Source organism: Melanaphis sacchari, unplaced genomic scaffold (genome assembly GCF_002803265.2).
Source record: "Melanaphis sacchari strain LSU unplaced genomic scaffold, SCAv2.0 Contig62_pilon_pilon, whole genome shotgun sequence".
NCBI classification, from domain to species: Eukaryota; Metazoa; Arthropoda; class Insecta; order Hemiptera; family Aphididae; genus Melanaphis; species Melanaphis sacchari.
Genome location: NW_020271445.1, coordinates 279,314 through 391,227, shown reverse-complemented (window position 1 = coordinate 391,227; position 111,914 = coordinate 279,314). Strand labels below are relative to the sequence as shown.

At 25.0% G+C, this 111,914-nt stretch overlaps 10 protein-coding genes across 11 annotated transcripts; 4 read left to right on the top strand and 6 right to left on the bottom strand.

Annotated features, from left to right (window-relative positions):
* Positions 1-7,663: 7,663 nt before the first annotated feature.
* LOC112600273 (E3 ubiquitin-protein ligase TRIM33-like) lies at positions 7,664-9,357 on the bottom strand. Its single transcript, XM_025347457.1, has 5 exons — positions 8,954-9,357; positions 8,504-8,695; positions 8,229-8,427; positions 7,969-8,118; positions 7,664-7,844 (listed from the first exon to the last, which is right to left on the bottom strand). The coding sequence occupies exons 1-5, from the start codon at positions 8,971-8,973 to the stop codon at positions 7,758-7,760; spliced, it is 648 nt and encodes a 215-aa protein (XP_025203242.1). The 5' UTR covers positions 8,974-9,357; the 3' UTR covers positions 7,664-7,757.
* A 9,648-nt stretch (positions 9,358-19,005) lies between these two features.
* LOC112600263 (proton-coupled amino acid transporter-like protein pathetic) lies at positions 19,006-28,004 on the top strand. Its single transcript, XM_025347447.1, has 9 exons — positions 19,006-19,192; positions 20,216-20,367; positions 21,882-21,961; positions 22,493-22,594; positions 24,052-24,202; positions 24,680-25,162; positions 26,051-26,229; positions 26,716-26,882; positions 27,599-28,004. Exons 2-9 carry the CDS (start codon positions 20,365-20,367, stop codon positions 27,892-27,894), a joined length of 1,461 nt encoding a protein of 486 aa, XP_025203232.1. The 5' UTR covers positions 19,006-19,192; positions 20,216-20,364; the 3' UTR covers positions 27,895-28,004.
* A 2,561-nt stretch (positions 28,005-30,565) lies between these two features.
* On the bottom strand, positions 30,566-30,962 carry LOC112600245 (THAP domain-containing protein 1-like). Its single transcript, XM_025347431.1, has 2 exons — positions 30,892-30,962; positions 30,566-30,695 (listed from the first exon to the last, which is right to left on the bottom strand). Exons 1-2 carry the CDS (start codon positions 30,960-30,962, stop codon positions 30,566-30,568), a joined length of 201 nt encoding a protein of 66 aa, XP_025203216.1.
* A 235-nt stretch (positions 30,963-31,197) lies between these two features.
* On the top strand, positions 31,198-41,198 carry LOC112600268 (angiogenic factor with G patch and FHA domains 1-like; the record flags this gene model as incomplete). Its single annotated transcript, XM_025347453.1, has 12 exons — positions 31,198-31,230; positions 31,399-31,571; positions 31,664-31,783; positions 33,244-33,465; positions 34,404-34,799; positions 34,859-34,948; positions 35,011-35,230; positions 35,323-35,480; positions 35,590-35,851; positions 38,028-38,223; positions 38,488-38,587; positions 41,052-41,198. Coding segments are annotated over exons 2-12 (2,067 nt in total), but the record flags the coding sequence as incomplete, so codon positions are not given.
* A 6,922-nt stretch (positions 41,199-48,120) lies between these two features.
* Positions 48,121-52,823, top strand: LOC112600238 (E3 SUMO-protein ligase PIAS2-like). The gene is made up of 5 exons (XM_025347421.1): positions 48,121-48,416; positions 49,125-49,274; positions 50,761-51,258; positions 51,313-51,462; positions 51,526-52,823. Exons 2-5 carry the CDS (start codon positions 49,253-49,255, stop codon positions 52,482-52,484), a joined length of 1,629 nt encoding a protein of 542 aa, XP_025203206.1. The 5' UTR covers positions 48,121-48,416; positions 49,125-49,252; the 3' UTR covers positions 52,485-52,823.
* A 5,356-nt stretch (positions 52,824-58,179) lies between these two features.
* Positions 58,180-58,863, bottom strand: LOC112600244. The gene is made up of 3 exons (XM_025347430.1): positions 58,842-58,863; positions 58,312-58,444; positions 58,180-58,252 (listed from the first exon to the last, which is right to left on the bottom strand). The coding sequence occupies exons 1-3, from the start codon at positions 58,861-58,863 to the stop codon at positions 58,180-58,182; spliced, it is 228 nt and encodes a 75-aa protein (XP_025203215.1).
* Positions 58,864-64,485: 5,622 nt separating this feature from the next.
* LOC112600243 (protein 5NUC-like) lies at positions 64,486-75,255 on the top strand. Its single transcript, XM_025347429.1, has 9 exons — positions 64,486-64,845; positions 66,564-66,767; positions 71,959-72,160; positions 72,802-73,002; positions 73,881-74,044; positions 74,128-74,242; positions 74,350-74,505; positions 74,740-74,937; positions 75,023-75,255. Exons 1-9 carry the CDS (start codon positions 64,486-64,488, stop codon positions 75,253-75,255), a joined length of 1,833 nt encoding a protein of 610 aa, XP_025203214.1.
* A 5,990-nt stretch (positions 75,256-81,245) lies between these two features.
* On the bottom strand, positions 81,246-89,326 carry LOC112600242 (probable RNA helicase armi). The gene is given in 13 exon segments (XM_025347428.1): positions 81,246-81,593; positions 81,662-81,889; positions 81,974-82,275; positions 82,337-82,504; positions 82,658-82,851; positions 83,198-83,714; positions 84,033-84,195; positions 85,352-85,472; positions 86,045-86,191; positions 86,255-86,328; positions 86,330-86,381; positions 86,918-86,982; positions 89,237-89,326. Coding segments are annotated over 13 exon segments (2,469 nt in total).
* A 5,013-nt stretch (positions 89,327-94,339) lies between these two features.
* On the bottom strand, positions 94,340-99,687 carry LOC112600232 (cytochrome P450 6k1-like). Of its 2 annotated transcripts, XM_025347412.1 has the most exons (8): positions 99,303-99,687; positions 98,529-98,770; positions 97,529-97,813; positions 96,718-97,018; positions 95,409-95,485; positions 95,042-95,266; positions 94,685-94,936; positions 94,340-94,617 (listed from the first exon to the last, which is right to left on the bottom strand). In XM_025347412.1, the coding sequence occupies exons 2-8, from the start codon at positions 98,755-98,757 to the stop codon at positions 94,448-94,450; spliced, it is 1,539 nt and encodes a 512-aa protein (XP_025203197.1). In that variant the 5' UTR covers positions 98,758-98,770; positions 99,303-99,687; the 3' UTR covers positions 94,340-94,447. The 2 variants fall into 2 exon arrangements, with proteins under 2 accessions (XP_025203197.1, XP_025203198.1); XM_025347413.1 differs by lacking the exon at positions 98,529-98,770 and having other exon boundaries at positions 99,303-99,686.
* Positions 99,688-107,259: 7,572 nt separating this feature from the next.
* LOC112600241 lies at positions 107,260-108,240 on the bottom strand. The gene has a single exon (XM_025347426.1). It carries the CDS (start codon positions 108,238-108,240, stop codon positions 107,260-107,262), a length of 981 nt encoding a protein of 326 aa, XP_025203211.1.
* Between the last annotated feature and the right edge of the window lie 3,674 nt (positions 108,241-111,914).

Sequence of the window (111,914 nt, the reverse complement as noted above, 5' to 3'; positions counted from 1 at the left end):
ACACACACACACACACACACACACACACACACACACACACACACACATATATATATATATGTATACATAAAACTGTCTGTGGCTATAACATCTAAAAACACGATTTAAAATCTATTTAATCATAATATTAAAACTACTACTTTTATGAAGCGTTTGAATACATACTATTTATTAATATTTTATAAATTATAAATACCTTTTTAATATACTATAATAATGCAACCCATGTATTCATATATATTATATATTTACGTGTATTATTAACAACATTGAACACATACAATTTATATAATATGTATATAAATATAGCAATATATTAACATTTATAATTTTAATTACTTATTTATTTATATATATATCTGTATGTGTGTGTGTGTTTGTGTTAACGGAAAAGTGTTGAGTATAGTATTTTATAAAATATCAAAAACTTTATAGAATACCAAAAAATAGTAAAAAAAATTATAAAATATATATGACTATTAAGATCTATAGATATTATATAGAATAATAAACCTCAAGTTTGGAGTGTATAAATTATTATAAAATTATTCATTACAAAAATTATTAAATAAAAAACAATTCGGTAGAAATTGATGATACAGTACGATTTCCAGTGTTTGATAAAGAAATTGTCAAAATGTTTTATCTGTTTTTTAAAAGTTAACATAAACTAATAAATATGTATTCTTATTTATTATTTATAATAAATTTAATATTATTTTAGGTATTAGTTCATGAGTATTATCAGGAACTATAAGGAAAGACTTTTAAAACTTTATAGTAAACCTCAAATACTCAATTTATAAAATATCAAATTAATTTTATAACAATTAAGGAAGTTCTAATCACAAATAAATTTTTTTACAGAATATAGTAACTCAACAGTCTACAAAAATTCGAGAAGGTTTTACCTAATGCACATGTAAATTAAAATGTTAAATCAAAAAATATTTTATGATGGTGCAAATGTGCAATATTTATAAATAATTAATATAATTAAATAATAAACATATTTAAAAATAAATTAAAATAATAAACATACAGTAGAATCCGTTTAAGACGCTCTCCCATAATACGATTTCCTGCGTAAATACGATCATTTCCACGAGTCCTTTGATTTTGATAGCGGTTAACATATAAATGACTCCGGATAATACGCTTTTTATTCCCGGATAGGACGCTCTATGTCAATGATGTTATGTAGTATAAAATTAATAATCAGTAATCACAATAATGTACAATATGATGATTGATTCAATAAGGCGCCGCAATTTAGTATAGACAATGATGTGTGCATATCATACAATAAGGATGAGCTTTTAATGTACACTATTAATCATTCGTAATTTCCCCGTTACAAGTGCGCTTATTATATACACGAACTTAGAAGAATAATTACATCTTTTAACAATGCAAATGAAATACTTCAAAATCTTGATAAAATTTAAAATTCCTTTACTCAAAAAATATTATAAATACAAAACAAACAAAAATTGATAATTTTTTTAATGTAAAATAAAGTATGTAATTAAAAATAATAAAAATAAAATTGAATAATAAGTATGTATGTATGAATTATTATACTATACTTGTAATATTAATACAATATAAATGCAATCATAATAAAAAATTCAAAATTGTATGTACAATTTTCAATTATTTATTTTCTGGTTTTTCAGCATAATACGATTTTTCGTTTTATACGTTATTTTTACCTGGTCCTTTGGAAAGCGTCTTAAACAGATTCTACAGTATTTTGATAAAACACAATAAAAAACATCTAAGTTTACCTAACTTGACATTGGCATTCTATAGAAATTCTAGGAATTATAAAAAATTCTTAGGTATAATTTATAACAATATTAAAATATGATATACTGCCAAATATTATACAAATGATTCATTAGAATTCCGAGAAATTTAAGTCCCTTTCAAAATATATTAAAATAAGTTACATAAAAACTGAAATTATTGAAGTGAATGAAAATTATAAAAATAACGATAAAATAATTTAAATTATAGTAATAATTAACTAAATAAATAATAATATTTTAAACTAAATTAGTTGAAAAGAATTTTGCAGCTTTGTCACACTGTTTAAAAGGTTTTTTTAATTTTATTAACGTATATAACTAATAAGAATGGAAAATTATGGGAACCACGAAAGTTCCAAAGAAGGATTGTATTATATATTTTTAATATTGTAACCGTTGTATCTATATTATTATTAATTATTCTATGTTTCATACATAATAGTTTAAGAAATTTTTTCATTATAATAAAGGCAGTGCTATCAATGGGACAAAGGGATCGCTCAAGTATAATATGCTTTAGATAATGTTAGGCTCTTAAAGGATTTCAAAATTATATTTGTGATTTAGATATTTGCAAAAATCATAGAAACAACTGTTGGCATTACGAATTCAGAATATTATTTTTACGGACTTGATATGTTAAATATAAATTAAAATAAATAATAAAAATTGACAGTAAAAAATTCAATTATTTTTTAGAATTTAACACATTACAAGTTTAATAATTTCATTAGAATTATAAGTTATGATTGTATTAAACCGTATGCTTACCAATAAATTATTAACTTGAACTATGAATTTTACTGACAATAACTCATATTTTTTTATAAATGATTAAACATTTTTTAATTCATAAATTATCTAAGCCAATGACTGTAGTTGCGGCTCATCGAGGATAAGATACACTCCATTACTCATTCCCAAACACTGAATAATAGTCTATGAATCACTTAGAGTCTTAATAAAATTTTAATTTCATTAATCACTAATTTAGGTTTGTGAACATCTTAATTAATAAACTTATTTTAAAAATTTAAATTTAAATTAAAAATATTTATTCAAGTATCTATTATTACACAAAATATAATAACGTTGCAACATTTAATAACATAAAGTATGATTCTTAATAAGTACATTCATAAAATACGTACATAGTACATACAATATACATATATACCATATATTTATATTTTTGTAATTTATTAAATGTAAACACCTTACCATAATTTTATTTTGACTCGAGTATAAGATTTGTAAAATCATAGATATAGATAATAATGTCAGACGGCATACTCGGTAGGTATGTAAAATATTAACATTCCGGTTATGTTTTAAATTTTAATAATACATAATATATAAGTAATTTTGTAACAAAAACTATAATATTATGACTTATGAATAATTACCAACAATATTTTCAAATAAATATAAAACTAATTAAATATCTATAATGGGATTTTTATTCAATATAATTTATTGAATTTATTATAATGTATTTACATAATAATTGAAACAAAGTTCTACATAGACTAAGAATTATATGTAGTCCAATTCACATGAATCACACGGATCTTAGTTTTTGACTCGAATTTTATTGTATTACTTTATTGGTTTGTAGTGTTTTTTTGTACCCAAGTTTTTTACATATTTATAACTTAGTGATATATCTTTGTTAACACTTTCTAGTTTCTACACTATAAATGCTATTTGATTTTACTATGAACATTTCATAAAACTATACGTTTTATAATAAATTGCTATAAAAACTTAATTATCAAAATATTATGTCAAATGGATCTTCGAAATTATTTCAAAATACGAGTACTTTAGATATAGGTAGTTACAGTTTATCTCTAATTTCTTAAATTTAACAATAATATTAGAATAGAACATATTTGCACTATGATTCAATATTGTACTTTAATACAATTATTTATGGCAGGGATCAGCAACCTTTTAATTTACGTGGGCCATATTTTTTATCAACTTTTTCATTGAGAGCCGCATACAAAATTAAAATAAACATTATTAAAAACACAATCTTAATATATTATATTAATATATTTATAATTTATGGATAATAACAATTATATTTTGAGTTTCACATTTTAAAGATGTTCTTGTTAACTTATTTTGAATAAAATGAGTAGAGAAATTTTAAAAATTTAATAAAAAAATTTAGAAGATCTAAAAATTTATTGATTAATTCTTAAGTGCTATAAAGGATATAAATATTTAGTTTATACTTTCTAGTATGATTTTTTAGGTAGAATTTTTTCCACTAATTCGTTTATATACCCGCTTTCATATTTGATATTAATATTTTTAAAACTACATTCACGTGTTCGTCGCTTAATCATGAATCGTGAACAATATTTAAAATTGAAATTTTTCACAATGAACTGCACTTAGATCAGACTAGCGTTTTTTTGACTACCGATAATACTCAACCAATGAATTTATATGTAATCAATAATCAATATAATCAAGGCCAATTTATTGCTTAAGATATTATTTGATAATCACAAAAAATATAATGTTATTAATTAAACTAGTTTCGTGAAACGATTATAATATTAAGATAAATCTTAAAACATAGACATTAGACAATATTAACACTGATATAATACATTTCTGTGTGGATTATAAGTTATAACATAAAAATACAAAATTCACAAAAATTAATAAACAATTAAAATTAGGTTACTGTTAAATAAAAAATATTATTATAATAAATTTTAAACTAGGTATATAGAATTCTGAAGTTTTAGAAACATATTTTTCTACATGCACTCAATTTATAGCAGACCATTTTAGAAGTCCGTTCTATGCAATGACGAGTTTAAAATAAAAAATCTATATTTTGCATAATTCATCAGTTTTAAAAAACAAAAGAAATTTTTTTCATTTTTAAAAAACTACAAATAGTGTTTTATAACTTGCATAGTTTATCTTTAATAATTTAACATAAGTGTTTATAACTTCAGAAATCTTGAAAAAAATAAATAATATTATTAATACTATTTACTGATAATATTTCAATGTTTATACTAATATTTAAAGATTTTACTATATCTTTTCACATTTAATACTTTACATATTATTATTACTATTATTGTAAATCTTTACACGGACTCCGGTTTTTGAGCAATGGTAAGTATAATCAGCATTTTTTATTATGAATAACACAATGTATCTTCATATCATATACATCATATTTATAATTAAACTATATATTTTGTGGTAATTTGTACACATTTAACAATTTTTAATGTTAAATTTTCGGATTTTAATATATTTTCATAATTTTATGAGAAAGGCTTAAATAATTCTTATTCATAATAAATCATTTTAATTAACAAACCAACAAATAAAAAATTAATTTTGTGACACTTATATATAATAAATAATTTTTTTTAACGTGTATTGTTACCTACCTCATTAAACTTTTTGTCGGAAAACAATTCTTTATCAAACCTATAACATGCATAATAATTGTACAAATATATTGTATTTGTTTAAAAGTACAGTAAGTTAATTCATAATAATTTTACTGGACTAAATTATATTGTTAATATGTTGGTAAATAATTTTTGGATGAATATAATAATTAATAATATGTGCCTACTGCTTATGTTTTATTTAATAAAATAGAAACAAAATTATATGGTATATAAATATATATATCTTTAAAATTATATGATATGTAATTTTTAATTCAAACAGCTGATTAATTTAATCTAGTACCAAGTAATAATCTGAGTAACCACTGGTTTACAATACGAGAAAATCCATGGAGGTAAACGTTTAAGAATACCAACATCTGAAACTTTTCTTAAATTCAAATTCATAAGCGATAGATGCAATATCCAACCATAGTACTTTTGTACATCTATAGATATGTATGGCCTACTCATATTGACGAGGACCTATATGGTTACACTCGACATCTACTTAAGAATATTACAGTGAACATCTGATTTAAAAATACCAAATATATGATGTTTTATTTCCTTAAAAATGTAAAATATAAAAAAAAAAGATTTCGGCATGTTTGTATGTAATAGCAATAGTAATACAAATGAAAAGACAATAATATGTTAACAATAATAATAATAATAATATTATATCGTACTCAATTTCAACATTATTTACAAGCGCCGCGATAACGATTAAATAATTAATATTCGTGACGGCTAACAAAATAAACAATGTGCTATCGCTATCTATAAGAAATACCTGATGATTAATTTTTATTAAAACCCAGGATATAAAAATAACTTGTATAGTGAATATTGTATTAATTGATCAATATTATCAGAATGCCAATATAAGTACGTGAAATATGTTCATTATGTGGATATTACAAAAATGAAATCTTCAAAAATAAAAATATTTTCAAATATTCACTTACGTGTCAAAAATTGTCCAACCAATAAAATATGCTTTTTTATGCAAAATGCATTTTTTCATATAAATTTTATATTTGATGAATTGTAATGATATCTTAATCCCATTTAAATTACATATAAGTAAATAAATTATATTAAATTACGAATTTGTCATTAAGTCGATAGAGATTAATTGTTATCTTTATGGTTAAAATCTATATTGGCTGTATTATTTGATTTTTTTTTATACATATAGGTACATAGCAAATTAAATAAAGTAATTAATTAAAATATTTAAAGAAAAATCTTATTTTTCGATGCATAAGTGCATATTGGAAGATTATTTTAATGGATAAAAAAGTCCTTACTTTACTCATGAGCGTAATAATAATGATTATTACCAAGTTAAATTATTTGGTTGACGGTAGCTGATAAGTAATAACCGGTAAATATTTAAATAAACATAACTCATTATTTCATAACACTTAGTACTAACATGTTTTCAAAAATAGACATAAATAACAAAAAGAACTAATTTGAAAAAAATATTTGATAACGCTTAACAATTAACTTTTTAAAATTAAAAACAAAATTGTATTTTATTTCACACACATTTAAAAAAAAATCATTAATATACACTCATTATTAATAATATTTTGAAAGTTTTTGCATTTTTAATAAAAACAAATGTTATTAATTTCAAATTTCTTAGTAGAATATTTCTCTGAAAATATTTGAATAACAAAAAAGTTAACTAGAAAGCATAATGTATATTTTTGATCATCTGAATAGTGGATCAAAAAGTATTACCCTGTGGCTTAAATTGCCTCATGTCGCCAGTCATCACTCGTATTAAATCTCTATACCTAATTGTACCTATGTAACAACTTTCAAAAATGTAATACATAAAAAAATCATTATAAAAATAATCTCTTTAAGATATCAAATTAAAAATGTTTGTAGCGACCAAATAATTTATTTTATTATTTTATTCAGAAATAGTTATTTCTTATTTTTAAATTTTTATAATATTACAATTATGTTACTTTTAGATAATAATGTGATATAAGCTAGATGATAGTGGACAAATCAGGACAACTTTAAAAACAATATATAAATAATTAAAATAAGAGCAGTTTAAATTAGAAAAACGTTTTATTTCATACTTCACATTTAATAATATTATACATTGAATGTGAAAAAAAAATATTTATATGAATATTTTTGAAATTATAAATATGTATTCTAATTAAAATTACATTAGACATAATTACTAAACTTTATTAATACACCTTAATATTTTATTTATAAAAAATAACTTACATACCTAAAAAAATACAAAAATAGGCTATTAATTTTAATTATAAAAGTTTAAAATAAATATAAATTTTATTCAAGTTGCATTTACATTTAATAAGATATTAATAGTGATAAAATATTAAAAAAAGCATATTTCATAAAAAAAATTTAAAAGTACCCAGATAAAATAAAAAGAACCAAACCACCAATCTATGCATTTATTTTCATACTTATTCAAATGAGTTAACTGGATCTATTTATATTGTGGCACCCATTTAGAAAGCATTTCGTTTAACTTTTTTTCTTGCTCCTGAACCTTGAAATAAAGTGGATCATTTTCCTAAAATATTAAAAAAAAACGATTGAAATCATTAATGTTTCCATGTTAAGTATATAGTTTTCAGTACAATAATTACATACAATGGTTTTGTAAATCATAATTTTTATTTATCCATGATGCTTACCGTGTAATAGAGTACATAGTTTGAATAAATTCTTTTAATATCTTTTATTACATCAGCAAATGATGTATAGTAATGTATTTTAGATAACAATTTTCTTTTTACAGAATTTAATGACACTGGTAGACAAATCACTTGATAGTAATCAGGGTGCTAAAAAATATATACAAATAATACAGTTATTCTGATAGAAATATTCAACATCTGGTCAAAAACACATAAAAGTTTTTGTAATAAATAGATTATAGGTAATTAAAACTCACTATAATAGGAGATGGACATTCCATAAATGGATAACTATTTATCCCATCGCAAAGCAACTCTAATAATATGCGTGCTGCCATTTTTAGTTCATATTCATTGAGAGTTTTTTTATCGGGATCACTTGTTCCCTTTTTCATGACTTTCGATACATGTTCTATGTCAATACACATTGTACATTTCCAAGTTTTTGAAGAGTTCCTAAAATGTACATAATGCATTAGCCATAATATTTTAAAAGATAATACATTAAAACAAATACAATATAAATTATTACGTCATTATAAAAGAAAGATAAGGAACATGGCAATTATCGTGATAGGTCCTTTTACAAATCGAACAACCTGTCAAATTTTCATCCCAATTTGTACAACCCGAACACTTAGAATAATCTTTAATGTCTACACCAGCACAAAAGTCTTCAGAACTTGAATCTAATTTTTTAGTCTTCATCGCTTTTTTAGATGCTCTAAAAAAATAAAAAGTATGGTTAGTATGTTTCATTTAATACTAAATATATTGTGATAAGTATCAACATTTATTATTATTTATTATTATTCATTAGGATAAATATAGATATGTACTATTAGTTTATACCTTTATCAATATCATAATTCATTATATTTGAATAACGATTATAATGGTTACGTATATTATACAGGTATGCTATTGACAGTTGAGAAAAAAACTTTATGAGGTTAAATCCTATGAGTTTAAGTGTACTTACACATTCATATTTTTAGCCATTTTTTGTCGTTTGATGTCGGAAGATTTTCAATTTAAATAACAGGAGTAGATAAAACTATAGTCTCTCTAGTTACGAGAAATTCGGTTAACTTCAGCTATATTAAGTAAACGGATGAGAGTTCAACGTAATTCTTCGAATTTTATTTGTTTTAAAATTACACGTCGGCGTTGAAATTCGATTAATATTTCAACGTAAATGTGAAACCGATCGACAGTTTACGTAACACGACGTATACGGTATAAGCGTTGAAAGCAAAAATCGAACAACAATATTATAAAGTAATATTGTAGACTGTAGTGGAGTACAGAGCGATAGACTCAGACGTCAACAGAGCAAGACGGCAGTCGGCAACTGTAATAACTATTAACTAGCAACTATAATGTCTACAATACAAAATGGAAGCTGCTTCCAGGAAGCGTGCCCAAGGAAAATATATATGGACTATAATATGGTCATGGAAGTGAAGGAGAAGACATGCAATGTTATAAAAACGACGTCGTGTGATCACCAATCATAGTTAAAAAGTGGTTACATACAACCATGGCTGTGGTATCCTCACTGTTGATAACATTAACATTATCACTGTGTGAAGATATGCGTACGATGTACTCCTATTTTCCCGCGCGTACTCCCAAATTTGTTACTGAGTAGGAATGGAGGTAAAGATTCAACATAATGTTTGATGAAAATTGACAAATTTTTCAAATTACTTGATGTGACAAAATGGGTAAAAATCACGATAAAATGTCTTCGACGTGGTGACGTAACGGAACGTCGTGATAATCACGGACGAAACTTGAACGTTTATTCTAAAGCGTTGCGATGGAGCGTTGCTCACAAGTTTCTTTCAAGAGAAGGGTATAGAGTGTAGAGGCAAAATGTTTCAGTGGAATATTTCAGGTGTCCTTTGGCATGGAACTTTAGCTGGAGGGTGAGGCTGACGCTTTACAGCACCGGCGCTATCCGGGGCGAATTTTATGACGGCGAACCTCCACAACATAAACATTTATTTACATACTTAAATTAAAATTTCTCTCATAGTCATAGACCTTATACTCAAGAGCAGGAGTCTCCAAACTACGATCCGCCAAATAACAGCAAAAATTCTAAAAATATGTATAGTTTCCATAATCATTATCGCACGCACGAGCAATTATCAGCTGTATTGGTTATAATTTATAAATTACCTATATATGAAAATTAAATGTGTTCATACATTTTGGCCCGCTAAGAGCTTTTTTTATTTTATGTGGCCCTTGCAGATAAAAAAGTTTGGAGACCCCTGCTCAAGAGTATACTAAGTATAAGAAAATCTATGCTCATAGTGAATTTATAAAAAATTTTCCTTATCTTAAACCTTACCCATAACCCCATATTGCTGGTATAGCAGTATTTCTAGATTTTTTGATCATAGAAACGATAACTTTAGTCTGTAACCATCTTTAGCTGGGCCGTTTAATGTTTAGGAGAGTATTTACGGGGAAGGGCACTCCCTAATTCATGATGAATACTAATGCTCTTTATACACTTGCAGTTCCACCCCCTCATTTGACATGACTATTCTAGAATCTAGACAGCTCTTGTACACATAGCTCTTCTCGCTTACTTAATTAAATATTAATCGTAGTGTACTTACTACTTCCTGTGTAACTGTATAAGGTGTCTTATACACCTATTTATATACCTATATTTTGTGGGCAAAGTATACAAATTAGACGTTACATAAAATGCCCATCGTAGGTAGTATCATATATTAAACTAATAATAACAAAAATCCCTTTATAGGTACTCAACTAATAATACCTAGTGATATTTTTGTATTTCGTGATTACCCCGTGTTCAACCGATAAATGGACATCCGTGTAATATAAAAATTCTTCGTTATTTACATAATATTTAATTTCATTATCATCAGATGCTGGTACTATTAACTTGTTAATATTAGTAATCATTATTTTTCTTTTTGGACGGATAATGGCTATTGTATTAACGTTTTGTAATGTTACTATGAACTATATGTTACTAACATGTTACTATGTTAGGTATTTTTTATTTAAAAATAATTAATTACTAACCTTATGAGTTAAGTGTTTTTCATGATGCTCAGTAACTTATAAGTTACCTATGTGAGATAACTTTTTTAATTTGACGTTAAGTCAATTTTTTCTAATTTATTTAAAAAATTGGTAATATAAAATATTATTTATAAATTATAGGTAGTGTATATAAATACAAATGTATGCAAAATATTTTGAATTATTAAAGGTATTGGTGTAATAAAGTGTATATTGTATATTTTATTGCGCACACATTTTGAGTACTTAGTCAAGCAAACTTTTAGAGTAAATTGCAAAATTATAATTCGTTACCTTTTCATCTACAGTTTTCGTAAGTTATATTGTAACAAGCATTGTCAAATAAAATTAACAATTGAAAGTATATTTTTTAAAATATGAATAATATAATAATACTGCATAGTATTTAGAATTATTAATCATGTCACTCTCATGTGCAACATGAATATGTACAGAATTATAGGTAAAATAGGTACATACAATAAAAATACAGATAAATCACAATATTATATTATTTTAATTTCATATTTATAAAAATCCTTTGTTAAAAAATAAAAAAACTAATGTAAAATGTCCTCTTCAATGCTAATTTTTTATTTCTTCAGAATTTTTTATTTACATAATTTAAAATTTTGTTATTTCAATGTTATTTAATTAAGTGTGTATTAGGATATTGATATTTATATTTTTTAATTGTTTTAATTTCTATAAATAATATTACAATAAAATTTCTCTTAGAAACTTCCTAGGTGTGCTGACTTTTCTAAAAAAAAACTTATTAATTTTAGTATCAATATTCATATTTTTGAATACTTACTTCAAAAATTACATGAGTGTTTGGTTGAGTAGAACCAAAAATACTTGTAAATTTTTAATAAAAAGATTCACTAACATTGTTTAGGTTCCTTCATCTTTATATACTTGAACTTTTTTCTCATAAATTCCGGGAGAAATATTGAATTTTTGCTTATAATATTTACATATTCAACAATTAATTATAAATTTATAACTAACAAATTGTGTGGTATTGTTTTTCTAAATTCTACTTAATAGTTGATTATTTTAACATTTTTTTATCAGTTACACATAAACGTACCTAATTGATACAATTAGATACAATAATGACAAAAAGTAAAAACTAAAAAATACCTAAAAGTAATTCATAAAATAATTAACAAGAAAAATAATCAAATTTATCTTATTAAAAATTTACTAAAATAAAAATGTTATATTTACAATATTTAAAATAAATTTAACAAACTTATCACTTTATTTTTTTGACTATGTTATACTATTGTTAAAAATTTTATTATATTAAATTGTTTAATTCTATTATAATTAATTAATATGTAGTATGATTAGGAATTAATCTAACAAAATAATCAAAATGCATATAAATAATCTTACTATACTTTTAAGTATAATATTTTTAACTTTAATTTACATTACAATTTTTCTGAAAAAAAATATAAAAATCATAATGTACACTGTTGTATTTTTTTTTTTTTTATACTAATATTTCTTATTACTCTTTCTGATTATAAGTGAGAAAGTGAAAGTTTACTTATGTTTATTTTCAGATAGATGTATGATTATTGATCCGACCCATCCTTGAAAAATGTACCTATTTATTTTACAATGACGTATGATTTATTTTTTGTTTTTGAGACTTTCATTAGCCTTTGAAGTAGTAAAAATCAAATTAAAATTAAACATTGAATGGCAATAATACGACTAAATATTACTGTGTATATAAAGCTGTATAGAATTGTATAAGAGTTTTTACTGAGACAAAGTATGGCTATAATGAAACTGTGTGGAATTATAATGTCTGTGAGCTATTTGAGACTGTAGAATATTGATTAAATAACTTATAAAGATTACAAGCAATGCTTATTAACTTATTTTAACTAAATGAACTGTGTTGACCTATTTGAAGACTACAAAGAATTGAATATTTTATATTTAGTGTATGCAGTATGTATAGAACATAATACTATTAATGAATGAAAATAATTTTATTTGTGTTCGCATACGAGTAAATTCAAGGAATTGTTGCTTTCAGAAATAATTAATTTTGTTGTCATTTTATGTATAATTTTATAATTTGACGTAGGTACAACTTTATATGACGTATAGTCATTGTTATTCGTAGTTAACGATTGATTGCTGTAATTGTTTATTAGTGATTCTTTTATAAGTATAGCAATATAAAATTACATAAATATAGTGCAGATTTTTCACCTTGTATTTTACAATAAATTGTTTACCAGTTGTGTTTTGTTTTTAAATTTTTAGTGGAACGTTGACTGTATTGATTTTACAATGATTTATTTTTTTATTTTTTTTTTTTTTGTATTTCTCATTTCCTCAAAAGTAAAAAGCAATAAAAACACTTTGATCTTTAACTTTGGAATAGTTTCTAATATAAAATTAGATTTATTTAGTATTTGTGGGGGGAGTCAAAGTTATAGATTTACATTACTTTTAAAAATAATCGATATATATTAGATACCTATTTCATTATAAGTCATAAGTATTATACTAATACTTATATTAGGTACATACATTTATACTATTACAAAATTTATAATTATTATTGCATACCTAATATATTAAGTAAACTTTTATTGTTACAATTTTCATTATTTGTACAAGCTTTTTTGATTGTGATTCATGTTAAAATGTAAAGCTGGAAAAATAATGTTCTAAAATCAATTACAGTAAAATTTCATTTGCTGCACACAATAATTTTAATTTTTTCAGTATTAACTTGTTAAGTTGTAAATAATAATCATTATATTATAATATTATATATGTAAGTTATAATATACAATAATAATATAGATTTGTAAACCTAATAAACTATCAGTAGCTTAAATAAAGTACCTATACTTAAATTTATATTTTTAACTTTTTTTTTAAGTCAACCAATAATGTTTTAATTATAATATAGAATATAAAGCAAGGGAAAATATCACATATTTCGGAGTTAAACTAATTATCACTAATTATTTATTCTAAGATTTACCAAATCTTGTTTATAGAAATCAGAGTTATAAAAATCAAACTGTTTTATATATTCTAGATTTTACTGACAGCAAAAATTCGTGAAATCAGTAATTTATTCGTAGTTCGTATTGTTCGTAAATCCTATGTTTAACCGATACTTGTACTGTTACCGTAACATATATAATGTTTACATTTTTAATTTATATACCGGTAATGATTTGTACGCCTTTAACAGTTATTAATATTCATTATTTTATACCGTTTATATAATTTATCTTTTAATATGTATACAGAAATTTAACAACTTAAAAATAATCATCACTTGTTTTAAAATTAAAATATTTAAAAAAAGCATATACGTTAGCCTTTAACAATATTCTTATATTAAAATTTGAAACTAAGTCATGTTACTCTAATATTATAAACAACAGATTAAAATAAATTATTCTGATGTTAGACATTAGACACAACAAAACTACACTTTATTTAGTTGGAGACATGAAGTAGAATTAAATTTTCAGTTTAGACATATTTCCATCAAGCTAAATTTTAGTTCACTTCCTTGTACACACTCACAATGTCGTCATAAAAAGTGCGTGAAAAGTCGACCTTGAAAACATGAACGTTTCAAAGTTTAATCGAGATTAGATGAAATGAAAACGACCTTTTAGTAAATATTTCACTTTTTATTTGTCCTACAATAAAAAGCTTTTTTAACTATAAAGGAAAAAATGTAAAAAGTTGTTTTTGTTATGTATATATTGTAATTATTACCAAGGATACACAGTATACGGTTCTTATCGAAACAACTTTAAAAAAAAATACGATTGTAGACGTTAACAGAATAACAATAATGGACTTCCAAAAACTGTGTGGTTGTACTGGTTTAAAAACTTAAAGTATTTGTAAAATCATTCAAGTTAAATACTTTTATTAGCAAAATTCAAATTTTACGTAAAATAAAATATTCAATTTTGTAATTTTTAAAATAACGTATATTTTATTTTTTTATTTTCATTTATTTCATTAGAAATAAATTAATAAAAATTTGTTAAAAAATTATAAAAATGAATTACTAATCTAATTCATAATATTAAATTATTTTTGTTATTTGTATGAAAACTGTACAGAATTATAACAAAAATATTAACGGAAAATCAAAAATTAGAATAATTTAACACAATTTTGTTTAAAAAAATACTTATATAATTATAAAAAACATTTATTTTGTCATTTTCCATGTTATGCTTATCTCTATTTTATAAATAATACTGATATAAGTTTTATAGACAAATTGGAACAGCTTGGCAACGTTTCACTAAATGTTGTCGGCAATCGTGTGAATATTAAGATACAAAATAATATTTTTTGTTATGTCACTGCATTACTACAGCCCGTAATCGAGTTTCATCAAAATTACGAGTTTATAACGATATCAAAAACGCATTTATATTTCGTTATATGCGTATTGTAGTATTTATATATGAATACCATGTTAGTTTTGGAATGTTGTAAATATATATTATATGTATTGTCGGGCGTCGGCTCAAAGACCGACCAGTTTTTATTTTATTTTTTTTTTTTGTAACATTACACGCTGCCATAGCAGCTGCACATTCCTACGCAGCACCAGCCCGAGACACTAGCACATATACCAAGGACACACCAGTTAGCTACACATGTGGTCATTGAAAACGTTCTTTATAACATAACCATTACTACATCTGTTATAATACAGCTTCGTGGATGTGACTAAACAATTTACAGATATTATTTCGAAAACCTGTTTTTCTATGTCCTATACTGAATGCTGATTACCATTCAACCAATATCATATTTATTTAATTTTGGTAGAGGGATGTAGTAAAATATTAGTACTTAACTTGACCTTAATTTTGGATATTAACATCAAATATTAAAACTTGAGTAAAAAAATACACCATGTAACGGTTTAAAGTTCAAACTTTGAACACTTATGCAAAATCACATATATTATTTACATTAAAGAAAAAAAATGTTATTTATAATTAGTAGGTATAAATAAATTCATTCCTTAATTTGTATATTTATTATTTCACCCTAATAATTTTGATCTTATGATTCAGATAAAGTTTTATAATTAATAAAAAACTATATTACTCTTTAGTAAATAATAAATATAAACTAATATTCAAATTTTCTTGTGATTAACACATATAAGTAATAGGTATCTAACTATAAATTAACTTTTATGTATTTAAAATTAAGGAATGATATTATGCACTAATTATAAATAACAATTTTTATTCAGTAAAGGATATAGGAAACAAAATGTTTTCAATATAATATCTAAGTACATAAATAATAAAAATATTATGTTTTTTATTTTACTTGATACGAGTTAAGTGGCGGCGTCTAAACCTATTACTAGGTGTAGTAACTACTACATATTGAAAACAAGGGGTAGGTAGCTAAATTAATAATGAGTTTGATAACTTGATATAAAAATATAATAAACTTGAAACATATTTGTTATTAAATAATGATAATATTATTGTACTATTCTTATTTATGTTTTACATTTCATAAACAGATAGCAATTGCAACATGTAAGATATAAGTAGGTATGTATTATAAATAATATAATACTTGTTACTAATTTATAATTAAATCATATTTTTTCATTAACCTGAGATGCATTCTAAAACTCAACTTGAATTGACCCAACGTCGTTTCTGGAACGTCATATAGCTTAAACTTTGATGAATATATAAATATGGTATAACGAAATATCATAAATAAAAATATGAATTTATATTTTTTTAGAAAAATACGACATTGAAAAATGATTGGACGAAAAAGATAAGGTAGGTAGGTATACAAAAAAATCTTTGATTGTTCCACGTCTATTGAAATTGTGAAACGGATCAAACTACGATTCAATAAGTTCGTCATAAATTAATACACAAAAAAAATTATGATATGGGAGTACCTACTTTGTTTATCACTATACCATTACGTACCTACTTAATCCTATTGAGCTCACATGGTCATCTATCAAAAATTATATCAAAATAAACAATACTACTTTCAAGCTAGCCGATGTTCATAAACTTTTAATTGACAGTATTGAACGAGTCACCCTCAAGATATGGAAAATATTTGTGAAGCATACTGTAAACGAAGAAAAGAAATTTTAGAATATTGATTTTGTTGTTTATGATGTCATACAAAATATGAGGTCAACTGCTGAGTTATGACTTAGGGAATTTACCAATTGCGCTGTATACATTTTAGGATCGATAGACCAATTGCGCTCAAAACATTTTAAAATACTTAAAGAAAACTTATTAGTTAGTTATAATAATATAATAAATTAATATACACATCGATTATAGTTAAATTTTAAAATCACCGTTTTACTTTCATCAGATACCTAATAAATTTTAAAGACACGATTTAACTGTACGCCTCCACTTAATTCCATTTTTTGATTTAGTACATTTTCAAAACTTAAAATCATCAAGAAGTACCTTTTTCATTAAGAGCTAGCTTAAAACAATCTATATTGTAATATCAAGCAACTCAAACTAATACTAAACAAAAAGATATAAGTAACGGCTATATCATCAATGTGTTATCTTATATAGAACAGTATATATATATTATGCAATGAAACAATTAGACTGATAAAATATCCAACGATAATGAAAAATTATTTTCGTCTATCACTCAAATTCATAGTTGTACGATCAAATGTGCATAATAATATTTTACAAAATTTCCGATACTGTTATAAAATATATTATAATCAGTCACTTAATCCAGTAATCAATTTAACAATAAATAAGTTTTTAATTTATAAGCATTTTTGTATGTAGATTGTTTATTTTGATGTTGATGAAATTAGATTGAACAATAATATTTTCATATTTGAAGATAGAAAAATTTAAATACAAGCGCAACTGGTACACTGACCCCAAATAAAAATTTTGTTTTAGGCGCAATTGGTCCATGTTTATGACTTATGATCATTACAGGTAAAACTGATTCAGACGCTGATTTCGCAGAAAATTTTTAATAGTTTCTTGGATCCAATCATTAATAATTAATGTTGATTTATTATTAAATTAAAAACAGAAAAAACTAAATTATTTTATTTACTTTTTTTTTTATTGACAACACGAGGCTAAACGAAAGTAATATGTAAAAATTATTTTATTCGTTATAATTTAAGACTGTTTATTATTATTTTGTTGTTGAATTTTACTATTAATTGTGTTTATTTATGTGTATTATATACATATATATGTCTGAATCGTGTTACACTAACACAAAAATAAGATGAATGAGGTATAACATTGCACAAAAATAGTATGTCATTCGAGCACGACGTATAACTATAACTCGTTTGTGATATCGTCGAATGTTATATGAAAGGGTTATGTTGGCTCAACGAACCTTCACTGCTCATTCTACATACGCTAAACGGCTACTTTCTGTGGAAAAGAATGTAGTTATAAATAAGTATCGATAAAACATTAAAGCTGTAACTCCTGTTTTGTCAGTTTGAATACAAATAATGATTTTAATGGTAGTACTATTCTAATTAACTGAATTTTTCATTTATATGATACTCATAATTACATAAATAAAATTGACCGGGGGGTACGTTCCCCTACCCTGAATTCGTCCTTAACTCCATTATTTAATGTTTTACTCAATACTCACCTTTTTCTAAATAATTTTCTGCCATAATATAGTTAATACTTAATTTATATTTTAAAATTAATGCTAATAAAAAAAATGATAATAGTTACTATTCTCAATTATGTATTAACCGATATTATTTATTCGTTGGTGCCACTGTAGTATAGTTACAGTTGTTTTTCCAGAGTGTGATAAGGATTGAGATGAAAAAAAGGTGCAACTGCTAAAAATTCAAATAGCTCGATACAAATTGTATGTTTATTGTTTATGGATTTTGTTAAATTATTTATCACTCTATTTCAAATAAATTATTTGTTCGTTACTTTATTGTGAATGTCCTTTGTTTGCTGTTGCTACCTAGTATCTAGTACAATAGCATAATTGCATTCAAATGCTCATCGAATAATTAATTGCACATGTCTGATATTTGTTTGAAGTAAATGTAAGTATCTATAATTTGTACTTTTTACCTCTAGATGCGGACCGTTAATATCCATTATGGTTTTTGATGCATTTGAATATTCGTCCATTTGGATTGAGTGCGTTCATATTTCTTCATAGTAACTATGTAGGAAATCTACAAATGTCCTTATCTATAAAATCAAAATATCTGTTCTCACCTTTATATTATCTACATGGAATTTAAAATTTTGAGGTATTGTCTGTATTGTTTAAAAGAAATTTTAAATTATATTCTTAACTTATTCACCATGTGTGGTATATACTAATTAGTAATTACATTTTGGTACTTAGTTATTATTTATCTCATACACATGTAAAAGTGGCAATGAAAATGCCATTTGAGAGTACCCATTAACATAAAACCATCTATGTAAGAGATATCTCCTTAAGTTTAACAATACACAGTATAAATTATAATACATTGTAATATCAGTTATTGCATGCTTGTGATCCATTTTTTACAAATCGATTATTTAAACATTTTACAATACCATATATGATTGTACATATATACCCTAATGTGAGGATTAAACACACATATTGCAGTATTTAAATAATTTTAATTTTTTTCATTTCTTGAATGAATACAGTGGTTTTTTAACATGTCACATTGATTATAAAATGTCATTTTGCTTCTATTTTACAATTATGATTTTTCATGTCATCAGGCACACCTAATATTAAATATATTTGGTGCAAAAACACAATTTTTTTATTATTCATCTTGCCCTTAAAATAAATATTATTTATTAGATAATATTATGTGTTATTTTAATTATATTGTTTTAACTAAAAAAGATATTATGTACATAATACATATAATAAAACAACAATATGAAATCAAGTTATTGTGCATACAAATCGTGTCAAATGCTGTTTTATAATATATTCGTAATTGGTATAATAGCGATGACATTCATTGTGTAGTGTACTCATTGTTCAGTCTCATGCAATTTACCGGTTTGTCTCATGTCTCATGTCATTCATACGTTTTGTTTTACAGGCTGTGTCTTGAAAATCACCTCAGAGACACTGCATAGTACACAATTATTACTACAGAAGTTGTAAAGTATTGATTATTGTCTACTTCATTTAATTACAGTCAAAGACTCATTTAAACGTGAAAAAAAGCAAATTGGTTAAATCGCAATTATGGTTAGTTATTTATTTATTTTTTTAGTAATTTATTATGTTTATAGATGTTAAGATTTTTATGTTTATTTTGGTTATTTTTGTGTAGATAGTAGAAAAACATTTGGAAGTAAATCAGTTTTAATTCTACTAAATAATTATACATATTTTATTATTCTAGTTATTTAGTGATATTATGTTTAATTTTAGGATAGTTTAAAGTTAAGGGAATACTTTACTAATTATTTGTATTGATAAATCTGTTATTTTGTACAATATTCAATCACATTATAAAGTTATTTTGTATAAATTATATTAAGATATCATATCTTCTTATATTTTATGTTTTCCAAACTTTTCTCCAATTTTTATTGAATCTATTTTAATGTTCTGATTGTTACAAATTGAGCTAAATCATTAATCTATCTTGCTTACAATACCTAAGCATAAAATCACACAGTATGTATAATTTATAAGAGTATAACACATTTATAGCATAGAAATAGGAAATTATAAAAAATTGTTTTCCTTAGAAGGAATGGGGAATTAAATAAAATTGAATAAAAATAGTTTCAAATATTTGTGTTTAAAAAAAAAAACACACATATTAACAAGTTTAATTATCTTAAAAATTATTATTTTAGTTTAATTTAATTCTTTTTTGTCCATTCATAAACATACTTTTTGGAACAGTAAAAATAATTTAATTTTCAACTATGGGTGTGATTACTAGTAGCAAATTAGATCTAATTGATACTTTTAAAAGTAATTAGAAAATACAAAAATAAAAAATTATGTGAAATATAATTTTTAAACTATACCAGTTTTTGATTAAATTTACTTTGTTTTTGTTATTATTAAAAATTGAATAGCTGATGAAACTTAACATTTCTATGGACTTTTAAAATTAATATTTACCAAAACTTTGAAATATTTTACCTTTTTGTGCTATTAGTAATTTTTGAAATTATCAAGTATTTTTATTTTATATATGGTATATTTAGTTAAAAAAGTTTGAACATTTTATATAAGGCTTTCATAAGTTATTTATAATCCAATTAAAAAATATCAAAATTTCTTTATAATCGTTCAAATTGTTTACAAAATTTAACACCTAAAGTTTAAAAATTTTAACTTAAGATAAGGAATCTTAACATTTTAACTTCAATCAATCAAAAAAATTATCATGGATTTAAGTAATTTTTTTTTTTAATTTTCAGTAATAAAGCTTATTCCTTATCCATGATAATTTTTTTGATTGATTGAAGTTAAAATATTGACAACACTGAATATTTAAATGTATAATAATAATTTATTTTTTATTTTATTATAATTCAAAACATTTTCATCACAAATTTTTAAAACATTTCACTAGTATTACTTGAATTATAATTTTCTATGTCCAAAAAAATGTTAAGGTATTTGGATTAAATTTAAACTAGGCATTTGAAATTTAAAATATCTGGAACAAAAATGTTATTAATTTATACCTTCTTGAAAAATAAATAAGTGTCGTGGTCGTTACTTGTTTTTTTTAGACTTCACAAAGTGTTGAACTAGAACTCCAGTCGTTCCTTTCAGATGAAAATTCCAAGAAAAATGAATTATCGCAAAATATGTGAGTGTTATAAATGATTTTTTTTTATTTACAAGTTTATTTTTTTCAAATTGTGTGTGTAATGTGTATACATAGCTAAATTGGTAGATGTTAACTTATATATATTTATATATATAGCTGCAAATAACATAATTCAATAGTTGGTAAATAATTAGATGTGACAAAGACAAAATATATTAACCAAAGATGATTTATGTGAGGCGTTTTGATTTTAACTGTTTAAAAGTAAAAATAAATTTAAAATTTTGATTTTTGAATTTTATTAATTTCAAAAATTAAAATGTTTTTAAATTTATGATTTAATGTTTTAAATTTTTAACTTAACAAAAAAAAAATAAATGCTTGTCAAATTCAGTACATGTCATCTTGGTTAGCTCTTATAAGAGATAATAAGGTATTCATATTTTTATTCATCATTTATTGAAACATATTTTACCACAAAATATGATTTTGCTATCCTACCAAAGAATTGTAAGTCATATTTTCTAATTTTTTATTTTTATTTTCACTTGTTATACTTATTTCTTTCAGACAAAAACCTAACAAAATGTTTGAGAAGGGCGAAGTTGCACACCTCAATGGTAATATTGACTATGATCCATTCCTTGAGAGAAACTTAGAACACCCAACCACGTGAGTGTAGTACTTACCTACCTGTATAGTGTATACCATATGTCAACAAATATAATAAGCTTATTTAATTTAATAAATAACAAGCATTATTATTATTATTGATAGTTATAGGTACTATTGATTTAATCAATATTTGTAACTATTAGATTAAATTAAATAACTATAATATAGGTAATGTCATAAAGGCAGGATCAGATAAGATACTTGAAAAAAATTATCTAAAAATAAAATATTAGATACATAAATTTAACTTCTAGGTACAAGATACATTTCATCAAATGATAATTTTACTATGATTAAAAGTATAGTATAGGTACTTAAAAACTAATAAGTAACAATTAACAACATATGATTATATGATTAAATGTATATTAAAAACTTATAATATAGTTAACTATGATGTCAGGCATTGCTTTATTTTTAATGACATTAAAACTAAAAATATGAACATGTATATAATATGTTACACATATATGAAAAAAGTATATTATTATTATTCTGAGAACATCACATTACTTTTAAGAAATATTAGTTTTCCAATGTTTTAGCTAATATTTGAAAATGGCTGACGTTGAATTGAGTCCCGCAAATATTTTTGGGTTATCGAAGTTGAGTCCGGCCAATGTTGTTAAGTTATTCGAGTTGAGTCCCTTTCTTTAATTGTAATAATAAAAATAAAGAGTCAATTAATTTAAAAATATTAAAAATAATAATAAATAAATGTAATTTTTAACTAAAGAATATTTTTTAATCAACAGTTATAGAAAATTACTAAAAAAAAAATTGAAAATTTGTCATACTTACAAATATTTCTAAAAGAGTTGAAATTTGTTGGAAATTTTATTATAATGTAGGTATTTAAAATAATAATTTGGAAATTTCAAGTACATACTTATCTTATTATATTTGGAAATACAACAAAATATTAAAAATTGTTTGAGGAGAAATAAGTATCTTATGGGTAAATATTTAAACATACATTCCATTTTTCACTCGTAATAATTTGATAATTAAGTAAGTATTAACTAATTGTGAGTTATCGGCTATATAGGTAGTCATGACATTTTATCTATCGGACTCAATTCAATATCACCGTTGAAAATGTATTAGTAATAGTGTACGAAATAAAACATTCTGACACACTCATAACTGACACAAATGAATACAAATTTGTATTAAAGTGATCAAATATTTTTTTTACTATTGGATAACTATCATTTTTACGCAAAAAAATGATAATACTTTATAAAGTAAAATAAACTGCTCTTTACTACTGAAAATGTTCTCATTTTTTTTTTTCATCAGCACTATTCTGATTTTTGCAATCTTTAAATTATATACATAATAATATAATACACAAATTATACAATATGTGTTTATTTTAAGATGTCTTTATCTGTACCTGTATAAAAAATTAAACATTAACACATAGGTATTAATTATTTCAATTTTTACAGCAACGGTGAGACCCTGACTCATTTGCTCAAAGCTTCTTTAGGAACCGGCATCCTGGCTATGCCACTAGCTTTCCAATGTTCTGGACTTATAATTGGTATATTCGCAACAGTGTTTGTGTCGTTTGTGTGCACATATTGCTCATATTTACTGGTTAGTAGTTACATGTCTTAAATATTATATACTTACATTATACACTTATCAAGATTATTTAAAATATCGTTTGGATACATATAACTGTTGCAATTTATAAAAAATCTTTTAGAAAAAAAATATATATATTGCTAGTTATTTTATTTAAAATACTTAAAAATCTATAAATCATAGTTAAATAAAAACTTGTCAGTAAATATATACTTTTTATCGTTATTTATGACATATGTTTATTAAACACATATATTAAACTCTAATAAAAGACTTAAGTTTTACCTAAAAATATTTATTTTTGGCGTTATTGAGTACACACACTCACTTTTAAAAAATATACTTATATATCTATGTTTATATTTATTGATTTTAAAAAGCTTTTTTTTTTCTATACAGTAGATTTAAAATATTGTTCTTAGATTTTTTCAGTGCTTTCATACATTTTAATCATATTATACATGTTAAACTTTCATATTTTTAAAGGTGAAATGCGCTCACACGCTCTACTGGCGAACAAAAGTTTCGTCCATGAGTTACGCTGACGTGGCTGAAGTAGCGTTTGCTAACGGACCTGAATGGTCTCGAAAGTTCTCATCACTAACCCGAAAGTCTATCCTCTGGCTACTGTTTGTCACATATTTTGGAACGTGCAGCGTGTACACAGTGATCATAGCCTCTAACTTTCACCAGCTGTACATGTACCACATGGGTTATGAGCTGAACCTCCGGTATTTTATTGCGATACTTCTCATACCACTCATACTGCTCAGTTACGTACCCAATCTCAAGTATTTGGCACCTGTGTCTAAGGTTGCCAACCAGTTGATGGCTATCGGTCTGAGCATCACATTCTACTATACGCTGTGTGATGTACCCAGCATTTCGAAAAGGTCACCTGTGGGATCCTTGGAAACATTCCCTACATTCTTTTGCATCACTGTGTTCGCCATGGAAGCTATTGGAGTGGTATGTTATAAAATTGTCAAAAAATGCTATACAATTATATTGTATAAAATAACTATTTATTTTCTTTACAATTTAAAGTAGTTTTTGTCTACTGTTTCTTGTTTTTTAACATTAAAAAAAAAAAAAATTAATGATCCATATTTTTAATTTTATTATTTGAATTAATGAAACCCATCATCGTAGGTATTATATTATTTATGAGCATTATTTATATGAAATCATTTTGTTAATAAGGTATCTAGTGGGTGGCAGGTTTCTTTATTTCGATCATTTAAACTTTGAAAAAATATGAAATTAAATATATATTTTCATAATGTCATAAATAAATCATCTTTCTAATAGTATCATAAATATACTACTACAATAATCTAATACAGCGGTTCTCAACCTAGGGTATGCGACATGATCTTAAGGGGTACGTGAAAAAAGTTGGCTAATGACGGAAAACGTTGAATTTGTTTACTTAAAATAATTCATTTGAAAATATTCATAATTTGTTATTAAAAATGAAAATTTGTGTCACAAATTAAAACTAAACTATCAACTTATCTAATAAATATGGAGTATAGAATATAACATAGGGTTTTTTGTTATTTTTTATTTAAATATTTTAAAAGTAGTTATGTGAAAAAATTTAAAAATTATAATAAGGGTACAATCTAGCAAAATATTAAACTTAGGAGTACGGAAAAAAATAAAAGGTTGAGAACCCCTGATCTAATATATTGGCATAAGTTAATAAGTTAGGGCACATAATTCACTGCATTGAAGGTTTAAGTTTTATTTTTGCATATTTGAATCGACAAAATCGTATTTACATTATACTAACTACCTTAAGAGATTCTCTCTCTTTTTTTATTGTTCATTTATCATGGATTATTTTTGTAGGTAATGCCGTTAGAGAACAACATGAAAACACCTAAAAAATTTTTAGGAGTTTTTGGCGTGTTAAACGTCGGCATGGGTGGCGTGACTGTTGTGTACATTCTGCTTGGTTTCTTCGGATACTTGAAATACGGTGAAGCAACAGAATCAAGTATAACATTAAACCTACCAAACGAAGATTTGTGAGTATAACACGAAGCACCTTGCTCTATAATTATACCTATATCTTGTATTTTTTCTGTGTACTTTAATTCAATCAGATTTTTAATGACAATTTTGTATGTCCATTCCAATACCTCTTCAACTTAAAAAAATTTTAAATGTAGACAAATCCAAAAGTTTGTATACAAAAGCTTATAGTTATCCTTGAAACAAAATGATGAGAGTATTGAAACAGAATGTAAACCCCCCTCTTGAATTGTTTGTGCACAAATTTGATGAAAAAATTCTGTAAGAAAAAATATTAATGTTATCCCTAAATAGGCAAATAGCTAATACACTAAAAAAACATAATTTTTATATGCATATATATTTGATGATTCAATAGTTTGTTAAAACTCTACAGTTTGTAGATCAATGTGCTGCACCACTTAACTATTAGTTATTTTATATAATATGTGACAAACCAATAGTAACTTCAACATTTTAATGTTTTTGTGTCTTTATAGTGCTGCTCAAGTAGCTAAAATATGCATCAGTTTAGCCGTGTTCTGCACATATGGCCTACAGTTTTTTGTTTGCTTGGAAATCATTTGGACTAAAATTCAAGAAAACTTTGAAAATACCACAATTTACCACAATTACATATTGAGAACGATTCTGGTGACCATATCTGGTATGTAACACTCTATCATAAATGTTAATTGTAGCTGTCACATTTTTTTTTAACTAGTTAATATCAACTATAAGAACCATCTTTAATTTGTCAAGTTTTATAAAATTTAATAAGTTTTTTTTTAATAAATAAATTTTACAATTTATTCCATATTTGCATTGAGTTTAATATTAATGGCTATAATTTATAAACATAAAATCTTTTATATTTTATTGAGAGAGGTGGAAAAACAATATTCAAATTAAAAAGCCTAATCAAGAAGTCTGTAAAATATAAACAATTTATGTTTTATATTTAGTTAGCTATTATTATTGTAAATTTATCTTTTATTATCAAATTTAGAAATAAGCATATTATTTTTATCAGTTTGTTAGATATAATGTTATATTTTTTAAGTGGGTTATAATTTTAAAAAATATAAATTATTACAATTTTAAAATGTTCTTAATTTACTTAAAATAAAATGATATTCTTACCATTAAATTTTTTATTACAATTTATCCTAATAATGCTAATATTAGATTGTAACATAAAATTGTTTTTGCTGAACAAATATTTCTGTTATACAGATATAGATAAAACTTACAGATGTTCTCTTAAATAGGTTTAGATATTATCTGGGTTACTCCCACTAATTATATTTTAAGTTTATAATATTTTATACTCATTATTTTAGTAATACTAATAATAATGTCTGCATAATTGTGGTTTCACAGTGGTGATTGCGGTGGCTGTACCAACAATTGGTCCATTCATTGGGCTTATTGGTGCCTTCTGTTTCTCGCTACTCGGCATTGTTATGCCTGTGGTTATAGAGTTTGCTACATACTGGGACAACATCACCATTTGGATGACTGTTCGAAATGCAGTGCTGATTGCCATTGGTATAATGGCCCTAATCTTTGGCACTGCAAGTAGCATCACTGATATCATTACCGCATATGAACCTAATGCCGCCCAGACTGTTAAGTCCGCCATCAACTTCACATTGACTAATTCAACTGCTCAATGACTAGAAATCTGATTGTGCCATCAATCACTCAATTCACACAGAATTCAGAACCTATGATTATATTTTTATTCTTAGACCTTATTTCTTATTTTTTACAAAAAAATATACATGCCATATTTTTATATTATTAAGATAAATTTTTAGTTTGCTTTTTATCTCAATAGTTAGTATACAAAAAATTTCTTGATTAACTGAAAATTAATTTAAAAAAATTACATTATTATATATTAGTCGTATATTTTCATACTTTTATTAAAAATGTATTTTAATATCATGTTTAAAAATGGATAAACCTATTTAAATAAAAAATAAATTATTTTGATATACTATTTTTTTTAATTAAAATTTAATTAAAAAACAAAAATTGTATAACTAAGAGCTTTCAAAAAAGTAAAATAATATTAAAATTATGAATGCTTAAGATTGATAATTGATAATTGAAGAACTTTAAAAAGAAAATCCTGTCTATAATTGTATAGTTATCGTTATGTACCTATTTAATATTGTTATTAAAAATGCATGATTCTGATTCAGTAGATCAAATGATTGGGACTAACACCGAAAAAGTAACAGCCCAATTAATAGCCATTGTTGTTTAATCTAACGTACCCCTTCGAGTACTACATAGAAGAATGAACTTAGTGCTTATTTTTTAAAATATGACGTCAGAGTATGCATTGGTTATAATTATTATTGTATAAATAGTTTTATTATTTGATTCAGACAGACTTTCTATTATAATTATTAAATAAAAATTAATTTTCTCTTTATATTCATACCAAAATTATATTAGATTGAAGTAATGAGGTATTAAAATAATTGTAAGTTATGTGGTAATTTTAGATATTTTAGATTATTTTAGTTTTGGTTTCAATATCATCTAATAAATATTGAGAGTTCTTTAAGTAATCTAACGCAAAATTTTTACAGTTATAATAACTTTATTGTAAAAAAAATAGCTTAATACTTATAAAACTAATTTCAAATTAATATAATGTGTAGTTTACTTCACATATATTATCCAATTGCCAACTAAACATAAATTTAGGTTATAGCAGTGTCACCAAAATTGTATAAACAGACATTCCAAAGTATAAAGTCAACAATTCTAAAAAAGAAAAAAATTATAACAATATACAAAAGTAGTTTGATGAAAGAATACTCAAAATGTAAATTAACAACAATTTTGTTTTTTTGACACTAAGTTATTTCCTGTGCTGATCAATGAACATCTCTATTTTTTTATCGACACAATTTATAGATCTTAAAATAAAGATTTTTGTGAACAAGAACAGGTACACAGATAAAGTTTAATGCGAATCATATTGAGCTCACAGAAGTATAGGATATTTAATTCGCTTTCAGTAGAATCCATTTTTTGATATTAATCTTAACATAACAATAAATTGCATTATATTAATCTTAACAGTAATAACGTGATCTGTTATCTGTCAACAGATTTTTCAAAAAATTTAAAATTTTTAAACACTTTATGACTATTAAAAAATAGAAGTTTTGAACGATATCATAGGTATTTTATAAAGAAATGAAAATATTATAAACAACAAAAGAAAGATTATATAACAAAATTACTTTTAACTTTAGTCATAGCTCATCTTACTAATTTTGTTTCAATATTAATTTTAACACAACAAAACCAAGTCACTTGAAGAAATTATGGATACATCTTATGTTTAAAATGTGAAAACATCACATGCATTTGAAGCTTCTTCTAAAACAAAAGAAAATTATATGTTAATAAGGAATAAACAATAGAAGAATAATTTTTTAAACTGAAATAGAATTATAGATGATAACGGTAGGCGGCAAAAATGAATTGTACACTTCAGTACTAGATACCAGAATTTTACAAAAATTTAAAAAAAAACTTATTCATTATATGAACAAATAGAACATATTTAAATTAATTCACTTAGAAGGCATTGACAATTACTTGATTTCAACGTTAAATAGACCAGAATAAAAACAAAAGTATTGAAACTATTTATTACAACTGTTTATTGAATACTACCTACACAAATACTATGTAAAATACGATAAAATAATTTTCAATGTTTAAAGAAAATCTCAATAAACACAATAACCGTTGAAGTTTTTTTGAAATCAAACAAATAATTTAGGCTAATTTATATATTTTCATGATATTCTGATAAATATTGAATGATTTATTCATAGACATAAGCTCTTTAGAGTATCTACATCTTATTGGTCTTTTACCTTTGTTTATGAGTTCGTTGCAAAAAATTTCTTTTGATGTACCTTCAAATTGATCAATTAATAATTGTTCACATTGTTCTTCGATCAAACCTTTAGAACGCATATTTTCTAATAAACTTTTCAAGTTTTTTATTTTTTTATCCCTTCGCCTTACTTCTTGTTGCAACAATTTTATTTATTATTTTTAATTCAATTTTTCTTGGTGTCAGAGGTTCATGTTCTTGTTTCCTTTTTGTTTTTGGAGAAAATAAAGGCCTTTTTGCTGTTACTTTAGATGGAGTATTCAATAATAAATTATTAGCACCAACTATCTCTCTAATAAGTGAATGCTGTTCAATCCTTGCTTCATTTTGAGATATATTTTTAGATGGTAATGAATTAGAGAAAACAGATAGAATAGCAGTATCATTTAAAAACAAATGGTAACTACCTCCTAGATTGATTTTGAATCAGATGCTATAAGATATGCGCTGCAAATTGCACTATTTTTTGTTGGAATAAATCCTTTACGCACAGCAGCATTTATCCATAATTGGTTTCTCTCGGCATTTTTTAAAATAAAACTAAAATGTATATGCATATTTCATACAATAATAAATAATTAGATTAATATAGTTAAATTAGAAAATTCTTTATCAAATTACAATTATTAAATACTACCTATATAGTGTACACTGTACCTACTTTGTACATTGTACATGTTAAACACTCTACTGGCTACTATATAGTTAAAAAAAATATTTTGTAGATACTACTTACGAAAAAAAATGAATATTGCTTTCACGTTGCCTTCGATTTGTACAGCCGTGAGCGGAACAAGAAACTTGCATCTTAATATTAACTATAATATTATAGTTATTATAATATATTTCGATTTTCACTTTTAAATTTATTAATAAACGATTTAAAATTTAAACGAAACTGAAAATAAATTCGTTATTACTTATTTGTTTTGGATTATTATCAATATTAGTTATCTTATCTATTGAGTTATTTTGTAAACATTGCCCTGTTGACATATGGCCCCTGACTTCAATTTTGTTACTTGATCGTGTAAAGATTGTAAATTCAAGTGAAAACTGTAAATTTTTTTATCAAGTACGGTAAACACTAGACACACGTTTTTTTTTTAAACGGCATTTTGCAAAACCATTTTATTATTCATTCACATCAAACTCATCCGAATATTGCCGTTGCTAATTGATCGGCTTAATATGTGAATTGTAAGAGTGCATCATCATCCTGATCCACATATCGACATACTAGGTACCGCCCAAATTGCGATGGACGATGTAGAAGTTCCGTTTAAGGATCTTCTTGAACATAAATATCCAGAAGTTTATGAGTATTTAAAAAATGCCGTGCGAATGTTAGAACGGCAACAAAATTTGCTAGCTACCTTAAAAAACATAAAGAACAACAGTTCTATCGACTTTAAGGTAATATTGAATTAATGTTGTATATCATACACTATATAAAACTAAATAGAAATATTTAATATACTTATATAATTCTTAATTTTTTCAAACAGAAATCAAACATTAAAACTGAAAGCATTGACCAAAATATCGAAATAGTTAAAACCACAAAAAAAGATAAGTTAGAAGTTAAAAATCAATCTAATGAAAATGCTGATGGTATTGTAGATAATGTGAGTACAATTATTTAATATTTAAGAAAATGAATGTTATAAATATAGAACTATTATGTACATAAATAAAATAAAATATTGGTTTGAACAATTGTACATGTTAAGGATAAAATAGAAAATCTATAAATATTAATGTGTTGTAAAATGTAAGAATATTTTAGTAATTTCTAATAGCACTTTATACATTATGTATAAATGTTTATTTTTAGAGAAGTATAAAAGTGTTTGTATTGTAACATACAATTTGTCTTGGTAGAATTTTAATCTGGTGAATCATTTATACTCACTCATTGTTGGATGATTTTGTTTTACACTACCACTAAATTTATGATACTTATCAGTTATCGCGACTATCTAGCGAGACATATTGAATGGTGGTTATTATATAATTTATGGAACAAATACACTTTACCACCCCATGTAAATTTTTCGATTTTTCTTTTGGAACTAATTTAAGAACAATGGTGCAATCAGAATTCGTCGATTGAAGTTATGGTCTTTGGAAGTTATTAACTTAGCGTTTTTTATGTGTTCGTGCATCACTCTAGTCTGCAGTGCCTATTACGAATATTGATGTTTTATTTCACTATAAAATATAAGTACAGTAGAATTTCGATTATCCGGACTAATTAATGTCAAGGGTGATCCGGACAAGCAAATATTCGGATGATTAACGTCTAATATATCAAAAGTTATATAATTATATGTATTTATTGTATTTATTATTAATATATATGTAATATAATTTAAAATTCGTAACCATAAATAAATAATTTTATTATATATTTAACTGAAACAAAATAAGCCTTAATTATGATATGTGACATATTTTAAACAATTATGAGACACGTATATAAATAACGGCATGTGATGTTTTTTTTCTCGTCTGGTTTATTGGACGTCCGGATGATTGGTGTTCGGATAATCAGAGTTCTACTGTAATAGAGTAATATAAGTATTTATTATAGTAGCTAATGTATTTTTACTTATTGAAAAAGCTTAATTTATTTTATTGAAACATACAAATAATACCTACATACTAATTAGTAATTTATTATTGTGTAAAATTAATCACTTAATGCAACAAGTCTTAAATAATGATGTTAAAAACTGAATACATAATTTTTGTAGAAGCATTTATTGGATAAAAGGAATATAAGAGTATTTTCTTGAAAAAATTTAATTGCATAAAAATATCTTATTTTAACATTTATTTTGGAACTAAAATTTGTTTTTATTCCATATTATATACCTATCTATATTATTTAAAAATGTAAACCCATAATAATTATTTTTGATTCTTTTAATTTCTCTTCAAATTATACTTATATGAAAAGATACTTTTAATTTTTATTCTTATAAGTAGATGAATTAAGGTAGTTAATATATTTAAAAAAAAAATTATTACCTTAGATTAAATGTTATTATAGAAAACTAGATTAATTATTTTATTATTATAGATTGAAAATTTAGAAAATGTTAAAAAATCTAAAAATGGAGAAGTTGATGACCCAGTAAAAACAGAAAGTGAAAATAAAGAAGAAGGTGAATGTAGCGAAGATGAAGAAAAATCTAAAGATCCCAAACAAGTCAATCAGTATAGTTTGGGAGAAAGCCGTTTTATACTAGAAGAAACAACTGGAATGTATTATGATCAAGTGACTGGCTATTATTATAATTTAGTAAGTTTAATTTATTTTACTAAGTACCAATGTTTTATGTTTATTAAAAATACTATTAATAACTATAAAATATTGATGATTTAGATCATATAGTTATTAATCATAGAGCTATTTTCTATTTGCATAAAGCACAAAATATTAGTAACATTTCTCTAACCTAGACAAACACATTGCGCTTAATAATGATAGTTATCCCCTATAAACTTATAAGATCATTGGGATTAAACTTGATCTAACAGTGAAATAATAATTTACAGTTAATTAAATTTTTTTTTTTTAATCAAGTCAGTTTAGTTAAAATTTTTAAATTAGACACAATAAAAATAACTCAATTTAGTTAAAAATCAGTTTATTTTATTTATTTTAACTGAAAACTTAGAATCAATGTCGAAGCAAAATAAGCAAATTTGATGGAAGTTTAAATATTAATATATAGTAATGATAATACATATAAGATACATTTAATTAAAAATTACAGAATGGAAGAAAGGTCATTTAATGATAGAACCTTATTAACAGAAGTTATTAAATTTTAAGAGAATATGACAACATCTCTTTAAATAACAAACTGAATTGTCTTGTAATGTTTTTGTTGAGATATTTGTTGTAATTTTTTATGAATATCAATCTAAAATTGTATTTTGGATCTCTATTAAAGATAATACCTAATTACTGACTTCAATAAAATCTAACAGATAATTATTTGCATGTGCTTTTAATTTTATTACTTATATAAAAGTGCAAAAGAGTTTTGAGTAAAGTGATCTATTAATGATTATGAGATGAATTGCTTCATTCATGTACACATTGAATATCTAATTGAGATACTTTGTTCTATGTACTTGAAATAAATCAAGAACTTGTATAATAATAGATTTAAAAAAAAAAAAACATACGAATACAATATTTGATCCTTACACAAATATTTTTAATTATAGAATAATGGATTATTTTATGATGGAAATCAAGGGTGTTATTATTACTTTGATGTAATTGCACAGAAATATAGATTATATTCCCAAGTTCATTCACCTTCTAATGCGCTCAATATACAGAAAAAAAAACATAGTCAAGACATACCTGGAAGTATTAGTGAAGCCAGTGATTCAGAGAATTCTGACGATAGTAGTAATTTAGTTATTAAAGAAGACACAGGAGAAGATACTGAAGCAAATGAAAAAGAAATTAAAGATACCATTATAAAAACTATTGAAAAGAAACCTAATGAATGTCAAGAAGTAAAAGAAGAATTAAATATTGAAAACAAAACTACTAAAGATGAAAAAGAAGAAGTTAAACCTGAAGATTGTCCTTGTCCGCCTTCTACTTGTGAAGTAATTATTTATTTATGTCAGAAATTATTTTAAAGTTATGTTTTTTTATTATATTTTAGATTTTAGACAAGCGTTATTTGAATTTATTGCAATATACAAAGTTATTGCCAGCGCCTAAGAATATAGTTCACAAATTAACACTTGATGGGGTAAACCATACTAGTAAGCCATTTGAAAAATTGGCACAACAACTAACTTACATAATTTGCAGAGTAAAGCAAAACAATATGCACAAATAAGAAATTGGTATACAATCAAGCATCAACTAACTGCAATTGAATCAGAAATTATTCAGTATGATAATCTAATTTGGGATCGATTAGAACAATACCTATGTCAAAATAAGAGAGATGACAAAAATTCAAATTGGAAATCATACAAAGAAGTTAAAGCTCACCTTTCCGATACACAAACTAAATTGATTAAATCAAGTAAATGCTTTAGTTCTAAATTTAACTATTTTTGTGATGGAAAATATTTTTAGCCTATATTAATTTAAAATGTTTTTTTTGTATGATTATAGAAATTGTTGGATGGCCTCCATGTATACGTATCATAATAACAGAATCCAAAGCATGTTATTCATTGGTTGGTAAGCTATTTTTAATTACATGTCCTGGTGGAACAATAGGCCGTTCGACAAATAGAGATGTAATAATACCTGATGATAATGTTAGCAAGGTTAATAGTCATAATATTGTTTTCACTAAATATATAATAGTAATAATATTGGGATTAAAAATTTAATTTTATAATAATTAATATGTTGAGATTTTTTTTTCTTTTTTAGTTACATGCTGAAATATCATTTATTGGTAATGTTAACAAAGTTGGTAGAGGTCATTATATTATTAAAGACAAAGGTAGTACAAATGGCACATTTTTGGATGGTAAAAAACTTACAAAGCATTCATCTTCGAGTGAACCTTGTCATTTAGTTCATGGCAGTGAACTTACTGTAGGTGACACAAAGTTATTGTGTCATATTCATGATGGCATGGAAACTTGTAATTTGTGTGAACCTGGTATACAAGCGCCTCCACTAAAAGAAAGTATGTATACATTTTATTTAGTTTTATATTATTAATAAATGGTAATAGATAATAATAATTTAAATATTTTTATAAAACAAATAATTTTAGTATTTTTTAAAATGTGAAAATAATTATTATAACTATGTGAAAAGGTATTTTTTTTTATTATATGAACCAGAATTATTTTTCCTGATATCTATTTAAACTGGGATATTTTAGCAACGTAAAACCAACTGACTTGTCTATTTTGAGAATTATAATTACATTTAATTAATATCCTATAAATAAAAATGTATTTTATTGTCATTTTAATTCTGTCAAATTAATGTAGGTAATTAAACTGCTAATATTAAATGCATTTATTATAATGATTAGAGGTTGCTATGATTTATAAAGCTCACATAAATATTTATTTATATACCTACTAAAAAGTCAATTATGCAATTGTGAAGTATATTATGTATATCATTATAGTTTATTTATTTAATATTTTTGTTTTATGTCAGGAATTATAAAATTAAATATATAAGCAATATGAAAGTAAAAGTTAACAATTTAAATATTTTATTGAAATTACTTCTTAAAAGAATAACCCCTATTATCAGATAAAAAAATATCATTCCAATTAATCAATTTGGATTTCGATCATATCACTAGACAATTCATCAAATGCATAGAATTACTGACAAAATATCAGCATTATTCAAAAAAAGAGCATTGTTCAGGTGTATTTCTAGATATCGTGTAAGCATTTGATTGTGTTTGGCACAACCGTCTATTGTTCAAATTAAAATAATTTCTACCTGCTCCATATTTCTTAATTCAAAAATCTTATCTCTAAGATCAACATTTCACTGTCAAACATAATAATTTTTACTTTCCTCATCACAAAATCAATGTGGGAGTACTCCAAGGAAGTAATTAATCACCTATACTAGTGTTTCTCAACTGCTGTTCCACGGTACGCTTGTGAGCCCCAAACTGGCTGTAGGTGAGCTGCGACCATGGTATATACTTATAGTGTTATTAGGTATTAATTTTTAATTATATAATATATTAATAATAAAAAATAATAGTTAAAATAAAAATGCCTTTTTTTGTTTGCTTTTTATTATTTTATTACTATATATTTTCTTCAAACTGTATAGTTATAAGAAATGCACCATAGCATAAAAAGGTTGAGAGCCATTGACTTATACTATATAACAGCAGTTCTCAATCTTTTTAGTACCACGACCCAAATTTCCCCTGAAAAATCTTTAGCGACCCACCAAAAATTGACCAACAACCCACCAATGGGTCGTGACCCACAGTTTGAGAAACGCTGCAGTATATAATATTTAAACATCAGATATTCCCAAAACAAACCACACAACTCTAGCAACATATGCAGATGATACCGCTATACTAGTATAAAACAAAGACTAAAAAATAAAAAATCAAGTTAAATGATAATAAATTGGTTCAAATAAATTTTTCTCTAGGTAAAAAAGAATGTCCACAACTACCACTCAACAATGTATAAATTCCTATCAAAAATGTAACTAAATACCTAGGAGTTCACCTAGATAGAAGACTTATCTGGGCCCAACTCATCAAACTTAAAAGAAAACAATTTAACACACGTCTAAATCTCCTTCATCCATTTTTATCTCAATGAGTTTAAAAATAAAATATTAATTTACAAGACAATTATTACCCCTATTTGGTCAAGTGATATCCAAATCTGGGGTCAAGCCAAACCATCTAATATAAGACCTATACAAGCCTTCCAAACAATATATCTTAGACAAATAACTAGAGCCCCATGGTATACGACCAATGATGTACTATATAAGGATCTATAAATCTCAACAGTTAATGAATTAGCATCTCAACACTAAAAAAAGTTCCACTCAAAATTCTATTCAAACCAAAACCCTCTTATTTCTCATATGTCTTTTATAACCATCCCCAGTAACCCTCCAAAGAGATTAAAAATACAATGGCCAAGAAATGCTCTTGTATAATAGAAAAAAAAACATCTTCACATGAACCCACCAAATTAAACAGGAGGTACTGTTGATGGACGGTTCTCCCCCCTCTAGCTAACCAAGTTGTCTTTAATATTAATATATTATTCAATTTACTTATTGTACTTTCTGTATAGATTGCAAATATGCTTTTATGAATAATAAAAAAAAAAAATTTTAAGGTGTTAAAAATGTTGTACCTCAAAAACGTAAATTTGATGATGAATTAAAAAGTTTAAAAGAAAAATATGGATTGCTTGGCTGTGAACCACCAGATGCTGTATTGCCAAAGGGATATAAAGACAGAGCTGATAAAAGAAGAAAAACTGTTGGATCTCAAAATGCAAATGAGAAAACTGAAGTTGCTTGTGTTACACAGTAAGTTTTCATAAATTTTTTAGCTAATTAAAATTTACTCTGGTTATTTTGTTTTAAATATTTCTAAAGGTTTAAATGGTTTTTATGTTACGATTCAATAAGTGAAATTATAATTTTTTTTATAAATAACTTAATATGAAAATAAACAAATATTTTTAAGCATTTATAATATATTTCACAGTTAATTTATTTTAATTTTAAATCTTAATAAAATTTTATAATCTTTAGTTAACAATTAAATAAAAATTATTTGATTTATTTTAGGCCAATTCCTACAAAAAACAAAGGTTTCAAATTATTAGAAAATATGGGTTGGACACCTGGAAAGTCTTTGGGATCTAGTAATTCTGGAATTAAAGAACCTGTAAGTATTGTAATATTATATATTTTATTTAAGTATAAATATTAATGACTACGATGATATTTTATTCATTATAAATTATTTCTATGAATCATAAATAATTCTAATATTTTAATAATTATAGTTTATTAACATTAATGTTTATTTATTGTCAATTTCATAAATGTATACAATAATAGTTTGTTTTTTTTACCATCTATACCTTTACTTTAGTTAATGATGATTTTCCAAAACTATATATTTATTAAAACAGAACTTAATCTATCCAAAGATTAACTGTTTAGTTTTAAAAAAATTCTTAGATATTAAATGAGTCAAGTAGCAAGGGTGTAGCGTACATGTAAACATTGCTTATACTTTGAAAAAAGGGGGGAAATAAAAAGGTAATAATGTTACTATAATTATAATTCAAATTAAATCATTGACTATTTTTTTTTTAACTTTTAATAAAATTATAAAAATAAAAATCATTTTGTTTGTTGGTCGTTGTATCTGATAATGAAAAATCTGTTTTAATCTATTAATGCTTAGTATTTGTGCATCGTTTTGTTATGTAACATATATTGGAATTGCTTATTCTAGCTCATGAACACAATTTTACTTTCAATGTCTTAGAAGGGAACATGAATTTATACACTATTTGTAAACACTTTTAATTTTGTATACACCACAGTATCACGCACAACTCAATTAATACATTTAAGTTTAATTATCATTTGATAACCGCTATTGTAGGATTCAAGTACCTAGTTCAATTTAATTGCAAACATTTAAATTCAAATTACACATGTTTATAATACTAAATACAACAATAATGCAAGTTATTTAACCACTATTATTAGAATCAAAAATAAAATTGATTTTTAATTTTTTTGGAATATCTTATTGGCTTGTTTTTGTAATACATTCAAAACTATTATTTTAATAAATAACGTGTTAAATAACACTTTAGTGCATTACTTTATAGAAATTACTTTCAAAAAGTAATTGTGTTACAATTTTGTTACTTTAAATAAAATAAATGAAATTACTATTACGTTATTGAAAAAGTAATTGCGTTACGTTACTACCCAATACTGAATTTAACGGGCAATACACTTTTTTGTAATTGTAATGTTAATTACAATTACATACATACATATATTTTTTGCTTCTAAATTTAATTTAAAAAAAAATTATATAGTTTATTATTGTTTATTAAAAAAATGATCTATTTTTATTTGCTTACGATCCTGACAATACGTTTCATCACAAAGTTTTCTATTTTTTTTAAGACAACCAATATTTTTTTGAAATTTTCTACTTAGGATAATATTTTTTGAATTTCTTATAGGTGTTGCAAACCACTTAATAAATCTCATAATCCGACAGAATACAGTAAAACTGTTATAATAGATAATGATAAAATAGGTATAGCAATAAAATAAAAAAATAAGAACAAGGAAACGAGTACAATTTCTATTTTTATTTGCACAAAACTACTAAATATTATCGTAATCTGTTAAACAAAAGAGTGGTTTATCTGATGAAATAGAGAAAATCCGAGCGTCTTAACAGGTGGTTTCTATATTGACTTGTATAGGAAATGTCTAGGGACCAACGGAAAATAACGTCTCATGGGGTAAAGCGTCTTAAGTGAGTTTTACTGTAGTTGTATAATACATTGTATTCTATTATCAATACATATTAAAGACCATAGCAATAAAAATTCTAAAACCAAACACTGATAACATTGTTTAAAATATGCTGAATCTGTCTTGAATGTGGTTTATGATCTAGAATTATAAAATTGTTTCTCACACAAAATATTCATTTTCAGTACATTTTTAATTAGTTATGTATTGATTAAATTTGTTCATTACTTAAGCAAACATTTATTCATAAAACCTTTAATCCATTCCTAGTTTCTCAGTTTCTCAGTAAACTTTTTAGCGTAATAACTATTATACATTTATAAATGTACATATTTTAATGTCTTAATGATCTGTTTATTTATTTGAATGATTCAAATCTATACCACGAGTGCTAAGATCACATAAAACAGTATGAAATTCTTAAAGCATTATTTATCTTAATATATATCTAATGTTCTAATCATAAAATAAGTTTTAAAATTAAAAACATAAAATATATTAAATTCATACAAACAATTATTTACTATTTGAATAATAACTTTAGTGTACTTATTTATTTCAATATTACCTAATTTAAATTATTATATTATGTTATAAACTATTTCTAAATAGAAAATATAAAAATAGAAATTTTTTGTATTAATTTTATGATCTATGTTAATAATTTTATTTAATTTTTATTAAAGAGTATACATTTTTATTATTTATGTATTTTGTATAGTAAGCTTTAGAAATTAGTATTAGTAGTTTGTACTAATGGTAATATAAATATTGCAATTTTTATGTATTTTATCACAACATAAATATATTTATTTTATTTCATATATTTTTAGATTTCAATGGATATCAGAGATGAAAAGATGGGACTCGGATTTTCAACTCATTTTAGTCAACCTAAAGTACCCAAACCAAATATTTTGATCAAACAATCGAAAATACGTTTTAATTTTGGTAATAAAACTAATATACCAATAAAAACGAATCGTATACATTTTACTGAAGGTAATGTTCTAAAAATTTGTAAATATTGATATTTATGTATACTACGATTTTATTTATATAGGTATAATATATAATGTATATAATTTTAAAGGCTGTTTTTCGTATTTTCTGTACTTTTTAAATTAAAAATAATTGTTATATTTTCTGCGATTATTCTTATTTTAAAATTTATTTACAGATGAAACATCAGGAGAAGAAAAATAATAATTATATTTTATGAATCAGATGGTTAATGAATATAATTATAGAAAGAAGTATTTTTTTCAATAATAAAGTTTATATTTTATGCTGTATGGAGTTAAAATTGGCTTTATGATGTACTATTTAATGTTTATATTTAATGCTCTAAGTTCCAATCATATTATTGAAATAAGAAAAATGTACAGATATCTTTTCTATTGAAAGATAAATGTAAGCAATAAAATAATAAAATTCTTAGATAAAAAATAAACACTAATAGTTATGCTGTATTTTCTATTAAGTCAGTGGTTCTTAACCTTTTTCGAATGACGGAACACTTAACATTTTATAAGATTTTCGCGGAACACAACCATAAAATAAAATAGTAGTACATACATTTTTAATTTTTTAATATATTAAACAATGAATGTATAGCATAAAATTGTTTGCATGCCATACATGCAAGTGTTATTCACTAAAAAATAATAAAATTATAAAAAGAGTTTAAAAAAATTTAAAAATTAAAAATTGAATACTTTCTATGAGGTATTTATGCCTGATAATTTTTACAAATATTATATAGTATACTGACACATTATATAATTCAAAAGTTCACGATAACGTTTTTATATACAAAAATAAACCAATAAAACCTAAAATGATTCTATTTTGAAAGAATTTTTTTTCACTGATTTTAAAATTTTGGCAGAACACTTATACCAAGTCCATGGAACACCGGTTAAGGACCACTGTATTAAGTGAATAATTAAAATGTATGTATAGTTTATCTGAAATGATAAATAATAATAATTACCTTAATTTTTATATATGTTTTTTTACCTTCATAAATATTTAAAACCTTTTCTTGATTATTCACATAATATTCTGATAAAAATTAAAATCAATATTCTTTAAATTAAATATAAATGTAAAATAATTACCCAGATTGTAAAAAGATTAAAGGCATTTATTTTTAAATATTTAATTTAATTTTTATTAAAGATTAATACTGACAAAAAATTATATGGAACTCTTTAGATTGGTTATTAACAGGGCTCGGAACTTTATGCGCTAAAAAACAATGAAATATGTGCATACGTATGCACTAAAAACAAAATATGCGGTATATATGCATTTATTATTTTTAAAAAAATGTATTTAAAAGCATATTATTAATTATAGAAAAATTATTTTGAATCATAAATATTTTTATATTTTCTTTGATAATATTGAAGTTTATACTGAGATCTATTCCCAGAGTCCTAAATTTAAAAATAGAATTTATCAAATACAGCGATTATTAACTCATGTTGGTATTCATTGTTATATTTACCTGAATTACACTGAATGATAAGATGCTTTTATGTTTCGAGTTTAAATGATCGTCTGTTGTGCTCGAGAGTTTTGTAAACAGAAATGATCTTCGACATCCACTGACGTAATTGTTGTGCAAATAAGGTCATTTGTTGTGAATCTTCGAAACCATCCATGGTGGTGAATCCACTAAGTATTGACGAGATTTGTTTAATGTTTTAGACAAACATTTTCCATTTTATAGACTTTTCCTGTTCACCAACAGTTTTAATTGTTTGAACATTGTCCACGATACTCAACGATTCAACTAAAGGCATGTTTTGATCGGTTTCAAATGAGTTCAGAAAGAACTTTAAAATTTGAAGATATATCTAAATTATTTTGAACGTGTTCTTTTACCAAATTTTTGAAACTTTAATACTTAAAGCATTATTGGAGTCCAACATATTTACAACATCACGAATTTGTTCGTAGTATTTACAATAATAATGTAATTGATCCAGTACCCTCAGTTATGATTGGTTCTGAGTAAGGATATCCAGTGCGTAATTTTGAAAATTTGTATGCGTGATGGTGCTTTTAAATTTTTTACATTAGCTATTTATCAACATGTACCAAATTGATTCATACTCCGAAACTCTATGGAGAATGAGCAGCACAAGTCGTACCATTTTAAGATGGTGCATTCAGAGATTTTCACACTTTACCATATACGGCGCAGCGTCGGACAAAAATAAAACGTCGTCGTGTCTTATCCCATCAGACGCATAAATGCTTGGGTTGTCAAAAGTTTACTAACCGTAGAGTGATGGTCTTTTCTAGTGCTTCATATTCAGTAAAAAGGACCACAATATCTCTCAAAGTCCCTAATACATTAGCTATATACCGATATGCATCTGTTGTTTCATCAAGTGACACCATTTTCGGTCGAAACACGTTTGCCTCATTTTCCATCATTTCATTGTAGAGTCGTCTAATAGAAATTTTCAGTACTGATTCTGTGGGACATCTTTCCAGAATAAACTTCAAAATATTAAAACTCATATTTGATGATTTATTAAGTGGTATAGTGGTATATTAGCTGAGATATAGCGCATAAAATCAGGTTGAACTTCGATTTTAGACGGTAAATCATTGGTTAAAGTTGTTGGCACGGTCTACTTTGATTTCTTTACGTTTAACAGAACGCAAATGTTTTCTTTTCAAATGCTGTATTACGCTGGATCTTCTTTCCGAATCAACTTTCGACCGCAATATTTTAAATAATACCCTAGTGTCAATACTAAAACATTTTACCGAACTCAGACCGAAATATTTAAACGATACTAAATTTTTCTTTAGGCATTTAAATTTTGTCAGTAGAATATTAAAATCAGAATATTACAGTGGCACTAAGCGGCAATCGAGCACGGTGGCGAACAATACGGTACGAACAACTAATATTAGTAACAGATCATCGTTATCGAATATTTTCGACACACGAACAAACACTATGACACACGAACATACAATATGTATAATATCATTGGTATATGATAATTTTGTTTAATTTATCTATGAGCGACTTCAATATAATTTAAAACCTGGCCGGTCATTACGGTCATTAAAGAATTCTTATTTCTTGAGTAAAACACATATAAACCATACGCGAGCGTCGACAAGCAATAATGACAGCTATTGGTAAAAATATATTTTATTCTTGAAACATTTTTAAATAAGACGATTATAAATTATAATATTTATAAACATTTACACAATATTTCAACTATTACTCGGTATGGTATAATTCAACATAGACTGAAATTAGCGTGTCGGCTATTATTTTTAAATTATTTAATTTATAATATTCAATATCAAAACTTGTTTGTTGTTGATTTCTTATACATTTTACCATAAAATGCATTTATATACTCAAAATCTTTAAATATGCATAATCATATAAATTTAGTAAAATATGCAAAAATATGCAACATAAATTGTTGTATTTCAACTGTATGGTTCATGAAACGAATTTGTATCGAATCAGATTTGAAATATGCAGCTTCCTGAGTAAGATGCAAATGCATAAAGTTCCGAGCCCTGGTTATTAATATTTTGTGAGAAAAATATACTTTATTTTTTTGTTGTAAAAATACTACTCATTTTATACTTTATTATAAGAGGAGTACCTATTAGAAAATATTTTTACTTTTATAAAAACTATATTTTATTGATATAAAATAATGTAAATTTGAACTAATATATTAAAATAAATTATTGTATATTTGTATTAGAAATTTATTTTTATTTTCATTAATGAATATGGATTGGATTTGTGTATTTATTGTAATTGAGTAAATTGCATACATAATATGTGAATAAATCAACGAATTATAAAATATGCACAACCTGACTACTCCATTCCATCATTAATAAAATATGATCCTGACCTTGTGTATCTATGATAAAAAATTTTATAAGAATACTTCTTGATCAAAATTGTATATTCATTTTCGGCTGTTTTACATTTTGGCTGATTTGCCAAAGTAACAAGTTCAATATTTACTGCATATTTAAATATACTGTATAATATATATAGTAAAGTACTCAATAATATATACTAATACTTATGTATAATTTTTGTCGTTATTTGATCGGTGGTCGCCGTGTTTAGATTGTGATAGTAACTACTAACTAGGTACCATATATTTAGGAATATTTACCAATCACACTAAATCGTTGTACGTATTATTAGTCACTATTAATAAATATGAACGAATAAACTAAAATTTATCGTGAAAAACAATTTACACTGATTTTGAACTATCAATATATTTTGGACTTTTAGTTTTTCAAATGTAATAAAAAAGAAATACCGTTTTTTACTTAGGAGAGAACATATGGAGAAAAATTCAAACAGTACGTTTATGCACATTTTAAAAAGAAAAAATAGAAAATGGAATATTTTAAAAATTACTTTTGTTTTGGACTGTCAATCTTAAATTCAAATTATGTAGACAACTGTTTTACAAGATGCAAAATTTCAAGATTTATTGAAGAGCAATTCAATCAGGTGATAATAGAACACGTGCATTTTTGAATGACTACTTTTTAGAAACATCTGTGATTGTTACAATGCTAACAGTTTATTTTCTCTATCTATTTGGGTTGAATTTTCGAATTCTACAATGCGTATAACTAATATTAATGAATCATTAAATTCCCAACTGAATGCGTGTTTTACTCTTCAAACAGGACCGTAGCTAGGAATTTTCTATGGGAAGGGCCCAGTTTCATAAAAAGGAATTTACCAATTAATTAACATACTACATTAAATCTACTTTACTCTATTTATATCACCAATGTATCTACTATTTAATTTTAATAAAATATTTTTAACAATGTATTACCTAATGATGCATACATTTACTTAAAATTGATATAAATTCGGTCTTTGCATGTAATACTTTTTAGCAAAAGTATAGTTATAATTAAATTATTCCAACTATCTAATTTGTCATTATCTAAAGCAGTCATTATTGATGATGTAACTGAAAGTTTATGGCAGTCAAATCTTGCATGTTCATTAATTTAAATTGTTTTATATGTCTATGGAATTATTCCAGCAATTATAAATATTAGATAAGAATAGTGCTTCTTGTATGATAACACAATTTTTTGATTTTATAAAATTCTTAAATAAACATAACGTACTTTATGTAAAGTACTCTTTAGTTAAAAGATGATGGTGAATCTTTTGGTTTTGGTTTCAAGATGATCCAATGAATATGGAATATTTTATTAGCAATTAAAAGTAGTAATTTTAGATGCAAGTAATATTTATTGATGATAAAATTTTTTTTTATCATAAAAAACTAAAATGAACCTAATGAATTACTTGTAGAGTTTTCCTTAATAAAAAAAAGATGACACATATTTTGACTTCAGTTTCGAAAGATCTAATGAAAATTGACTGTGTTTTTAACTTTTAAGTTTAGTAAATTAGAATATGAGTAGTATTTCTGGTATGATGAAATTGTTTTTACCACGTAAGGTAGGTTAAGTTTGTCGCACTGCTTTAAAGCTAATATCAGTAAAACACGTAAATGACGTGGATTAGCTAATCGGGTTCACGAGCGTCTAGAGACAGCCCCCTCGGAGCAGTTTCTCTTATTACAAAACCATTATCACATAACCGATAACACTTAACAGTTAAACAGTTTATATATATTATATTAGTATTTAGTATATAGATTATACTTAAAAAGTTAATTAATTAATACGTTATATAAAATAGATAATTAATATTACTTTATAAGATTACATAGTTTCAAGAAATTTTTGTATTGTTTCCATGATATAAACAACATTATTATGCTACACTCAGTATAAATTTGTAATACGTTGTCAAGATTGGTAAGTAATCCAAAAAACTAAAAAAAAAAGTTATAAAATTATTATGCTATAAAATTACTGACAATAAACATTATATATTGTAATATCAATTCAAATAAACAATTCAATGAATATATTTTATTATAAAAAAAAAAAACAACTATGTTTAAAGTTTAAATTGTATAACTAAAAACTTTAATTATTTGTTTACATAATAAAAATAAATTGGAAATAATAAGAACCATAAAATCACTAACAATATATTTTATAAGTACCAATAAACACATCATGTAAGTTACGTAAAACAGCAATAAAATACATAATAATATAAATAATTTAGGTATTTTAATAAAATCCTTCTATTTTAATGATATTCATCAAAATTATTGATTATATTGCCAATATTTAATTATTTTGTTTCAGATTTTTCTATAACAATTATGCTAGACAGAATTTTTCTCTTATTATATTTTTTTTATCATAGTTCGTTAATAATAATTTAAACCCGTGGTTTATAGAATTTTTAACAAATTATTAATAACAATGATTAATATTTAATAATAAGTAATAACTTATTATTTTCGTATTCAGCCGCTGGTAAATATTATACTCGTTATATGTGAGGCTTGAAAGCATAGTACATAGTTTTCAACCCATCAAAATGTTTTTTACGCCATATATTATGACTTAATATTCTTATATTTTAATAAATCATGATTCATGAGATATTTTTTTAATATTCGAATATGATTAAAATAAAAAAAAAATTTGGGGGGGGGTCAAGACTTTTTGACCCTGGACCGCCCCTAGACATAGTTAATAATAATCGAATTATTGTGTTAATACTTTACATTTACAATAATAAATTATTAATGAATAATGATGTATATTATCCAAATGATTTGAATTTAATTTGGCGCTCACTGATAACGTATTAACCATATAAATGGTATTAAACTTTGTGACCATGATAATGATCGGTTATGTGATAATGGTTTTGTGATAAGAGAAACTGCTTCGAGGGGGCTATAAACGCTCGTATCGGGTTCTTGTTTACGATTCATCTGAAGTATGAACCTCTACGAAACTTGGTAACGCGTCCCCACGCTGTATTTTGGGAAGTTAAAATATGCATAGTCATGTAGTTAGTAAAACGCGTTTCTATATTTGGCCGTGTGATTTTCATTAGTTTAAGCGCGTTACCCAAACACAGCCATTGGACGCTGATTCCTATTCGTTATTTCTGTATTGTGTTTCTCTACTCTGTGAAGTCGACAGTCATACAGATTCTTTATATCTTAATTGGTCGTAAGGAAATACAACTACAGGTAATAATTATTGTGTTGCTTTTTGACACTTTTCAATATACATTTTTAAATTATCATAGGGCATAAAACATAAATGCTGTTTAGTAGCCATTATTCATGTTTATTTTTAAACTACTTTTTTTTTTTTTTTTTAATAAACATGACCCGAATCGAGAAGTATTTAGAAAATGATTGATTTTATTTACACTTGAAGTTATTGATTATATTATAATTTAGTCATATTAAATTTTTAAAACTACCCTTTTTCATTATGTTGTTTTTTTGCTTAAGATGATGAAAAAATCATCTTATTCATTCTTATATAGACTATCATGCTTATTTCTTATTTTTCATTTTAATAATATATAGTAAACCCGTGTTATAGAATGTAGGTTTAAAGTACAATATCATTTCATTGGCTAGCATTTAGCTAACACATCAAAAAATAATTTAATAATGGCAATCAACTTCTCTTTTAATCATGGCATGTCCCATACAAATAGACCCTCTGTTATGGAGAGATTTAGTGATTGTCATCTCAGTTCTTAAGTATTTATATGGATTGTAGACTTTGTTACAGTCGCATCACTGCCTATATACTCCCAAAGTCTTAGACTAATACATACTCTCCGTTAGAATATTTATATATTCTGTCTAAATTCTTTATTATACATTTTTAAGATAATTCTTAAATGTAATAAATAATTACTCTGTAAAACTAATTTTCAGCTAACTTCATTTAATCAACCTCAAGCTCATCCAAAGCAGTGACGTTTATGTACCTTAGACGTAAAAGGAGCGTGTAGTGTTCAAGTGGTGAAAGCACAGACTGATTACTGCAAATAGTATTAGTTAAAATGAACAGAAGGGTAGATTTTGGTATGAAACCATTTGATTTTGTATTAAAATAAATGTTTACAATTAGTATGGTTAGAATAGTATTATCGCCTACAAAAAGCAACCACCGAGCTACTATAGTTTGCAATAGCCAAATCTTTTATCTTTTATTGTATAGTTATGAATGTGTATAACTGTGAATAAATATATAAACATATTTCTACTTTAAATTTCATTATTTCTAGTGTTTTTAAGTATATAATGGTTATGAGTATAATTCTGAGTAGTGTTAAACTATTTCAATCATATTGCATCAACTGTATAGGTACAGTTTTTCTTACTTAAGAAAATCAATTTTTTTATTGTATTTATCCACTTTTTATTTATTATTTGGCACTTTTATTAACAGTATAGAATGAAAGATGCACTCTGGCCATTGAAACTTATTGTAATTGATTAATATCAATTTTAAATTTAAATTACCATTGAATTTTAAATAGAAGTATAATGTTATTCATTATTTCCATTTAGCTTTATGGATATATAAAAATTGAATATATATAGTCATGAAATATGATAGGACAGCTACAAGTTACATTATTAATTATAAATATTAATTTATATATTTATATAACACCTGGTGATCTTTTAAATTGGCATAGGTCATGTTCTCAAGATATGTGTTATGATTAACATTAGTTTGATTGGATGTTGTATCGTACCATATCTAAATCTTTTAAACTACAATTATATGCAATTGTGTTACCTAATTAAATAATATTAATGCATCATCTTTGTGTTTACATTATTGTACACTATATAAACATCACATGGTTTTTATTATTATTGAGATTTCATACCCTATCTTAATATTATGTAACATTACCAATTTCATATTATTTTTTGTTATTAATGAAATAGTTTTTTTATACCCAATTATCTAATATAATATTGTAACAATATATATGTTACTGACGCATCATTTATGCTGCACTCTGCAATTTTACTTGGGTCAAAAGAACACAGGAACATAGAGTACGTGTATATACAATCATTTTTAATATAGCTAGTCAGTCGTTTTTGGTTCGTGAAACAAAGATAACAGCAGTCTCTATATTTTTAAGTAACATTTTTAATTTGATTTACTATAGGTATAATAACCTACCTTATTGATAAATCATAATTTATTCAATTATCCGGTTCTTAAAACCGGTCCGGTTTGTGTAGTGGGAATAGCTAACCAACTACTCCTTAACTGGATAGAATTAGATAAAAATATCGACAGCCACTTAGTTTTAACAAACCTACATATGTTGCAATATCATAAGCTTATGTCATAATTACATTTTATTCTATACTGTATGAAATATCAGAGGATATAGCACTAGTAACAATGGAGATAATACAATACTAACCAATATTATATATTATATTTTAAAGATGATTCTATATATTTATTTTTATTATTTAATCATTCCAACTATAAATGTTTTACAAAATAATTAATTATATATTTTTTAATTTTTAGCCATGTTGATTCGTATGCTGCATTGTTTTAAAACTGTTAATTTGCAATTACTATTGAATACTTTTGGTCAACATTTAACTGGAGAAAAATCTAAATTACTAAAACGAGCAATTCAATTGTTGGAGACTAAAATAACTGGTATTAACTATCCTGAATATAAAGCAAAAATAATTGAAATTTACCAGACTGTTCAGATCATTAATTTGTGTGATAATTCTAAACAAGTTAAATTAAAGAAGGTAAAGTCTATGGATCAGAAACAGATTCCCTCAAAAAAAGTTTGTCAGGCATCACAATTGACTCATCAATCAATAAACAACACCTCTACTGGATTACCATATATTATATCCCATATGCAAAATACTGTGTACATAAACCCTAATGATGCAAATACAATTCCTGGAAGCTCTACTGCTAACAGCAGCACTCAAAATGCACAGTCAACTTCAACTGCATCTCATACTGTAGTATCATCACAGCTGCCCCCAAAACCAGAAAGTATGTATGCAAAAAAACAAAATGCAATGAAACTTATTTTGAATCCATTTACAGGTATAATCAAGAGTTCTTTGACTTTGAATCCTCAATTTATAGAATATGTTGAGTTCAAAAGTCTACCATTTTATGAAGTAATTGAGAATATTATCAACCTAACTTATTTAACAAGCTTATACGAATGTTCATTGGAAAATGCCCCTAATGGTAGCAATATATTTTAAGTATCTTCTTAAGTAAATTATATTTATAATATCTATTTTATTTCAGGAATTAATGAAAGCAGATTCTCCCTGACATTGTCACCCAAACAAGCATCAATTATTAGTTTAAATCGGGACATTTCCAATGGGAAAAATGAATATCCTTTTCAGTGTCAGATTCGAATTTGTCAATTAAGAATTGGGTGTGATGAAGTAAGTGATTATTTGCCAATGGGACTTCATATTCGAATTGAAAATAAATATTGTCCATTGCCACCTTGTCCTCGTAATATGCGACCAGGATTTGTAACTAGACGAACTGCAGGTCCTATAAATTGTACTCATCAACTGCTTTTATCTCCTATTGTTTCAAATGAAATTAAAATCAATTGGACTCCCGATAAAAATAATTACGCTCTTGCAATGTATATTGTAAAAAAAATAAGTGTCGATACTTTGGTAAAAAAACTTAAAGGTAAAGAAGCAAAAAGTTCAGAAAAAACAAAATCTGATATTATTAAAAAGCTGGCAAATTTTGATCCAGATTTAACCGTTACACATGATATTTTTTCCTTAATATGCCCATTAAGTAAAACTAGAATGAAGTTACCTGCCAAATCTATTTACTGTAATCATCTACAATGTTTTGATGCTAAAACGTTTATCATAATGAACGAAAAAAAGGCTACATGGAAGTGTCCTATATGTAAAATATCTTGTTTGTATGATGATATACAAATAGAAAGTTACTTTTTGGAAGTTGTCACAAGCTCTAAACTTAATGACAACGATCAAGAAATTATATTATGTGCTGATGGATCTTGGAAAAACATTTCAAAAGAAAATATGAAGGACAATCTTAATGCTGAAATAAATATTATTGATCACGTGAATTTGGATAGTGATGATGAACAATCTAACGAGCCATTAAATAAACCTATGGCAGGAGGTTCAAAATCTCAACAATCTGAAAAATCGAAAACATATTTTGTCGATTTGACATTAGGTGATGATGGAGAATCATAAATGCGTTTAGAGCAATAAATCAAACAGCTTATAATAGTTAATTATTGAAGTTGCCACTACAAGTTGTGACTAGTTCTGGACAAGGAGGAATAATTTAAATTTTAGACACATTTAAGTCATAACACTACTAAATTTTCTTATTTTACATAAAGCGGTTTTTACTTTTTTATGATGTAATATGTAATTGACCATTGTTTGTCACTATTATTATTACTTATTATCGATATTACTACTTATCTATTATCATGTTAAAATATTCAAAACATTAATGTTACTAAGTATCCATAGATGTAGATAGCCTTACAGGCTAGGAATGTCTTATTATTATAAATATATATAAAAAAAAAAAGTATCAAATTTAATTTTTTATGTAGACATAATAAATAAAAACCATTTTAATATTAAATAAAATGTTTTCTTACCATCAGAACTTTCTATTGAAGATATTTCTTTATCTATAATACTAGTGTTAGAAAATGATGACAGTAAAGTAAGTAATGGTTCTATAATCAATAAAAACAAATTTTATAAATTAAGTATAAAATAATGTAATATTAAAGACCATATTATTATCTATGTTGGTTAAAATATTTTTTTACTTTCAGAACTTTCAACAGGAAATATTTCTTTATCTTTAACACTAGTGTTAGAAAAATCTAATTTGCAAACCTTTGGCGGATGACAATAATTTTGTAATAATAACAGGAACTGTGTTATTATTTAATTGAAGCTTATTACTTCCCATGGGTTTATCATAAAAACAATTTCAATTACAGTAAACACTACACATTTAACTATATTTATCAGGAACTAATCATTTGCGAGCAACAGTTAGATTCCATAGCTGATTTCCGGATGGATTCTTTAATGGAAAACTATAGGTACATAAATTAAATTTATATTACGAAAAATATGAGTTGATAATTTAAATATAAAATAATATGTAAACTTCAATAGTAAACATCAACCTAAAAAAAAGTGGATATTCGAACATCCATTAGCGGAGCAAGTTAAAACCTTAAACCATTAAAATAAATATGGTTTTCATTATTTATAAGAAATATAAAATGTTTAGTATATTAGTATTTTCAATTTTGATGAGCAGGGTGCAGTTGTTCGGAAAATGATAAGGATAACATGATAAGCACAAAATGTAGTTCACCTATCGGTAATCTTGTTCAAACAAAATTTCCAACGATTTATGATTATTGTCTATTGATTAGTATTTGTTATCAATTCTACATAATGTAAATATTGCCATCTTTACAAAATGACTGTCACAACATACACACACGTTTAATAACAATTAAGTAAATGGCGTACGCTATCTAGTATGTTTATATACCTACAAATTTCGAAAAAAAAATGATGATATTAAGAGTTACATAGGTACTTATATGGTACCCTTGTATTTAATTTTGTTTATAACTAATAACTATTTTATTTTTTTTGTCGAAATAAAACGCTCATTTTTCCTCTAAATTATCTTTTTGATCGTTGGTTTCTATCTGATTGTTATACAACTTATAATATCTGATATCAATATTAGATAATTACGAGTTTTGTAAATACGCAGCATTGTATTAGTCGTATTACTAATTTTAGAAGTTCTAACTTCAAATTAATATTAAATGTTTGTTAAGTTCCAAATTATAATAGAATCACATAACCAGCAATAGGAATATTCGACATCACGACAAAATTAGAATTTATATAGCTGGTAACTTGAAATTTCAGATTTATCAAAAGTATGTTATGTTGTAATTAATTTTCTTTTTTTAATTCTCTTTTCTATTATACTAGGTACAATAACATAACTACCATAACATACCTACAATAAAGCCGTCCAAAAATAAAAATTCTATTCAAAATCTGATTATTAATCAGTAATCTATTTTCTACATTGACATACAAAGAACAAATTTAAATAAAGAAACTGGGACAACCAACTCCAAACCTAGCAGATCTTGTTATTTGATCGCTAAAAGTTTACAAGAGAGGCATGCATAATTATTTTGATATGACTATCTGTAATAAACATTCGTGGTTAAGCGGGTGTAAAATCATTTAAGCATTACCTATTTTGTTTTCCATGTTTATATTTTGGTAATGAAAATTTGGGCGTAGACCGTTAGGGCGAATCGACCCAAAATATAGTCTGTTTGGACGAATAAGTATAATATATCGTTTGCCTCTTGGGTGAAGGTTTATTGTTTATTCAACTAAAATATCGTTTGAGCGAGAATTATCAAAAATATTGGCAAAGATATTCATAATATTATTATATAGGTAGATATTAATCTACAGTCAAAACAAATAAATAAAATTACACATCATAATATAATTAGTACATTTTAAAGTAATCTATTAGCTTTATATATATATATATATATATATATATATATATATATTCAACGATTAATTGAACAAAATCATACAAAATATGAATAATTAACAATTAGTATTATTTAAAAAAATATATTAGTATACGTTCATAATATTAATATATAATTAGGTAGTAATCTACAGTCAAAAAAACAATTTTATTCGTCCAAACAATTAATATATAATATTTTAATGTACGTAATAACTAATAAGGTTGCTGATATAATTTATTGATAGTGCTTCATAGTTGTCAGATGTGATTGATGTGAATGTTAAAAGAAAACATTTCGATGAAGAATACAATGACCTCCATTATAACAATGAATTTCGAAAATATAGCTATTGACATTTGTATTACTCTAATAGATACGACGAAAAATCATTTCGAGTTCATTATACTCCTAATTATTGTAGTTAAGCTATTTCAAGTAGAAAAATACACTGAGTATTTGACGTTTCCATGTCAATTATTGTAGTGTACGACTAGCTCTTATCTAATTTTATATTAAAAATTGAATGATAAGTTTTGTAAATTATCTGGTATTATTCCAACATATCAACATTATCAACACATATTGAATTATAATTAAAACAATATTTTTAAAGAAGTTAGTTTACTACTATAAATATTAGTAGCTGTTCTTCCAATAACTACAAAAAATGAAAAAATTTATTCGACTTAAAAACGGATTAAGGTGTGTGTGCCTAGAAAACACGACTATTGTTGAAGAAAAATTGAATGCTCTAACAACGATTAATATTGAAAATGAAATGATTTAGAATGATATTGATTTTTATGAAAAAGTTATCAATATGTTTTGTAAAAAAACGACTGATGTTTAAATTTTAAATATAAAATTCATTAGTTTTATACATTTTTGATGTTGTATAATTTAAAATTGCAGGTACTTAAACCATATAATAAGATACCTTTAAAGTATTATACATTTTTCTACAATATACTAGGTATTTAAATAAAATATAATTGATTTTTAAACAAATTTTGACATCTTTAAGTTATTTTTCCTGCATTTTATACTAAAGCATAAAATTATATTAATATTCATACACACTGATAATTATTATTAGGTAGTGCTATAACTATTATACATTTATACTTCCTAGTAATATATATATATATATACATTTTATAATAAATTATGAGTGATGAAAATTACTATAAAAATAATTGTGATTTGTGATAAATAATTAAAGGTGAAATATAGACATCAGATAATATTAATAGTAATTATTAATTAATAAGTGGACATAAACAAGGCATACATGACACATGAAGTTTGAGACATCACATCTAGCTCACAAAGGTATAGGATATCAAATTTACCTTCAGCAGATCCATTTTTTGTTGTTAACCTTGACATAAGTACACATTTTATTATATCAAACTTAGCGGTAAATATAAGCTACATCAGTCATGTAGTATTTCCATTTTGGTATATTTCTACTTTATCGGACACCTTAAATGTTGTGTATTTTTTTTTTACATTTTATGTATTTTGACATTCTAAAAACGATGGTGCAAAAATAAATTGGGGCTAATCATTAATTTTTAAGTTATAGCACTTTGAAAATCACGTATTTTGTAATATTTTGTTTAAATAGCCAATATATTCTATATCCTATCTGTTAGATTTCGTGGCCTAGTGGTAAAAGAATTACGTACGATCCAAAGGCCCCTCCCCCGGGTGTAATTCTGACGCCTAGGAAAAGAATTGTTTGCACTTTTTTACATTTTTATTAATAATTTATTCTAAATTAAAATAACTAATTTAAGATTTATATATTTATATCACTGTATTATAATCTTCGTTATTGTCATCGTCATCGTCGTCGTCGTCATTTGCTGCCGATTAACGCTCGGTTTACTGAGCCATAGACCTTAAATAAACTTAAGTCCTAACATGTGCTTTTAATTTTATTAAATTATTTTGTATGCATCATTAGATTTACTTGGCTAAAAAATTAGATTTATTATAATAATAAAATAATAATATTTATGAAATATTTGTTTTTTCCTTACTTCCAAAACCTGATTATGTGAATGAAAACTGAACTCTTTCATACAATACAGCATTTTATAGAAATACTGTACTCTACTCCTCATTCATGTTTTTTACAATAAGATCCGTTGAACTATGATTTTGTTCTCTAAATTTTGTCAAAAGGAACTAAGTTATAAACAAATCTGATTTTTTTGATAAATTTTTCTTTATAGAACAAAAATAATTTAAAAATCTTTATGCCCAATAATTTTTTTTTTTTTTTAACTATTAAATTAAATACTAAATACCAAGTAAAAAATAGATCTAACATGCAACAATAAGTTAATAATTAATTAATATTTTTTAATACATTTTTATTTTTATTTTATACAATTTATAAGACAAGATAAAACGTTTATAAGAGACTGCATACTTGAATATATGTACCTTAATATTATTGCACATTCATAAAATTTAAAATTTAGTTGTTATTTGTTATTATCTATTAATTATTATTTGTTTTTAAAATATGCTGGAGCTAGTAGTCAGTATTATTTAAAAGTAGTTTATTTTAATAAAGTTAAGACAAATAAATAATTCTATAAAAGTATATTTTATAAAAAATTTTTTTTTAAAGTCATTTGTTATTTAAATTGTGTCTCTTAATATTATAAATGTTCAACTAAAAACCGATAATATATAAATAATTTTAATCAATATAAATTAGGTTAATTAAGCAATAATATTGTAACTAAAAATATTCTCCTATATAAGTAGGTAAGTGTATACATTATTATTATCATAATGTTTTATCAGCTAATAAAAAATATAAATATGATATGTATAACATTTATGATGGTAAATTGGTAGATTATGTTCAGTAATATTTTATTTTTAAAACTTATAAAAATTGATTTTTATGACACAACTTTCAAAAAAACGATCTACTAAGGCCAGATTGATGCTTAATAATAGACATAATGTTATGGATTGAACGCAGAGAGAATGATATCCCTCTCATTGTTAGGAAAATATCAGCATAATAAAACTTAGTCCATTTATACCCATTATTGATTGTTTTAACAAATAGATATATTTTAATATACTCATTTAATGATTTTCTTATGTTTTTAATTTATTTAATGTTTATGTTACCATTTTAGTATTCCAGTATTACATGTTAATCGATTATAAATAAAATAAATAATAAATTTAAACAATGCTTATTATTTAAAAAAAAAAAATAGTGTGATTGCTGTTAATATGGCTGGTTTTCTCGATCATCGGTTAGATTCTTCATCTTTTGTTTATAGCAAATTTTCTAATGGTGGCTCTGAGTATGGAGTTATGTCTAATGGCTCAAATTCTCCATTATCCATCCTACAAAAACCATACAACATGAATAATCAACAAATATCTTAATATTTAATCATTTTTACTTTAATGATAAACCGATAACCATTGGATTTAGAATATCAAAACTTGAACCATAAACTGACAAACTTTTTTTCTCATCCAACACCTTATTTTGGTAGAGAAGTTGAAGATTTTGCGGTGATTCTTTAATAATACCTAAAATAATAATTTATACATGATCAAAAAAAAAAAAAAAAATCCTATAAATCAATTTAAATCTTAAATTTTTACAAATTATTTACATAAATAATCAGAATTTCAAGTAACAAATCATATGATATTACAATCAATTTTGTAGCATACATTTCTAATTATCTTATTTATGATTTAACTGTTCAGATAATTATTAAAAAAAAGATAGGCCTGTTATTTTTTATACTTAAAATGTTGTATATGACTTATTTTTTTAAGTTTAAGTTCATAATTTTCCAATGGACATGATTGGGCATTTTAAATATTTTACCAAAAAAAAATTGTTTATGTTTTATATTTTTTAGTTAAATTATTTCAATTTATCTGTTTTTTTTTTCTGAGAAATGTATTTAATACTTACATTTATGCAATTTAAATGCCATATAGTGATCCAAAAATATTTGCTAGGTATGCATAATGTGAGTACAATTTTTTAAAAATTTAAAATAAGGCTCCTCACCAGTTATTTTGGTTAGTGTATATTTAATAGTTAGAGAGATTTTTTCATCACAGTTTGCCATAGATGTGTTCTATTTATAATAAAATGATTGATTTAACACTAAAATAAAGATTCTGAGAATAGATGTGAATTTTTATTTACTCTACTTTATATCAATATTCTCAATATTCTTTAAAACTTATTATATCAGGTATATTACATTTTAAGCGTAGAAATCTATCGATTTCACAAGGATTTTTTTGTAGAAAAATGATTTGATCATTTACTTTGAGTGAGGTTTCTGAAAGCAACTTCTATATAGTTTGTAAGTTGATGAGTTAAAAGTAGAAATTACTCAGTGCCTACTTATTAAAATAATTGGTGGTGGTATAAATAAATATTTGTCAAAATTTCAACATTATTAATATAATTATTATTTAGTTACTATGATCACTAAAAAGTTCAGTTCAGACTCAGTTTTTGTTTATCATGAGGGGTAAGTAGATTATTGGATTAAAATTTAACACATTATTACATCAATCATAGTGATCCAATTAATGATTCAAGTTCATTAAGTACTTTACACCATAAGCAACTTTACAATCAATATATTAAAAGTAGAAACAAAGCATTACTCGGTGTATTTATAATTTATACAGCTTTAAAAAAAAGCTCATGTTTCTATCATTATTCTCTCATTAATTAATATCTGAATATAGCTTCAATAGCTTTTGTTTTAGAGATTACCAAATACTAATAATTAAAAAGTCTTTGTATATTTACTTAATATTATTGACAACAATTTTTAATATCTTTCAGTTATTACACCATATCAGTTGTAAAATATAAAATCTCAAAGTGTATTGACAAAAAATGAACTTAGCTTTACTTCACACTCTTCTACTACATTTAAATCAATGCTTGTTACTTATACAAAGGATAATTGTGTAAATATAACTTAACTAGAATTCAAAAACACAATGCACAAGGAATGGAAAACTTCATACGTATAAAAGATGATATTCTAAATTTTCATTCTAATATATCTAAAAATGAACTTGTAATATCGACTGTTTAAGCGCTTAAAGATAGTTTAAATTTCTCTGCTATAAGGCTGTATTGAGTACATTATAATGAATGTGTTCAATTCAATGATAAATTATTGTACCTATACAAAAATAAACGATTCAAATTGGGAATGGTTTATTAGCTTATATTTCTAAGGATCTATGTATTTTATGGTTATTGCTGATTAATGTTAATACAGCAAGTTGAATTAACCGGTGCGTGGCTGTGATAGAAAACTTAGTTTTGAATAAAAGATATGGAAAATATCACAGGTCTTTAAGCAGCTAATTATTATTTTAATGTATTGGTATTATTTATTATTAAATGTCTATTGTATTGGATCGAATAGCCACTCATTATTTTATTTTAAATACTTACAAAACAAACATTTTCTTTGAGTAAATTTTAATATTATTCAGGTTTAGTCTTAACCCAAGTGGATGATAAATTTGCGCTGTGTAATGTAGTGTAAGTAATTATTGAATTTTATTTATTACTTTATTAGCAGTTAATTTCGATCTGCCTCGTGCTAATTGAAAAATTATACTAGATTGAACACTGGTTGTTTCGTAATCTATGTTGTAAATCCTTGCGACTTTCATTATATGACTTTTAACTTTAATGGTTGCTTTTTGACTCAGCAAAACAAAGTTTAATTTGAAATTGTATACGTTTGAATTTAAACAGATATTTTGTTTATAATAATATGCATTCTTGGAATATAAACATTATAACTTATAGGAATGTGACGATTGAAAACAAAGTCTGTGAGAATTTCGGATAGATAACGTTTCTATTTAAAGTTATTACATTCAATTTCGTTCAGTGACATGATTTGGATGCATTCAAATTTCACATAAAAATGTTAAGTTACTTACTGGTTTTTAAATCAAGGTGCGAGTCCTGTTGGATATAAAGAATTTAAAAATTCAAAAAGCATACTAATGGCTTAATCTCGATCAGTAAGTACATCAAAATATTAATATAGCTTTATTATCAATTCCGATAAAGCTATGAATTTTTTCATATATGTTTAATCCCATTTGTTGAATTATCTAAATTGAATTTATTTTTTAATTCTGCACCAAATGATAAAAGTAATTACACAGAAATACTAAGAAAATATTGTAGATGATATTTACCAAAAGAGATAAATGATTTAACTATCCAACAGCGTTATGTAAAATAAGTTGTAGGATATTTAAGTTGCAGTTATTTATTTTGTTATAAATGACTTAACATCTTTGAGTATTTGGAGAACTTCTATTCTCATTTTTCGATTTATACTTAAATACTAACTGTGTGCGATGATTAATAGTGTGCAATCAGATTAATTAGACGTTCTTTCGAGTATTTTTCAAAGGGGTCATATTATCTAATATAAATGACCTTTTGGATAAGTTTTCTTTGAATATCTTAAAATCTTATATTATAACTTATTCAAGAATCTTTGATCCTTTAGTATTTAACTACCTTATTAATGAAGTCAACCTAATTGCATTAACAAATTAAGTGGTTGATCTAAGTTTCATTGTTAATAAAAAGCTGTGTTTCTGTCCATACATTGAAAATCTCTATCTATTGTTTAACTGTTCATATAGTCATGGAGTATAGTAAGTATAGTCTGGGATTAAATTACAAAATATACTGATGAGTGTCAGCTTGAAAGTATTTAGTGGAAATTTCACAAGTTCTTAGCTTTTATTTTAATAATCAATGGTATAATAACATGATAACTCTCTTATCCTTCGTATTATTGATTTAAATTTGTTAGCTGACAGGAGGATTAGTATTGATCTTTATTTTTGTAAAACTAGTGATCACAATATAGTTGCTTCAGCAGTATTAAGTAATATCAATGTTTTTGTCCTTCTTTAAAACCTTCAACATTTCTATTTCTTTTCTGTTTTTATTTGCCCTACACATTATCTAAAAAAACAATTAAGTTGACTAACAACAACCTATCATTCCTTATTTGATTTATGATTATTATAATTATATTATTTCAATAGCATTTTCTTACGTTTTTCATTGTTATTTTTAAAAAATTGTAAACATTTTAAATCTTAATTTATCTGTTGACTGTTTAGCTTTTACATATTTTGAATAAGGTTCAAGGTTGGGTTGGATTAGGTTAGCTTATAGCTAGTATATGGGGTCAATAATCAAATATTATTCAAAAGTATAATACAATTTTAATCTATTATCACTTATATTACTATTTCAATATAAATTTATCAACTGGATACTTACAAGTTACAAGTATAATGTACATGCTCTGCCTCGACAACAAAACGGGTTTTAACCTAATGCGTAGTACTGCTGTTATCGTGTTTGAAGTGATGATATATATTCATCACCAATTGTCGAAGGCCATCATTGGTGACGGATGTATTATATTTGTGAAACATGATAAATGATTTTTTCTAAAATCATACTTTCATTATTCCAATAATACGACTTTCTAAAGAGTTTTACTGTAAATATATTTATTACATTTATTACATATTTTTACTATTAAGTTATAGACTACCAACATGTCATCTATTGTACTCAACTAGTATCTAATTATTTAAAACGTCCAGTAACATATTTTTAATGATTTACTACTAACAGTAAACATTTTTATACTTCTGTTTTTATGAATTAATTTGTATAACCAGTAAAACATATTGAAGTCTACGCATAATTAAACAGAAACAACTAATTCAAGTATTTCCAGTCTGTAGAATACCATAATCATTATCATGGGGTACAATAAGATAAGAACAAATAATAGAAAGTAAAGATAAAGTAAAGTAAAAATGAATCTAAATTGCATTCAAAATTATTTTTGAAGTTATTGATTACATAAGAAGTGGTCATAATTAATGAGTAATGGCATTGAGTACGTGTATATTATGTATGAGTATACATAATATATAATAGCAATGATCAATACTACTTAACCTCTATCATGATATTTATTTTATTTTATTGTTAGTTGACATAGTAAGTCTTAATACTCTCCGATCACCTTCCTGAAATAAACACTGACTATAATACACTAAGTTTTATAAAACCAAATTTTTTATAACTTAAGGACTAAAGTTAATTTTAACTAAAGAGTAAAGATAACTTTAAGTTGTACATATAGTATATACTATTTATTTATTTAAAATATATTATTATTTTTACACAATTATCAAATTGTATCAATAATAAAATACGTACATTTTAGCAATGTAATTTATACAAATTTCATAATCTTTAAAGTAATAAATTGGATGCTATCGCTCTAAACAATTCTTCATAAACAATAAGTTAGTTTTTCTATCGAATAAACCATAACAATTTGTAGAAATGTGAACAATTTACGAAAAAAAATCATTATTATTAGAAAATAATTTTTATTAAGTATTTTTTGAAAAATTTTGAAATTAAAATATTTATTATTTAAATAAAACATAATTACGTTTTAGTTCAATTACGCACTTATCTTTAGTTATTAGAATTTTTTATCTAGCATCACAATTGCATATTCATTAAAATACCATTTTGTATCTGAACGTAAACCGTATTATTCTTACACGTAACTTTTAACAAATATAATAATTATTATAACATTTATAACGGACATATTATGTAATTAATTGAAGATTTTATTATACAAAACAATAATTGTATAGTAGATATAAAAAAAAAAAATACAATAATTTACAAACAATTTAAAATTTAAATTTCAGTGTTCTTATATAGGTCTTATTAATTATTATTATCAAAACTTGTATAGGTTAAAAATTTTAATTTTAATATTTTAAAAAGCTATTTATAAAGTTTAATTTTATAAGAATTCATTATATAACTCATTTTGATTCTATAGGTAGTTGTGGATCTAGAAATTTGAAATAGGAAGGGGCTAAATTAAAAGAAAAATATAACTAATATTTTAATTCATGATAGATTATGGATAACATGTAAACAATTTTATTTAAATATTTTAAATGTATGGATTTTAAGACGTATGAACTATTTATTATAAAAAAAAATAGGTATGTAAAATATTTAACATTTAAAAAAGAAAGGAACTGAAGCCCTTTAGTTTCCCTCCCTTAATCTTCACCCTGCATTTACAGGACTGCCTTATAGAACTGGATCTTATAAGAATAGCCAGCGCTTAAAATTTAGAACCGTTTAGATCGTTAAGTACATCACACATCGAGGGCTTGACCTGGGTAGGGTGTGGTGATGGGGTGTAATCGTGGTACGGCAAAAGAAATTGCCCGACGAGTGGTGGGAGGGGAGGTCTGTCCGATCAGTGCGATATGCTAGTGCCGTCCGGCCGACGGTGCATTGTACGACACTCGACCAGTCGAACGCGCCCGCGACACACCGAACAACGTTCATCCGAGTAATTTTGCTCTTCTGTACTCGCCCGTCTTCGGTTCAGATACGCTACTCGCGTAGGCGTGACGATCACGTCATATTGAAAGTCCAAACGGTTCCCAGCTATACGACGATGGCCGTCAGCGTGCAGTGGCCGCGGGCGTTCCGGGCGGTGGTGCTATTCCTGTGGCTGCTGTCCACGGCGGTGGCGGCCGGTCGTTACCGACTGCTCGTGTTGCACACCAACGACATGCACTCGCGGTTCGACGAGATCGACGGGACGGGTGGCGCGGAATGCGCCTCGGACGGCCGGCCGTGTTACGGCGGTTTCGCGCGGATCAAGGCGGCCGTCGACCGGGAGCGCCGGAACGCCGACGTGGACGGCGCGCTGTTCCTCAACGCCGGCGACACGTTCCAGGGCACGGCGTACTACACGTTACTCAAGTGGCGGGCCGTCCAGCGTATGATCGGGGCGCTCGGCATCGACGTCATGGTGAGTGGGCGCGGAACGGGTCGTCGTACGATTTTATTATTTAACCTGTTGAAAGTATATTATTTTCATCCTTAATAACCGCCGTCACGATGTATTATATCCATGTACAGTGCTGTTGTCCTTTGGTTAAGAAATACTCTCGAGGACTTCGAACGCCTAGAATAATCAATAATATCATTGACGTGAAATGCGGTTTGGGGTGACTTTTAAAATATGTGCCATCGACACTATAAAGTCTTACGCTCGATTAAACATTTTTGATTTGTTGTCGTCGTACGTAGGTATTATGATATTCTTTCGTTGCTATTTACGAACACGACATGTTAATGTCGGTCATAGTTTTTACACCGTTCAAAGTTGATGGTTACCGAAATATAAATACGTAATTCTTTTAAATTTATAGTCAATTTTCGGAGTAAAATTAGCATGAGCATAATGAATATTTTCTGATATATGACTTAACAATGGCCACCGTGGTCAATGTACAGGAGTCTTCGCGTTATTATAGGTATAGAATTTTACATAGATTTTCACAAGAATTATTAAATTTTTTGAAATATTTTTGTTTCCTGCTTACTTCCCCTCCCCTTCCACCACCACACTGCTATCACCACCAATTAGTGTGAGGAATCGACCTTTCGGGATTTTTTTTAGAATCCTAAAAATGTTCGCATAAATTATATTAATTGATCACGAAAATCTACGATTTTTTAAAATAGAGGGGATTGTTAAAATATACATTATTGAGCTACATTTTGAATAAAATTAACTCTTTATTTTAAGACAAAATGAATCAATACAAATTTAGTCGAAAGTAATTAAATTGTCTGGTCACTGTATAAATACATTCATATAGTTATTACCTTATTGAGTATTTAGGTAATATATTATAAAAAATACCATTGGGTAGATTAATGTCAGTACCTTAATAATGATCGTCTGAAAATTTGGTTATAAGCAGGTAGCTATAATTATTGTACTGATAATATACGTCGATTATTTTTATGACAATCTGTTTATATCTAATTATTATTGAATCTTACAGTAGAAAGTAAAAATATATCAATAATTTAAATTTATGACCAAGATTCAAATTAATAGTTTTAATCTTTATTAACAACAAAAATGTATTTTAATATGATAATTTATTGATGACGTCGACTTTTTTTTATAAATTATCGAATTGACCTTCTTTGTTTGTAACATATATTTGATGTAATTTAATTCAGACATTCTTAACATTTTTTAACGTTGATGGTGCGGTCAGCAGTTATACCTATCCTTCATTGATAGGTATGTAATTACCGGACCTAATTTGTTTATTAACATTATAATAACATTAAGAAATCAATGAAATAACTTATTTTTAAACCATACGTTTATTAATATTTATAAAATGTGGTCGATTTCCATTCAATGTTCATGCTTATTTTTTTTAAAAAAAACCATCTTCAAATTAAAAATAAAAATCTAGCAAAGTATACAATAAGAATTATTTTACTTATTAATGTAAACAATTGAATTTAAATATTGATTTATAACGATTTGTCTCAGAAATATAATAAGGGCTATATTTATTAACATTGAATATTTCTTATTAAATTTAAAATTGGACTGCGCAAAACGATATAGAAATAAGTAAATTACCATTATTATTATTATTATTATTAGTTATTATTCTTATTATTTCATATATTTTTGAGCATAATGTGTTACAGTGTTTGGGAAATCACGAATTCGATGACGGCGTGGAAGATGTTGAATCGTTCATAAAAAATATAAATACTCCAGTTGTAGCAAGTAATCTCGATCTAACTAACGAATCATCTTTGGCCAGCCAGTCGAACTTGATGAAATCTAAAGTTTTGATGGTAAATGGTCGCAAAATTGGAATTATCGGATACTTGACACCAGAGACAGCGGTAAGTATAACACAAATTTATCAATGTACGTACCTATACGTCGTATACATACATATATATATATATATATATATACATAAATATATCCATGACGAGCTTTTTTGATAAACATCTAAAATTATTAAAAAATTATACAGGTTGATTTTTTTATCACAATTATTTTTCGGTAAATTAATACAATTTATTCTTTAAAACATTGAAAAAAATAATTGTTTAAAGTCATAATTATAACCGTCTGTACGGATAAACAGGAAATATATCTGACACTGATTAGTGGATGAAAGATTTAAATGAAAAGTTTTTAAAAGCACGTATTGTTTCCTCTAAAACATAGATTTTCGTTTTCCTCAACAATTAATTTTGCCATAATGTAAAAATGTTCGTTTCTCGTTTACAAAAAATCAATTAGGCAGATATCTAATACTTTTGATTACTAAATATAAAAATAATAAATTATAACACGTATTGTAAAATTTTTATATGATTAGGTAAACTGTATACATTGACAAGCACATTTAACCTAATGGTTTCATATGACGCACATACCGTGTAAATTAACCTTATTGTGAATTTATAAAATATATATTTTTAAATATAATTTTTAACTAGTAAACGTGGAAAACTAAGGATTTTAATAATGAAATATAAATATAATTTTGCATACAAATCGGTACAAATAAATATTTCACGATATCGATCACTGTTTGATTAAAACTTGTATCAAATTATTTTCGTTGATAGTAATAATGATTTAATTAATAAAACATGTATGTATTTATTCAGTTTTGTATTTTTTATACTTATTTTAACATTAATATTTATTAAATGTATTATATACTGTAGAACACATTTATAATAGGATCTGTAGTCTGTATAATAAAATTAATTGACAAAAAGTATAGAAACTGCTTGCAAACAAATTGCAGTATAATAGATTATATTGGAATTCTAATGGTTTTTCAAGTGTGATTTAAGCAGAATCGGATTTGGTGGAAATATGATTAACTTCCTTTGGTTCTTAATGTGCGTATTAAATATTATATGAATATAAGAGGGAAAACAATCTACAGGAAATAATAAACATACGACTATTAACTATCAGTCTGGTTCAAAAAAGGCATTAAGGTAATAATAATAGTCTGTCTATCCGTCATGCTGTGTATCAGGCATTCTTCTACTGTTTTGATATTGTTCCAATATAGTTATATACTTAAGTGAATAGAAACTTATCTTTAAGATAGTATCTTATTGTTGCTTTTACTATTGATTTACAACTTCAATAATAATATATATTAAAAGGATGGACACTTTAATCTTGTATTCAAGTAGTTTTAGTATTCCGTGAAAATAAAAAAAAATACCTAAGAACCTACAAAATGAAATAAAATAGAAAGTGTGCAGTATACATGTAGAAACGTTAAGCGAATTATTTTGTTAAAAATAAAGGAGTGTCAAGAGAACACTGACGACTGACTGACGGTTTTTAGGGTTTGGTTTAATTTATTTATGTATTGTGTGCCAAATACTCTTGAAATGGTATTCTTGTCGTATGCGGTCTACCGCACACTTATCATCTACCACACATTTTCCTATATAACATATGCGGTCTACCACACGTCCACACACTTTTTATCTACTGATGATAACTTTCAACGATTCGACGGCAATGACGATTAAGTTTTATCTTAACGATGTGATTTATATTTTCTATATCAATAATAAAATACCTGCTATAATAAAACTTGGGTCCTGCCAAAATCGTGACTGTAGTCGTAAACGTTCAATTTGTGCTGTAATACCTACGTGATCCAATGTTCTTCAGTTTATTTACTGCACTTTTTAACATTATGTTAGCCAAATATTACGAAGGTATAAAAAGTATGTTAAAGACCGCATATGACGCAGTGGCGTAATTGAGGGTCCGCAGACCCCGCGCTGCGGGGGAGAACATAATAATTTGGGGCCTTTGGTTATAGGGTTACCATTTTTTATTTTTTCGGGGGAGCCTAAATTTTTTTGCTACGCCACTGATATGACGTACAAAAACATGTGTGGTAGACAGCAAGTGTGCGGTAGACCGCATATGACATGAAGAAACGTGAGGTAGACCGCATACAACAAGAATACCCTTGAAATAAGGTACCATATATTATGATATATATATATATAATATTATTTCGCATACAGAGTCACACCTATATTTGTATGAGTTTTAAAAACATTCGTTTCTAACCGTTCGTGGTTCGTCAATGGACGATTGTGTTATATATTTTGTTAAAAACTCTGCTATGGTTGGTATTTTATCTGATAAATTTCTGTTTTTTTAAGTAGTTCGAGCATTAGGAGTTTTTTTCATTTTATTTGCTGTAGTGACATAGTGCAGTAATCTACGTTTTAAGTAGTATTAATGACATATACATTTACCTGATGTTTTATCTGGTGGCAGGTACCAAAATCGTTATATGTAATGAATTAATAAATCTTGTTTTGTATCTACATTATACTCGTATTTTTACAAATGCTTACTATAATAGTTATGTTTAGTATAGTTTTGAATATAGACATAATGGATATTGTAATGTATTTTATATAACTGTGCAGTGGTTATTAACCAATTTAGTTATGTTATTAATTATAGTTTGAGTCTTTTTTGTTTTTTTTTTTTAAGTATGGTTACAAATCGTCTAATGTAAATGTAAATATAAATGTAAATTCTTGATGAACTTATTGTATAGGACAAGTTCAATTAAATAGTATACATTATTTATTTTCAATACTATATTTTGTAAAGAATCCTATATAGTAGTCTCGTATATCTCCGTAGAAAATCACAATATTTAAATATGTTTTTTTCATTATGATAAGTAAAAGCTTTTATTTAAATGGCATAAGTTTCAAATTTTTTTTTCAAAAATTATAACGAAATTTTATGCAGTTAAATTTTTAAATTTCTAAAATAGTCATTTTTTGTTGTTGAGAGCAAAAAAAAAAGTTAATTGATATAAAGTAAAATTTCATCAAGTTAAAAATAATGAAGTTCTTGATTTCGTAAGAATAATAGTTATGATAACAAAGCACAAATTGTATGCTTTAAAAATCTTGATTAAAACACGGATTTAACTGTAAAATGTAAATGTTTTAATATTAATAGAGTATGGAGCTTTGAACAGATAAAAATTATGAAACAATTTCAAAATAATAGTTCTAATTGTTATTATTAATTAAAAACGAAAATGATTTAGATACATATTACATTTTATTATAATTAATTATTCAAAATAGAACTGACATTTTTAGATTATAGATGTATGATTATTACCTAATTTATTAACGTTATTTCATTAGCATATATTTTTTCTCGTTCGAGTGTAATATTATTGTGTTTATTAAAGGTGGCTCTTTTTGAACTCAATCATATTTTTCATATTTATTCTAATTTGAATCTATATTTTACATTGTGTATTGATATATAATTTTCTGTGTGTATTATTCATTTTGGAATTTTATTTTATTTTGTATTTTTTTTTTATTAATGTGTCTAAATATCACTGAGTCTTGCTATTTATGTGGTATAATATTATTGAAGTAGGGCTAAATCCTAGGCCGTTGATATTGTCTACTTCAATATTTTCAGAATATATATAAGTATCAAAACCATAGTATTTCAGTACATTGACTAGTTGGTTATCATGCTACCAAGTGGTTTAAAAGTTCTGATAAATCAATAGTTTTAATATATTTATATTTTTTTATCGTCATTTTAATTACATTTATTTGGACATATAGCCCACATTTCCCATCAAATGGCACATTTTTTTTTTAAATTACATTTATATTAATACGAGTAGGTACATCAATAAAATAAAGATTTATTCATTTATTTTCGGTTTTATTTGTATTATAAAATTTCTATTTTATTAAATATTTAAAATTGTATACTTTGTATTATTTCCCGTTGCAATTCGTTACTATAGTTGAATTTGTATTTGTATAGCACTTTATATATTGCCTGAATGTTTTAAATTCTATATCAGTATATTTCTATCGAAAATATAACATATAAACTGGGTGTATTGTGTTTTTTTTTTATAATTAAGTAATTTATTGTTATCTATGTTTGTTTATGTCTAAATGGTTATTTCAACTAGTACTATGTATTTACGTATATTAAATTATGAAGAATAAACTACATGTTCTATACTTCTATATTATTTTAATTAATATGTATTTATTGTGTTGAACTTATTAAAGGTCGTCAGAGATAGTTGTGTGCTATTAAGTATTTTGGTTTGGTATTTAATATGCCTATGTCTGATTCAATAATAGGTACTTAGGTAATTTGTAAATGGTTTTTCAGTGTTATTGATATTTTCACTTATAGCAATTTTAACAATGTTTCATTATTTTCATTTTAATATTTTTATTGAAAGTAATAATAATAATTATTTTTTTTCTTTGTGTAATCCATTTTGGTTTTAAGTTGCTAGTTGCTATACTAATAATAATGAGAGAGAGCGTACACTATACATGTACTTCAAATGAATTATTCTGTTGAAAATAAAATGATATCTAGAGAGACTGAACTAAATGGGAGGTTATGCTGTTTGATTGTCTATTTGTAAACTCGGATATGATAATAATTTTCTCTCACTATTTTCGTTAAGATATTTGAAACGTAGAGCGTAAATGGTAAAAGTTCTGTGGAACTTATGGTTGATTTTTTAAATATTTTTGAAGGATGTGTAAGGCCTGTTGGAATGTGTCCTGTATCTAAGCCGCTATTCGAGGATAGTGTTAAAAATGTTAGAATGTATCTATATTCTATATTGTTGTTCATTCATATTGGTTCTTATTTGCTCTGTGTATTTTATCGAAGTATACCTACAAAATATAATTACAATACATAAGCAGTTACTCTTGTCGTGACTCGTGAGTTGAAATAGTTCAACATTAAGATATATGTACCATCTTGTCTATCATATTGTTTTGTACTAAGAATTAGGATGAATATTTTATTTATTACTATCCGAGAAATAAAAATAAAATATTTGTATCAGATTACATTATTGTATAATTATTACATTTGAATTCGTTAATTTACGATGTACAAGTAGCGAAATCATCAGACATTTAAAATTAATGGATGTGAAAATTCTCAGTCAGGCGTTTGATTAAAACATTTATTTTTAAGGTTATAACACGAGTGGGCAACGTGAAAATATTGCCGGAAATTCCGTCGATTGTGGCTGAGGCGAAACGTTTGAAAAACGATGGTGTGGATATTCTTATAGCACTTGGACATTCTGGTTTAGAAATGGATACACAGATAGCCAGAGATGTTGAGGACATCGATTTAGTAATTGGTGGTCATTCACATTCGTTTTTGTACACAGGTAAACATGCTTAACACTTTTTGTTGTAAAAATAATAATAATAATATACTTACACAGTATTTTGCTAATTAATTAAAAAGTCAGTAATCCCAATTTATTGCAATTTTCTTAAAGTATAATCTACATCTACTAAAAAATGTAAAAATCGTAAAATTATACTTACAATACGTTGTATTTTAAAAATTTATATTAATTTAAAAATCAATTGATTTCAAAACAATTTAGATTTAATAACATCGATAAGTAACTTTATAAAATAGCTATTATCAAATTATGAAAAATTTCTTAGTTGAGTAAATAACAACATGCGGGAAATTACATTAAAAAATTTAACTAAAATATTTACACAATATTTTGGATTAGGAATACTTATTTTACAGTTAATTTGCTATAATATGCAAATTGTATTATCCGGAAGTTTTGACAATAGGTACCACTACGTAAGTGTATCATATATTATTATCATACATAATCAAAATAAAATTATAAAATATCCTAAATTATATAATTTATAGCGAAATATTTACAATATCATAAAAGTGAACCTATTTTTATATATTGCCTGTTGGCTATTGTATTTGGTTAAAATGATAATAATATTATAAATTATAATAATTCAAATCGATTATTTTTTTTCAAAGGAAATCCACCAGACATCGATAAGCCTGTTGGTCCTTATCCTATTTGGGTGAATCAACCAAACACCAACAGAAAAGTGCCGGTTGTTCATGCATTTTACATTACAAAATATTTGGGTAAATTATGGATGGAGTTCGACGAAGCCGGTGAAGTTATCAGAAGTTTTGGGAATCCGATTTTATTAGATTCCAATATTGAACAAGGTATAATTACCATTATATTTTACATAATAATGTTATAAAATACATTTGAACTCTAGTATGGCTTATCGAGGTGAAAGAGTATTTGATATTACAAAGTTACAAAATCTTTCAAAAAGCATTTCAACTTACTCTAGTTAGTAAAAATAAAAATATATTTATCGAATTCAATATTTACAATTACATACAAGTCATTTTTGAACATTGTGTGGAGTTGTGGAAAATCTTAGTGTGAATTAAAAGTTTTGTTTAAATAAAAATAAAATAGAGCATTAAAACTTTAGTAATACATCTCTATATTATGATAGGTATGTTATGCTTTACACTCTTAATAACTCAAAAAATGATGTAACAAGTACGATAAAATTGCTACAATATGTAGTAGGCACTCTTTTTATTATAAAAAAATATATTTACCTGCAAATTTTGTTTACATTAAAATTGAGTTTCCATTTCAGCACTAGTTTTTTATTTTCGTTTTCCGAAAGCCTAAAAAAACAAATTTTGCAAATTCTAATATGTAATATAAAAAAAAAAAATGGAAAATTCGTAGTTATATTTTTACACTTGTTTTTTGATGTTCCACATAGTAAGTAACAGGTGCTGGTGCTTCATATAAATAATACTGACATGTGTCAGTAATTAGACAGTATTAGACCACTGACGTCATGGTTTTATTCAGTTACCTACAAATATTGGATTACCGATGTACAGTATTATAATAAAACATATACTTATTTATAAACAATAAATTAATTTTTCATTGCATACTTTTGTACCAACATTTTTTCTTTACGGGAGGGGGTGTTTTGGATTTTTTTTTTAGTGAGCAAGTAAGATTAAAAATTTAGGAATCACTGATTTATTTTGTATTGTTTTAGATCCCAAACTATTAAACGAAGTAAAAAGTATGAGAAAAATGATCGAGGAGAAGACTAAACAAGTGATTGGTTCGACAAGTGTATTTTTAGAAGGTGTCAACGAATACTGCAGGTTCAGAGAATGTAACCTGGGAAATTTCATTACGGACTCTTTCATAGATTATGTGAGTAATAAAAAATAGTGAAATTATTAGGATAAAATGTGATGAAAATATTAATAAATAAATAAAAAACGGATCGCATACAGAATATTCGAAATAATATCAAATCGTTTGACTTGAACAAATACTGGACCGACGCGCCGATAGCGTTATTACAAGCTGGTGGTATACGGACAAACATGAATAATTTAAATAAAAGAGGTAAGCTATACATAAAAATAAAATAGAAGTATATTAATTAAAACGTAGGTACTTGGTTAAATCGTATCAAATCAAAATATTGTTAGTGATCTTTGTATATATTTAAGGTAACATCACTTTTGGCGATTTGCTGTCATCGATGCCGTTTCAAGATGATGTAGGTAAAATTACGACTACGGGTTCAGACATTTGGACAGCTTTTGAATACTCCGTTCGACGGTACAGTACAACGGTAGCAAATGGTGAATTTCTTCAAGCTTCAGGTAAACGAACAGATCGGTGGAAATAAAAAAATCTTTTACCTTTTTATATTGTATCTTCGTTTTTAGAACGCATACATGACAATTCGATCTGTTCATCATAAATGATAATCTATTTATACGCTGTGATAAATGTTGTAAATAAAAAAAAAATGTATTATGTATTTGCAACAAAATACAAACTAATGCTCAGTAAACTAATCACTCTAATACTCATTTTTTTAAATCATTTAATAGGATTGAAGGTCGTAATAGATCTTGGACAGCCCAGTGGCAAGCGTGTGCAATCCATTTACGCCAGATGTGGAAATTGTGCTGTGCCGCTATATGAGAAATTGAATTTAAATGCAAATTACACAATAATTATTAGTAATTATCTATCAGAAGGTGGGGACGGCTTCTCGTTCCGAAAAATGGTGAAATATGAGAGTTTCAGTGAGTTACAAATAAAATATTTAAAAAAATAATTAATTTTATTATTATTATAAATTATATGCATAACATTTGTTTACAAAATCAGAAAAAACAGATTTGAACATCGTGGAAGAAGAATTGCGCGCGAAGTCTCCAATATGGCCGGAAATAGGTCAACGGATAGTGCTGCTCAAAGTGGATGAGTTGCACAAGATACAGACAACCAGCACAGATAGTCAACTTGCTTCGACATTCTTGTCAGACTTGATAATATTACTGTTGGCGATCGCTATCGCGTTGTGTGTAGTCGACCAATGGCTTGCCTACGAGAGGTTATGATGCAGCCATATCCTTTATTTGGCTTTTTTGTCTATTAATTTCTCACCTATACAGGAAAAAAGTTTACATATAGATATTAAAATAAAAATTCATTTTTTTGATATTTTTTTATATTTATATTTTAAATATTGTATACAAGTTAAGTTAATTTATAATAATAAAATATATTATAGACAATAGTGTAATAAAAAAATAAACTTATCAAAGATATAAATACACAAAACTTATTATTTTCAGCTACCATGGTATGATTTATGCCATGACTTAACCAATATAAGTCACTAATTTGTTAGAGAATAAATATTAGAGCCCTGCCAATAGACAATAGCGTTATAAAAATTTCTCTTATACACATTAACGAAAAAGTGGTTCATAAAAAGATGTTTATTTAAACACTTTAGTTACAAGCATTGAGTTATATTTTTCTTCAAACTAGTACACGAGAAATCATCCTTTACAAAAATTAGTATTTGAAACAGTTAATGCTGTGAACTATGAAAGAAAGTTTTAGAGGTAGTCATGCATAAAATTACATTAAGTAACTAGGTATTAAGAAACTACTAAACCTATATTTAATTAAAACAATTTTTTATTTAACATATATTTCACTAACATTCTATTTATGATTGTCATGTTACTTCTTTAATCTTGTAAAATATTTCAAAAAAACATTCTAATGCTTTTTAATTTTTAAGTACTTTCTCACTCGAAGACTTAATTAGGTACTTTAAACACTTTTAAGCAATTATCAATGCTTACCTACTTAAAATCATTAACTAATTTTAAAATACAACACAGTAGTATTTATGAATTGATTAATTTTACACTAACATTAATAATATTAGAGATTGAACTAAATGAGCAATGAGGTAGGTAGGTAGGTGCATTATAAAGTATATTGTATATAAAATATGTATACTATAATATTAGAATTCAATTAAAAAATACAAATTATGTACCAAATCGTTATTGAATTGAATTCGATAATCGGTTAGATTTATATACTTACTCGTATTTAAAGATATATTATGATATATATATTATTATAATAGCTATAAATAGAACTGTAAATTTAATGCACTAAAAAAACTTTAAAAAATGCAATATAAAATGCTAAAAATTATAGTATAAAATACATTTAAAATGGTTTTTGATTAATTTTTATAATTATATTGATATTGCAGGATATTATAAATTTAGTATATTACACTTTAAATTCATAAAAATGTGTTTATTAAATCACAAATATATATATATATATATTAAAAATGTTAATTGAATTTGAATTTTGTATAATTCTATTCGCCTAAAACATTTTTCAAATTTTTTTTTTATGTATTCATTTTGTTAATAATTATGTTTTTGAAAATGTTAACTGTCGGAATTTTATTAAAAATATCGTAAAATGAACTAAAAAAAAGAAAATATGACCTAAAAAATTCAAAATTCAAAAAATGCAAAATAAAAGTTTCATAAATGGATTAGTTGTTACATAATTCAAATTATATACTTACAAAGACACGTTTAACAATTGCCAAAAAAAAAAAAAAAATACACTTTCCTACAAATTCACAGCTCTATAAACCTAGGTGATTGGTCCCGTAGCTGGTAAACTGAGTTCCAAATAGAAGAAACATTGAATACCTAGGTACACAACAATTTAATAATGTATGAAGAAGAAAAACAATCCTTGACATTTCGACAAAATTAGTTAAATTAATTATTCATACAAAAATAAGAAAAAGTGATTTCCACCTTTAACATTATTATAGATGTAATTCTTATCAAACAAAATATAATAAATACCTACAATAGTATTCACCATTCGCCCAAGATTGCCATAAGTTTCTGAGAAACACATAATGCCATAAATAATATGGAAATATTAACAAAATACTGGCGAACCTTATTTAATAATTAATGACATTTATACCAGAATAATTATTTTTCCGGCATTAACTAATTTGAAAATGCTTTACGACATACACAATATTTACGTAGACCATAAACGGAACATTTAAAAGCTGTTAAAAGTTTTCACACTTCATGATTTCATTAACAGTTGTCATTCAAATAAAAATATGTGTTTAGTGTTTACCTACAAAGAAATGTATGAATAATAAATATAATTTAGTTATGAACAAAACATAAATTTTTCGAAAATAATTTTGATTTACTTATTTAAATTCGAACATACACAATTTCTGATTTATTAAAAATAATGTAGACATTAGCGCTGACTATTTCATAGGGTGCTGCGGTGATCCAGTACCAGAGTAGGGCGTTATTCGAATGACATTTTATCTAGATGATTATTTAAATACCTAACGTTTTATCCGAATAAAATATTATTAGACCAAATTTCAAATAAAGTTTCAAAGAAAAATAATTTTTGGTTAATTTATTTAAATAAACATGGTTGATAATTAAAAAAAAAACACATTAAAAACAATAACCGGCATTATATTTTAAGTTACACCATTGTAAATCGTATTTTATTCGGAATAAATCCAAAAATATTATAAATAAAACAATTATATATCAATAGAAGAAAGGATTAGATATGTTTATTGTTTTAATCATATTTTAATAATAATAATAATAATTTATCAATAATATAACATGAATAACATTTAATAGTTAATAATTAATAATAATATTTCGTAATAATTAAAACAATAATAAATAATATTAAATTATTAAATAATAATAACAAAAATGTAAATAAATAAATAAAAATCGAAAATTATTCGAATAACTATCTTTGAAACCTAGTCGAATAATTTTTTATTCGAATACATATTTATTCGAATTATTATCTAGATAAAATTTTGCACAATTCTGTCGAGCACTATGAAATAAATAAAAAATATAAATATAATATTATACTAGTAGAAATAATCATTTATAATTAATATATACATATATATATATATATATATATATGTAATGGGTTTTTTTTTTGTTATTTTGATCGTGCTGTAGTCTACAACGATTGCGATGATAACGTCTTATATTTAGAATTCACATTAATAATAAATAATAATATATGTATATCATAATAGCAGCTGTCTGTACTCTGTGCTCTGCACTCAGTCTATACTCTGTAGTAAATACTAAATAGTAATTAGTCCGTGTTCGGTCAGTCGGTCTGCCGCTCAGTGCGTCAATCTGTTGTACGCGTTTTGGTAATAATGAAAGTTTTATAACATTATTTGAATTATTGTTCAGTTCAGTTATCTTATATAAGTACCTATTTAAAAACATCAAGATGGATAAGTGGTTAGTAAAAAACTCAGTTAAAGAAACAGATTATCCTAACAAGGCTATATTAACAGTTTTACTTCTGGCTTAAACATTGAATCTAATAGTGGAGATTCAAAAAAAAAAAAACCAGTTGAACTTGGAAAATCAAGGAAGTTTCAGGAAAAATGGTTACAATTATTATATCCGTGATTATAATAGGATTCTGTGAAAGAAAAAGCGTTCTGTTTGTTTTGTAAAACTGCCAATGAAAAATAAAATTGATCTTCCTATTTTATCTGTACCTGATCAAAATTCTAAAAATGCATTTCTAGATGAAGAGTTTTCTGCTTGAAATAAAGCCTTCAAAGGTTCAAATCTCACGAAGGTAAGATTATTTAATAGCCACAGTTAGGTTAGATATTTTTTAATTAATTTTGACTTACTGTGGGTAGTAAAAATTATATATAATAAGTTATTATTAATTTTATTACATGAAACAGGTGCTAAGATTAGTGGGTTTTCAAAATTAGGAACTTTATAAATTTGATTTTAATTTTGTGTTGAAAACTATAATATTTATTTTTGAGAGAATAGAAGTTTTGAATTCTGAAAGAATTATATAATATATAATTGAATACTAGATCTCTGATTTTGATGGTGCAAAATTAGAATTACATTGAAATATCATGTTAGATATTACAAAAGCAAAAAAGTTGAATTTTTAAAACAAGAGATGTATTTGTAAGATTTGGTACCAGTAGTGATTAAATTAATTAAAATTATTTTAACCGTACCAGTTTCATTGTGTACAGCAGAGTGTTATTTTTCTGCCCTTTGACATTTAAAAACATTTTTAAGGTCAATAACGACGAAACACGACTTAATGATGTAGTATTATTAATTATACATAAATAAGATAAGTAAAAATAAATATTGAAGATATTGTTAATGAATTTATAGAGACAACTAAAGTGAGGAAAAATATTTCTAGGATTTGTTAAGCAATTTAAGATTATATATTTTAAAACTTCTCATTTAAATATTTTTAATTTGTGATTATATGAAAAAAATATTCTTATTTACTTGTATATGTTAGCGGCAATGTGTCTAATATATTTAATATATAAAATGTCTAGAAATTCTGTACAATACCTGGTGATTTTTAAAGAACTGTATAATTTTTATTTTTTTTACATACATTTCCTAAATGTTTTGTATAATAACTAGGCATTTCATAAAATGACAAACAACAAATTGGCAATCTGTAGAATAGGGTAACGATCATTAACCTTTTGAACTTCAAAGACCACTAAATTCATAACTCTAAATTCTACGGACCACTTATATTCATAAGTCTTAATACCAAATTAAAAAAAAAATTAAATTAACGCATATTTTATAAACTATTTACTAAAGGTATTTTTGTTTACAATAAAATTATTTAAATTGGTTTTACTATCATTGATTACAAAAAAATAAATAAATAAAAGTTAAAATGAATATTGGATACGTAAGTATTAGTTTAATACTTTTGTATATTATGATTATAAACACAATATTACAAATAATGTTTAAACTTTTCAATGGACCACCAAATTTTTACCGTGGGCCACTGGTTGGCAACCACTGGAATAGGTAATTCACTAGGAGAAATTAAAAAAAAATATCAATTTGCTTTTATTATAATAAAGACAGTTAATTTTATTAGTACACAAAAAAAAATTTTTATTACAAAGTACCAATTTAACATTACAAAATATAATATAATGCATAAAAATGAAACAAAAAAAATAATTAATTTGTAAATTTTATGGGTATTACACAGTTATTAATTATTATTACTATTATATTATTTTAGAAAATATAAAAAACTATGTAGAATATAGGTACTTATAAGGAAAAAATACCTACAATATACTTTTTTAAATTTCCTTTTAAAAATGGTATAAAATAGATGTAATATGAGTCTAGTATTTAATATAGAGGATGTTTTTTTAATTAAATAACACTCACTATTTCAAAATCAATTAAAATTTTTTTCTTATTTAATTTACACACAAAATAAAACATTTTTTTAAAAAATTATGTTTTTAATATTTTTATTGTAATGGATTATATTTTTTTTTTTTTTTTGATGGACAACATTTATTTTAATTTAATATTTTGAAACAGGATATTTCTTGGAATATTTCAGTACATAAAAATCGAAAAATTTGAAATTCATCTGACATATTAAATAATATTAATTGAATTTAGATTTTTTTTTACAATATATACCATACACTTGACATTTTGTATGTAATATAACAGAACACTATCTATTCTAGCTTAGTGGTTTTTAAGTGCTTTGTATCCAGCAATCACTTATAACATACCCACCAAATTTCAGTATAAGTAAACAGAGTTCAATCTAAACCTACATAGTAGACAAATGCTTCAAGTTAATTTATAAACATACCCTGAATAAATAATCATTTTTAAATTAATTAAAATCACTAAATATTAATTTTTTAACTATTAACATTTTGATTCATTTGTTACAAAGTTAATTGTAGTTTGTTTAATTTGTATCCATAAAGATTAATAGAATATAAGTTAAAAATATAAAATGATATATTATTATTTATTAGTATTAGTTATAAAATTCAATATATATTAATAAAATAAAATAATTCAAATTATTAATTTGAATAAAAAAATACAGTTTAACAATACTATTTAAATTGTAAAACATTGAGAATGATTTAACTTCTGAAAACTATTTTTTTAACAATACACCCAGTATAGTTATGAGTATAAATTGAATGGTACAATACATTCTTCCAATACTTGTTTGTAAGTATTGTTGATGGATCTCCAATTATTATGAGCAAGGCTTTTGCCCTGGATATTGCGACATTTGTGCGTTCTTTATCAACAAGAAAACAATGGGGAAATTTATTAATCTTGTCTCGTCCAGCTGAGTTCTTACTCCTAACTATGGATATGATGATAATCATTCTCTCTCGACCTTGAAACATTTCTACCGTGCCTGCTTTCGGTAATGTAATATCTGGATGGTTCATTTTCAGTAATTCATTAATTTTAGAGACCTAAATCACACACATAAAAATAAAATAATAACAAAGGTTTGCATAAAATTAAAAATGCTATTATTTACTTGAGCAGAGTATTGAGTGATAATTCCAATGTCATCAGCAGATATTCCTGAATTTATTAATTTTGTAAAGTAAAATAAGACTTGGAAGGCTTCGCGAGGATTAAACCATGAATAACTTTTGAAATCTTGGAAATCTTCGCCATCAATACCATGGACCATAACTGGTCCATTGCAATCTATATTCCAGTGAACGTTTTTATTCAATTTGTTTAGTAATATTTTTTTCCGGTGCGTTATTATTTAAATCATGTATTATCTATAATTATTAATATTTAAAGTGTGAAAATTATTTAAATATTATTATTATCTAAATTTGTTATTATTACTTACAGTTGGCATTAATGAAAATTTATAAAATAGTCGATTGTATTGCCATACAATATCTGACAAAGCTCGATAGTTTTGAAATAAGTGTATAGTAAGTTTTGGGTTATAACCATTATGTATTGGAAACCTGCTAATATCTTTTAGGTATGGTGGGTAATTAATAAGACGAGACAACATGGATAGTTCCAGACCCGAGTCTTTTGCTAATATTGACATAACAACAGGCCCCAATTGCTTGGGATCTCCAGCCAATATGACTTGCCCACCTTGGTATGGATTGAAAAGTGCTATAAAATCATTTTCGACAGTGAAAATCTTTGAAAAAAATCTGAATTATTAAATACTTACAAAGTGGTAATAACATTTCTGGTTCAGTAAATTGTTCCGCTCCGTCTATAAATAGATGAGTAAAGATTCCATTTTTAAAGCCCATCATAAACAGTAATCCAGTAATGCCTTCAGTAGACAAAACTATTCGTAACTTGAGAATAGCTTCTTTTTTAATTAACCTAGTATCTGAAAACATATGTATTTAAATTATTGTAGTTATTTTCATAATATTGTTAAATTTAATCTCTAAACTGATTAGTTTAATGTAAAACATTCTTAATATACAAGTATTAACATTAATCATTATTTATTATCAAATACATAATTATTTTCTATTACCTGATTCACCAGTATTATAACATTCGAGTTCAGATAAAACACAATATTCATCATAATCCATGTTATACGATGAACTAATAAAATGATTATAGGTAACTAAACGCTTCATAATAGTGTTATTAAATAAACCAGAATTTACAAGTTTAGATAGTAAAATGTTAACAGTAGAATTGGTTGGAGCACAAATTAATAACCTAAAAAAAATTAAACTTAAAATCTTGTGGTAAATATTAAAAGTTTACTATCCATTATCTAAAATAAAAAACAGTTAGGTTAGAGCAATGTTTGTTTAGCAGCAGTAGCACAACCAAATTTTTTACTGTTTGCGAATAAAATATATTTTTATTTTTTACTTTAATGTTATTATTACAATTTATCTCAATAAGAAATAGTTAATACAATTCTTATTTGATAGAAATATTCAAACATTGCTTTTCAGAGCTTTTAAGCTACTAAGGTTGGATTATTGTTCACTAATATTTACTGTATTACAATTATGTTTGCAATAAGTTAAAATTATAAAGAATTTAAAATACTAACTTGCTTTCAGGAAATTCTTTGTATACTTGAATGATACTTTCTATTAATGTTATTGTTTTACCAGTGCCAGGAGGTCCATGAATAATGTACGGCATTGGTCTCCCTTCACCTTTCAGAATATTTATGACAGCACTTTTTTGTTTTAAGTTTAATTTATTATTAAACCATCTGATATTTTGCACAACTTTTGGTGATGATAACATAGTATTGTTATTTTTTTTTGAATTATCCTCATAATTGTTGTTAGTGTTTGGCATATCATGACTTAGAACCTTCGATTTTAATGGCTGGTATTCTGAGAAATCCCTACATGGAAACAAGAATGATTCGCCAAGTCTGTTCTTTTTCCACATTTCATTGATTACTTCATGTTGTATTTGATACATTATTCTAGCATGGGAAAAATGCACACTATAATTCCAATGACCACAAATATTGTGAAATTCTTGATCGAACTTCAACCATATTTCATCTACTAAAACCTTATGAATTGTGCCTTCAAAGGATCCATTTTCACCTAGTTTCAAATTAATTATCTTAAATAATATCAATTAAAATGTAAAATTTCTAATAAAAAACTATCATTTGTAATGACTCAAAAGTTTTATGTAATAAAATAATTAAAATAATGTATGATTTTGGAATTTACTTAGTGTAGTAAAATCACTTAGTACTACCATTGATTAAATATACATTATTATACTTTTGTTTACTTAATCAATGATACAAGCCAACAGTGTAAGAAAACACAAGGACCAAAATATTCTATTTATAATTTTTACTATCAAATATAAATTTCACCAATAGGTACTATTCTGTTTAATAATTTATTTACCCAGTTTTTTAGTACAGTTTGGTGAATCTGTAACCACAGCTTTATCACCAGCAATTAATGAAGGTCGTTGCCCAGAAAGATTTGGTATTTTTAGAATTAGATATTCACCTGAACGTTCAAAACGTATTTTTTTTTGTGCATATTTTTGAAGAGACGCCATCATCTAGAAATAATAAATAATAATTTAATTTAAACTATAAAAAAAAATTCTACTGTTCAGTCAATTAAAATTTAATTAAAATTTTTATAATATTGAATACTATACTGTAAAATAATTATTTATTTTCAAATGATTTTTAATATTTTATTGTATCTCAAAAAAAAAAAAAAAAACTAAAACAGAAATTTAAATTTATGTCAAATGATTAAATTAACATATTCAAATTTTTTTTTCATGTTGATAAAAATTATTTGCTGTCAAAATTTTAAAAAAAATTACTACAAAATCCTATCTAAAATGTATGATTTGAACGATATCACTTATTTAAACAACAAATAATGATGTAAATTATTTAGTTATAAATTAAAAACATTATTTTTTATTTTACAATTATTTTGAATCTTAATATATCTAATGAAATTTTCAAAATATTACATATTTATTCCATAAATTTGTTTAAACTTTTTATATAGTGAGCCACTAAAGTAGTATTAAGTCAAAAGATGTTGTAAATATATACCATTATAAATTATAGTAGTTAAATACTTATAATAAATAAATTATTTTAATAACTAATATATGTTATATGTAATAACTAGCCGACCCGTCACAGCTTCACCCGTGATTGGTTTTTTATTTTGCCTTCGGACCATGATATGTAGAATTTTTTATTCAAATATTATTGTTTAATGTGATCGGCAAGTAAATATAAAAAACGGTTAATGAAAACGGATTGAAATTTTTCTAGCGTTATAAATGATAAAAATAATAAAGATAAAAAAGAAATAATTTATGGTTGATAAAGAACTTTATTGAAGTTGAAGAAAAAAAAAGAAAAAAAAAGAATTAAAATAAGAATTTTATAAGACTTCTGAGTATATGATGTTTTTTGTTATATTTCCTGTTGAAATTAAAATCATAAGATGATTCGGGTCCCCAGTTCGAGAAAATGCCTTTATTATTGAATTACAATTGTAATTGTAATTGCTAACTTTAGAGCATATACCATAATAAATATGACTTTTATATTTATAAAAAACTATTCTGTAAGATTAATTAATTTTATATTATAAATTATGGTACTATACATAGTTATAATATAGTTAATTGTTGATAACATATTTTTGATGTTTATAAAAAATTGATTAAGCAAACTTACTTCTATTTCGTCCATGAACAAAAGAGTATGATATTTTGATTTATAATTTTGGTAAGTAAGAATTTCAAAAGCAACCGGATAAAACTTTTGAATTTTACTTTTAACTTCAGTTGATATGTTTCTAGGTTAAAGAGTAAAAACAATAATTTGTCAATATTGCTTAATAAATTAACTTCAATAAGTAATTTTATCATTATTAAATTACAGGAGCTGATTCGTAAAATCTACTTATGTTTAACTTAAATATTATCATTAGATCTGTATATTATATTCTGTAAGTGGATAATGGACCTTTTAGAATTTTTAAATCCTTATAGACAAAAAACTCTAAAAAGCTTGAAGTAAATTAATATTGGTTAAGAAGTAAACATGATAAAGTACACAACATTCAACAAACAAATATGTTAGTAATATTACAATAATTGTAATATTATGAAACAATTATTGTTTAATAAGACATGAGAATATTTCATATTATTTCATCAGTAAAAATATGGACTCTTAGGGCCAGACACTAATTTTAGGACCTGTACTACAAAATAATGGCAGATGCTAAAACACACCTATATTTATAATTAAATTTGATATTGAATGATAAAATATATTTAAAGTAGGTTTTATAATAATTTAAAATGATCAAAATTATTAAACTTAACTAATTTTAAAATACAGATTTAATAAAATTTATATTACTCATTAAATTCTTTATTTTCAGACAAGTAACATTTTTTTAATCCAGATGGAATATTCCAATTTGCTAAACGAACTGAACTTAATTGAGTCTTAGTGTCTTTAAAAACACTAGGAATTACCGAATCATTTTGTACTTTAATTAATGTCCTGTAATAATTAAGTATACAATTTTAAGCTTGTGATAAATTGATTTTATTAATTATTACTTACTGCATATTAATTTCTTTCTTAGAATTGTGTGGATGAATTAGCCTTGAATCAACATCAATATTTTTGCCTACTTTTGTAAGTAATATTTTCAAAAATAAATTTATCTTTTTTAGTAGATTTTCCTAAAAATCTTGAAAAAAGAAATAAACTGTTAATACCTATCACGAGAATCAAATATCATACTTACTATCAATATTTTTTTTCTATTATTTATAGTTAAGAGGACGCTACATCCACATATGTTGTTTGTTGTCTCTCTCATACAAATTTACAAAACCGGTAATTTGTGCTCAGCAGAACTATGCATGTTGTTAACTTAAATTTTAAAGTGAAATGGGTTATTATCAAAATTAAAGGTAAGAATATTATCTATGTTTAAAGATTGGTTTCTTTCAATAATTTAATTTTTAAGCTAGATATGAGTATTATGAATAAAAGAAAAAATATTGAAAAAAGCGCAAATGTTAAAGCGCAGATAATATATATATATATATATATATCTTTGATAATAGATCAATTCACTTTAATATAGTTAAACAGCATTATTGAGTCTGCTGAATGTAAAATTTCTATGTTGTATGTTCGTAAGACGGAAACAACAGGTGTGAATGTAGCGTTCTTTTAATGGTTATTACAAAACAAATATGCACAAAGACAACAACATATTTTCCTTTGAGTGTAATATCAAAAATATCGCTACGCATGGTTATAGTTAATAATAAAATAATCTAATTCACCGAATTGTGGGTTTACATAATAACGTCAACGTCTCAATTGTAGAACAATATTATATTATAAATATTACCTGTGAACCTTCGATAAACAGACAAAGCGGAGACGAATATGAAAGTTCGAAATGAACTTGACAAGTTCATAATGTGAACTAACCCGTCTACCTGAGGACTGAGGTTATACGAGCTTTGCTCATCACTGAACGTAGATTGATTTCCGATGTGCGAGCAATTAAACTATCAGGCGACGGTAGCGGTGGCGCCACTGTTTAGTACTATTAGTTGCATTTTTTAAATTTTTGAATAAAATGAAGTATAATATTATTATACTATAGCAGTGTTTCCCAATTTATGGGTTGCGACCTATAATTAAAATATATACCTATGAAAATAATTTTAACAGAAAATTTATAAATGCCTTAGTTATGTTTTATTTGATACCTTTACGTGCAATTGTAACTATTTTTTATACGATATTCAACAAAATATTTATTTTACAATTTATTGAGAATTAAATTAAGATACATTTTGAGGAGTAATAAATAATTTTTATATCAATCTTTTACGTTGATAATTTATATAAAAAGTACTTTTTTTTAAATAACCTTCGATTTTAAATTATATAATCCATGTCAAAAATAAAAATATTTTTTAATTGCCTTCCTTCAATGTTTTGAATTTGAAAATAATTTATTCTAAATTAATAAAGTATTCGTGGCTATTAACCAGATTTTTCTTAGATTCACAAATTTAAATAAACTTTTGCCTCAATTTACATGTGTTTAAACTGTTTTTGTAGATTTGTTAATATTTTTTCTACTATGAATATTTTTAAGCTTATATAATATTAATTGTATGCTATAGAACTTTACTTTTATTTTATTATTTAAAAAATAAAAATCCGCATAATGGTGGTATATGGTACCACTTCCACTACTTATTAATGTAGTTGAACGCACATTGAAAACTGACACGTTTGATGCTGCAATGAGACGCTCATAAGGTTATGCCATAGATAATAAAAGAATGGTTAGGTTATTCCTATATTAACAACATAAAGGTTTGCGGGCTGGAATGTGGATTAGAGACAGACTGCTTTTATTTATATAGTGTTCTCACTTTAGTAAAGGGTTTTATCATTTATTTTATTTCACAATGATAACCGATATCTATGAATCTATGATGATAACAAATATTTTAGAGGTTTTTATTTAATAATTTATAATTTAACTGAATTAAGTATTAATTAATTTAATTAATTTATTTATTTTTTAATCTTGATTTTTCGATATGATTCAAGCTTGTATTGTTTGTCCTGTGTCTTCTAAAGATAATACAGACAATTCATCATTTCTACATTGGTGATAAACTTATAAATATTATAAAACAATGAGTTCAGTGGCGGATTAACGTATAGGCTAAGTAGGCCCGGACCTATCGGCGCTTTAATTTTAAATTACATAAAGGACGCTGTCTATGACGACTAGTACAAGTGGCAAAAATACGAAATTTTTTTATTGGTTTATTAGGGGAAAAAGTTTTTATTACTTATTGATAAACAAAAATTTATTTTTAAGGGTGCTATTTTATACGGGCCTAGGGTCGCCAATTCTCTTAATCCGGCACTGAATGAAATATAATGTTGTCTGTAAATTATATTAATATTACTGAAATAAATTATAAATAACGATTAATGAGATCTGAACAGTAATAAACTCATTAAACAGTTATTATTATTTGTTGGTTAATGACGTTTTAATTTATTCAATTTTGACATTTTTTTAATTTATAAAACTTCTTATAATTTCAAAGTAATATAATGTTCACGCCCTTGCGATAAGGCCTAATGGTTTATTCATTCTTTTATTATTTATGGTGGGAGAATGAAGATTGGCTGCAGTCAAATATGATAGTAACAATTTCTTTCGATTAACAGGGGCTCTCAATCTGAGTTACTGGAAGCAGTGATCAGTATACAACGTTTGTACCATAATCTGACTTGTACATACATTATAATACATTTTTTATTAAATGACAATGATTATATTTCTATCTAGGTTATTTATTTATATTGCATAAATAGGTTAATATAAAATGTAAATACATTTAAAATTTAAAATTCGTGTAGTTTTTATCATTATTATGTGAAGTCGTTATAGAAATATACCATTGGAAGCATTCGCATTGGCGGCTAATTTTTATCTGACTACAGTGACACACTGAAATAAATTATCGTTTAATTCAACCTAACCTCACATTTTACAGTGACATAAGGAGTAGGTTTAGTGCATAGTACCTTAACGTTTTTGAAGTAAAATTTAATTGGTTTTCCTGTGTACATTGTCGTCTGCTAATATTATTAATACCGCGTTTATACAATTCAATTTGCTGTTGTTAATAGAATTCTAATACTAATTCGTATTTAATGTGAAATAGTGTTTGGCAGTATAATTTATATTCTTCGTTTTTGAATAACAGTGAACGTGTCTGTTGTGTCAATAATTACAATGTTATTCCATTGTATGATTTTTGTCCATACAAATTTTCCGCTACCATCCAAAATGTTTTTCTCGTCGTTTTTGTTGACAAAACAAATAAACAATGATTACTATCTGTGTATAAAGAACTCGAACTACCCTAATGGTAAAACCTATAACTTGGCGATGTTGAGAAACGTGAACTACGACTTCCTTCAAGTGAAGAAATTGCAGTTGGAGTTTAAAAGTCCCAAAGAAATACTGTTCATACAATGCAAAGACAAGAAGATACTTTATACATTTTACAAACAATTAGAAAACATTATTGTTGGGAAACATATTAATGTCGGTATAGATCAAATGCCTGAGATAGTACCTGATGATGATGACGATATGAATAATTTTGATCCAAATTCTAGCGAGTTTATAGGTACAAATTATTTTAACAACTTTGAAAGGAGGTTAGTTTATTTGAATAAAGTTGTGTTGGAAGGCTGTAATTTATCAATAATTCCTGAAGGAATTGGTAATTTATTCATTGAATATCTTAGCATATCGGGTAATAATCTACCAACTTCACAATATGAACAAGATATATTCTGGAATTGGACAACTAAAGTACCGATTTGTTTTACTTTAAAAACTTTAAAAATGGATAACATCGGCCTGAGAGTATTGCCATTTGAAATTATGTACCTGGAAAATCTACATACTTTATCAGTATGTAATAATAAATTGGTAATTTAATAATTTTATTACTATTTATAACTAATATCTATTTTACTAAGTATGCATTTAAATATGCATAAGTTATCATTTTCTTTTCTTATTTCATTCACCAGTGTATCAGTAAATTGAACATAATCAATTTATATTTGCATGTGTTGTTTTTGTTTTACTAATGTATAACATACTAGTATTTAGATTCAGCAGTTCTAGTTTTAAATAGTTTAAATATTAGAGTGAATTGATCTACTTTCCTATTATTAAGCTAGTTATCTAGTTAACTATATAGTAATTTTAATATTTTATGCACTCATAATTTACATAAAAATTAAAAAATCCAACAGGAGAACACAGCTTTTGTTTTTACTTTTAAGTTTTATAGTAGGTCAATTCTCACTAATATTTAGACAAACAAAACGAACTAAAACTGCTAAATCTAAATATTAGTATTTAAAGTATTTTATATGCTTGTAAAACAATGTAATTTTATTTATTTATTTAAACAATTAATAATGGAATATTTAATGCATTTATGAACTGATTTACAATTATCCTATAAGTATGAAAAATAAGATTTGGTATTTAAATTTGTTGTTAAAATCAATATTCAAACCACTTAAACATTTCATATACTATAAACAAACAGGCAATTATAAATAATTCTGAAAGAGTCATGAATATAAGTCTCAAATAATGAATTATGATTTTCATTATTTATTATTATTATGAAATAAACAATGCTTTATTTTGTTTACTCAATAAATTTAAATATTTGTTTTTTTTTCAGGTATTTTTACCTCTGTTTATGGAAAATTTGAGAAATCTCAAATATCTATATGTATCTAATAATGCATTATCATACTATCCTATGCCCTTAACTGAGCCACAGTTAAAACATGTCGACATATCAAATAACTGTTTTCATATCATAAATCCTCTAAAAGCTGATCACTTATTTTTATATATTAAGCATATGAATAAGTCAGATGATATTGAACGTCAAGTTAAAGTAAAACAATTAAGTCATATTGTATTTTTAAGTATGATGGATAATCTTCCACGGTTGAAGAGACAAGACATACCTCGTTCACTATGGATGTATTTTAATGTGGTTGGTCGTTGCAAATCGTGTAAACAATGGATAATGCCAGATTATGCTACTATAATTCATATTGCTTCCTCAAATCCAGTTCAAAATTGCATTCAAGATCAAAGTGTCGAAAAAATACATTTGCAAACAATGTATTGTATGGATAAAAATAACTGTAACTTGTTTAGTTTAAAAAATACTCAATAAAATCATTTATTAATACATTATAATTTGAAAAAAAAACTGTGAAAATAACTAGTTACTTATTGGTCTTAATGAGTTAGATTAGATTATTTTACACATTTAATTCAACTAGTTAAGTTACTAAGTTAATATACAATATACATTAAAATTAACTAGTTAAGTTAAAAAGTTATTTAAAAAGTAACTTTCTAATTAGTTAGTACTTATGGTGTATATTGAGATTTGTGTATTATTATTAAGTTCATACCATGTACTTATACATATTATAGTGTATCCTTAAAATTTCTTAAAATGTAATAATTGTTATTTTATATTGCATAATATATGTATTTTCCTTTTTATAAATTTATACAATTTATTGAATAATAAACTGTATTTTACTGGCAATTTATGTGGCGAGTGGTCTGTTTTACTTATTTATTTAATAAAATTGTTTTAATATGTTAAATTGAAAATAAATTATATTATACAATAAGCAATAACATCCTTATTAAAACTTAAATTGTGAACACATACTTTTATATTCTTTTTATATACTGTATGATTTCTTTATCAAAAAATACTCATTGTATTTTTACTTAATTTTTAGTTGAAATAAAACAACATTTTTTTAAATTTTTTGAAGTATTTTATTTTTTTTTTAAATAACAAAATACTTGTAGTTAATTATGTTCATGATTTTTACAAGTTTACATTGTGCTAATGTATTTTTAATACTTTTACACACATGTGAATGAGAACAAATCAACTCACTGTTATTATGATATTAAGAAATATATTGTGGTTGAATCACAAACCTTCTATTTTTTTAAATCTGATTTTTTATCACATAGAAAAATATTAATGATTTAAAGAAATTTAAAATTTCAAAGCTATATTCAATTTAATTTAAACTAAATAGCAGGCAACTTTTAATAGTTTATGTTTTTTGCCAAACATACATATAGAAGAAAATATTATCGAATTATTGCTTATTTTTGTCCTGAATTCAAGAAAATTACAAAATTTATCACATAGAAGGTTTTTTCATGTAGACGACAATGTGTAGGTATTACTAAAATATGTTGGAATCGTATTTTTTCTTAACAAGTCTGTCTTATTCAATTTGTGATACAGCTCCTCTTTGAAAGTGTACCAAACATTATATAGATAGCCTATTTATGAATAAAATGGTTTTTATTACATAATATAAAAATATTGGTTTCTGTTCGGATATACAGTCTAAATAATAACATATAGATTAATTTTTGTTAAAATTTATATCTTATAATACACAATTTGAATATAAATAAATACCTTGAATAATGAAAAAAATTGAAAAAAAAATTCTAGTCATGTATTGTAGTCTGTAATGATCAAATTTATTATTCAGTAGATGTACATATATTATATTAAATAATTGTTTTTGTATTGATATTTGGATATGCTATTTACATAATATATGATTGTAAAATGCACGCATTTATAGTCTGCATACTTGAGCAGTACTAAAATGTTCTTATTTGGTATCTACTAAAAACAATGTTTATGTTTTTTGACTCAAATTACTTTTATCTGATATTTTCTTAAGTAAATTTAGGGTTTAAAGGGAGATTATGAAAGGATATATTTTAGTTTATATTATAACTTTTGCAACCTGATATTTAAAGTAAAGTAATAATATCATTTATGGTGATTACCTGTACTGTTATAAATTCATTCAGCCATGATAATAATCTTTTTTTTTTTTAATCACTTGTCACAAATTATTCCAATTCTCATTATCTACCCTCCCAAGTTAGTAATTGTTTATGTGGAATGAGTTAATGCATGGATGTAAGAAAACAATTTTACATAATTTTTTGTGACTAGTAGCAAAATAGTAAGAAAATATTTTTCAATTTAAAAGTGACTATATCACTACAAACATTATTCAGAATTTTAAAGAAAATGAGTATTATTAAAATCAAATAAATATCTAATATAATAATACTTAGTTTATGTGTAATATTTATTAGTATAGTATCTTACAATTAAGATAAACATTTTGATCATCTATTCAGCTGTTAATTTCATAATTATAATGAAAATATTTTCTTTACTATAATGCTTAGAATGACGATTTAGGGTTGCCATTCTAGTTTATAAAATGGGTGGAATAAATGTTAAATAAACATTCCCATCACATAATACCACTGCATTGTGTATAATTAATATTTCTTCTCTGTGAACTTAATTTGTAATAGATTTATAGATTTTATAAAATATATTATAATAAAAGCTTATCACCTAATATTTTGAACCTTAGTTTTGATAAATAGCTGTTAGTAATGACACCTTTTGGTATTTTTTTATTATAGTGATATCACTAGCATAAATGTATAATCAAAATAAACTATTTTATTATTTACTGTAAGTTGAAGTGACTGTACAAAAAAATTACTCTTTGATTCTTATTGAACGTTTAGTTTTTAAATGACTATTTTTTTTTTATTTCTAATTGAATGAAAATTTATTACTAATGTTAATGTTAATACTTATACATAAATTGAACAGTGGATTGATACAAAAGCTTGACTAAATTTAAACAAATTAACAATCCGTTTTAATTTTATATTGATTCTAAATAGTCTCTGAAATAATTTAAAACAAGGAGTTCTAATGTTTTTATCTTAACTTCTAACTATGGATCACAATTATTTCTTTAAAATACTTTTTAAACTCACCAAGTCTGAATAATAAAACATAATATTTAATAGTATTAAAATAATATAAAATTAACTTATATAAACAAAAAAAAAAAAAAAAATTATTAAAAACCATTAATAAATGTATAAAAATAAAATCTAATTAAAAAAAAAAGTATAAATACTTCACATTTTAAAATCATTTAAAATATCAAAAGATAAAACTGAGAAATTAACTGATAAATTTAACACAGCCCATAAATATGTTAAATATTAAGTAGTTGGCCAAACCGTTTTTACTATGCATTTAACTTATTTAATGACAGCCTAATACCATCCTTTGCCTTGAGTAACATTGAATTTTTGCTGTATTCATAAGGCACAGTCATTTGATTACTCAGATCAATTGAAAAGTCTTTTAAGAGATGCACCATTCCTCTCTTTGTACTCATTAAAGCAAATCTTAAACCTAAAAAAACATTTTTATTACAGGTTTAATGAGTTTGTTAATGAAAACATTTATTCAATACACATACCAATGCAATTTCTTGGTCCAGTTCCAAATGGTAAAAATACATAATGTGAACGTTTAGCTTTCTCTTCAGGCGAAAACCGATTTGGTTCAAATTTATAAGGATCTGGATAATATTCTGGATCATAGTGTAATCCGATGACAGGTATTTGAACAGTCATACCTTTTTTCACTAATAAGTTGGAATCAGGGATTGTATAATCTTGAGTACTGACACGTTCTAATTGTGCGACAGGTGGATGCATTCTCAAGGTTTCTATATAGGTATAAAGAATAATTATTATTTTTTTAAAAGAATAAATATGACTAATTTTTTTTTTCTGATTAAAATTTTATTAATACCTGCTTGCATGATACATACCCATCAATACCATATCTAACAAAGGCATTTCTTGCATGGCTTCAAATGAGCATTTGCCATTATGTCGTTTTAAGACTGAACATATTTCTTCTCTTAATTTAATCTGTATATCTTTATTTATTGCCAATTCATAACATGTAAAAGTCAACAATGTACTTGATGTTTCAAACCCAGCAATCAAAAACAATACAGATTGAGCAACCACTTGAGCTTCAGTCAATGCATCTGAAATCAACCATAATTCGCATATTCTTAATAATTGATATTTATAGATCATAATAATTTTAAGGAAAAATAATTGAGTTGATAACATTTTATTTTTTTAAATCAAGCATAGTAACTAATACAAATTTAAAAATCAATTTACCATCTTTTGATTTGTTTTTGTCATTTTTATCCAAATCAGTTTCACTATCCAGTAATAACTGCAAGAAATCGTTCCGCCTTAAAAAAAAAAAGGAATAGAAAATAATAAAAAAGTAATTCTATTTTAGTAGATGTTTCTAACATTTAAATAATAAACAGAAATAATTTATTACATCATTATTGTTTATATTTTTTATATAAAATAAGTTAAAAATTTAATTTATAATAATCGAGAGGATGCTACACTCGCATGTCTTATCTTTATCTTATAAGTTATAAATATAAAACATTATAAATTTAGTTTCAGTAGAACCGATTTTATGCTGTTAACTTGAGTATAAAAATAAGTTACTTATTATAAAACTTAAAAGTAAGAATAAGAATGTAATCAAGGTCACCTCTTAGGTTTTTAATGATAACATTTTTAGGTGAATTATAGTTATGTAAAATATTAAAATGATTACTCATTTCAAAATTATAAAATTAATAAAACCTGATGAGATGTTTACCATTAAGTTTTATACAAGATAAATTTACTATAATATTAAAGTTTACAACATAAAATGGATTCTGCTAAATGAAAATGTACTATGTTTACAAAAGACAGAATATGCGTGTAGACAGGTATGCATCCTTTTAATACATTATAAACAATTTAATTAATAATACCAATTAATATTAGGTAAATTAATTAATACTAAAAAGGGCCTTTATATTAAAAAATGTGTTGTTATTAATTTTAATTAAGTAATAATAATTTTACAAATAAATATGACTAATCATTAGTAGGGTTCCAAGTTCATGCCCTAAAAATTGCCTTAATAAGTATATACTTATACACTAAAAATCTAAAAATATGCAGATTAAATAAAAGAAAGACTGGAATAGTCGGAAATAAACCATTGTAAATGTATCAAGAAGACTAGGTTATTTCATATAACATGTTTTCCATTAATTGTTTAATGCGGGTATGATAAACTGATTAATCAAATGAAAATAATGATTAGGTAATGCATTTTAGTTTTAATAATTTTACGGTTGCAACAATTCCCATGTTTTATACAGAGTAAGAATATAAATTATTGCAGTTTTCATTAAATTTTGGTCAAAAAACCTATAACTATGAAAAAAAAAACGAAAACTTCACAACTTAATTATAGTATTTCAAAATGGATATCTATGTCATCTAGCATTAAATATAATTTAGCAAGATTGATATCTAAATGCACTAACTCACAAATTTTAATCATTAGTTATATATTTTGTAATCATATTTTAGGTTTAAAAAGCATTAATGACAATGTACATACTTTTGTCCGGTGGATTGTCTGCATTTTTTTGCTTCTTTGATCACATTAGCTAAGAATTGTATCACTTCCATGTTAAAAAAAGATAAAGGCACAAATCGAGCAATACCAGGCATAAAGAGTAGTACTATGTAGAGGGATAGACGTTTTATAATACTCAAGCTAGCAAATTTAGATACACGACTAGCAAAACCACCATTTTCATCTTTCAATGAATTTGATTCTACTCCAAATGCACAAGTAGCAATAACATCCAAGGTGAATTTGCCAAAAAAATCTTTCATTTCCAATTCATAACCATGTTCTGCAAACCAAATTTACATAAAATTAAATTGTATTATATTATTAAATGTTAAAATAATTAATATTTTAATATTAAGATGGACTTTAAATTTTATTAGAATCAAAAAAATCATTACTACTAGATATGTTATATCTATATGGTGAATACTTCAATAAATAAAGAAATTAATTAATAATTTACTATTATCAAATTTAAAAAAGAAAGTTATGGCTTAAGCGATATAATTTTTTTGTTTAATTGATATCTATAATACAATAACTGGATAGCCTATAGATATTTAATACTTAAGTAAAAAATTAAAAAAGGTCCACATATTAATATGTAAGCACTTGGAAATACAATTCCTTAGTCATTATTGAAATATAGACAAAATATAAATTTAATTTATTATATGATAAAATAAATGTTCAAATATTATTATAAACTACCAAGTAACTTTAATTTTTACATTAGATTACCATATACTTTGAATACACATTTAATAAATTAAAGCTATGTGTTTATAATTACCACTTTTGATATTTTCATTTAAAAATTCACTCATATTGTTACAACAAATATCTACGAGATGCTCCATAGTTCTAAGTTTGCCTGAAGTAAACGCTGGTGTTAATTGACCTCTCATTCGTTTCCATTTAGAACCTTTAAGATTAATCAACATTTCAGTAATATATTCTGATGTTCGAAATTTCATTGTTTGACGGTCCGTAAAATGATTAAAATCTTTAATCATAATACATTTGATAATTTCTGGGTCAAGAATGACTAATGATGCTCGGCGTCCAAGATAATATCCTTAAAAAAAAGGAAACAAATTATTTTTATATAGGAGTTAGAAATTTTATATATTTGATGTCTAATTGTTATGTTAAAATAATGCAGTGAGTTCCAGTTAATATGAACAGATTGGTGCTATTCATTTAGATTTTATTAATTGAACGATTCCATTAAACATTTTATTTTATTTTTATAATAATACTTTATTAATATGTACTTACCTATGCTTAAAATAACATAAAAAAAAAAAAAAAACAATTTAAGTAAATAAATATAACTAACAATTTTGCATTCAACATACATGTCTTGAATTTCTGAGTAAATGCATTTTTTAACACATCAAAACAAATGAGAAAATCTTTTTTTTTGCTTAAGATGTCAGAAAAATATTTGAACAATTTACTTTACCTAAAGACACGATGTACAATAATCATTTGGTAAACTTAAAAATACAATTTAATTGTATATTGATCATACCTATTAATAAAGCATTAGATCAATAAAATGTACATAAAAGTGATTAAGTAATAATTTAATTTAAATTTACACAATTATTCTAAAAAAAATTTACTCCAACAATCGAAAAATTCGATTAGGTTAGGATAATTCTTTTTTGATTCTATAAAAGGTTGATTTTATTAAGCGGAATTCACTCTAGATAAATTATAATTTCTGTGTTGATAATAAGAAATTAAGTAAAATATGTAATTTAAAGTTAGATAAGGGTACTAACCAGCATATCTATGTCCTTTGAACTTGAAGTACAAGTCTCTGTGAAACTCATGGAATGATTTTTTAAAAAGAACACGATCTTTGGCATTGCCAAAAAAAAAAGTTGGTTCCAAATGATACACTCCCATTTTTTTCCAGAAGCTATAAATATTTCTATAATATAAATACACAGCAGTAAATAGAACAACTATTGCAGAAGCTGCATACACAAACATTGTTTCCGAAAACATTTTGAGTGAAATTCTAAAACATATGTTAAAGTAAAATTTGAAATTAATAAATTTTATTAAAGTAATAAGGTAAAATATCAACACAAAGAGTTGAACACAACAGCAAGTACAAAGCTCTGTAGTCACATAGTAATACTAGACAAACAATGAGTATAAGTAGAGATCACGAAATAATATTTATGGGTTTGTATGTTAGTCTGTGGTATAGATAGTATAATCACTACTGTTCAAAAGTCTGAATTTTGCTAGTAGCCTTATAATAATAACATTATAAACAAAGAACACATTTAAGTACCTATTATAGATTTATAATTAAATATAATATCGATCATATTACAATAAATAAATTATAACAATTATTAATAATTAATATTTGCAATCAATATCATGTATTAAAAAAAAGAAAAAAATGCCATTACTAGTACTACTCGATAGCCAAGGGCATGAAGGGAAAAGCGAGATTAAAATTATCGGTTGCTAATTAATATGATCAAAACAGTAACGTTATAATCACTACCTATAACACTGGACGGCGGGCTACCTACCTACGAATTGGTGGTCCACGGTATACGGTCACAATTTGTCTCTAGTGTGTAAATTTTAACGAAACAACGACTGATTTTCAGACAAACTGCGCGTATCGAAAACGGTCTTAGACATTTTACTGGTCAGACAACATTATCTTAATCGTGTCGTGTGGGTGAAGTAGAGTGCCCGCTGACGAATCGTTTAATCCACACACCGACGTCGACAAGTAATAATAGCGCTGTGAGAGACGCATCTCGTCAGTACGTGCGTACCGACTGCCGACAACGGCGACAACAACGAGTAAATAGTGGTAACAATAAACCCATTATTATATTATTACTATTATTATTTATTATGATTATTTAAAGTACGTAAAATAATTAATAATAATATTAGACTGATAGCATAACGCCGAGTACTGACTAGTCATCAGTCGCAATCGCTTGATAAATAAAAATGATAACGACGACGATAACAACAACAACAACAATAATAATAATAATAATAATAATAATAAAAATATGTTACAACGTATTACGTAAGACGCGCGCGAACGGAGGCCAAATAGTAATCGTAGTTGGTTTCGGCTTCTTTGTCCGATTTCCTAGTTCAAAAATTTGAGATTGAAAAATATCATAAATTATCATTCACATTATTCACAATGACTGTTTTTTGGAATATATTATTTTACACTTTATCGTATAGAGGCCACTACATTATAATAAATATTTATTTATGATTAGTTATAATATTAATGTAATATTATGCTAGGGTTAGGATTTATAAAAATATAAAATGCTCTAAAAAACTACGAAATGTGCCCTTAAAAATATGCTGATAATGCTACAAAAATGTCAAAATAAATTCTAAAGAATATTGTAGTATGCATTTGATGTAAAAAAAAAAAAAATAATAATAAAGCGTAAACCATAGGCATATAAAATGCAATCTAAGAGCATAAAACAAAATTATACATTTCCATCGACAAATATAAAAAGAAACAAAGAATGGTAAAAAAAAATTAAACAATATTATCTTCAAAATCTCTTACTTGTGCAAAATGAAAATAGCATATTTGATATTCTTAATCTTTAACGAAACCTAATCGAAACGAGTTTCTATCTCACTTTCGGACTTAACTAAAAAATATATGAACAATTCTACAACATGATAATTCTAAGTATTACTGACTACTGTAAACACTTAGGTATAATAATAATAATAATGCTGCGTTAGCGAATGTCGAAGCCGCGGAAATTATTGTTTTACCTGTAAAAGTAACTTATCGATTGCGTCAGATATCGACTCAGCTGAACTTTTTTATGGCTTGTTATTAATATGACCAGCTTGTATATTACCTAGGTACTTCTAACTTTAACTGAAATTTGTAGATAATTGAAAACAAAATAATATATTTTAACACGTAACTCTATAACATAATATATGAGTAGGCAGTGGCGGCGGGATATAGGATTATTTGAAGCAATTGCTTCATGTTTGAAAGCTCTTTGGCCACTGCTACTTATTAAGGGTGGTGGTAAAAATATTTAAAATATACAATATGCTTCAAAGCCTCCACAATTTCGCGCCGCCACTGTGAGTAGGTATATAAAGGATTGAACAAAAATAAAATGTGCATGAACAATCTTAAACATTTTTGACGTTTATTTAAATAAAAAAATTGAAAGATTTAATTATATTAAATTGGTACCTATCGATCACTATTTTAATAAATGATAATCTTATTTAATTTTCTAAAAACAATAATCACTATCAGTGAATGAGGCTTGAGTTATTTATATTTTGTTTATTGTATATTATATTGTATTTATTGTATTTATTATTTAGTATTTAATTGTTTTTTCGTTTTATATCTGTAGGCGTAAATTTTCCATATTTTTAAAGGGACTGATTTAAAAATACTTGATTGTATAGTGCATATAAAAACCACTTTCTGCACTTTCAAAAACCATCTTACTATGAAAAACCTTAAAGTGATTTATTTTAGACATCTTAAATTAAATATATATGAGTCATATGACAATGCAATAGTATACAAATGCATAATATATTATATTAGCATTTGTACCTATACTATAATCATTTTAAAGAGATAAGAAAGATAAGTAGATAAAAGATATATTAACCAAATTTTGTATTAATAATTTTTAAATTAGTAATATACAATTTTTAGGCCATTGTAAGAGGTGTTCTTATTTAATAGTGAGTTTATTTTTGGTACCCAGAAGTTCATTATTATGACACTTTACTTTATGAAAATAAAAAAAGGCTTCTCACTACTCACTAGTCGCCATATATTTTTTCAATATTACAGAAAACAAATTGACGTTGACCTTATTGCGAAACTCCCAAATTATATTTAACGTTAGTAGATTACTAATATTGAAATTATAATCTATTATAGACTAACTAAACCTACTTAAATGCTACCACTTGAAAAAATACACGAAAATAATGTACAGATAATAGATATACGATATGATTTTCCTAGAAATCACTTGAATTATTGGGTTTGAAAACGTTTAGAAATTGATAAATCGTTATATCGAATAAATAAAGAATTACAAGTTAATTATCTACATAATGTTATTACTTATTATCCTTTATAAAGCTCTTGAAATTAATTAATTTAATAAAAAATATTGTGAAGAGATTAAATCGACTACTGAAAACCTTTGAAGTTTAAAATAGAAAATTATTAAATTGGTACCTTCAGATTTCAAATTTCAAAGGTTAAGTAGGTATTTATTTATTGACAAACTATGATTTTACGAGTTATTAGCTTCATTATAATAATATAAATTATAATACTCTTTTCAAACTAAATGGAATTGTACATGCTTTATAGTTCAGAGGAAATCAGTAAACAGCCGGTATACAAATAACACTAAAACTTAAAATTAAAAAAATTATAAACAATAATAATATAATTAATTATAAAATTATTCTAATGATCATTGGTATTTTGTTCGAATATGTTATCTAATATTGGGGTAAGTGAAACAAATGATTAGGTAGTACATTAGTACATAATAATATTATACTGACCTTATTATGTTTACCACGTAATGGCGCCACGGAAGTATTTCTAGCGACCGATTCTCGAATTCATGATATATTTTATCGCATGCAATATTATTTTTAACTTATCGAATGCGACAAAGTTCTTACAAGTGTGACAAATAATTCGTATTTTTGAATGAAATACGATATATTATGTCATTTTATAATTTAATTACTGCGATAAAATTTGTTACTTGAATTGCATATCGTGGCAGATTACTGGTCAATCGTCGGAATAATAGTCACGAAAGTGATTTTAAACCGTGTTTTTTATCTGCTTCCATTAGAATTCCAATTGTTCAATATTGCAGTAACACGTTATCAGATTAAGCGATGATAGAAAAATTGTATTCAAGGTTTCTCTTTAGTTTATGTTAATAACACACACACACACATATATATACATGATATATTATTATGTATTATATAATACTGTAATTTATACGTAGATAGCCAGCCAGGTAGTCAGGTAAGTATTTATAAGTTATAGTTTGGTCTACCTACCAGTTTTTTTTATGAATATTTCAATTGTTTGAGAAGTGATACAAATATTGCAGTAGTATTAGTAGTAAATACGTAGCTAACTTGGAGAAGTTTTTCGAATGTTGAAATATTCACTCTAAAAACTATGAATATTATATAACTAACATGCACCTGCTGTTATAACTACCTGCATATTATAAATAATGTGGTCTACAATGCGTCACGCGAAGAAAAATATCCTCTTATGAATTAAGTTTCTAGACAGGAAACATTTTAAATAGTTTAATGTAAATTAAAGTTTGTACCTATCTACACGTTTTAAATCTTCTCTCTTTTTTTTTTAAATACAGGTGTTTTATTCTTTATGTTTAGATTTTTATAAGAAATTTGAAACTCAAAAATATTACTTACCTACTATCATTAAACTGATAAACTTGGGGCAAAAAAAAAATAGATTTTGTTTTTCGTGGTTTGCGCGCTATCATGTTTAATTGTAAGTTTAAAACCAGGATTATTGTTATAATGATAGTATAATTTTTTGTAAGGTGTTTTGATGTTTTCTTATTACGTTTTAAACATGTACTTAACATATTTATATTAAAAACTGTAAGTTTTTATTGATGACAGATGGTAGACGATAGTTCTTAATAGTCAAAAATTTTATTTTATAAAATGATTGCAAAAATATGATTTACCCAAGTTAGACTTAGACACCATGGAATATTATAGGCCATACAGTAGCTTGGGTCAATCACAAAAATAGAAAGACATGAACTAAATATGGTACCTTTTTATTTAAATTTGATAAATTCTTAGAAAATTAAGTAAGACCCGTTTTTTTGTAACTTGATAACATGATTTGACTATAGTTATTATTGATTTACCGTAATTTCAATTAGATTTTAAAATAGTTCCAAGTAATCCCGTTTGACAGAATAGGCTGGCTTTAACTGAAACTAATTGGTGAATAGTTAATGGTGATAAATAATAATAATAATAGTTAATACGTAGGTATACATGGCGTACGTGTAAATAGCTGTATGCAATATTATAGTAAGTAACATTAATTGCGGACGTTATTATCTACTCAAGTAGTTGGTATTATGATTTACGTATGTGTAGGTGCATTGGCTTTATACAAAATCGTATAATATTTCAGCTACAGTAAATAACATAAATTATTATTTATTATGACTCGTCAATATTTATATAAGATGGTTGTTAAAGTACTTATTTACGCACTCAATACTCACTATTATATAGGCACTCCTCGTCTAACACGTTTGTATATTGTACTTATATCTATTTATTACCTGCTTATAACTGTGTGTTGATATTAATAAATAACAAAAATCTACTTGTTGTATTATAGATGGATATTCGCAGTTATCTATTCACATCATAGCTGAAATATAATAGCTTATAGGCTATAGGTAATACGAATTGCACATTATAATAATGTTACAACCCATTTACCCATGACATTTTACATTGTCTTGTACGTGATGAGTTCTACACAATAATGGATAGAAGGTCTTTGACGTAAAATAATTTTAGATCTTTAATTTTGCTAAGCTTGGTGAAAAAAACTGTAAGGAGAATTTAATGAAATATATTATCGGTTATCAGTATACACCGCACGACCGCATATGCACCTACCTACTTCCGAGAATTACATAACGTGACATGATTGTTATAGGAAACTTACTCGTATATGATTTGAACACTAAATAATAATATGTAGGTTATGATAATTATTATTATTAATATAATATTTTGTGACGCTGCGATGGTATCTAGGTAGGTAAATACTTAAAAGTTTGACTTAGAAAGTTAGAAAATTTAGTTTATTATTTGGTTTAATTGTAAGTAAAAATAAATAATTTAATGGTTTACGGTGTATTTTTTTAGTACTTAATAATAATTTATGATTTTTAGTGTAAAATTATAATGACTAAGATCAAAATAGTCTTCAGCCGACAATGTAAGTAATTTCTATGAAAAAAAAAAAAAAAAATAAAAATACTTTTATGCTAAGATGTCAATTTTATTCAATAATTAATCTAAGTAGCATTTATTCCAGCTGGTGACAAAATGTAAACTAGATAATCTATCCAAAAAAATAATAATAATTGTTAAAAAACAATTTGTTTTTCTTAATAACTTAATTATTACTATAGCTTTTTTTAAAATAATTTATTAATGAAGTTCATAACGTTGAATTATTATTATTTTTTATATTTTTTTTGAGAGAGGGATTGGAGATAGTTGTAAAAATGTATTATATAATTTAATTATATATAAATATATTAATATATATTATATAATACATAATTTTAAATGTTTAAAAATAGTTGATTTTTAAAAATTGTAAAATATTGATTTATAATTACTTAATTTGTTATTGATAAACTAATTTTTTTTTTAAATAAGTTGAATTTTGAACGAATTCCAAAAATATATAGCGAATTGTGGAAATTTATAGTTTTAAATTTTAATAAATGGTTTGTGGAAACCTAACAACGAATATACAGAATTACTATACTTATATATGTTTTATGCATATTATTTGTTTTTATAATTGTTTGAGACGCCATCTATTAAGATATAAACTTCTACCATACCCAAGTTAGTTTTAATTGCATTCATCTTAATCAATTCAATTAATACGTGAAATAATAACATATATATGTCATGTTTAAGTTATACTAGTTAAAAGATATTTGTAAGTAAATATAAATACAATTGTAAACAAATATACTTGTTTAATTCATGTGATGTTACTGATACTTGTTAATTTTATTTATCTATCTTCTATCATAACTTTAAAATTCTTTTGGTACATCTTGCATAACGCATGCATAAATTTGTTGAAATAACTTAATTTTACATCAGTTTTATTTTTTATTTATTAAATTTATCATACCGGAATATATATTAAACATACTAAAATTATAAAAAATTATAAATAAATTTCAATGAATAGGCAGTGTCTTTGTTAATTAATTTTTATTAATTATTTATACCTATGTAAAATGAATTATAATTTGTTATACCTATTTTTGAAACGATTAATTTTATTATTCTTAATTCAAAATTCAATCGCTTATAATTTTTTATTTTATTTTTATTAATAATAAAGCTACTATATAATAGTTTTTATTCTAAAATAGTTGATAGCTATTAATATGGTTTTATTAAATATTTAAAAAATAAAATTTATGTGGTTTTTGACATTTGTTGTTGTAAATCATGATAAAATGATAGCCATTAGTCGCATATAGTATTTAAAAAAAACTAAATTAAATTTTAAATTGGAATAAAGATTCAAAAATAGTATGTTATATAATGAAATAAAAAAATAAATAGGTTGCCTCTTATCAATGATAGTAAAACCAATATATTTATCGTATTAACTATTGTTTATAATCTGTAGACTATAATATACAAGTTTATTATTATATAGATGGCCAGGTATATTTTATAATGTGTAATACACATTGTGCATCCTTTATCATGATTCATAAAGGAACAACTTGTTGCAATATATTTGTATCACTCAGACATAGTGTAAAGAGATTATTCTCTTTAGGATATATCCATTAAATATTATTATATTCTTGAATAAAATACAAAATCTCTACAAATACCGTGATTGCTATAATAATTTCGACGAAGTCGTTAATGGGCTATGTCGCTCATTGTATAAAATAGTTCTGATAATATTTTGTTGGCAAATTCACAGTAAAAATATATAATTCGCTGTAAGCTATAATTTTAATATCACTCACATTTTTTCCTAGTTTTAACGATTTAAAAAATAAGATAAGTTATGTTTGTATTTGGGCTTCATTCTTATGAATATAGCATGATGTATATTAAAGTTTAATTTTTCATACATATAGGTTAATGGGTCAGGGACATTATTGGAGAACTACTTCATATTATTTAGAAATTGTAAAATAATTATATATTATAATATAATATCTGTCATAAAAATGTATATTTCTATTATATTTTTGTATTTTAGTGTTTGTGTCCTATATATTATACAGAATTGTTGCAATACATAATTTTAAGGGGTTATTGATTTAAAATTTATTTATTCAATGATTATAGTCTATTATACATACAGGCCCGTACTGGCAGCTCTTTTGGGGCGGTTGCAAAAATTATTTAAGGGCGCCTTAATCTTATGTTATTTAATACCATATAAAAGATATACGCGAAGACCCATTAGATTACAGGTTAAAAATCTTAATTTTGTTAGTTTCTTCTTATCAAAAACAAATAAATAAATAAACACCAACTTATTGATATTAAAAACTCTTTTTTTAATTTAGATGAACATACGCTTTTATATTATATAATTAAATAATAAATTTGGAAAAAAAATGGTATTACAATTTAGAGTGAAAGTAATCGATTCATTTCTTGGCTTGAAGAACACATCTTATCAATTATATGATTCCCGTCAACTTGATTTAAAATATCTCGTTCACATTGCATTAAAAATAAACACTCTAAATTTTCCTGTGCAGTTGTGGACCTTAATCTTGTTTTTAAAAGTTTTAACTTCGAAAATGAACGTTCACACGTTACTTGTGTGAGAGGAAGGGTAAGTAGGTATTTATATACAATATACAGTTCTTTGTATTGTATAGAGTACATATTAAATTCTGTTAATATACGCAAGGAACATTTTAAACATATATTACATGTTTTATCTTTATTACACTTTTGTGGCTTATCGAAGTCGACGTCTGTCCATTCATCTTCAATATTAACTTCATCTAAGTTATCGTATGCATTATGCAAATCTGCTTTAGAAATCAATGGCCATGATGTAGCAAATGATACAAGTTCATCTTTAAGTTTATCTCTATCTATATCGGGTAATAGTTGGCAAATTTTTTTTAATGCATTTGATGGAACACCATTTTCCCTTATGCTTTTAAACCTGCGAGGATCAAAACATTCTAATTCTAGATAAAGTTCTTTATGTAATAAAAATCGCGTTTCTACACTTTTCAAAATTGTGTCTAATGTATAATTAAATATCGTTACTCGAAATCTGTCTATTTCATCAATAATATATTCATCGCGAGCAAGTTCTCCTGACATGCGTTTAATAGTTTTTTTACGTCTTATTGGGAGTTCTTCTTCAATTTCAATATCAATTTGATCTTCATGGTTTTCAATTTTACTTTTAAAATAATTAACAAAACATTTGGCAGCTTTCATGATATCATTAAAATTAGCTTTTACCTCTATAAGACTAGTGTAAGTACAACTTATCTGGTTATAAGCTTGTACAAAATCAAGATTTTGAGTCTGGAGATAATCTGATAATGGTGTAGTAATTTTAAAAATTTGAAGAAACATCATTGCCACTAGTATAGTTTCAAATGAACAAAATTTTTTTAAAAAAGACAGTGCATCATTTCTTGCTTTTGAATTAAAATCTTTAGAATTTGAAATGTTGTATAAAGATACCAAAAGTTCATAATAAACACATTTGTATTGATTTCCAGGGTGAAAGTTTTCATTTTTCCAAAAGTCAATACGCCCAAATATTTTTACGATAGCATCATTTTTACTTCTTCATCGGGTTGCTCCTATACTTGCTAACCTGAGAGATGGTTTTTCTTTTTCGTATACAGTAAATCTTTTATAGGACTCTTTAAAAAATACATGGACTTCTTGAACACAACTAAAAAATGTAACACATGTTGTTAAGCATTGGGTTGTATCTGAAACTACCAGATTTAGTACATGTGCATAGCACCATGTATGGATGTGATTAGCGATTATTTCTGATAATTTTGCAGATACGCCACTATATTGTCCACACATATTCGCAGCACCATCAAAAGCATTTGCAATGCAATTTTCTATAGGCAAGTTGAGTACATCTAGTGTATTACGTAAAGTATCAAAAAGCGATTGTCCAGAAGTAGAAATGACGTGCTTCAATGCTGTTACTCGTTCAAAAACTTCATCGTGTATTACATATCTAAGTACGATTGAACATTGATCAAATGAAGATAAGTCCATTGTAGTGTCCATCATTATAGAAAACATTTTCGCTTCTTTGACCTGATTTGATATGATATTCTGAATTTCATGCCCAATGTGTTGAATTATATTAGTTACAGTAGTCGAACTCAAAAATGTCACCAAGCTTCCACGGCCGTATTTCTTATTACCTTTTGTTTCTGCTGACTGATGAGCTTTTTTACTTAGCTCAATTGATTTTTGTACGTGGGACTTTAATATATTGTCAGTATTTGATAATAGTAAAATTATTTCTAAAAAGTTCCCATGATTCAATGAATCATCATCAAGTCTATAGGCAGCTTCATTCTTATCGCCTCTATAAGGTATGCCTTGTTTGCCAATCAGTTTAATTACATTTATTATTTGTAAAAGTACACAACGCCTCTCATAAACTTCTTTTCTTTGTTTCTCCATCTGTGCTCCAAATAATAAATTTAAAACACTTTTTTCTTTATTATCTTGCATATAAGATTCTGCAGATGAAATATGATGTTTAGAATGTTCATGTTCTTTAACACGTTGGGTAATATGCCTCCAATCATTGAATCCAGAACGAAATTTCGAAACATCATTTCTGTACACTAAACATATGGTACAATATAACATTTCATTTTTTTCATCATATGTTAACCACCGTCGATTGAATTTATTTCTTTGATCACCAAAAAATATATTTTCATTAAATGGCAAACGCTTATGTAACGTATTATGTGGCTGGATTGGATGAAATGAAAAAAATGTACGTATTTGGTTTATTTTTGGCTTACAAAACATACTAATTACATTTATTTCTTCTACTTCGTTAACGGTATTAATTGCTAAAGTGAAACTGTCATTCATTTTTTCACGTTTTTCAACTTCCATGTTTTGTATTTCTATTTTTTCGATGTTTTCTTCTTGCTGCTGTATTAGATTCTGAACGGTTTCTATTTGAATAAAATTTTTTTCGTTCTTCGAGTTTTTTGATTTTTCTATAGGTATTTCCTCGATGTCTACTTCTTGATGTTGTATTTCCATTTTATAGTCTTTTGTTTCGTTCTTTGTGTTTTTTAACTTCTCTTTTGGATGTTCTGAATCATTAACATTATGTGAATTTGTAAAAAAGGAATTAATTTTCTGCGAAGAGCTGGCAATTGATAGAAGATCCTTTTTCTTTTTTGCTGCACGAAACTCATACCCGCTCTTTTTCTTTTTTTTAGAGTCCATTTCGACTATACAATACCAGTAAACATTTATTTTAAAAAATAGCAATAGTAAATAATCATATTTTTAATTAATAACTATATTAAATTCATTTTCCTAAAGAAATAAATGTGAAAACAATTTTTTATTAGTCTGTACAAATACGATTATTTTAGTACCTACAAAAAAGAACAACACGTTTTATTCTAGGCCCTAGAATATAAGGTGATAACACCAACAAAAGAACAAAATTAAGTTTTGATTGTTTTCAATATTTATTTGTATAAAGTGATATTAGTTTTTTTTTTTTTTTTTTAATATTTTATTTGAAGTTTAAAAGTATGTTTTATATTTATATGAATTTAAAAGCGTTAACGACTTAAATAATTAAATATTATACAATTGTTATTTGTTTATTAAGAGTTAAGACCATAAAAGTTATAATCAAAAATAAATCATTCCTAGAATTATTTTAAATTTTTATTTTTTGATAATAAAGGTTAATAAATATTTGTTATAATTATAAAATCTCAAAATTCATTGAATTTTAAATTGTCACACAAATTATTATTATATTATAATTATTAAGGAGGCAGCAAAAACACAAATTGATATCTTATTTTAAGCAATTATTAGGGTGATCAGATTAAAAATTTGGGATTATTGGGGAAAACAAAACATTAGGATACTTTTTATAATATAGAATAAAAATACATATGTACCTAGGTATATATAATACAATTCATGAATATTTTTAGTTAAACATTTGTTAAACACTACCTAAACAAAATAAAATAAATAATTTGTAGTAACTAGTAACCATTATTGGTAACATTTGTTTTTAATTTTTAATTTACTAAAATAATTATTATTTTTAGTGTTATTAAAAATGAAAAACTTAGTTCATACCTATATGAGATTCAAAAATTAAAATAATCTCTTATCATAAATAATAATAAATTAACTTTTTATTAATATTTTTATTTAAAAAAATTGATAAACAGTAAACAAAATAAAACAAATAATCTGTTGTAGCTAGAAACCTTCTTAAATAATATTTTTTATTAATTTTTTAATTACTAATATGACGATTATTTGAATTTTTATAATAAGGCGATACAAAGAAGATATATTATTTGAATATAGCCATACAGGACATATATAAGCATTAAGCGTCCCGAAAGCATTCGTGGGGACTACAGGACAGTCTTTTAAAATACCTAAGTACGAAACTTAACCGTACCTATAGTACGAGACGTCTGGTCACCCTATTAATTATGATTATCTACTAAAAGTAAAACGTTAAATTACTAGAAATAACCTTTCATCAACTGAAAAATTGACAAATAATATTTAAATATTATTAATAAATATCAACTTACAATATTAGATGTTTCTTGGATGAGGTTGATGTCAAATCGTCAACACGTTGTCGTACACGGTCATTTGTAATTTGTATGTTAAATAATAATTATTAACACTTAACACTTTAAGTTCTGTGCTTCGCTAGCACTACACTGCGCCTAACTCGTGTCACCCACTCTCCGTATCAGGAGAAATAATCGTAAATAAAATAATAGTTAAAAATAAAATATTATGCTTAAAGTGATATAAACAATTTTATATTTTTCTAATCACTCAGTACTCTATAAGAATACGCTATAAACATCAGAAAATATTTTATAATAAAAGATATTGAATCAAGTAACAATAATACTACGACATATAATATGATATATTGTCATATTGATAATATATTATAATATAGTGTTATCGACGATAGACGACATCGTCATTTGGACAAAAAATAAAAGCTATTT

Bases quoted from the DNA above. Each gene is read 5' to 3' on its own strand.
- LOC112600273 (XM_025347457.1), bottom strand. From the start codon at position 8,973: ATGGCTAAAAATATGAATGT. The intron at 8,696-8,953 runs GTAAGTACACTT...TTATTTTTTTAG, and splicing joins ATGGCTAAAAATATGAATGT to AGCATCTAAAAAAGCGATGA. The intron at 8,119-8,228 runs GTGAGTTTTAAT...TATATTTTTTAG, and splicing joins AATGTCCATCTCCTATTATA to CACCCTGATTACTATCAAGT.
- LOC112600263 (XM_025347447.1), top strand. The intron at 21,962-22,492 runs GTGAGTGTTATA...TATTTCTTTCAG, and splicing joins AATGAATTATCGCAAAATAT to ACAAAAACCTAACAAAATGT. The intron at 26,230-26,715 runs GTGAGTATAACA...GTGTCTTTATAG, and splicing joins AACCTACCAAACGAAGATTT to TGCTGCTCAAGTAGCTAAAA.
- LOC112600245 (XM_025347431.1), bottom strand. From the start codon at position 30,962: ATGCAAGTTTCTTGTTCCGCTCACGGCTGTACAAATCGAAGGCAACGT. The intron at 30,696-30,891 runs GTAAGTAGTATC...TATACATTTTAG, and splicing joins AGCAATATTCATTTTTTTTC to TTTTATTTTAAAAAATGCCG.
- LOC112600238 (XM_025347421.1), top strand. From the start codon at position 49,253: ATGAACAGAAGGGTAGATTTTG. The intron at 49,275-50,760 runs GTATGAAACCAT...TTTAATTTTTAG, and splicing joins GAACAGAAGGGTAGATTTTG to CCATGTTGATTCGTATGCTG. The intron at 51,259-51,312 runs GTATGTATGCAA...ATCCATTTACAG, and splicing joins GCTGCCCCCAAAACCAGAAA to GTATAATCAAGAGTTCTTTG.
- LOC112600244 (XM_025347430.1), bottom strand. From the start codon at position 58,863: ATGGCATTTAAATTGCATAAAT. The intron at 58,445-58,841 runs GTAAGTATTAAA...TTATTATTTTAG, and splicing joins GGCATTTAAATTGCATAAAT to GTATTATTAAAGAATCACCG. The intron at 58,253-58,311 runs GTAAAAATGATT...TGGTTTTTGTAG, and splicing joins GTTATCGGTTTATCATTAAA to GATGGATAATGGAGAATTTG.
- LOC112600243 (XM_025347429.1), top strand. From the start codon at position 64,486: ATGGCCGTCAGCGTGCAGTGGCCGCGGGCGTTCCGGGCGGTGGTGCTA. The intron at 73,003-73,880 runs GTATAATTACCA...GTATTGTTTTAG, and splicing joins AGATTCCAATATTGAACAAG to ATCCCAAACTATTAAACGAA. The intron at 74,045-74,127 runs GTGAGTAATAAA...GATCGCATACAG, and splicing joins CGGACTCTTTCATAGATTAT to AATATTCGAAATAATATCAA.
- LOC112600232 (XM_025347412.1), bottom strand. From the start codon at position 98,757: ATGTTTTCGGAAACAATGTTTGTGTATGCAGCTTCTGCAATAGTTGTT. The intron at 97,814-98,528 runs GTTAGTACCCTT...CTTTTTTTTAAG, and splicing joins CAAAGGACATAGATATGCTG to GATATTATCTTGGACGCCGA. The intron at 97,019-97,528 runs GTAATTATAAAC...TTTGGTTTGCAG, and splicing joins AAATGAAAATATCAAAAGTG to AACATGGTTATGAATTGGAA.
- LOC112600241 (XM_025347426.1), bottom strand. From the start codon at position 108,240: ATGATGTTTCTTCAAATTTTTAAAATTACTACACCATTATCAGATTAT.